Source organism: Oncorhynchus nerka, linkage group LG24, assembly GCF_034236695.1.
Source record: "Oncorhynchus nerka isolate Pitt River linkage group LG24, Oner_Uvic_2.0, whole genome shotgun sequence".
Taxonomy (NCBI): Eukaryota; Metazoa; Chordata; class Actinopteri; order Salmoniformes; family Salmonidae; genus Oncorhynchus; species Oncorhynchus nerka.
The window spans coordinates 55727259-55853655 of record NC_088419.1 but is presented as its reverse complement, the minus strand read 5'-3'; the positions used below and the strand labels follow the sequence as shown (position 1 = coordinate 55853655).

Genomic DNA, 126397 nt, shown 5'->3' with positions numbered 1-126397 from the left:
AAAACTCTGGTAGGGACAAGTTATACATGGTGCATGAGAATGGAGAACAGCGTGAAGACCTGAACTCATGTTGACACATTTTTAAAAACATTTTGAAAAGCTTTCAATTTTGAGTAAATATTAATTAATAGAAAAAAAGTGTTAATATTAAACTTAAATCAGAAGTCAAAGTAAATATCCAGCTACAACGTATTTCAAATGCATTTATGCAACATGAAAAGTGACAGATATATAATTAGCAATATGTATTTCAAATCAGTTTGTTCGTTTGCAATAGAAAAACAGAAAAGCAAATGACAGTCATCAGCATGGAGCTTTTACTTCTTGAGGCAATTAGTATTGCAAGTAGTAAATCAAGCAATGACCCATCACTAATGAGGGGAATTAAACATGGGGGAAAACTAATGCAATTAAATGCAATTAACACTTAGAATCAAAATACACAGCCAGGGGACACAGTGTTAAAAAATATGCCTAACTTGGAGAGTGGTTAAAAACAATTAAATTAAAATGTACCTCAATTAACAAATAGTCATGTAAAAAATAATGTTTTCAAATAATACACTGGATGTATTACATTAATACACTGGATGTGGTCATACTGAACTTGTAAAACGTCCAATTATACACATCTATAGCACACCTATGTAATGAGGCATAATTAACATAAAGTAACATGTTTACAACCTGTAGCTATAAAATGTATGATGGCTAGCGGACATAATATGTCCAATAAAGAAAATAAACAATTAGTGACCAAATCAATTCAAGAGGAGTGATCTCAGACCTGTTTAACAGTTCATTAAGGATTTAAACCGAATTGTGTCAATTGGCTTGGACTAATTGTTGCAAGTGCTCATTACATGATCATACCATGGTCAATCCACATATACTAAATCACTATGACACATAGAAACAATGAATGGAATTTTGTCACATATAACACTATTTGAATCCATTTTCTGTGGTTTATTTTGAATAAATCACGGTGATAATGCATAAGGAATCGAAATTAAGATTAGCATATGACTAAAAAGGTTACAAAATACATTAAACAAAAACAATTACATTAATTAATTAATTAATTACATAATTCATATTGGCCCATCTATAACTTTTTGTCACATAAACATGTTGCTGTGTCGATGGAGGTATTTGGGAGGATGCTGTTCTTTTAAGAGAGTATTTGCACCAGTTGGCCACTCTGAAACCTTGCCTGGGCTTGGAGAGGTGAGTGCCACAGAGATCAACCCTGCCTTTAATGAGATTAAGGACTTTTCCAGAGATTTCCGCTGACCTGTACGGAAGTCCAGAGAGAACATGTGAATTAAAACATTTTTTAAAATTGTTTTATCGATATGTCAAAATATATATTTTTTGTGGTCACAACATATCAAAAGTTGTTTTGTCAAGATCACATGATAATTTTCTCATGATCTGTCACATCCTGACCTTAGTTCCTTCTTTATGTCTCTATTTTAGTTTGGTCAGGGCGTGAGTTGGGGTGGGCATTCTATGTTTTGTGTTCTATGTTTTCTATTTCTATGTGTTTGGCCTGGTATGGTTCCCAATCAGAGGCAGCTGGCATCGTTGTCTCTGATTGAGAACCACACTTAGATAGCCTGTTCCCACCTGGTGTTTGTGGGTAGTTGTTTTCTGTGTCTGTGTTTTCACCATACAGAACTGTTTCGATTTTCGTTGTTTCACGTTTGTTATTTTGTGTTCAGTTGTAATAAATTTAACATGGACACGTACCAAGCTGCATATTGGTCTGATCCTTCCTATTCCTGTTCCTCAGATGAAGAAGATCGTTACATGATCACAACATAACAAACATTTTTTGTAGAGAGCACAAGATAAACTCTATAAATAGGAGTGGACGTATTGATGATACATTGACAGTATGGCTGAGGCGGCAGAGCCCATGGTGGATCAGCACATCCGTTTTTATTTTGATTGTGGATTAACCTAGGCAGAAATTGTTTTATGTATGTCAGTTATAGATGGCATCCAGTGTTGGCTCCAATGAAATCCAATTTTAAAGACGTGAAAGTATGGTTGCGCAGCTATTTTAATTGAATTTAATGTGGAATGTTCAGTGAAAGAAGAGTTAACATTGAGGTCTCTGGTTGTAGACTACCAATGAAAGTTTACCAGACTACCAATAATAGTTTAATTTAATCTCTTTAATAGTTTTAACAGGAATGTTGGCTTGTCAATAGCAGCAAAAACAGTCACAAACAACAATTAAAAAGTAGAAAAATTGTCATGTTCTGACCTTTATTTCCTTTGTTTTGTCTTTATTTAGTATGGTCAGGGCGTGAGTTGGGGTGGGCAGTCTATGTTTGTTTTTCTATGTTTGGTTTCTGTTTCGGCCTAGTATGGTTCTCAATCAGAGGCAGATGTCGTTAGTTGTCTCTGATTGAGAATCATACTTAGGCAGCCTGGGTTTCACTGTTGGTTTGTGGGTGTTTGTTTCCGTGTGTGTGTTTGTCGCCACGCGGTACTGTTTCTGTATTTCATGTTATTGTTTTTGTTTGAGTGTTCATTTGTCTTTATTAAAAACAAAACACTGCATCTTGGTCCGATCCTTACTCCTCTTCAGACGAAGAGGAGATCTGCCGTTACAGAAACACTGACCACAAAAGGACCAAGCGGCGTGGTAACGGGCAGCAGCAGTGAACACAAGACTCCTGGACTTGGGAGGAGATTATTGACGGTAAAGGACCCTGGGCACAGCCAGGGGAATATCGCCGTCCCAAGGCAGAGCTGGAGGCAGCGAAGGCAGAGAGGCGCTGGTATGAGGAGGCAGCACGGCAGCGCGGCTGGGGGGGAACATGGGGATTGTGGTGAAGCCAGGCAGGAGACATGCACCAACTTCCCGTGCTTACCGGAAAGAAAGAGGGACCGGGCAGGCACCGTGTTATGCGGTGGAGCGCATAGTCTACCCAGCTTTACGCATCTGGTCTCCAGTGCGTCTCCTCGGGCCGGCGTACATGGCACCAGCCTTACGCATGGTGTCCCCAGTTCGCCAGCACAGCCCAGTGCGGGCTATTCCACCTCGCCGCACTGGCCCAAGAGCTCCAGTGCGCCTGCACGGTCCGGTCTATTCAGTGCCACCTCCACGCACCAGCCCTCCGGTGGCAGCCCCCCGCACCAGGCTGTCTCTCCGTCTTCTGCCTACAGGTGCTCCCGCCTGTCCAGCGCTGTCAGAGTCTTCCTCCTGTCCTGAGCTGCTAGAGTCTCCCGTCTGTCAGGAGCTCCCAGAGCCGTCAGCCAGCCAGGACCTCCCAGAGCCGTCAGCCAGCCAGGACCTGCCAGAGTCGACAGCCAGCCAGGAGCTGCCAGAGCCGTCAGCCAGCCAGGATCTCCCAGAGCCGTCAGCCAGCCAGGACCTCCCCGAGCCGTCAGCCAGCCAGGACCTGCCTGAGTCGACAGCCAGCCAGGAGCTGCCAGAGCCGTCAGCCAGCCAGGAGCTGCCAGAGCGGTCAGCCAGCCAGGAGCTGCCGGAGCCGTCAGCCAGCCAGGAGCTGCCGGAGCAGTCAGCCAGCCAGGAGCTGCCGGAGCCGTCAGCCAGCCAGGAGCTGCCGGAGCCGCCCTGCACTCTGGAGCCGCCGGAGTCTCCCGCCTGTCCGGCGCCGCCGGAGTCTCCCGCCTGTCCGGCGCTGCCGGAGTCTCTCGCCTGTTCGGTGCTGCCGGAATCTCCCGTCCATTCGGGACCCATTTCTAGGGTCCCCAGTCTGAGGTCGGCGGCGAGGGTCGCCGTGTTTAGGAGGCCACGGAGGCGGACAATGAGGCGGAGAAAAACTGTGGTGAAGTGGGGTCCACGTCCCGCGCCAGAGCCGCCACTGCGGACAGACGCCCACCCAGACCCTCCCCTATAGGTTCAGGTTTTGCGGCCAGAGTCTGCACCTTTGTTTTGTCTTTATTTAGTATGGTCAGGGCGGGACTTGGGGTTGCCAGTCTATGTTTGTTTTTCTATGTTTGGTTTCTGTTTCGGCCTAGTATGGTTCTCAGTCAGTGGCAGGTGTCATTAGTTGTCTCTGATTGAGAATCATACTTAGGTAGACTGGGTTTCACTGTTGGTTTGTGGGTGTTTGTTTCCGTGTGTGTGTTTGTCGCCACACGGTACTGTTTCGGTTTTTGCAGATTTCACGTTATCGTTTATTGTTTTTGTTCATTTGTCTTTATTAAAAACATTATGGACGCTTACCACGCTGCATCTTGGTCCGATCCTTACTCCTCTTCAGACGAAGAGGAGATCTGCCGTTACAAAAATAAAATAAAACTAGTAAAACAGGTGAAGTGAATCACATTTTGAGATTTCTAAATACTCCAGCATTTCATGTAGGCTACAGTTTATATTTCATTTCAGCTACAAATGTTGGGCAAAATTGTCATGTTATGTCTTGTTCCTGTTCTTTCTCTTCACTTCGTTTCCCCCTGCTGGTCGTATTAGGTTACCTTCTCTTCCTTTCCTTCCCCCAGCTGTTCCTCATCTCCTTTAACTACCTCGTTTACCCTCTCCCACCTGTTCCCTTTTTCCCTCTGATTAGGTCTCTATTTCTCTCTCTGTTTCTGCTTCTGTCTTTGTCAGATTCTCGTTTGCTTCACCCTTGTCCTGTCCTGTCGTAATCTGCCTCTTCATCAGATGCTACGTGTGATCAGGTACCTCTGTCCTCTACAACCCGCGCCTACCCGGAGAGACCAGCAGTATGTCGCCGCTAACCCTGCTATTCTCCTCTGCTGCTAGAAGGGGACTCTCCTGTTAAGATCAGAGGACTTTATGATTTATTTGTCGCCCTCTCTGCGGGTTGTCTATGTTGTCAATCGATACATCTGAAGAGGATCTATGTCTTCCCTGTGTTTTGACATTAAAAGACTCTGTTTCTGTTAAAGCGCTTTTGGGTCCTCACTCACCTGCATAACAAAAATGTCGTGGGGGCAAAATGTCATTCATCCACTCCTCAGTTTGCCATTGTTTGCGTTTAATTGCTGGAGCTTTGACTAGCACATGGCTACTTACAACATATGTGCTCTAATCAAAGGTCTTAGATCTTTGTAGAGTCTTACTGCCGCCGGTGCACTATGACACTGCTGTCAATCTATCATCAATATGTCCACCCCTACTTATAAAGTTTATCTTGTGATCTCGACAAAATAACTTTTATCGTAATCTCGACATAATGAGGGAATCATTTTTGTATTTATATGTCCTCTCTGGACTTCTGTAAAGCTAACATCAACACCACTTTCCCAGAAACCCTAGACCCACTCCAATTTGCATACCGCCCAAACAGATCCACAGATGATGCAATCTCTATTGCACTCCACACTGCCCTTTCCCACCTGGACAAAAGGAACACCTATGTGAGAATGCTGTTCATTGACTACAGCTCAGCGTTCAACACCATAGTACCTTCAAAGCTCATCACCAAGCTAAGGAACCTGGGACTACACACCTCCCTCTGCAACTGGATCCTGGACTTCCTGACAGGCCGCCCCCAGGTGGTGAGGGTAGGTAGCAACACATCTGCCACGCTGATCCTCAACACTGGAGCTCCCCAGGGGTGCGTGCTCAGTCCCCTCCTGTACTCCCTGTTCACCCACGACTGCATGGCCAGGCACGACTCCAACACCATCATTAAGTTTGCTGACGACACAACAGTGGTAGGCCTGATCACCGACAACGACGAGACAGCCTATAGGGAGGAGGTCAGAGACCTGGCCGGGTGGTGCCAGAATAACAACGTATCCCTCAACGTAACTAAGACTAAGGAGATGATTGTGGACTACAGGAAAAGGAGCACCGAGCACGTCCCCATTCTCATCGATGGGGCTGTAGTGGAGCAGGTTCAGAGCTTCAAATTCCATCAACAACAAACTAGATTGGTTCAAACACACCAAGACAGTTGTGAAGAGGGCACGACAAAGCCTATTCCCCCTCAGGAAACTAAACAAATTTGGCATGGGTCCTGAGATCCTCAAAAGGTTCTACAGCTGGAACATCGAGAGCATCCTGACCGGTTGCATCACTGCCTGGTACAGCAATTGCTCGGCCTCCGACCGCAAGGCACTTCAGAGGGTAGTGCGTACGGCCCAGTACATCACTGGGGCAAAGCTGCCTGCCATCCAGGACCTCTACACCAGGCGGTGTCAGAGGAAGGCCCTAAAAATTGTCAAAGACCCCAGCCACCCCAGTCATAGACTGTTCTCTCTACTACTGCATGGCAAGCGGTACCGAAGTGCCAAGTCTAGGACAAAAAGGCTTCTCAACAGTTTTTACGCCAAAGCCATAAGACTCCTGAAGAGGTAACCAGATAGTTACCCGGACTATTTGCATTGTGTGCCCCCCCAACCCCTCTTTTACGCTGCTGCTACTCTCTGTTTATCTTATATGCATAGTCACTTTAACGATACCTACATGTACATACTACCTCAATAAGCCTGACTAACAGGTGTCTGTATAAAGCCTTGTTACTCTTTTTTCAAATGTCTTTTTACTATTGTTTTATTTCTTTACTTACCTACACACACACACACACACACAGAAACTTTAAAGGAATAAAAAGCTGTTCAGGAACAATGCTCCTGGCCAAATCAGTTGTTCTCTGTCTGTCATAACGTGACTAAATCAAATCAAATTTTATTCGTCACATCTTCCGAATACAACAGGTGCAGACCTTACTGTGAAATGCTTACTTACAAGCCCTTAACCAACAATGCAGTTCAAGAAATAGAGTTAAGAAAATATTTACTAATAAACTAAAGTTTTTAAAAAGTAATTAATCACAAGATAACACCATACATTTACATAACAATAATGAGGCTATATACCGGTACCGAGTCATTGTGCGGGGGTACAGGTTAATCGAGGTCATTCTTAAAGTGACTATGCATAGATAATAAACAGCGAGTAGCAGCAGTTTAAAAACAAAAGAGAGCGGGGTTCAATGTAAATAGTCCAGGTGGCCATTTGATTAGTTCAGTAGTCTTATGGCTTGGGGGTTGAAGCTGTTAAGGAACCTTTTGGTGCTCTGGTACCGCTTGCCGTGCGATAGCAGAGAGAACAGTCTATGACTTGGGTGACTGGAGAGTCTTTGACAATTCTTTGGGCCTTCCTCTGACACCGCCTAGTATATAGGTCCTGGTTGTCAGGAAGCTTACCCTCAGATTTTATTTTATTTATTTTTATTTCACCTTTATTTAACCAGATAGGCTAGTTGAGAAAGCAGTGTGACACAAACAACAACACAGAGTTACACATGGAGTAAACAATAAACAAGCCAATAACACAAACAAGTCAATGACACAGTAGAGAAAATAAATATACAGTGTGTACAGTGTGTGTCTATATACAGTGTGTGCAAAAGGCATGAGGAGGTAGGCAATAAATAGGCCATAGGAGCGAATAGTTGTGTAAGTGAAAAATGAGCAGATGATGATGTGCAAGTAGAGATACTGGTGTGCAAAAAGAGCAGAAAAGTCAATTAAATAAAAACAGTATGGGGATGAGGTAGGTAGATTGGGTGGGCTATTTACAGATGGACTATGTACAGCTGCAGTGATTGGTTAGCTGCTCAGATAGTTGATGTTTAAAGTTCGTGAGGGAAATAAAAGTCTCCAACTTCAGCGATTTTTGCAATTCGTTCCAGTTACTGGCAGCAGACAACTGCTGAGCAGTTGACATACCAGGCGGTAATGCAACCGGTCAGGATGCCCTCAATGTTGCAGCTGTAGAACTGTTTGAGGATCTGGAGACCCATGCCAAATCTTTTCAGTCTCCTGAGGGGGAAAGGTGCTGTCGTGCCCTCTTCACAACTGTCTTCATGTGTTTGGACCATGATAGTTTGCTGGTGATGTGGACACCAAGGAACTTGAAACTCTCGACCCGCTCCACTTCAGCCCCGTCGATGTTAATGGGGGCCTGTTTGGCCCTCCTTTTCCTGTAGTCCACGATCAGACCCTTTTGTCTTCATCACATTGAGAGAGAGTTTGTGGTCCTGGCACCACACTGCCAGGTCTCTGACCTCCATATAGGCTGTCTCATTGTTGTCGGTGATAAGGCCTACCACTGTTGTGTCATCAGCAAACTTAATGACGGTGTTGGAGTCGTGCTTGGCCACGCAGTCGTGGGTGAACAGGAAGTACAGGAGGGGACTGAGGACGCATCCCTGAGGGGCCCCAGTGTTGAGGATCAGCATGGCAGATGTGTTGTTGCCTACCCTTACCACCTGGGGGTGGCCCGTCAGGAAGTCCAGGATCCAGTTACAGAGGGAGGTGTTTAGTCCCAGGGTCCATAGCTTAGTGATGAGCTTTGTGGGCACTCTGGTGTTGAAAGCTGAGCTGAAGTCAATGAACAGCATTCTCACATAGGTGTTCCTTTTGTCCAGTGTAGAGTGCGATTGAGATTGAGTCATCTGTGGATCTGTTGGGGTGGTATGCATATTGGAGTAGGTCTAGGGTTTCTGCCATGATGGTGTTGATGTGAGCCATGACCAGCCTTTCAAGCACTTCATGGCTACCGACGTGAATGCTACGGGGAGGTAAGCATTTAGGCAGGTTACCTTCGCTATCTTGGGCACACGGACTATGGTGGTCTGTTTGAAACATGTAGGTATTAGAGACTCGGCCAGGGAGAGATTGAAAATGTCAGTGAAGACACTTGCAAGTTGGTCCGCGCATGCTTTGAGTACACGTCCTGGTAATCCGTCTGGCCCCGTGGCTTTGTGAATGTTGACCTGTTTAAAGGTCTTGCTCACATCGGCTATGGAGAGCGTGATCACACAGTCATCCGGAACAGCTGGTGCTCTCATGCGTGCCTCAGTGTTTCTTGCCTCAAAGCGAGCATAAAAGGCATTTAGGTCGTCTGGTAGGCTCGCATCACTGGGCAGCTTGTGGCTGGGTTTCCCATTGTAGTCTGTAATAGTTTTCAAGCCCCGCCACATCCGACGAGCATCAGAGCCGGTGTAGTAGGATTCTATCTTTGCCTGGTTGATTGTTCGTCTGAGGGCATAGCGGGATTTCTTATAAGCGTCCAGATTAGTGTCCCGCTCTTTGAAAGCTGAGCTCTAGCCTTTAGCTCGGTGCGGATGTTGCCTGTAATCCATGGCTTCTGGTTGGGAAATGTATGTACGTTCACTGTGGGGACGACGTCATCAATGCATTTATTGACAAAGCTGGTGACTGAGGTATACTCCTCAATGCCATTGGATGAATCACGGAACATATTCCAGTCTGTGCTAGCAAAACAGTCCTGTAGCGTAGCATCCGAGTCATCTGACCACTTCTGTATTGAGCAAGTCACTGATACTTCCTGCTTTCGTTTTTGCTTGTAAACAGGAATCAGGAGGATAGAATTATGGTCAGATTTGCCAAATGGAGGACGAGGGAGAGCTTTGTATGCGTGTCTGTGCGTGGAGTAAAGGTAGTCTAGAGTTCTTTTGCCTCTGGTTGCACATGTGACATGCTGGTAGAAATTAGGTAAAACGGATTTAAGTTTGCCTGTATTAAAGTCCCCGGCCACTAGGAGTGCTGCTTCTGGATGAGCATTTTCTTGTTTGCTTATGGCCTTATACAACTCGTTGAGTGGGGACTACATGGAGCTGTATAAGGGAAGCTGTATCGGCCGTTTCTGATTTCAAATTCTCAATTTAATGCAGCGTCACAGTCCAACATGAAGTTGAAAGGTAATTTGGTTGGGTTGTTTTTAACCTGTAGCTATTTAATATTTGACCTTCTTAGGTGAGTAATTACAATACCAAAGTGTGCCAAACCCCAGTACACAGTTAGTTCAAGTAATTAATTGGTTGAGTCAGAGTAATGGTAAGTCACGACATACCTTAATGAAATGAGTACAATTGTCTTACCTTGTCATAATCTACAACTAAGGACCTATTACTCCATTGTTTATGTTGATGTTGTCATATTTTCTTCAAATGAGTACCACCAAGTGCTATTTTTGTTTCTTTGGGCAGTCTTACTCCGTAGAGAGGAAAGGTAGGAGAGTTTTTGTTAAAAGAGTAATGGCCGGGACTTGAACATGTGCTGGCAGCAGCAAGTTTTCTAGGGGCAGCGGCCAAGACTGCAAGACTGACCCAGGCTACACCAAGTGCTATTTTCATGTAAAAATGCCAGAATGCAACTAACGCACCTCATACAGAGTGGCTTTAAAACTTAGACCAAAAAGTTAATTTTAATATGATCTGTGAGCAATGTTCCCTCTAAACTGCACGTGCAGAGAAGCACGAGATCGAATGTCACTCAACTTTCTAGAGTTTCCCCCCTTATTTAACACTATCGAATCAATGTAATACTAGCCACTTTCATTGCAACATACCGAAACAAAATGAACTAAGCAAGTCTTAGTATGCAAAACTATCTACGTAGGAGATTTTGTTGTAGGCAGAAGGCATTGGAGTAGGATTCTATTGCATTGCACCTTTTGCACCTAATACATAGCTTAGGCCAAAAAGTGAATTTTAAGATGATCCTTGAGTCGTGTTTGCTAAATTGCCATATATGAATACATTCAGAGTATGAAAAAAACTATCCCACTGAGCAATGTCCGACGTCCATGGAAGTTGAAAAGTAGTTGAAATGTGATTCCCGGATCGGACCAAATCTGAACCAATCAAAGATGTCTATGTTTCACACGTTTGGAAAGCACAGCATTGCACAGCACAGTACAGCACAGCAGTGTAGAGGACAGTAAATAAAAATATTTGGGTATACAGTAGTTTAGTACAGTACGCTACTAAGTAGAGTACAGTACAATGGAGCATAGTAGAGTATCGTTCAGGACAGTACAGCACAATAGAGTACCGAAGTATACTAAACTAAACTCTGTCATGTATTGCACTGCACTCTAGTGTGCTTTACTGTACTGTGCTGTACTGTACTATGCTGTCTAACATGTGAAACATAGACGTCTATGATTGGTTCAGAGATTGGTCTTGTTTTGCTCAAAGAAATAATACCCAGTGTGCTTTGCAAGTGTTCATTTTTACATTTACATTTTGGTAATTTAGCAGACGGCCTTATCCAGAGTGATTTACAGGCAGTGCATTCAACTAAGGTAGATAAACAACCATATAATTATATTATTTTATATTAATACAATTGCTCAGAGAAAGAGATTTGTTTAACAAGTAATACTATTTTTTCTCAATAACGTAGGGGTCAAAATGATTGACGCCCTTAAATATTCTTATAAATAAACTAGTCAAAAGTTTAGTATTTGGTCCCATATTCCTAGTATGCAATGACTACATCAAGCTTGAAACTTCTTGGATGCATTTGCAGTTCCTTTTGGTTTGCCATTCATTTCCATTTGTTGAATGATGACATGGCAACAGAGATGCTTGACATATTCAACAGTGCAACGGTGTGTTAGACGGAGACGTAACCAGAGGACCTTTTTAAAACAACACCGACAATCTCTACTTAGAAGAGATGAGAAAACAGTTACAGCATTATTATGCAACACCAGTGCAACAACAACAACTATGTTCAGTGCCCCGTTGAATATTTGCCAACCCAGGGCACTTACATTAGATTTGTGTGTTTATGTTGTATCTTTGACCTTGAAGGACAAGCTAATCTGAGGATGAGATGACTAGAGAAACCAACAAGCTTCACCATCGTCCTGTTAATCTGAGGAGATGTGGTAATCAGAGACTGAGGCTCACTCTTAATGTCTTAATGACGTCAAGAAATGACCTATTAAACAAAGCAGATTGAATAGACAGGTGTCCTGCGTTGCCTATCCAAATAGCCACAGTAAAGCATGGTTCTTCTAGGAACAGGCTTAGTATTCTGCAGCTACTAGATGTTGGAAAACGTTGGAGGTCAAAATTTCACCTTCAACATTGGCTTTGTTAACCGTACAAATCTGACCATCTGCTTCATAATGCACAATAACCATTTTGCTGGATGATAATTGTAGTGGGGTGTGTTTGCAGTCTGCAGGCATAGTCATGAGAATGTGTTGGCCTGCTCTCTTCAACAAGACCTGCATTCTGCAGAACATGATCATGATGCAGATTTCTGAGGGTTTACAAAAACCTGAAAGGTTGCAGGTCTGATCATAACTTGAGTATGTTGGTGTTTGATACGCAGCATACCTTGTTGAAGACAGCTTGTCCGTCGAAATGTTGGCTATACAATTATTGCATCTGAGCTCCTAGAGTGTGAGGCTCTCCTTTTCTTTTTCAGGTGTTTGATATAACCAGCTAGCATCTGGAATGGCCCACCAGCCATATGTGTCACCTCTTTGCCTCTTTGGTTACAGGTGAAAGCGGCCTTGCCCTGTGAAACGTGACGCTAATGGCTAATGGACTTAGTGAAATGATACCTTCATTCTAGGAAGGAATCATCCTGTCGGTGAGAAGCTTTTCATGAAACTCCTTGCAGAGGATGCTCATTGGGACTGCTGAACGCCACAGGGAAAGGCTCCTCACGTGTGGACAGGTATGGGCATGCTGCAGACTGCAGGTACCTTTTCCTGGCAACGTCCAGAGGGTTGAGGCCAAGAGGATGATATTGAAATCCCTGGATCACCCGATAAGCACTTTACCCATTACCAGTAAACAAACATGGTGACAAACGCTATTAAGTGCCATCTTAATCATGTTAAAGATATTGCTGAACATATTTATATTGTTCATGATCATATCCATATCATGATATGATGGATAGATCACAGTTACAGATTTGACTTCTTTGGGGTTTGGGGGCTCAGTTATCTGATCAGGTTAATACATTTTTGGCCCGTCCTCGCTTGTTTCCTCATTATCCTAATTGAGTACAAATTGGTTAAGAAGGAGCAGCGCAGATATCAAGCTGCTTAGTTTTATCAGATGACAATGTAAGTCTGCTTCATCCTATTAGAGACAAAGCAGCTAACGCTTAAACGCGCTGTGTCAGCTTACTGAGGAGATGGATGGGGGATGGAGAGCTGGGTTGGCAGTAAAGCGGGTGAAGGGGGTGTGAGGCCAGGGGAAGTGCACGTGATACTCCCTCCCTCTCCTCAGTATTGAACCATTTTAGCATTTCCCCGAAAACCCTCTGTTTCTAAGACTGTTTGGCTTGGCTTGTCCCTGAGCCTCATTCCCATCCAACTGACAGAACTACCAAGAACTAGAAAAACTCCCGAATTAAAAGGTCAGCCTAAGAACAGTAGTCAACTCCTTACTGTAAAGGCAATGGGATTGGGGATGCTTGGGATCCAGAGCAATTAAAGGGCAATCTGCAGTTCAAACAACAACAAAGCGGACACCCCACCAGTGTTTTGGTAAATAGCAGAGGAATGGGTCTGGAAAAATGTAATCACTTTGAAATTCATAGGCAGAGGTATGGAAGCAAAGACTGACCATCCGTGAGATAAAAAAGTATAGTTTTAACTATGTTTTCAGGCTATACAGTGTTTGTTTACAATTTCATTGTTTACAAAAAAAAGGAGTAAAACAAGCTTATATTTTGGGTTCTGATTGGGTATGACAATTGAGCTAAGCTCACAAGGTACACTACTGTACATGACCAAAAGTATATGGACATCTGCTTGTCGAACATCTCATTCCAAAATCATGGGAATTAATATTGAATTGGTACCCCCTTTACTGCTATAACAGCCTCCAATCTTCTGGAGAGGCTTTCCACTAGATGTTGGAACTGATATTGGGTGATTAGGCCTGGCTCGCAGTCAGTGTTCCAATTCATCCCAAAGATGTTCAAGGTTGAGGTCGGGGATACGTGCAAGCCGGTCAAGTTCTTCCACACCAATCTCGACAAACCATTTCTGTATTGACCTCGCTTTGTGCACGTGGGCATTGTCATGCTGAAACAGCAAAGGGCCTTGCCCAAACTGTTGCTATGCATTGGGGCAGGTAGCGTTCTCCTGACTTCTGCCAAACCCAGATTCATCTGTCGGACTGCCAGATGGTGAATTGTGATTCATCAATCCAGAGAATGTGTTTCCACTGCTCCAGAGTCCAATGGCGGCAAGCATTACAAATTCAAATAAAATATTGTCACATACACGTTTAACAGATGTTATTGCGGGTGTAGCGAAATGCCTGTGAAGAAGAATTGCTTAGGAGCTAGAAGCAGAGCTGCCCTATCTGTCTTGCATTATTTATTTATTTGTTATCGTTTTTTTTCATTGCGCATGGTGAACTTAGGGTTGTGTGCAGCTGCTGGGCCATGGAAATTAATTTTATGAAGCTCCCGACAAACATTTATTGTGCTGACGTTGCTTCCAGAGACAGTTTGGAACTCGGTAGTGAGTGTTGCAACTGAGGACAGATTACTTTTACATGCTACATGCTACACGCTTCAGCACTCGGTGTTGCCATTCTGTGAGTTTGTGTGGGCTACCACTTCCCGGCTGACCCGTTGTTGCTCCTAGACAATTCCCTTTCACAATAACAGCACTTACAGTTGACCGGGGCAGCTCTAGCAGGGCAGACATTTGACAAACTGACTTTTTGGAAAGGTGGCATCCTATGATGGTGCCACGTCGAAAGTCACTGAGCTCTTCAGTACGGACCATTCTTTTGTATATATATTGTGTTTACTGTTCTCAGATTTTTCATTAATAGATTTGTGATGTGTATGAAAATTAGATTTTTTGCAATATTTTTGTATATTTGACTGTGATATGTGGTTGTCACCCCTTACTATCTTAATGCACTTACTGTAAGTTGCTCTGGATAAGTGCATCTGCTAAATGACTAAAATGTCAAATGTAAATGTTTACAAACAGATCTCATATTGAGTTATATATCGAATTTGTTTAAAAAATACACTGCTCAAAAAAATAAAGGGAACACTAAAATAACACATCCCAGATCTGAATGAATGAAATATTCTTATTAAATACTTTTTTCTTTACATAGTTGAATGTGCTGACAACAAAATCACACAAAAATTATCAATGGAAATCAAATTTATCAACCCATGGAGGTCTGGATTTGGAGTCACACTCAAAATTAAAGTGGAAAACCACACTACAGGCTGATCCAACTTTGATGTAATGTCCTTAAAACAAGTCAAAATGAGGCTCAGTAGTGTGTGTGGCCTCCACGTGCCTGTATGACCTCCCTACAACGCCTGGGCATGCTCCTGATGAGGTGGCGGATGGTCTCCTGAGAGATCTCCTCCCAGACCTGAACTAAAGCATCCGCCAACTCCTGGACAGTCTGTGGTGCAACGTGGCGTTGGTGGATGGAGTGAGACATGATGTCCCAGATGTGCTCAATTGGTTTCAGGTCTGGGGAACGGGCGGGCCAGTCCATCAGGCATCAATGCCTTCCTCTTGCAGGAACTGCTGACACACTCCAGCCACATGAGGTCTAGCATTGTCTTGCATTAGGAGGAACCCAGGGCCAACCGCACCAGCATATGGTCTCACAAGGGGTCTGAGGATCTCATCTCGGGTACCTAATGACAGTCAGGCTACCTCTGGCGAGCACATGGAGGGCTGTGCGGCCCCCCAAAGAAATGCCACCCCACACCATGACTGACCCACCGCCAAACCGGTCATACTGGAGGATGTTGCAGGCAGCAGAACGTTCTCCATGGCGTCTCCAGACTGTCACGTCTGTCACATGTGCTCAGTGTGAACCTGCTTTCATCTGTGAAGAGCACAGGGCGCCAATGGCGAATTTGCCAATCTTGGTGTTCTCTGGCAAATGCCAAACGTCCTGCACGGTGTTGGGCTGTAAGCACAACCCCCACCTGTGGACGTCGGGCCCTCATACCACCCTCATGGAGTCTGTTTCTCACCGTTTGAGCAGACACATGCACATTTGTGGCCTGCTGGAAGTCATTTTGCAGGGCCCTGGCAGTGCTCCTCCTGCTCCTCCTTGCACAAAGGCGGAGGTAGCGGTCCTGCTGCTGGGTTGTTGCCCTCCTACGGACTCCTCCACATCTCCTGAAGTACTGGCCTGTCTCCTGGTAGCGCCTCCATGCTCTGGACACTACGCTGACAGACACAGCAAACCTTCTTGCCACAGCTCGCATTGATGTGCCATCCTGGATGAGCTGCTCTACCTGAGCCACTGGTGTGGGTTGTAGACTCTGTCTCATGCTACCACTAGAGTGAAAGCACCGCCAGCATTCAAAGGTGACCAAAACATCAGCCAGGAAGCATACGAACTGAGAAGTGGTCTGTGGTCACCACCTGCAGAACCACTCCTTTATTGGGGGTGTCTTGCTAATTGCCTATAATTTCCACATTTCCACATTTCCAATTCCATTTGCACAACAGCATGTGAAATGTATTTGAAATCAGTGTTGCTTCCTAAGTGGACAGTTTGATTTCACAGAAGTGTGATTGACTTGGAGTTACATTGTGTTGTTTAAGTGTTCCCTTAATTTTTTTGAGCAGTGTATATTGCAGTCACACATGTATTGTCGTGGAAATTCTTACACAGGGACACTCAAAGTCAATCTTAAATTATTCATTGTTTATTGTCAGCGTGCCGGAGAGGTTCCAGCCAACTCAATGCACCATAGCACACATATCAATCAGAAGCTCTGCCTGGGCAGACGCAGCAGTTGTCTTATATACGGCTATACACAGACAAGTTATATTTGCATGATTTGGCATAATTAATTAATCATTACCGTTTTGTTTCCTTCATGTGACCGACCAATACTGTTTCATAACATGTGACAGACCAACAACTCACGAGGCTTCTCCTCTCTAAGCTGAAACTGAGATATCTTTAGTTTGTTTCTCAAAACGCGGTCGTTCGTTCTCAAAACATGGTCTGGGCGTACTGCCACTGATAGGTGTGATTTGTACAGTCAGCCACTTGTTTGTTACATTTGACTGTGTAAAGCCTAGCAGTACTACTGAGTGAGGTGGATATATAGCATTTTGCAAAAAAACATGATTATTTGTCTCTCTGAATTTAAACTATCAAATGATTTTAAACAAATACATGTCTGTCATTGAACAGCCCCATGCCATGATTAGACAGTGAAAAAACACACCAATCTCTTTCAGAATTTCTTTAAACAATAAAAGCTAATTGACCAACATTTCTGAAAATGGATATATAGCGTTTTGGAATAAAATTCTTCAAATGTTTTTGGACAGGGACTGCTGAACTGCAAGTTTATCTGCAGTCCCTTGACCACTCTGGGTTCGCGCCCAGGCTCTGTCGTAACCGGCCACGACCGGAAGGTCCGTGGGGCATTGCACAATTGGCCTAGCGTCGTCCGGGTTAGGGAGGGTTTGGCCGGTAGGGAAATCCTTGTCTCATCGCGCACCAGCGACTCATGTGGCGGCCGGGCGCAGTGCGCGCCAGGTGCACGGTGTTTCCTCCGACACATTGGTGCAGCTGGCTTCCGGGTTGGATGGCGCTGTGTTAAGAAGCAGTGCGGCTTCAACCTTCGTCTCTCCCGAGCCCATACGGGAGTTGTAGCGATGAGACAAGATAGTAGCTACTAAAAACAATTGGATACCACGAAATTGGTGAGAAAAAGGGGTAAAATAATATTACATTATTTTACCCCTTTTTCTATATATATATATATATATATATATATATATATAAATGCAACATGCAACAATTTCAACGACTTTACTGAGTTACAGTTTATACAAGGACAACAGTCAATTGGATCTATAGATTTCACATGACTGGGCAGGGGCGCAGCCATGGGTGGACCTAGGATGGGCATAGGGCCACCCACTTGGGAGCAAGGCCCACCCACTGGGGAGCCAGGCCCAGCCAATCAGAATGAGTTTTTCCCCACAAACAGAAATACTCCTCCGTTTCATCGGCTGTCCTGGTGGCTGGTCTCGGACAATCCCGCAGGTGAAAAATCTGGATGTGGAGGTCCTGGACTGTAGTGGTTACACATGGTCTGTGGTAGAGAAATGAACATTAAATTCTCTGACAACAGCTCTGGTGGACATTCCTACAGTCAGCATGCCAATTGCACGCTCCCTCAAAACTTGAGACATCTGTGGGATTGTGTTGTGTGACAAAACTGCACATTTTAGAGTGGCCTTTTATTGTCCCCAGCACAAGGCACACCTGTGTAATGATTATGCTGCTTAATCAGCTTCTTGATATGCCACACCTGTCAGATGGATTATCTTGGCAAATGGGAAATGCTCACTAACAGGGACATAAACAAATTTGTGACCAACATTTTAGAGAAATAAGCTTTTTGTTGGTATGGGACCAACACTTTACATGTTGCATTTATATTTATGTTCAGTATATAGTATGGTTGCATAGCAGGAGTCGATAAATACAAGATAAACACGTAACGGTTGCTTGTTGTCTGACCCATTTAACCTTCGCTGACATAGGATACCTCATCCGCCCAGACCAGTCTCTGCCTAAATGTAAATTAAATTAAACTGGTCTAATGAGCAAGCAGTAAACATATAGGCTTAGAAACATCCCCATGTTACTCCACAGATGGTTGTTTGTCAGTGTACAGTACTGTATCTAATGAAATCACAAATCTTTGTTGTCTGGTGTACAATTCCGCCTCCTTATAGATGTCATGGGCAGTAAGCAATTTCTTGTGGGAGGCTCATTGAAAATATGCAAAATATAATATATGCCATTTAGCTGACACTTTTAACCAAATTAGTAATTGTCAGGATTTAGCCAGGGTTGTTCCGGTTTTTGGTCACTAGATGCCCCCATTGTGCCTTTTGACCTTTTGTTTTCCCTTGATCCCCATTATTATTTGCACCTGTGCCTCGTTTCCCCTGATTGTATTTAAACCCTTTGTTTTCCTCAGTTCTTTGCTCTGTGTTTGTATGTTAGCACCCAGCCCTAGTACTCTGAGAACTCTTGTTGATCCCGGTGGACTCTCTTGTGGAATTCTGTTTTTTTTGTTCTTGTTTGTTTTTTGAGTATCTTTTGAGGCTTTTTGTGCTTTACCTTCCACCTTGTGGATTTACCTTTTTTGTCTTGGAGGATTACCTTTGTTCTTGTAGGATTCCTTTTGAGGTTGTGGAGTTACATGTTTTCCTGAAGAACTTCACTTTTTACTTCATTAAATACACCGTCTCAAGTACTGCTGTGTCTGCCTCATCTTCTGGGTTCTGCCGACTATTCGTGGCTCAGTTGGTTAAGTGACTGTTTCTCACTCCGGAGACCCGGGTTCGTAACCGGGTCCTGACAGTAATGCGTGCAAACATTTTCATATGGGTGGCCCCAGCAGGGATCATACCCACAATCCTGGAGTTGCAACCGCCATACTCTACCAACTGGGCCATGTCATATTGTTTATAATAATGTCTTAATCACAACAATATAGACTGAGTGTTGGCCTTAGGACAGAGAGGTAAACAGTGCTGTGAAACATCCAGAGGCTAAATGCTACGTCACTGTTGGGCATTAAGTCACATATCCACTTAAAGTGTATACTGTAAGTCAAGCACCACCTATCTAAATCCGTCTTGTCCCTTCATCGAACCATCAAAAATGGAGCATTCCATATTCTTTAATACCTGCAACATGGTGTAATACTACTGTAGCAGCTATTAACTCCCACTGATGCAGGTCTTATCCGCAAAAGGGTCGATGAGTGCAAGCTTTTCCCCGCCTCCAAGTAGTGTCACGTCTGATTACATTAATCAATATTCAGTAAATACTTTGATTAGTTTATTGAATTAGATGTGTTACTTCTTGGCCAGAGCAAAAAGCATGCACCCATGCCGGCCCTTTGTGGATATGGCCGGCGACCCTTTCCCTTCACGCTGCTGGAGTCAGGATGCTCTCTAGCGCCATGCAGAGGAAAGAGCCTATGGCTGTTTCCACCGCGACTGGAGCCTAAATGTATGGGGATAACAATCCGTCTTTAGCACTTCATCTAATACTCTTTAACTTCAGTAAGCATGGGCTGCCCTGGAAAAGACTGACGTACTTTGGCATTTAATCTGCTGCTTAGGTGCTTCACTTTGTCACTCAGGTGCCTCTTCCTCCTCCGGCTCCCAGACTGTCTGACCCTCCTTAATAGCTTCTGACCCCTCATGACCCACACCCCCTTAATCTCTCCTGACTCTTTGTTTCCAGGCTTTGACCCTATCTATCAAACACTGGCCATTACCCTCTACTCACAAATCACCCAAATCAACAAGTACAGTAAGTAGCTAGCTCTTCAAGTCATTATCTATTTACTCATTGATACTAGTCTCCAAGTGTAGAGTGCTGTGTTGAGGCATTTGCCACAGTAGAACTATTGTAGGATCATGATTATCATCATAAGCTATAAGTCACTGCTGACCACATGACCTGACCAGAGAGAACTCTGGGCCTTGATGAAAGTCTACATACCACTTATGGAACTATTACCTTAAAGCCTCTACTGGGAGTCACTTATGAGAGGCCAAAAACACCAGCACTAATTATGCCTGTAGCGTTAACAGAATTAAACCAGTTATAGGGTGCTCCAGGAGCAGGCCATGTCATATTCCATTTTATTTTATTTTAATTGAACCTTTATTGAAGCAGGAAGTCCCATTGAGACCAACGTTGATTTTGCAAGGGAGCCCTTCCTCCTTTGCCTATTTCAAGGAAGAGTGACACCTCTTATCTTCATGTACATTTGAAAGCTGTCCTGTAATTACACATGTCAGTCAAAAGCAGTGAAATAATGTAGATATTTGAAGGACCTTGCTCAACTTTTCCGTCCACAAATCTTTACAGACACCAGACACAGACCTTCAGAGTGTTAGGCAACTTGAAATCCAGCGTCATAACACATTATGACACGGCCATAACCATGTCATAATAGCTGACATAACCTGACATAATATGGTCATAACACTGTCATGACCCATATATTTACATCTGTTGTGACATATTGCGTTATTTTATGGCTTGTTATGACATCTACATAAGAGTGTAAAAAACGACATTTATTCAAATGTGTTTTTTTTCCTGCCAAGAAGTTTCCTTTTGTTTGAAAGTTTGTTTCTTAAGTCTTTTGCTATTGTTGTTGTTTACAGACATGTTTTCTTCCCCATCATGTTTTAAATAACTTATAGAAAATACACTTTGTGACACTATCAAAGAAGCATTATGACCATCATAATCATATAAGCCAGATAGACCTATCAGGTACATGCCCTTATGTCAGTCATGACTCACAAAGAGGGCGTCTTGTCCTGCCGCTGAAATCTGTTCCTACATTCATCCCAGATTAAAAAACATGAGCTCTGGCACGCCCAGGAAAAAATAGTTTGTGTGGAGGTGCTGACGGCGAATAAACTATAAACTATCAAAATGAAGAAAGTCGCACCCTCCATATATGAACTCCCAGTAATTTATTGGGTATTTACCAACGTTTCGGCATCACTGTGCCTTCTTCAGGGTAATCGCAGTCATCAGAAAGAGAGCATTGGGGTAAGAGTATGTCTGACATAAATGTGTGCTCAATTACAATGATAATATAACATAGTCAATTTCAGAAAAGATTATATAACATTACATAACATACTGTTGACAAGTAGGCTCGTGTAAATGTTATAACTAGCATTAAAATAATGCAATATATGTTACAACAGGTCTGAATGTGTCATGACACTGTTATGACCATATTATGACATGTTATGACATTGACAGGGTTATGACCGTACCATAACGTGTTATGGCGCTGGGTGTCAGGTAAAGTGTTCAACTCATGAGAGCTGCTGGGGATGATATTACAGTCTTTTAGACACTTCAGTACATACACGTTTGCCCATACAGGACTCAAATACACAACCCTTGAGTTGCAGAACAGATTTATGAGGCCATTGCTGGGCCTCCGCAGTCCAATAAAATCTGATCTAGGATCACTCATAGGACAAATCTGCATGTTTTAGAATGCTAGTTCACCAAGGCTCAATCTCAATGTCATGACAACAAATCATGACCAAGAAGTGCACTAGAGAATAGAGGGTCCGTTATGATGGTGCCGGTCTGATCAGTTCCTTCTGGACCGGCTTTATGGCCCGAGATTACAGGACCCACTGGGGGGATTAGGCATGCAGGCCCAGATCAGTAAACACACACATACACAACGATCAAAATCACGGCAAGAGCACTCCATCTTTCTTAATCTCTCAAGGCATAATATAGGTCATAGGACGTGGGTTTTGGTCTTTAATAATAACATTATTTGTGCAGTCAGTTTTTAATTAATCATTTCTTTCTATCTGTGGGATTTTGCATATCGTTCCAAGAGTTTTAGAAAATGTGTAATGTGACAGCCTATTTAAATTTACCCTAATGTAAGATATATAAAGATTTAAAAAATTACCTGTTGGAAAACCATATAACTACAGCATGTACCTCAACTGAGCATATTCCACATTAGTAGAAAGAATACACTTGCTGATGACTTTCACCTAAGTTATGAAAATAAAAATGTAACTTCCGAAAAGATTATTCGCAGAGGGATAGGGTTCTACCAATAACCATTTTCATCTGAAGAACCCTTTTTGGAAGACAAGGGTTCTTTGTAAGGGAAAGGGTTCAACCTAAGAACCATAGGTTGATTCTTTAGAAGGCAAGATGGGTTCTACATAGAACTCTTGAATCTGAATAAGCTTTTAAAAAATGTAAATAGTGCCTCAGAGTATAAGCATTAACCCTTCAGAGTTCAAAAAGATATGAGAACGTTTTAAACTCTACATACATGTACAGGGCCTTTGGAAAGTACTTAGACCCCTTGACTTTTTTCCACATTTTGTTACGTTACAGCGTTATTCTAAAATTGATATTTTTGCAATCTACACACAACACCCCATGATGACAAAGCAAAAGCAGGTCTTTAGAATTTTTTGCATTTTTATAAAATAAAAAATTGAAATACCTTATTTACATAAGTATTCAGACCCTTTACTATGAGACTCGAAATTGAGCTCAGGTGCATCCCGTTTCCATTGATCATCCTTGACATGTTTCTACAACTTGGAGTCCACCTGTGGTAAATTCAATTGATTAGACATGATTTGGAAAGGCACACATCTGTCTATTTAAGCCCCCACAGTTGACAATGCCTGTCAGAGCAAAAACCAAGCAAGGAGGTCGAAGGAATTGTTCTTGAGCTCCGATACAGGATTGTGTCAAGGCACAGATCTGGGGAAGGGTACCAAAAAATGTTTTTAGAATTTAAGGTCCCTAGAAACACAGTAGCCTCCATCATTCTTAAAAGGAAGCAGTTTGGAACCACCAAGACTCTTCTTAGAGCTGGCCGCCCGGCCAATCTGAGCAATCGGGGAAGAAGGGCTTTGGTCAGGGAGGTGACCAAGAACCCGATGGTCACTCTGACAGAGCTCTAGAGTTCCTCTGTGGAGATGGAAGAATCTTCCAGAAGGACAACCATCTCTGCAGCACTCCACCAATCAGGCTTTTGTGGTAGAGTGGCCAGACGTAAGCCACTCCTCAGTAATAGGCACGACAGCCCATTTGGAGTTTGCCAAAAGGCACCTAAAGACTCTTGGACCATGAGAAACAAGACTCTCTGGTCTGATATAACCAAGATTGAACTCTCTGGCCTGAATTCCAAGCTTCACATCTGGAGGAAACCTGGCACTATCCCTATTGTGAAGCATGGAGGTGGCAGCATCATGCTGTGGGGATGTTTTTCAACGGCAGTGACTGGGAGACTAGTTAGGATCGAGGGAAAGATGAACGGAGCAAAGTATAGAGATCCTTGATGAAACCTGCTCCAGAGCGCTCAGGACCTCGGAAGCTGAACCTTCGCACCAGTTTAACAGGACAACGACCCTAAGCACAAAACCAATACACAACGCAGGAGTGGCTTTGGGACAAGTCTCTGAATGTCCATGAGTGGCCCAGCCAGAGCCCGGACTTGAACCCGATCGAACATCTCTGGAGAGACCTGAAAATAGCTGTGCAGTGACGCGCCCCAGCCAACCTGACAGGACTTAAGAGGATCTGCAGAGAAGGATATGAGAAACTCCCCCACACACAGGTGTGCCAAGCTTGTAGCGTCACACCCAAGAAGACTCAATGCTGTAATTGTTGCTAAAGGTGCTTCAACAAAGTACTGAGTAAAGGGTCTGAATACTTATGTAAATGTGATATTTTTTTAAATGCTAGATTAGCAAACATTTCTTAAAACCTCTTTCTGCTTTGTCATTATGGGGTATTGTGTGTAGATTAATGAGGGAGGAAACGATTTCATCAATATTAGAATAAAGCTGTAATGTAAAATGTGAAAAAGTGAAGGGGAATACTTTCCGAAGGCACCGTATATTTGGCAATATCTGTACACAGTAAACTGTGTTACCTAATGTTCATTTCTCAGTGTAACATTTCTGGAGTTGATTCAGGAGTTCAATTATGTCTGTAAAGAGGTAAATTAACACTCTGTGGTGTAAAACCAAAGTGTTTGTGTTAAGAACCAGAAGTGAGTGTAATTGTATAATTGTTACTCTGTGAAGAGTAAAACTCTAAAAACCACGCCCATCTTGAACATATTTCTCAGCTTACTCTACAGCAAGTGGATTTTTAGAATTGTTTGTTTCAATCTCTTTGTTTTTGCATGTACATTGATTGACTGATCCTATGTTACACAAAGATAAATGACATGCATGTTTCTAAACTAATTTAATCTTGTTCCAGTTTAGATAGTTTAGGTTGTCAATCTTCCATGCCATGGCAATCATTCTGAATGCAGATTGAAGGTGATTCAAAATTCCAATTGTCAGAAATCTGGCTATATTCCAATAGGAATTACACATCACTTTGTAGGCCAGCAAAATGTGACATGCAGACCTGATATGGCCTGTAAATCAGGAGTTTAACTAGGCCCTCAAACAAAGGATTTATGATATATGTAACGTATTGTCATATTTAGAGTTATATTTTAAAGGCTAATAAGGCTGGTGGAACTGCAGAGGGTTCTAGGAAGAATCATTCATAAGGTTCTAGGTAGGGGTTCTAGAAGGAACCCTACATAGAGGGTCCCGTACCTGACAAACATGACTAACGTCAATCAGAAATAAGTAAGTTAAAGGCTGGCCTTGATCCCTTGTTTCATAATTGAATTGCTGTTCCTCCCTACCACTTGCGTGCACAGGGCCGGCTCCAGGCATAAACGGTCGCTTATGGCCCCCAGCCACTAGGGCCCCGAGTTACAGTAGTAGAATACACAAGGAGCCCAGGGCCCCTGACCTCCAGGGGGCCCCCATTGATTAGATAATTGCTACATTTTCTCTCCGCCCCTTGGCAAAATCTATGCATAGTCCCTTTACCCCTACCTACATGTACACATTACCTCAATTTACTTCGACTAACCTGTACCCCCTCACATTTGCTCGGTACCGGTAACCCCTCTATTTAGCCTCATTATTGTTATTTTAAATTCACTTTTAAAATGTACATTTTTCTCTCCCCCATCAAAAGGGTAGCCACAAAGCCCCCAAAAGGCCATAGCCAGCCCTGGCTGGGTAAGCAGTATTATTGTGTAACTGTGTCCAGCCTGTAGCATGTGTCCTCAGAGTGTAGCTAACTGATGTAAACAATGGCACTGGGGCAGGAAGCCTTCACTATCAACTGGCTCTCATCCTCATTAACAATCACACATGCCAGTAACCAAAGGCCAGGTGAGCTTTGATTGGGTTCACCTGGTACTTTTATAAAAGAAAAACACCTGGAAATCCAGTAGCTGACTCTCAGTTCACTCGGTGTTAACAATTCAGTTTCAAAATCCTACTGAAGTTGGAAGGGTATATCTTTCTGACCTATCACTACTCCGGAGCATCACCTCACGGTTAGCCCTCAGATCAACTTCCTCCTTCCATTTTGAGTTAACTGCATCACAGACAACAACAAAAAAACGCACAGGATAATTGGCTAATGAGAGCCTAAAAGGAACTTGTTCATATTCAAATATCACATTACCTTTCTAAAGCCATGCACTGAAGGAGAGCTCGCCCCAGTATCTCACTCAATTTGATTCAACAGAGCATGAGGAGGGGCTAAAAAATATTTCAGAGTAGCTTAGAGTGTCAAAAGAGCAGTTTCCATTTGAACTGTAAGCCTGGATTATAGGAGTCTGATAACTGTGTCTGCTTAATTAGTAGCCAATAATTATACCAATGCCACCCTGGTTGTGGCCTGCTGCTTCTATAAGGCTCATAGTAGGCATCCAGGTTTTTTTTCTCCATGTTGGCCCAACACTACTTATGGCCCAGTCCAACAGTTCCAGCACAGGCTTGGTCAACATGATCTTTATTTCCCAGTCAACTTTAGGTTAAGCTCAGCCTTGGCCACAATTATCAACAGAGCAGTCCAAGAAAGGCCTGTCCAACGTAACTAATAATGACCCGGTTGACGACAAGTCAAACACCAACATGGTCTCATTAGAATGTCTAAATAGTAGCATTTAAACACGCTTTCAAAAAAAAAAAAAATTAAATGCTCCCATGTCCACTCTGACCTCCACTCTAGCACCAGACTTCTCCGGTCTTATTGGAAGAGCCATAACTATATACTGTAATATGTTATTATAGTGACATGTGTAGTGTTCATACACTTATGCCATGTTCATACGATACTTGGGTGACTAACAAAATCAATGGAGGCCCCCTGGGGGTCGGAGTCTCCCTGGAGGTTAGGGCCCCTGGGGACGTGCCCAGTAGATGAGGTTTAGATAGCCGGCTAGACTTAATTACCTAAGAAATCTTATAAACTGTTAGTGAACATGGACTAATTGAGTGACTGTCAGTGACTGACACTGACACAAGAGAAAAACTGCTGATGCGCTACCAATTTTTGAAATTGCACCCATTCTACAGTAAATTGAGACTTAGATGTTTGCTTTGTTTTAATGGCCGCGGGGCCCCTAATGGCCGCGGGGCCCTACGCACAGCGTGTCATCTGTGTATAGGAAGACTACCATAGTTAAACGTCAACATTCTAAAATATTTCTAATGAGATGGCTAACAGAACAAAGGATTTTTTATCGTAAACAAACTCCTACTTTAATGTTGTTCTACAGTAGTGAGTTTGCAATAACTTGAGTGCATGAGAATGGGATCCAGTTGAATTTAAGTGGTTTCCAGTCATTTTAAATCTACTGCATGGTACCGGTAGTGGCCAGTACACTGCAGGGCTCCTCCTTAAATCACAGACAATTCCTTCTTCAATTCACACAATTCCGTCTTCAATACCCGTCGTCTTGAACCAGAAATAAGTCAAATGCCACCTAAATCTTTAAATAAGTTAAAAATATTCCTATTTATTTTTTCAGCATTTCTTGGAACATTTCAAAGCATCCATGAGAAGTTTTAGGGAAACAAAGCAAATCAACACACAGGCCCTATGGTGATGTGATGGGAGCGGATCAGGACCCAATCTGGGGTCCATCCCATGGGTGAAAGACAAATACCAGGCTTACAAAGACTTAAAACTAATGACATCTTTAATTTGGGTTGTAACGTGACAATAATAAAATAAAAATCTCTCCCCTCTCTAATCTGGGTTGAGTTAAATCATAGCTGCTTGAAGACAGAGGAACCTTGGTTGTTTTAGAGGTAAGTCCCTTATCTACATTATTACATTATTTTTTTAATATATTTTTTTTGTAAACTCCAGATGCAGCATGTTTCTCTTCTTTGCAAATGTCCATTGTCCAAAATCCAACTATTTCTGTTCAAACCGAGCACCCCTTTGCTTTTAGATTTAATTAAGAAATTCCCTTTACACAGATAGATCGACTAAGACCTGCTGAGTCACTGGTTTTATGGGAGTATAGGTCTACTACATTTATGGCAAATGAACTGAAAATAAAATAGGATATTCCGTCCCAATCCCCTGTAGCTCCTCAGAGCTTGTACACAGACAAACTGCTGTCGGCTTTGTAATTCCTTACTAATATCAGCAATAACATTCAAGATTTCACATATTAAGCCCCTGAGTCGCAGGGCATATTGCTGGACAATTACAGTCTGAAACAAGCAGATACGGATGATCTGGGATTTAATCCCGGATCAGCATTTTCCCTCTTTCCATCTCGCTCTCCCTCTATCCTTTTCGCTCTCTGTCTCTTATGAAAGAAAAATTATGGCCCCATATTGGTAACACAAATAATGTGTTACTCAGGAAAGAGAATTGGGGTGTGGAGACATGACGAGTTGAGTTGCTACCTCTAATAACACAGACAGAAATGAGTGTAAGGACTCCTCATTACAGTAGATCATTCCATAAAAATACAATAAAAATCGATAACATGTTGTGTCTTAGTATAATATCCTGCATCCTTCATCGCACAAACTCAACATACGTTTAAACGATTTTGCCGTAAAAACAATATGCTTTTTCTTTAAGCAAATCAAGATGCATGATTTTACACTGTAGCCATTTACAGGATGTGGGCACGCACAAAGCACCGCCGCCACGTGGTATGTTCTACCGCGAACGCAGCAGCAGCAGAAGCAAACTCCTTCATCCGCTACTCTTTTGTCCGTGTGATGCTAGAATACAGAGAGTTTCCCGGGAAAGCTGTGAAGCGAGCGGTAACCACTTGGGTCCACCTGTCCCGGGTTACTGTCCCTGCTCCAGGCAGCTCAAAACAAGAGCCCAGTAGTTATTTGAATAGGATTATTAAATTGACTTCAGCAGTCAGGGCTGTTGTTTGGTCAGCTCTCTCTCCAGCTTCCCCTGTAGTTTCTGGAAGGAGGGCCTCTTCCTGGGCTCAGCCTCCCAGCAGCACCTCATCAGGGTGTAGACACTGGGGGGACACTCCTCTGGAGCCTCCATACGGTAACCCTGCTCCACAAGCTCCTTCACCTCCTTCAGAGACTGAGGAGGGAGACATAAGGAGAAAGATAGAAAAAGATGGGACATGTGATAATGTCATCCCCTCTTACAGGGCCTGTTAACTTTTTAGTGGACACAAAATGAATATCAAACACACAACATTTTGTCTACATACTGTATCTGTATGCTACAACACCTGCATTAAACAAGTACAGTATGAGCCACTCATTCTAATTATATGGTTAAACCACCACTAAGCATGCTTTAAGTCTAGTTTAAGTCTAGTTGATCCCCCGCTGGCTGCCCATAGCATGTCCTCATATTCCCCCTGACCTGCCAGGTAAACAGGGATAGGGCTGCACAGGAACAACGGATTGACAGTGAGACTGTGTGTCACAGGAGAGTGCAAGTTCCATAATCTCTTCCCCCCTACATGTACAAACACACATACGCACTCGGGAACACACAAGCTCTCTCACCCTCCTCACCCCACCCCTTCGTTCTTCTTTTTGGCTGGCTGCCAACAGGAGCTGTTGCCGTAGAAACGCGGCCTACAAGCACTAATCCTGGTTTATCCCTGCCATTATTACCTGCTTAGTGCCATTGCTTTGATTCTCTGCTTTACATACCTGTGTGGGGAGTAACTGAGACTCCCTACAAACAGATAAAGCATGAATAAAGAGGATTTTAAGTATGATGTAAATAAATAATGTACCCTTCCATTTCTCTAGAGTTAAAAAACTCTGCCGTGATGACAGGGCAGTTATCGGTGCTGCTTCACCAAGACTAGGGTGTTTTTCTTCAAATTAACACATATGGGGTCAATGAAAATGTAGTGCTAAAGAAACAGAGGTCTGGGACAGACTACAGTATATGACCGCATCAGAAACCATGGGACAGAAATATGGTTTAAACCTATTCACAGGGGTCCCCTACTGGTAAAACATCATAACTACAGGACCAGAGCCAAGCTTATGAATCCCCTCATTTCCCCCGACACCCATTCGGGAGAGATAAAATGAGTCCGGTGCAAATCCTTGTCCTGTGACGCACTTACACGGCCTTTAACCTCTGGCGGAGTTTCCTTCGTTTCAATACCGTAAGTCTATCAGTGGATAAAGCACTGCTGACGTACGTGGATAATGGGTCATAAAGGCATACGTGTAAAAAAAAATATATATATTAAAAAATAAACGTTTCCCATTAGGACCAACCATAATAGGTGAAACACGCTGGTGTCAGGATGTCTATGGTGCACCAGGTAGTAAAAACTACTGGGTTGGCACTTTGTCACTGATCAGCGGTAAGATAAGGACACTGGACACTGTCGCAGGTATCCAGAGGACACCGTGGCTCTCCTCCCACAGGCTAAGACCTCTGGGACACCTGCTGCAACACTGGTGTCAGAACAGAGGACCTTGCAGCTTCCATGAATGACAGAGAGCTATGGCATGCCATCGTTCCGCGCATTACACCACCTTAAGAAAGTGAGCAACTGGGGTGGACTGCCTTGATTGATTTTTCGAAGGGAAAAAAAAAAACAGTTAATATTTGTCTCATACAAATTTTTGTGGCATTGTGCTTCCACAGTGACTCATAACTCCACTGATCATTATGAACGGTGATGTAAAGTCAGGACTCACCATTTTGGGGTAGGGTTGTCGACCATAAGAGAACGTCTCCCAGAGGAGAACACCATAGCTCCATACGTCTGACCGCGTGGAGAATTTCTGTAAGACAACCACACATAACCACAAAGGCAAATCAATGACAGGTAGCAAAAATCACAACAACGATGGCTGACTGACATGAGAAGTATTGTCTAATAACGACATAGGCTAAAACCCTGACACCGGCCAACAATCGTACACGATTCACATGAATTATACATTCTTTAAGTCTGTGAATACACATACGTCTGTACTGCAAGCGTGATAAACGTTCGAGAGGTAAACACCATCATACCTCTTTCTTCAGGGCTTCGGGGGCTGTCCATTTGACTGGTAGTTTAGCATTGTCTGAGGCCTTGCAGTCCAACTTGGTCAATCCAAAGTCACTGACCTTGGCCACGCCCTCGTTGGAGACCAGGATGTTACGGGCCGCTAGGTCTCTGTGGACCAACCTCTTAGACTCCAGGTACTCCATACCCTCACATACATCTCTGAACACACAACAACACACACAGTCTTTTATATACTGAAATAGACACAAATGTAAAGTTGGTAATGCGGCAGGGAGAGTAGCAAGAAGAGCCATTCAACTGTATATGGGATGGGATCAGCTATGAATGACTGCTATGAATGACTGTTAAAGGGCAGTGTGACTGTAGTAATGTACAGTGTATAGAGTTCTATTTAACTCTATGATATGGCCTCACAGTGCAAAGCGCAGTAGCTGGTCAGTGTTGATGACATAACGGCCCCTTGTCCGGAGGAAGTTCACCAGATTACCCTGCAACGCACAAATAAAGAGAAGGTTGGAAAAGAGTTGTGTAATGTAAATGAGTCCCTAAGTGTGTGCTTGCTACAATTGTTTTGCATCAACAAGCTTTTAAGGCCGATCACCTGGACTGAGATTAAATCCACTCCTAGTATATTTGTTAGTCTTGATTGACGGTGATGACAGATTGACTGTACTGAAGACACGGCAGCAGTACCTTGGCCATGAGCTCTGTGACGATGTGCAGTCCATTGTGTAGGATCACCCCCAACAACCGCACCAGATTCTTATGCTGCAGTTTCCTAGTGGCGAGTCAGACCAAAAACAATCAATTAAGGAAGGAATGAAGGGTGAGGAAGCAAGGAAGTAAGCAAGAAAAGGAAGGAAAAAGGGGACGAAGGAACAAAAGACAGATAGAAATTCCTAAATGTAATTAATTAAGTTAGTCAAGAAAACATGTCTCTTTACTCTCGACTCACGTCATAACAGTGGTCTCTTCTAAGAATGCCTGTGCTGTTACATCACATTTAATGTTCTTTACTGCCACCTTCTGGCCCATGTAGTCTCCTTCATACACCGCTAGGGGACAAAAGGATGAGACTGTCAATTCAACCTGTAACATCTAGAATCAGGGTTCAATTCAACGTTAGAATGGTTTACCGGCTCATTAAAAAAATTCACAATAAGACATTGCAATCTCACCTCCAAACTCCCCCTCCCCGATACTCCCTCCCAAGGTCAGCTCCCTGATATCCAGCAGCCATCCCGCTGTGACACAGACAGAGACACCAGTCTAAAACAAGTAGCTTTTCATTCTTTATAGCTCTCACTTCAAAAGAAAAGACGTGAGACACACCCTCCCACCCACAAAATACCCTGTGGCCCCCACCCAGAAAGGCATAGATCTCTGAGCCTTGAGGAGGCCAACTCTGACACATCATGAGACTGTAAAGCCCAAGCACTTACTTTTAGACAGCTCCAACTCAGCTGACTTTGTGCCCTCCTTCTCTTTGGGCTTTAGAAGTTTGGTAACAATAGCTCCCTTGTGCTGGGAGTAGAACTGCAAAGATAGCCATTAGTGACAGCTTATATTAAAAACAGAGACTGGACTATACTGTCATTGACACTTTTGGAGAGAATAATGCTGTGTTAGAGAGCTAAGCTTCAACACCTGCTCCATATCAGCTGTGGCTAGTGCACTCTGTGGCTAGTGCACTCTGTGGCTAGTGCACTCTGTGGCTAGTGCACTCTGTGGCTAGTGCACTCTGTGGCTAGTGCACTCTGTGGCTTTGCAGTGAAACTAAAGAAGACTTGTGTCCTGACGACTGTTATGACGTGCCGTTTGAGCTAGATTTACAAAATATATCTGTCGCAAACTTATGAGGGTTGTTTTTTTTTACTAAGTTTGTTGCCAAAACTCATAACACAAGTGTGTGTATGGGCCACATACAGTATACTGAATGTATGTACAGTATTTAATGTTAGTTTTTCATTCTAAAACTAAACCAATTTAGTACTATCGAAACGAAAAAACAGAATGATGGTATGGTGAACTGTACACAAACATATTTAATTTTTAAATCCAATAGTCCTGCCCACAGCTGTGTGTGTGTCAGGGAGCAGCTGGATTCTCCCTTTATTTCCTCACAAGAGTTAGTCAGCGATATGAGTCTGGACTAAAGACATCTGTGCTCCACAGATAAGGGAGTGGTGAGTCATATTTAGTCTTTACAGTCACTCACATGTCCAAACACCATTGTGGCTGTGCTTTCCAATAGCTCGGAAACTCACAGGCTCAATATAAACATTAAAAGGGTCTGCTGAGACTTAACTCGTTCTTGTAAACCGCAAACGACACTTCCTTTCAAATGGGTCACAGTTAGCCTTGGTGTGGTTCAAGTCAAATTCAGTGTGATCATTTTTCCATAGAGAGGCTCCCTGTTGTGACAATGAACATTAGCTCATCAGTATAAAACCGTAGGCAAGATATTTGTTAGGAAACCCTCAAATCAAATGTTATTTGTCACATGTGTCGTAAACTACAGGTGTAGACTAACAGTGAAATGCTTACGTAGTGGTATTTTACAACAATTCAGAGTTAAAGATAAAGTGACACAAGGAATAAATACACAATGAAAAACTAAAACGATTCAAAATAACATAGCTATAAACAGCGAATACCAGTACCAAATCAAATCACATTTTATTTGTCACGTGCCAAGTCGATGTGCAGGGGTACGAGATAATTGAGGTAGCTATAGGATATAATAGAATGAGCTGTAGCAGCAGAGTATGTGGTATGAAAATGTGTGCATGGCGTCAGCATGCAGGTCGTAGCAAATACCACCAGCATGTGGGCGTATGTAGTGTGTGTGTGTGTGTGTGTGTATGTATGCGACGTGGTGTAAGTGTAATATGTGTGAGTTAAGTCCAGTGTGTGTGCATATGCAGGTAGTCATGGTAGCCATTTGATTAGCTATTTAGCAGTCTTGTTTAGCATTTGTATGGCTTAGAGATCGAATCGTACTACACCGGCTCTGACGCTCGCCGGATGTGGCAGGGCTTGCAAACCATTAAAGATTGCAAATGAAAGCACAGCCGAGAGCTGCCCAGTGACACGGGCCTACCAGACAAGCTAAACCACTTCTATGCTCGCTTCAAGATAAATAACACTGAAACATGCATGAGTGCACCAGCTGTTCCAGAAGACTGTGTGATCACACTCTCGGCTGTGTACTGCGAGCATGAGCTGACCAACTGGCAAGTGTCTTCACTGACATTTTCATCTCTCCCTGTCTGAGTGTGTAATAACAACATGTTTTAAGTAGACCATCATAGTCCCTGCGCCCAAGAACACTAAGGTTACCTGCCAAAATTACTACTGACCCGTAGTGCTTACGTCTGAAGTTATGAAGTGCTTTGAAAGACTGGTCATGGCTCACATCAACACCGTTATCCCGGAAACCCTAGACCGACTCCAATTTGCATACCGCTCTAACAGATCTACAGATGATGCAATTTCTATTGCACTCCACACTGCCTTTTTCACACCTGGACAAAAGGAACACCTATGTGAGAATGCTATTCATTGACTACAGCTCAGCATTCAACACCATAGTGCCCTTAAAGCGCATCAATAAGCTAATGACCCTGAGACTAAACACCTCCCTCTGCAACTGGATCATGGACTTCATAACGGGCTGCACCCAGGTGGTAAGGGTAGATAACAACACATCCGCCATGCTGATCCTCAACACAGGTGCCCCTCAGGGGTGTGTTCTCAGTCCCATCCTGTACTCCCTATTCTCTCATGACTGCACAGCCAGGTACGACTCCAACACAATCACTAGGTTTTCCGATGACACAACAGTTGTAGGCCTGATCACCGACAATGACAAGACAGCTTATAGGGAGGTGGTCAGAGTCCTGGCCGTGTGGTGCCAGGACAACAACCTCTCCCTCAACGTGATCAAAACAAAGGAGATGATTGTGGACTACAGGAAAAAGAGGACCGAACACTCTCCCATTCTCATCGACAGGGCTGTAGTGTTCCTTGGTGTCCACATCACCAACAAACTAACATGGTCCAAACACACCAAGATAGTTGTGAAGAGGGCACGACAAAACCTATTCACCCTCAGGAGACGGAAAAGATTTGGCATGGGTCCTCAGATCCTCAAAAGGTTCTACAGCTGCACCATCGGGAGCATCCTGACTGGTTGCATCACTGCCTGGTATGGCAACTGCTTGGCCTCCGACTGCAAGGCACTACAGAGGGTAGTGTGTACGGCCCAGTATATCACTGGGGCCAAGCTTCCTGCCATCCAGGACCTCTATACCAGGCGGTGTCAGAGGAAGGCCCTAAAAATTGTCAAAGACTCCAGCCACCCTAGTCATAGACTGTTCTCTCTGCTACCGCACGGCAAGCGGTACCGGAGTGCCAAGTCTAGATCCAAGAGACGTCTAAACAACTTCTACCCCCAAGCAATAAGACTCCTGAACATCTAATCAAATGGCTACCCAGACTATTTGCATTGCCCCCCCCCTATACCGTTGCTACTCTCTGTTGTTATCATTTATGAATAGTCACTTTAATAACTTATAACTACCTACATGTACATATTACCTAAATTACCTCGACTAACCTCCACACATTGACTCTGTAACGGTAACCCCCTGTATATAGTCTCGCTATTGTTATTTTACTGCTGCTCTTTAATTACTTGTTACTTTTATTTCTTATTCGTATTCTTTTTAAACTGCATTGTTGGTTAGGGGCTCGTAAGTAAGCATTTCACTGTAAGGTCTGTTGTATTCGGCGCATGTGACTAATACAATTTGATTTGATTTGAGTAGAAGCTTTTCAGGGTCCTGTTGGTTCCAGACTTGGTGCACTGGTACCGCTTGCCATGCAGTAGCAGAAAGAATAGTCTATGGCTTGGGTGTCTGGAGTCTGACACGTTTTTGCCCTCTTCACAACTGTGTGGGTGTGTATGGACCATGTTAAGTCCTTAGTGATGTGGACACCAAAGAACTTGACGCTCTCGACCCACTCCACTACAGCCCCTTTGATGTGGATAAGGGTGTGCTCACCCCTCCGTTTCCTGTAGTTCACGATAAGCTCCTTTGTCTTGCTGACATTGAGGGAGAGGTTGTTGACCTGGCACCAGACTGCCAGGTCTCTGACCTCCTCCCTATAGGCTGCCTCATCTTTGCCTGTGATCAGTACTACCAATGTCGTGTCGTCAGCAAACTTTATGATGGTGTTGGAGTCGTGCGCGGCCCCACAGCTGTGGATGAACAGAGAGTACAGGAGGGGACTAAGCAAATACCCCTGAGGGGCCCCAGTGTTGACGGTTAACGCGGCAGATGTTGTTGCCTACCCTCACCGCCTGGGGACGGCCCGTCAAGAAGTCAAGGATCCAGTTGCAAAGGGGAGTCCCAGGGTCCTGAGCTTGGTGATGAGCTTGGAGGGAGGTATGGTGTTGAATGCTGAGCTGTAGTCAATTAACAACATTCTTACATAGGCATTCCTTTTGCCCAAGCGTGTAAGGTCAGTGTGCGTCATCTGTGGATCTTTTGGGGTGGTATGAAATTTGGAGTGGGTCCAGGGTGTCTGGGATGATGGTGTTAATGTGAGCCATGACCCGAATTTCAAAGCATTTCATAGCTATAGATGTGAGTGCTACGGGGCGATGGTAATTTAGGCAGGTTACCTTGGCGTTCCTGAGCACGGGGACTATGGTGGTCTGCTTGAAACATATAGGTATTACAGAGTGGATCAGGGAGAGGTTGAAAATGTCAGTGAAGACACTTGCCATCTGTCAGAGCATGCGCCGAGTACGATCCAGGAATTCCGTCTGGCCCCGTGGCCTCATGAATGTTAAGCTGTTTATTAAAGGTTCTGCACTGCGTACACATATCCCAACATGTTCAGCTAATGTTCTATATAAAAACTACTGACCCTACCAATAAGGTCTGTCTTACAAAATAGATTTTTTTTTATCTCAATGAGACTAAACTTGATAAATAAAAGTTTAAATAAATGAAACAGATCTATCTCCTCCTCACCTCGATCATGTCTAAGAGGTTGTAGAAGTACTGGGTGTTGTCGATGGTCAGTTTGCTGTCCTGGTAGATGACTCGGTAGTGGATGACCTGGCTGGAGTAGCTGACACAGAGCACGTAATCACCATGGTGGCGGATGGACTCCCGCACCAGGAACAGGCCATCCTCCACAGGCAGCAGCTTGGACACCGCCTCAGGACCTGAGATCTTCCCATGGAACCAGCTGGCATGGACCAACAAAGATATTGGTCGGGATTAGATAGATATTCTATAAAGGGCCAGGAGTTGTCGCATGGTCAGGAAAACCACTTGGCCCTAGCTCACAGCTAACCAAACTGGACCAAATCTTCCATCTCAATAGTACTATAGTTGTATGCTATAAAGTAGGTGTATTGTAGTATAGGTCTATATATAGAAGGCCAGACGCATAGGCTTAAATTGACCTACGGCATGAGACTGAGACGAGGGTCGACGCAAATGGCCTCTCGTTCTCGCACGTTGGTGGCAGCGACGAGTCCTTCCTCTCCTGTGGTGTTGTGTCTGGCCTTGTAATGTCGTTTCCCCTAGAAAACAGCATCAGAATAGCATTCAGTAGAATGGTGCAAATAGCTTCATTTCATCTCAACTGTATTTATAGAGCCCCCACCAGAGTAGACAGTGCACAAAGAGCAGGGGAAAGTTTGGATTATTACAATGTACTTTTCAAATGTGTGCAACGAGGGCCCCTGAGCCCCTTTTCTGACCCCCAGAATAACAACATCAAGTTGTTATGTACCGTCCCCGTTTCCACAACGGTGAGGATGTCTCCTTTGCGGTAGGCCAGTTCACCAGCTTTAGGTTTGCTGTGGTCACTCTTGGCAACACGTGTGCCGGACGCCCAACTCTTCTATAAGGGAGAGATAGAGAAGGCGACTTTGACATTTACAGCATCAGTTGCTCAGAAACTCAAAATAGAATTCAAGTTCAGGCATGGTGGTACATTAACCAGTTATTTCTCAGGAGGGAATGAGTCACTATTACCTACAAACTGATAAACAAGCCATGCAGTGTCATGACAGAACTGATGATTTTATCTCCCAGTAACTGACCCGGGACATACAATTGATACATACCGTTGCCATCCTCAAGAATACGTTTGCGATAGATGTAAATTCATCAGTAATGAGAACACCTGTTCAAGGAGAGCAAATTTCTTATGAGAAACACCATCTGGAAAACTTGTAACACTATTCTAGCAATAATAGTAGGCTAAATAAACCATATGTTAGAGTAACAGTAGCATACCACTGCTCCCTTCCCAGTCATTAAAATATATTCCTAAAAAAATAAACCCTATTTGAAGGAGCAGTTCAATATAAGAAAATAAATAGGCAACAGCATTAAAACAGACCACTCAGGGTGGGACATCATATGGCAGTCAGATACCTGTGGCTCAGCAATGAAGCAAACTGTAATATGGTCCAAAGACAGACGTGATGAGTGGTCATAAGATGCAGGCATTTAGTGAGCTGTCGCAATGGACGTGTGAACTAAGACTATTTATTTCCTGATAATGAGAACTCAAGTGAAGCTATAACATTGAGCTGAAAATGTTACTTACCTATGGGAAGTTAAAACATGGTGTCAGCGAAAATAACCCAAAGTCAAGCGCCACGGAAAATAGGATAAGGTATGTGGACAATGTAATCGCTGTCGGATAAACACAAATAAGTGGAACAAATGAGCGAGTACGAAGAGCCTGCAATGTATCTCAGTCAAATTCCGGTGGCTAGCGCCATGGACATGAACGGCGATTTGTACCAAAACGGGTTGCTTTTCCGTGATCAGTGGGAGAATTATTAAAACGCTACAGGTTTATATATATTTTTTAAAGACCCGCATGTGAGAGTGGCAACACTGCTCAGTGTTATTGGAAGAGAGTGCCATATGCTTCAGCGTCACCTAGATCTGGGGGAAGAGGATATAAACAATTATAAGAAAATCCTTGACGTTTTACAAAGACATTTTGAACCAACTCGTAATGTGATTAATGAAAGATTCATTTTTAACATGTGAACAAAGAAGCAGAGACGTCTGGTCAATATATTGTGAGGTTGCGTCAATTGTCGGATTCTTGTGATTTCGGGTCAATGAGAGACGAAACGATCAGAGACAGACTTGTGATTGGCTGTAAAGATAACGGAGTAAAGTATGCTGCGCGAACCACAACGCTGAATAAAAATGCATAAATATATGCAGAGCAAACGAACAGACGCAGATCCAATTAAAAAAGATGAACACTGTCCCTGAACAGGCAGAATCACTCACGTATGCCACTCAGAACAAATACAGAGACCATGTCGACAGAAAATGAAAACAGGATTAATCGGACAGTGGTCTAAGGAGAAAAATACTAAAGTAGTGTGCAGGTACTGTGGATCAACACACGCAAGAGCCAAATGCCCACCATATGGGGTTATATGCAAATTATTTGGAGAAAAAAAAAAACATTTTGCAAAAGTGTGCAGACAAAGTAAGCCTGTCAATCTGCTAGAACAGGATACATGCAGTGATCAAAATTATGCTGAAGAAGCAGACATGCTATACATGAGATGTTAATTCTGTTCAAAGTGGCAAAGATAAATGGTTTGCAAACTTTAAAGCTTACCCCATTGATATGTAATAACTGTGATTATGATCCAAGCAGCACTATCAAATGCCAGCTAGACAGTGGCTCAGCTGTCAATATACTCAGCGACAGAGACTTTATGCAAGTAATGCAGGATGGAGATACAAAGCCACAACCAAGCAAGGCTAAGGCAGTAGGGGAGTGAACTACAAGCCAATCAGGATGGGGAAACATGTACTCAAGTTCCAAGTGGTGAAAAACCTTGCAAAAGCCTCTCCTTTCAGCAGAAATATGTGAAAAACTAAAGTTGCTACAGTTCAACCACCAGCATGCCATTCATCATGTCAACACTAAAAACAAAAGGTCCCACCAGACTCGAACACCTCAGAGGCAATATTGAAACAGTTTGAGGACGTTTTTGAAGGGCTTCGCCTGGTGGTGGATGAGTCTGTTAGATCAGTTCAACAGCTTCCCCTCTGAATCCCCATTCCACGGAAGGAAAAGATACTAAAGGCTGTTGAGTCAATCGAGGAACAGGGTCATTATGAAGGTCACCAAACCTACTAAGTGGATAAGCAACATGGTTGTGGTGGGAAAGCCTGGCAAAATAAAAACATTGACACCCACGGAGCAAGGATATGGCCAACTTGAAAAGGAGTGCCTAGCCATGGTGTTCGCCTGTGACCGTTTTGATCAATACCTTCATGGTAGGAACTTCATCACGGTGCACACTGATCACAAGCCGCTTGAGGTTATCTTCAAAAAACCTCTTCTGTCTGGGCCGAAGCAACTTCAAAAGGATGCCGCTAAAAGCTTCAGCGTTATCAACCACAGGTAGTATACAAGAAAGGAAGACACGGGATGCTAGCAAAGCTCATTCAGCAGAGGACAAGACTTCTCAATTGCTTCAGTCTTTTATTCTAAGAGGCTGGCCGGACACAAGAAAGAGTACGCCCATCCTGGTGAGGGACTACTGGACATACAGAGATGAACTCACAATGCAGGAAGAGGTTGTCTACAAAAGCGACAGGGTGGTTGTGCCAGAAACTCTACGCCCAATGATTCTCTCTCGTATCCATTCAGGGCACTCAGGGGTCAAAGCCAGTCTCAGGAAAGCCAGAGAATCAGTATTCTGGACCAACATGACCTAAGAAATGAAACATTTTGTGGCTGTGTGCAGCATATGTAATGCTAATCTACCTAAGCAGCAAAAGGAAACGCTGCAGCCACATGACAACCAACACGTCTAAAGTGGGAATGGATCTGTTCACAGTAAAGAACGTTCCTTTTCTGATTTATAGTGAACTACTATTCAGATTTTTGGGAGGTGGAGAGTGATTTGACACAACAGTCGGTTGCATCATCGACTGTTCTAAGCAGCAGTTTAGCAGGTATGGCATACCTGACAGTGGTGTAGTTACAGATAATGTGTCCCAGTTCACGAGTCAAGACTTTGCTTTGTTTGCAAAAGCCTGGGGAATTCCATCATGTGACCTCTTCACCATACCACAGTCAGAGTAATGGTAGGTCAGAGTCAGCAGTGAAAATAGCAGACAAAGGCAATGCAGGCACAGATGTGTGGCAAGCCATTTTGGCGTGGAGAAATACTCCCACAGAGGGCTTCGGCAGCAGTCCTGTACAGCACCTAGAAAGGCTTTACGCACCCACTCTCTGTTGCCAACAACTCCCAAGCTCCTCACACCAAAGGTCATTAGAGATATTCAGGCACACAAAGTGCACGTCAGGACAAGTCAAAACATTACTATGACCAGCATGCAAAAAATCTGCCTGTAATAAAACAAGGCAAAACTGTCAGAGTGCTCCTGTCACCTCACACCAGGGATGCCACTTGGGAGGACAGTTCAGCCCAGTTCAGGAGAGCATAGGACACAGGAGGGACAAATGGGAGGATCCTCTGGATGGTGTGGGCAGGACACAGGGCAGTTATCTCTGCCGACCGTGCCTACACACTTTCAGGAGGCTGTGTGAGAGAACCTAAGGATCCCAGAGGTGCCCAATATGCTACCAGTGCGCCGCACTAGGACAAGGGCTAATGTAAGACTGCCCCTGCGGTATGGGCACTGTGGACAACAATTTTTTATTTTTAAATTTAAAAAAAATTAAGTGTTTAATGTAAATAGGTATTTTCACTGTGGTATTAAATTGGTATGAAGTGTTCAAGCTAACTCAAAATTAAAAGAAAGATGTTAAGATAATGGTTATAACCCAGAGATGGCACTAATGGGGCACCTATCTAGGATATATAAACAGGTGCATTATGAGTGTCTGATTAGGATGTTGTAACATGTTATACCTGAATAAAGGATTATGCTTGAATTTGACCAAACTCAACGACGTGAGTTATTCACATTAAAACAATGAGGTTGTGTGTTGTACAATAACCTCTCTAGGCTAGCGGACGGTATTTTCACATAAACTGCCTGCTACTCAGGCCCAGAAGCTAGGATATGCATATTATTATGCTAGGATATGCATATTATTAGTAGATTTGGACAACTAAAACTGTTTGAATGATGTCTGTGTGTATAACAGAACTTATTTGACAGGCGAAACCCCAAGGACACTCTCTTTTCAATGGGTTTTCTATGGGGATCTAGATTTCTAAAGCACTTGCTTGCAGTTCCTATCGCTTCTACCGGATGTCAGTCTTTAGAAATTGGTTGATGTTTTTCCTTTGAGAAATGAAGTAGGGCTGTTCAGAACGAGGGTCGAGTGAAGTGTACTGTTGTGGTTGGGGCACGTGACCCGAACTCGCTCCACTTTGTTTTTATCTGCTATTGGACGCAGTTTATCCGTCTTAAATTGTATTGATTAGTTATTTTTTTACATCAATAAAGTTCTATTAGGAAAGTTGTTTGAAATGTTTGGACAAAGATTACAGGTAGCTTAGATATTTTGTAGTCATGTTGTGCGAGTTGGAACCGGTGTTTTTATTGATCAATCGCGCCAAATAAATGGACATTTTGGAGGAATTAATCGAACAAAACGACCATTTGTGATGTTTATGGGACATATTGGAGTGCCATCAAAAGATCTTCAAAGGTAAGGAATGAATTACATCGTTATTTCTGAGTTTTGTATCGCGCCTGGAGGGATAAAATATGATTGTCTGTGTTTGTTTGATGGGGTGTTATCCTCAGATAGTATGGTTTATTTTTGCCGTAAAACCTTTTTCAAATCTGACACAGCGGCTGGATTAACAAGAAGTTTCTTTAAACTTGTGTAACACTTATCTTTCATCAATGTTTATGAGTATTTCTGTCATTTGATTTGGCTCTGCAATTTCACTGGATGTTATGAGACAATGCATTACTGAACATAACACGCCAATTTAAACTGAGGTTTTTGGACATAGAGGGACTTTATTGAACAAAACAAACATTTGTGTAACATGGAGTCCTGGGAGTGCCACCAGATGAAGATCAAAGTTTAGCGAATAATTTAATCGCTATTTCAGACTTGTGAGCCTTCTCCTTGGCTGGAAAATGTCTATGGTTGTTGTGGCTAGGCGCTCTCCTAACATAATCGCATGGTGTGCTTTCACCGTAAAGCCTTTCTGAAATCGGACACTGTGGTTGGAGTAACAAGAAGTTTCTTTAAAATGGTGTATAATACTTATATGTTTGAGGAATTTTATGAGATTTCTCTTCGAATTTGGCGCCCTGCAATTTCACTGGCTGTTGTCCCACAAATCCCAGAGAGCTTAAGCAAATACGCATCTTCGAACACTAGGCAGCGCTTCAATGATTATTCACCTCCTTGCCTGGAAACCCGACATTGAATTGAAACGTTTGAATCAGGAAAGTTTCCCCTGTCTCTACAAGCCAGAATGTTTAATCAAATTATATTTTAACGTACTTTAGCGGTTGGTCCTTTTGGCAGTAGAAATGGGAGACAATATATCCACAGGAAAGTATTACATCAACTTTTCAAAGTGCTGGTAGTGCATTAATTCCCATCACCTGAAACATGTGCACGAGTTCAGCAAGTATGCATGCATTTTTATTTTGTGCACATGCTTAAAAAATCTGAACACACTATCAGCACTTTGAAAAGTTGATGTAATTATACGTGTGGATATATTGGGTTCACATTCCTACCGCCAAAAAGTCCAACCGCATGAGCAACTGGTAAAGTACGTTAAAATAAATGTATTCAACATTCTGGCTTAGAGGTTGAGAGAACTTCCCTGATTCAAACACTCATTTCTGCCATACGGAATTCAACTTCAGTGTTCCAGGCAACCCACTTTAGCCCATCTCATCTGATTGCTGCACCCTTTATAGTCAATATACCAGAGGGGTGTGATAGGATACAATTTCTACGTTGTGGAAGCCCTGACCATTTTTTCAGTGGCAATATGAATGGAAAAACATTTTACAAGGTGTGGAATGCAAGTTCTGTCAACAACAAAAATATTCACATAATCAGAAAAGTAGACCATGGGTTAAGTCTTTAATATTCATCCTTGGTATAAGGCGCCACTACAAAGAAATTAAAACATTACAGCAACGTTAACTCTCCGTTCAACAATACAAATTCAATTGCAACATCCTCCAAAGATAACAGAAGTTAAAACGGTGCTGCGCAGATGCTCTCTGTAAATAAAATCAATGAAAAGCACAATCTGCTTCTTACAAAACCTTAATGCACAAAGATACAGGATGTGAATAAGATCTTCAAAATGTTGCATGATCCAGTTTCGGTTAAAAATGTTTCCTCCTTTAGAACCTTCAGTCCACAGATATGACATTTCCTAGACAAAACAATGCAGGCACAAGGAAGAAAGTCTAAAGACTATTATCCCTGGATTATTTCAGTAGATATCCATACTTTAGTTCTCGCTCAAGACATTTCCCCCCAGTAACACAAAAGACAGATTGTTAATAGGCAAGTTTACACGATAAATATATGGCTGCATATAATATCAGTCATTTTATAAGTGCTTCATTCCCTCAGCATGCTAGACTTAGACTGTGCAACATACTGTATGAGCTGTCAACTCCTCTTAGACAAAACATTTTCTATTACCCAGTGATTCCCTTAAGTGTTTTGTGGCACAAACAACTTGTACATAGCAGATTTTTTTTCTTTCAGGTGTCCTGACAAATGTGTAGGCCTCTTTATAGACTATACGGAGTGCTTTTCAAAGAGCAATGTTTTCAAAGTGTTTTTCTTTACATTTACAGCTTTAGAATTTGAAATATGTCATTGCCTGCAATTTAGGCACAATGAACTGTACATTCTTAAAACATACGTTAATTGACCCATGTCTTTGTATTTAAAACCTCCTGAATAACAGGGCTTCACCCCAGACCCATCAGCAAAACCCATCCTCATCTACAGAACTCATCTCAATTCATGCACCTAGATGAGAAACTCCTGCAGTCTTCGGTATATAATAAAACACTTGAACTAGCCTGTGCAGTATAGGATTAAAGCTAGTCTTCAATAAGAAAAGCAGGGGAAAAAGCTAAAAGAGCTTTGTTACAATGTAGGTATCCATGTAAGAGTACTTACAGTACATAGAAGACAACAGTGGTTCGTACAGGTACTGAAAATGGGAGGGCTTCAGTAGCTGAGTGGGCAAATATTCTGGAAATGGAATGATTCAATCATTTAACCTGGTTCCAGATCAGTTTGTGCTTTAGCAAACTCCTGACGATCATTGACTCCTCTGACAATCGTTTTCATGCCATAAATACATGAAGAGGACTTTGACTGAAGCACATGCAGATCTGGGATCAGGCTATCAGTCATTAGCTCCTTAATCTCAGTCAGTCAGTGACGTTAAAATCAATTTCAGCACGATTTGAAGTAAATCTACAGTATGTTACAGTACAGAATGCATGGGAGAGAATTATAGTAAATAATCTTTACCTTTCCCCTCCCGTTCTCTCTTCCCTCTAGGGGAGGCAGAAATGTTACGACTAAGTCAGTTATATTCATATAGATTTTGAGAATAAAAATAAATGTAAAGGATGTGACATTCTGCCAGTATAGACTACTAACCTGCTCTAGCCTGGGTGCCAGTCCGTTTCTGCATTACTCCCCTATCATTCTTATGCCAACATTAGAAGCAGAACCAGGCGGGCGCCCAGGCTAACACTGCTCTGGGAGAGATCAAGCATCCACCTCTTCTGCATCCTCCTTCTTGTCTTTCTTTCCCTCCCCCTCTCCTTCTCCAGTCTCGCTCCCATCCCGTCTGCGTTTGCGGTTCCGAGCGCTGGCCTTGGATGCCGGCAGGGAGTCCATCCCCAGAACCTTGTGGATCTGACGGAACGCCAGCAGTCGCAGAGCATGCTGAAACCAGAGAAATGCGAAGAGAAGTGGATCAGTGGACTTCAAACACATTCCGTTCTCACACATTACAATGGATGAAAATCAAACACGAATGGAGTGTAACCAGAGCTAGCACTTTTAACTAAGGGGTTAAGTTAGGTGGATCTGTACCCATATAGTTTAGCCATGATTTCTTTACAGAAATCGGTATTCAACGTCTTCTGTATGCCGCCCCATTTCCCAGTCTAAGGTGGTAGACTTCCAAAAGTTACTGTTGATTATGCCCAATCACATGGTGAGAGTGTGGTAGTGACAGTACCTGCGCGCTGGCAGTAATGTCTTCCCGGGCTTGCTTGGTCATGCTCCCCAGAGCATCGGTTTGGGCTTTCTCACAGGGGTCCAGCAGCCCAGGACCGTCTGAGAAAAGGAACACAAATCACTCAAACTGCTATATATATATATATATATATATATATACACACACACTACTGCTACATTATTTATATTGTTCCACTCACTGCTTACATACCACCGCTCTGAACAACTTCTGCTTCAAGAATGTAAAGTAACACTGCTAGCTATGTATACCGCTGACAAAGCACGCTGTACAGTTCAAAATGCAAGTTTCCCCTGAATGACCTGTAATACGCATTAGAGAACAAAGAGGGTCCAGGTCAAAACAACTGCAGTAAATGTGGAGTGAGCGCACCCTGGCTAACTAATACTAACAAATAATACTGTCAAACTCCCTCACCTGGCAGTAGGATGCCCGTGGCGATACACTCCAGGACCCTACGCATAGCTTCCCCTGGGCTGAGGGGCCCTGTGGCACTGCTGATGGCCTTCTCTACCAGCAGCTCCATAGCCTGAACACAGGGAGTTCACACATACCACGTAAGACACAATTAAGAACTAATGTCAATTAGCTTCGTAAAAAAAAGAAAAAAAAGAAGCTGAACACAGAGACAGAACATCCTCACCCAGGCTGGCATCTTGCCCCAGGTCGGCACTCGCTGGCACAGATCACGCAACAGTCGAATGATGATCACACAGGACTGAAGACCGTTGGCACGAGCCTGTAGATACCACACACACCTGTTTCAGTGCTAGGCCCTGTTTATGGACCATGTTTATGAAGATTCTGGGACTCAGTACTTAGGCGTTAGTCCCAGATCTGTTTGTGCGGTCTTGACAACTCCATTGCTGTCTTAGTCACGATCTGGGACTCGGGATACTTAGGAGTGAACATGTTTGCCATTGTACATACTCTCTTTACCTGGAACCACTTGGCATGTCTCAGAGCAGCTAGGTACTCCAGGCACTTCCTTTGGTTCAGAACGTCAGGAGGGTCTTTCTCAGGCACCCCTACAGTAGGAGAGGAACACACTGGCTCATTGATTACTGCTCTCACTCGTATGACTGTGTCCATCAGACCCACCTACAGTACTGTTTCACCCAGTTTCTCATGAGTTATGGGTAATAAGAGAGATAATGAAAGTCGGGAGGAAATATTAAGTGATTGCATTGGATGTGTTGAGTAACAAAATATGACAAACAGGGTAATTCAACTACTTTACCACTAATCCCTTCCATGGTAAGAAAATGTGCCAATAATGCATTCGATTTGGGAACTCAAGGAATTTTGATGTGGGACTTGTTAATGCATCCATTGCCATATCATGCCATTTATTAATAGACATATTGAAGTGAATAGACATATGGAATGTCAAATGGTAACTCCTTAGTCATTTAGAGCTGTAATTTCACAAGATAAGCTACAGTAGCACAATGGGGCTTTCCATGTTCCATGTGGCAAGAGTCGTAGATGTTAGCGCTGTTACATGGGGGAATGCATGTACATACTGTATGTTTTGCCAAGGTCTGCTGATACAGGCGGACAAACTGATCAACAAACCCAAACAACAACTTAAGTCTGGGTATTTACAGTGATAGAAAAAAGGGGAGATCAGCTCACATAGGTGAGGGAGTGTTTTGCATCTCACAATGGTTCTACGAGTAGGCCGCAATGTGACAGGGGTTTAACTGTATAGCAGACTAATCAATTCAACAATCTCGTCCCAACTTCAATAGAGACCATTGTGTGGGGATAGAATGACACTCCAACACCTTGTCAATCAATACTTTGATGATGCCGTTTCAGTTAACAGGGATGAGAGAGGTTTCATGGCACCTCTTAAAACCCCATTAGCAACTATTGACTAACTATTGATAAGATGATAAATTGACATTAGCCTAGATGGAGATTAATAGTAACAAAATGACATTTAAATTGATATCAAAAGTGATACAATTATTCCTGCATGTCATGTTAATGGAAGCACACTCATCCCTGGGCATTATCTTTGTATAGTTCATCACTTCATTGTTTTTCTTGGTTTCCCCTGGGCATGTGTCCATAGACACACACACACACACAAATGGCATAGAAAGGTCGGAGAGCCCTGCTTTAGATTTCCATATCGGACAAAGTAAAGTGGAAAACAGAGGGACTACTGGTACTGGAAATAATGGATAAATTAAAACAAGAGACAAATGAATGGGCGAGTCAATTCACTTCATACCTTCGAGGGTCGGGAGGGGAGAAACAAAAGTGTTATTCTACGATATCTATCACATTTGGATGAAAGTCTATGGGCTTGGTTAAAAGTCCCATTTTTTTATTTTATTTTTTTGAGTTTGAGCTTTGGAAGACACAGTGCATTTATTGGACTGAAAGCTTGGCTTCTCTAACCTTTCTCAGCCGCTTTGTCTCCTGCCTTTTCCTCCTTCTCAGGGGCAGGGTCCTCCCTCATCAGCGGCGAAGTTAGAGAGATGGTGACCTGCATTTTTGGCTCCTTGCTCGAAAAAATCACGATGTTGGCTTCCTCAGGGTGAGCCTGTACCTCATACTGATCTTCAGAAAATGTCTGCCGGTTAAAAGGACACTTTAGATTACTCACTACAGAGGGGGGGTATCTTTTTTGGACTGGGGGGCGGGGTGGGTTCGTTTGATGGGGCACTGGATTCATCTTAACTATGTTTTTGGCGCTAGATATTCAAATAATTCCTCAATAGCTGCATTTAACTTTAAAGAAATGCCCATTTATATAATCTTGTGGAGGTGGACAAATGCTTAAGAGACAGTAATTCTATTAACAGGTTTTTTCTTTGGGGGGGCTTCATGTAACCTTAGGGGAGTACATGTTTAAATATAGCCCCAGTCTCTGTAGGGTACAGGTGTCATGACTCATAACCAGGCAGTGGTACTAAAGATCAGTCAAAAGCACTTCTGATGAAAAACACTATTATACCAGAACTTCAGAGGAAGGAAATGCGACACACACACACACACACCACAGTCTAATATGCGAATTGATTTTTTTATAAGACCTGGGTTCAAATATATTTGGTTTCTTTCAAATGCTTTGGACATTTAACTGAACCTGCTGGAGTGCCAGATGTGAAAATCCAGCAATCATTTTTGTTGACGATTCCATTGTGCCAGACAAGCTCATAACGTAAATCAGGCTAAAGCATTTGAAAGAAAACAAATACCATTTGAACACAAGTCTTTTTGGTATAGGTCCTTTCCTTGACCGTTTCTTCTTGAATAGTCTTGATGACCATCTGTAGGCTAAATGTTGTGACCACTGGTAAGGCACAGACTGGTATTGTGTCCCATCAGCACTAATCTTGGCGTCTCAGGCACCACAGATGCAAATACACGTTTCACTGTTCAGAGGATTGCATGTTTAGGAACTGAGCTCTGCAATACAGACAGAGGGGAAACCGCTCTCCTTGAATCATTAAATGATAGTGTTACCTTACAGTAAATTCCTTTTCTAGTGTTGGTGCAGCCCTGATGACAACTTCATGACATGAAGTCAAGAGCTGTGGTTTGTCATTTGATTATGAAAATCAGACTTCCTCTTTTGACCAAATATAGCATCAAAGATGATCGGGAAAAGTCCCCAACTGTTCCTTAGAACGGTTGACGTGTTATTTTCTGGTGTATAATCCAACAGCATGTAGAAAAACCACACCATGTCATACACAGTGGATCCCAAAAGATATGATTCCACTTAAGGGAAGATGAGAATTATATTACCGTCAGTTCTTTGGGCAACTGCTCAGCGATGTCTTTCAGTAGAGAGAGGGTGGGCTTCTTGGCAGCCAGCAGGATGAGCTCCACGTTCCTGTCCCCGTGGAGCAGCAGGCCCTTGGCCAGAATGCCAACCCTCATCACCCCCTTCAGCATACGAGCCGCCTGAGTGTCAGGTCTACACACCAGGGATCAGAGGTCAAGCAGGGATGGGTAAACAAAAATACACATCAGGCTACATGCTAAGGTTGAGCGATGTCTGGAATGATACATTGTCCTGTCCAAACATCGTTGATATACATTTGTATCGTCTACGCGTTGCTCAAAGAGGAGTCAATTGGCGGGAAGAAAGCAATATGAAAGACACATTGCTAGGCCTAAACAGTGTTAGACCTAGTTCTTTTTTTAATCTAGTCTAGGCTGCATGATTTTCAAATTGGTAGAGCTATGATTCATATTAGCCTACCTTTTAAAAACGAATATTATAGCCATATCAAGTGTAGGCTAATTGGTTATTTCATCTTGATCTAGGTAAGCGCATTTGCAACATTCTTCCATTAAGCTACTTTCCAACAGTTTGACTGTAAAACCTCTGTCAACATTTACAAGTCCATCTTCCTACCGAGTTTTCTACTCTTGGACAGAGATGGTGAACATGCTGGTGTTCCTTGCCAGAAACCTTTAGGTAGGCTGTAGATGTGTTTAAAACAACTAGACCTAATGGTTCCTCGTTGCACTTCATTTAATTTGAAATGCCTATATTCAAAGCTGAAAGACCTATAGGATAAGCTAAAATATTCTGTCAAACCTTGAAAGACTTTTTTTGCACTAATTTCAGTTATTTTTATTTAATTTTTTTGTCTACTTTATTTTGTAACTTGTAGGCTTATATTTAGGATTTGTACAGTTCAGTAGGCAAAAGGCATATACTAATGGGCCTATTTGTTATTAGCATAAGCCAATGTTCATTCAAGTGTTATAAAGAGCGTTATAGGCTAAATCATTTATTTGATCTGATTGTTGTTGACTTATATAAATGCACAATCTGTAAGCTATTTCAAACACACTTTTGTTCCAGCTTATTGAAAGTGCTGCTGTGAGAGCTTATGCCCAATTGCCCGTTACACAATTCAAGGACAGTAACAAAGACTTCAACAATATTATACATATTCGTTAATACGTTTAAACTTCTCAAAGTACCTTTCACTGCTACTTTTACTGACAGTAGCCTGTGTGTAGGCCTATATTATTGGCTTTTTGGTTTGCAAGGAGGGATTTTCCAACGGCGAAGTTGATTTTGCCCACACTTTAGTCAAGTAAAGCAGAAAAGTACCAGGTTTGTTTAAACTTCCTATTTGATTGGTTCAACTTGCAATGGTTTGTTCTCCCTCTCATTATTACTATATTATGTTTTTATGTAGGATATTAGCAAACGAAATTGAGATGTAACGCCGTTAGACCTATAGATTCATTTGATGGTTGATATTGAAAGAGTAGGCTAGTATGCTTATGCCAACAACTCACATTTGAATTGAATGGGAAAATGGGGAGAAAGAGAGAAATCAAAATTTAAAAAACAATAAGCCAGATAACAGAGTGCCCACTGCAAAAGGCCCATGATCGTCCGACCGGGGGGGGGGGGGGGGGGGGACAGACCTTACCTGACATTTTTCCACAGATTTGGTGCTCTCTCTACAATCTACATTGTTCTCTTGCATTTTGTGAATAGTCTAACTACCACATATGTATCGAAATGTATTAGGCTATGGCAAATAGGAAAAAGGCCTTTTGGCATGTTGTCCTGCAGTGTGCTCACAGACTCCGGAGGAGCAGACAAACTCAAATATATAAAAAAATGTTTGTGTGACATCACGATGGCTGTCAAACATCGACGATGCAATCCTGAAAGCTCCCCCCAACCCTACTACACGCCGATGGCCCACACCAGGAGAGAACAGCATTACAGAACATTCCAATAGAAAGGTGTGCACTAGTACAGACCCATACAGCTCTTACCCTTTCTCGCCAGCATCAGCCTCTGTATCAGTCTTAGGAGCAACAGCGGGGGGCTCTTTCTCCAGCAGGGAGTCAGACACCAGTTTGAGGGCTCGCTCAGAGTGGGACACAATCCTCTGCACTGCCTGCAGCTCCTCCTCCACAGGGTAGACGGTGGAGTGTTTGGCCATGATGTGGCGATCGTCTGGGGAGTCTGGCCGACGCACGGGCTGCTAAGGGGAGAAGAGAAGAGCTGAATAGAACCAGTTTCTCTCTACAACGAAATACGTCTGGAAACAAACTGAAAATCTAAATACATCAATCCTGGTTGCACCAGTTTTCCCTCAAGTGATCAAGTTCACGTAGACCGAACATTGATTGAATCATTGATTCTCACCAGTAGGGGTGGCACTGGCATGCCAGGCCGGCTCATGAGTGGAGGGGGGGGCATCCTGCGTCTCTGCTCCCCCCAGTATAGCTGATCCTCCTCCATCCTCCTCCAGTACATGTCCTCCTCATAGCGCCTGGCAGAGGAGACAAATACAGCACAGGATTATTAAATATTCCGACTGGGTAGATTTTTCTGCTGAGTTACCCGTCTGATGCTGATCAGGAGTTATAAGACATCTTTGAGACTGTTGAAAGGTATTTGGCCAGATTATGCAGGGGGATTCAAGAGTTTTCAGCACTTAAGATGTTGGGTTTCAGAACTATATGGGTAGTGGACTCAGCAGCAGGGTTCCCCTGCTCTGCCTTCCTCTGAAATCATCTCCAATAATTTTTTTTAATTTTTTTTTTTTTTTTTTTAAATATGGTATCCATCTGATTTTGGGTAAGTAGAAAAGGGCTTAATTGCCAAAATCTCGCACTGTTGAACCCCAAATGGATGACACAAGGATTTTTGGGGCGAGTAAGCTTGATCCTAGACCTATGCCTAAGCAAGGGCTCTGACCTCATCTCTGTGTGCCAGCTGCTGTCTGGCTCTGACATCATCCCTGTGTGCCAGCTGCGGTCTGGCTCTCACCTCATCTCTGTGTGCCAGCTGCTGTCTGGCTCTGACCTCATCTCCAAGTGCCAGCGCTGCTCATCATCCCTCTGTCTCTTCAGCACAGCCTTCTGTTTCTGTTTCCTAAGTTTGCCCTCCTGCAGTTTCCTGGCCCGGTTACTGGGCTTGATCTCCACCGGCAGCTCTGGGTTCACCTTCTTCTACAGGAGGGGAATGAAGGGATAGTAACAATGTCAAGAGCTGTCATTCATACAGTAGCAGTCAAACATTTGGACACACCTACTCATTACAGGATTTCTTTATTTTTACAATTTTCTAAATTATAGAATTATAGTGAAGACAAAAACAATGAAATAACACATATGGAATCATGTAGTGTTAAACAATCTAAAAAGTGTTAAACAAATCAAAATATTTTTAGATTTGAGATTCTTCAAAGTAGCCACCCTTTGCCTTGATGACAGCATTGCACTTTTGGAATTCTCTCAAACAGCTTCATGAGGTAGTCACCTTGAATGCATTTCAATTAACAGGTGAGCCTTCTTAAAAGTTAATTTGTGAAATTTCTTTCCTTCTTAATGCACTTGAGCCAATAAGTTGCATTGTGACAAGGTAGGGGGTATACAGAAGATAGGGCTATTTGGTAAAAGACCAAGTCCATATTATGGCAAGAACAGCTCAAATAAGCAAAGAGAAAGGACAGCCCATTATTACTTTAAGACATGAAGGTCAGTCAATATGGAAAATGTCAAGAATTTTGGAAGTTTCTTCAAGTACAATCGCAAAAACCAAGCCACAGGAATGGAAGACCCACAGTTACCTCTGCTGCAGAGGACAAGTTCATTAGCGTTACCAGCCTCAGAAATTGCAGCCCAAATAAATGCTTCAAGTAACAGACATCTCAACATCAATTGCTCAGAGACTACGTAAATCAGGCCTTCATGGTCAAATTGCTGCAAAGAAACCACTACTAAAGGACACCAATAAGAAGAAGACTTGCTTGGGCCAAGAAACACAAGTAATGGACATCAGCCCGGTGGAAATCTTTGCTGGTGACACTGTCTGTGATTTACTTAGAATTCAAGGCACACTTAACCAGCATGGCTACCACAGCATTCTGCAGCGATACGCCATCCCATCTGGTTTGCGCTGAGTGGGACTATCATTTGTTTTTCAACAGGCCACCAAACTGTGTTAGGGCTATTTGACCAAGGAGAATGATGGAGTGCTGCATCAGATGACCTGGCCTCCACAATCCCCTGACATCAACCAAATTGAGATGGTTTGGGATGAGTCAGACAGCAGAGTAAAGGAAAATCAGCCAACATGTGCTCAGCATATGTGGGAACTCCTTTAAGACTGTTGGAAAAGCATTCCAGGTGAAGCTGGTTGAGAGAATGCCATGTGTGCAAAGCTGTCATCAAGCCAAAGGGTGGCTATTTGAAGAAATCTCAAATATAAAACATTTGTTTAACCCTTTCTTGGTTACTACATGATTCCATATGTGTTATTTCATAGGTTTTGATGTCTTCAGTATTATTCTACAATGTAAAAAAAATATTTAAAAAATACCTTGAATGAGTAGGTGCCCAAACATTTGACTGGTACTGTACATTCACACATTGTCACACACACACCCCTAGTGAGTAGTAGGCTCTCAAACTGAGAAGTATGCATATAGCCGTCATGCAAATCAATTATAATTTGATGTAAATTACATAATTCAACTGATGGCCAAATGACAAGGGGGCTACAGGACATTGCAAGCAATTTCTACATCCTGCCTAAACAAAGTCTGCCATCTAGTGGTGATAGTTTTGCTGTGACTTGACATACACTTGTACAACAGGTCAAAGAGTTCCATGCTTACGTTAGTCAATTCATTTTGCCAGTACAATAAGTACATTGTAGTACGTAGCGGTTAGCTCTAGAAACACCTTGCACAAATGTTTCGCTATATGATGCACTCTCTGACCTTGTACTGCAGCCGGTGCCTGCGTCCCTTTAGGTGCATGTCTTTAGCGTTGGGGTCATTGAAACTGCATTCACAGAGTTTACAGTGGAAGCGAATCACCTTCCCATCATCATTACGCACCTTCCCATCATCAAAATGGAAACTTGCATTAGAACATTGCATAACCTTCGCATATTTTATAAATGATTAGTGAATCAAGAAAAACAACTCCTACCTCCTCCACATAGTCATGTCCCACAGGCTGGACGTCCCCCTGCCCCCCGACTCCTTCCCCATCCTCATCGTCACTCGTTGTCTCGCTCTTAGAAGCGGTTGCTAACTGCTTGTCCTCATCCACCTTGGCTGATGGAGGGGTGGCCAGCTTGTTGGCTGTCAAGAGAAAGGCCAAATATTAGTACGGTGCAACTTAGAAGTGTAGTTTGAGTCCAAAATTACTGCTTCAATTATCCATCATTGGTTTAATCTGTCAGCACAGATATCATAGTCACAACTACTAAACACAAATTTCTTGGGAAGATTTACCAAGAAGAGTTATTTTGGGTGTGATTTGCTTCTTCGCTGGGACCTTGACGGCGTTTACGACCACCGGTTTGGGTGGCGCTACAGGGGCAGTTGACGTGACGACAATAGGGGTCGTCTTCCCAGCGGTCGACGTTGAGATAATCGGAGCATTGTTCACTAAAATGGGTTCAGTTGACGGTATAGGTTTGCCTAGTTTGGTGTGGAGCTTCACCACCTATAGGGAGAGAAATAACACAAACCATTGTGAGCTGGGATATCACATAAATACCTTATTAAAAGTGGTACACTAACAAAACACCAACATTAACAACTATCACAGAGCTGATCTAGACAAATTAACTAGCTAAACAGTGCCTCAATTAGCTAGCTAAACAGGGCTTCAATTAGCTAGCTAGCTGCCTGATGTTTATCTTCCTGTCAGTGCAGCTGTGCTACCTTCTGGTGCTTGGCCCCTCGGATATGGGCAGCGTACGCGTCTACGCCAGTGCAGGCAACGTCACATAGTTCACAGCGCAGCTGGGTCTGAATCCCCCGGGGCCCGTTGCTCCCCACCGCGCTGCCAGATTTCAGAGCAGCCTCCTTCTTCTTGTGCTTCTGGCCCTCGAGGTGTTCCCGGTACGTCTGCAGAGAAATCCATTCAACAGTTAATTCAACATCCCTAGAAAAACAAACCTGCAAAAAACATTGAATGTCAACCCTGGGTTTCTACAGTATGTCTCATCTTAGGCACATTACATGTTTAACTGTTCTGCCTGCGGCTATGGAACCCTGACCTGTTCACCAGACGTGCTACCTTGTCCTGGACCTGCTGTTTTCGACTCTCTCTACCGCACCTGCTGTCTCTAACTCTGAACTGACATGTACTCCTGAGGTGCTGAACTGTTGCACCCTCTACAACCACTGTGATTAATATTATTTGACCCTGCTGGTCATCTATTAACATTTGAACATCTTGGTCATGTTCTGTTATAATCTCCACCCGGCACAGCCAGAAGAGGACCCCTCAGACCCTGGTTCCCTTTCAGGGTTTTTCCTAGGTTCCAGCCTTTCTAGGGAGTTTTTCCTACATCTGCATTGCTTGCCGTTTTGGGTTTTAGGCTGGGTTTCTGTATAGCACTTTGACATCGGCTGATGTAAAAAGGGATTTATAAATACATTTGATTGATGTTAAAATACTGTACATTCAGTTGACTCTGTAGTCTTTACGTCCGTTGCCAACAAATGACCTGTCCCTCTCATAACGTATCACCCAGACAGTTCACCACTACCTGCGGGCCAGCACAGCTGATCTTGCAGATGTCACAGTAGTGCAGCTGGGGCTGTTTGGGTGGCCCTTTGGGCTTCTGCAGCCTGTTCTGGTGGAACATGGGCTTCTTGTAGGCGTTGACTGTGGGAGCGGTCACCATGTTGCTGCCCGCGTTGCTCCAGGAAGAGCTGGTGAGCTGCTTGTGAGGCAGCTGCATGGACGGCTGGGGCTGCTGGGGTGGCGGCTGGGGAGCAGGCAATTGTGCAGGTTGGTAGTAGGAGGGGGTGGAAGTGTAGCCACTCGAGTCATAAGTAGAGTAGCTGATGCCTAAGGTGAGAGATGGAGAGTTGAGACGGGGCAGAAGGGGGGGGGGTCACACTAAAAACACATGCTGTGACAAATATGCAAGCTGTGCTTGCTTGAATTTCACAAGGGTTGATCCTGGCGCTAAATGTGGAGCTCTGGGAGTGTGGGAAGAAGCTCTCTCTCTTACCCGAGTAGGAGGTGGCAGCTGTGGAGTTGAAGGAGGAGCAAGGGGTGTAAGACGAGATGGGAGTTGGAGGCTGCTGAACACTGGTGGACACTGGGTAGATGTTATAGCTGGTGGACACTGAGCTAGCGGGGGCCAGAGGCTTTAAAGCTGTGACCTGCCTCTGTGGTGGAGGGGGCTGGCTGTACACCGTGCTGACTGGACTGTAGCCACTCTTCACACCTACAGGGAAGAAAAATAAATCATCATCACAGTGTTGTTAAACAGGCTTGGCTCCAGTTACACAACATTCAATACACAGGCTTTTGCAGTATACCAGCAGCCAAGTTATTTTGCACAATAGTATGTTCTCATGAATAGTGTATAAAACGATGTATTGTCACATTCAGAGAGAACCTTTCAAATGAATCGGTGGCTCTTGCATTGCAGTGTTATGATTGTCTGTGTGGGATTACGCATGGGAATGAGGTTGGCAATGACTCACCTGTCTGGTAGTAAGCTTCTGTTGGTGTCCGCTGGGCTGGAGCTATACTTGTCTGGTAGTACTGCTTAGTCTCATAACTAGTGACTGCAGGTGGGCGTCCGTAACTGTAGTTATCCTGAAAGTTTGTTTTACAGAGTAAAACATGCATAGCAAAAAAAAATGTATGCAAAACAGATTGTGACTTGAACATTCTAAAACTCTCCCCAGGTACTTGCATTTATATACAATCGCTAATAGATAAAACACGACGACAGCACGCCACGGGATGCTAATGAAAGGAAATGGAACTAACCGTTTCAGTGTATACCGGTAGCTGGTACGCCTGTGGGGTGGTGGTAGGTTGGGGCGTAGGGTCCGGCTGCCGATAGCCATAATCTGGGGGGGCAGGGTGGGTCTGGTAGGCCGCCAGGTAGGGGCAGAGGCCACGGGCCTGGCTGCTTGTGCAGGGGCAGGGGCATAGGAGGCGGTCACTGCATGGGCCACGGCAGGAGCCGGCTGAACACTGTAGCTGGCTGTGGTGGGGTGGGCAAAGGCCGGTGGAGGCTGAACGCTGTGGTGACAGAGACAAGATGGAGAAGTTGGAGTGAAGAATGAGGCACATTGTAAACAGAAAATGCTCTGTCAAGCCCATCTCTAAAGGGTAAGTGTGTAGTCTGAGTACTGTACAACTAGGCTATTTCCTGTAGTCAACATATATTTTTCTCGTCAAACACTGTTGCCTACCGAACATGAACATTTCATAATGTGGATTTAAAAACTTGTAGAAGAGTTCGAAGCTAGCATCTTCAATCAAAAGATAACATTTACAAACAGCATCAACTGTGGCTGTCTAGAGACAGGCCATCTATTAAATAGGATCATGCTTGATGCATTTACCTACAGCACACGCTGCCCTGATTTGTTGAGCCCCCTATTTACTGAAACACCAGTTTAAGTTAAACAATTACTCAAGGATGAGTCCTGAAAGAACTCATCACCTACAATACAGAAAATACTGCGCAGACTACGACACTACATGAAATCAATTTCCTGCAGAATATGCAATGCCAAAAGGATGACCTTGCAAACAAAGCAACAGCCTTATCATTAGCATGGATTGTGATGCTAACAGACAGCATTCCCAACACAGGTGTTCTAAAATCATCTGTCAGCATTTTGTCTGGAATAACCCAGCTTTGTTTCATGTGGGAAAAGGACATAAATGTAATGGATTATAGGGAGAATAAGCACCCAAATTAAAGCTGCGAAAATGTTTAGGCTGTTCCTCACACTGTAGTGTACTGGTACACAACTACACACAAGGCAGACAATGCTAAGGAACTTGACCAACGAAAGCAATGTTTCTATAAAAGTAGAGTGCAATGACGTCGACAGTCAGGTAGCATATGTAATGATCCCGATTTATGCACAAAAAGAATTATACATTATTACTGTAATCAACAGCAGCCACTGCTGCACCACTAGTTCAGAGGCATCAACTGAGACTGAAAGCTGTCACTCAAATCAATAATAGGCCTACAGCAGATGCAGAATGAGCTGGCAACTAGTAGCTCTAGGCTGCCATGTAAACATCTGGGAATAGTTTTCATGTATGGTGGTGACGGTTAAAAACAACGTATTCTGACTGTAAAATAGGTTGGCAACATATTTCTAGGTTGCAGTTTTTGAGTTTGAAGCCGCAAAGGATCTTGGCTGATAATACATTTGACATCTTAGTCATTTAGCAGACGTTCTTATCCAGAGCGACTTACAGTTGTGAGTGCATTCATTTCATAAAATGTTTTTCTAATTACTGGTCCTTGTGGGAATCGAGCCCACAACCATGACATTGCAAGCGGCATGCTCTACCAACTGAGCCACATGGAACATTATAGCCAAAACTAATATTATTCATTGTCACGGCTGCCAGGTTCACTTGACATGACTCTCTCTGGATATTAGAATGACAGTACACAGACACTGACATTAGGCAACAATTATTTATTTAGCAAGTCAAGTTAGCAAGAAGCTAGCTAACAAACTTGTTATTTTTTCAAGGGGCAGCTCCTCCCCAAAAAAGCTTAACCCAATGCTAGTTAAGCAGGACGAATTTTGGAATGTTAACCTTTTAATCATTTAGCAGACGCTCTTAACCAGAGCGACTTACAGTTAGTGCATTCATCTTAAGATACTGTAGCTAGGTGGGACAACCACATATCACAGTTATAGTAAGTACATTATTCAGAAAAGTCATGGCTACGAGGGAAATTAGTCAAGTGTGAGTGCTAGTTCAAGAGAGGCTGCAGCATTCTGGATAAGTTGGTGGCACAAGCAGGGAGCCCAGCCAACAGAGAGTTACAGTAGTCCAGACGGTAGAGGACAAGTGCCTGGATTATAGAAATGATAGGAGAGATAGCAATGATAGGAGAGACCATGTGATGACATGACAGAGCTGAGTAACTTGGTGTATAGCAAGAAGAGGAGAGAGCCTAGAACCGAGCCCTGGGGAACACCAGTACTGAGTGTACATGGTGCAGACACAGATCCTCTCCACGTCACCAGGTAGAAACGGCCTGCCAGGTAAGATGCAATCCAAGAGTGTGCAGAGCCCTGAGAGGGTAGAGAGGATGATCTGATGGTTCACAGTGTGGCAGTGGATAGATCTAGGACAGGGGTACTGAAGTATTATTTGAGAAGGTCCGGTCACAAATTTCCTAGGTGGCAAAGGTCGGGATGGATAATGTAATTTATCAGCGTAGTAACAAACCCCCACCTCACAACCCATGCGACCCCAAACTGTTCACACCCCTCTTGTTGGCGGAGGGAAGATTGTAGTTTTAAAGCAAATTTCCCACAATTCTACACATTGAGGCAGAGATTTTAAGGGCCGTTTTAAAGCTAATTTCATGCAATTCAACACATTCTTCCATGTCTTGTGCGTTTATATGCTAACAGGGGAGAGAGAGTCAGCTTTGGCAGTGCGGAAAGCCTCCTTGACACAGAGAAGTCTTGGTTGAGTGACCCGTCTTGAAGCCTCACTGGTTAAGGCCAAGAAGATCATTCCGAGAGATATAGCGACAGAGTTGGTCAGAGACTGGTGGAAAAGAGTTGCCTAGGGTTAGAGCAAGCTTGAAATGTATAATGGTAGAAAGTGGCTGAGGCAGCAGATAGAGAGGAAGGGAAGGTAGAGAGGAGGGGGTGAAAGGATGATAGGTCCTCTGGAAGATTAGTTTCCTTAATTTTCACTCTTTGCAATGAGTCGCTCAGCTACAGAGCAAGAGGGGAGGGCCAAGCCGGCCGGGAGGAAAGTGCGAGTCATAGGATGTAGAAAGGGAGGATGGTAAGGTCGAAGAGGCAGAATCAGGAGGGAGAAGGATTTAGCATAAGGGAGAGAGTAGTGGGAGAGAGAAAGCGAAGATTGCAATGGCGTATGACCATCTCGGTAGGGGGTGCGTGGCTATGGTTGGAAGAGAGGGAGACAGAAAAGGAAACAAAGTGATCAGAGACCTGGATGGGGTTTAAAGTGAGATTAGCAGGTGAGCAGCCTCCTAGAAAAGATGAGGTCAAGTGTATTGCCTGCCCTGTGAGTGGGAGGGGATTGGGAAAGGGTGAGGTCAAAAGCGGCAAGGAGGGGAAAGAGAAAGTTGGAAAAAAATGCATTGAAGGCAGACTTCGGGAGGTTGAAGTCGCCCATTACGAAGAGTAGTGAGCCATCTAAAAATGTGCTTATCAAGGTGTCAAGCTCATTAAGGAACTCTAAGGGCACCTGTTGGGCAATAGATGACAATGTTAAGCTTGAGTGGACAAGTGACAGTATGGAATTCAAATGAGGAGATGGACAGGTGAGTGAGGGAGGAGAAAATAGAAAATCGGCACTTCGGAAAAATGAGCAGCCCTGTGCCACCACCGCGGCAACCAGATGCTCTCGGAGTACGAGATAAAATGTAGTCAGATGTAGAGCAGCTGGAGTAGCAGTGTTCTCTGGGGTGACTCATGTTTCTGTCAGGGCCAAAACATCTAGGGACTGAAGGGCAGCATAGGCTGAGCAGGGTACACTAAATTAGAAGGGTTGCAGCCAATGGCTGGGGAGTGTCTGTAAAGCCTACATGTAGAGGAGCAGACTGGGATAGAACACACAGTTGCTAAAATGACATCTGAAAATAACTAGGTGAGATACTCAAGTGAGAGAGGTGTGGAGCCTTCCGCTCTTTCCTTCCTCAAATAACTCAGTGGAGCCATTTTTGTTTCGGACCACAACAATCACAAATTGTCCTGCCCCTTAATCAAGGTCGATGTGTCAACAATCTGCAAGTTATGAGCAGTCAGCAGTTCACACACCAAGTGGCTACTGGGAAGAAGGGCAGCACTTAAAGTAGATGGCCCTTGCTAGCAAAAAGACAGTACTAGACAACAAATTAAGACAAACAATTATACTTCTCACTCCTGGAGAGATCAGGAGTCCTCTAGTTATATAAATATGTTAGAACAAAACAACCCTCTACATTTATAACAAGGAATCATGTCGGCTCTATTCATAGCATCTCTATCTGCAACTTAACGGCCTAAAAATTTAGCATATTCGCCCAAAATGCTAGTTTGAAGCTGACCAGGGGCATATTCATTACCCCGATTTTTGTTGCAAAACGTTTCTTAAACGGAACGAAACGGGGAGGGGGGAACTATCTGAATTTGTCCAATAATATAAACTTTAGTTTTCGTTGCAAAACGCAACTGTTTGGACTAATGATTACACCTCTGGACCTCAATTTAACTAATTCGTATGTCCCTACCGCTAGGAAAAAAAGCTAACTAGTTAGCCATTTTACTACACAGATATCAAGCTAGGTACAGTAGCTAGTTAATCATCTTTGCTAAACGATTGAGAGTTTGAGGTTTCATTACATTCCAAGTGCGAAGCTCTCCCTAGCTAGGCAAGAATGGAACCTGCTTTGATGCCTAACAGTAACGTTAGCTAGCTAACTAATCTGGCTAGCATATCCATTGCACTCCCAAGGCCTCGAGATAGCAATATCGCACCGGCAATGAGGCGTTTGGAGGCATACTCGTCGCAACAAGACCGGGCGACGACTCGGGATGAGTGCATGCTACCCATAGCCAGAAGCTATGTAATTACCTGTACTGCGGACCGGCACCATGAGTGAACCCATAATAATTGCTTGCAGCCATCTTGGCATCTACTGTAACCTGACCACCAGACGGGATCCGCTATCTGTCACGTGTCCGTCAGGTACCATTCGCGCGCACGCTTGGATATTTAACCACATAGACGTCACAGGGGCTATAAAACTGAAGCAGCCGTCCAATGTTTTTTCACCGCCAAATGTGGTAGTGAAAGGACGTCTAGTAGTGGGAGATGATGGAGCTAGGTGAAACTGGGCAGACATTCTGCAAATGTTATCATTGATGAAACATCGGATCAAAAAATATATGTTCCCAAAACTAGAATATGTTACGAACACAGTAAAGTTTTATAAACTTCACGCTTTGCCAAAGTCGCGTTGCTTAGAATGAATGGAAGGCTGACTGAGTTTGTGCACACGCGCACTAAAGAGTAGGCGTTCCCTACCGGAAATATGAAAATATATGCTACCACGAGCCAATACGATCTCGCTAGCTCGTGCTTGGTTTTGCCCACCTCCTTGCTTGTTCTGCCCACTATATGCTTAATTTGCTCACACTGTAAACGAGAGAGATTAACTATCTTGGGTTAGTTATAGACATCTATTGATTTAACTCTAGAGGTGCTGACACAATTGATATTTCGTCGTTTGAAACGATAGCTACAAAGTATCAATTTCAGTTCAAATCCATATAAGTCTAGGTATAGCCTACTGAACATTTATATTCTGTTTCAAAACTTTTCAGTTTTCAGTCCATCCCGACGCACCCGTCCTAGTGGAAAATGAAGCTTAGTGGCAAATGAAGCGTGTATTATTGGTCAGACAAGTGCCACATATAAGCCCTTCTGGTGTGTCCCACTGGCATTGCATGGCCGCCTGCCACCGCCACTGCTGTCTAGGGCAGATTGCTCGATAGAGGGGAAGTCCACTCCTGCAGCTGGGCAGGAAAAGGGGAGAAAGGAGGACAGGAATGGGTGGAGCATAAGCAGCGGGTGAGAAATTTGTGGATGAAAGGGGGATATGATTGGTGGAGAACTGAAGTGCGCAAGGGAGGCTGAATAAGTTAGTGTCTGTGTATGGGTAGGGGGTGGGTGGGGTGGTGATGTGTTGAGTGTGGAGAGAGAGAGAGATGCTGTTGCCAGGAAACAGTGGGCATAGAGGACCATTCACAGCAGTTCATGGAGTAAAAACAAAGGGAGACTTGATATGTAGGTGGTGTTTTTAGTATAAACAGGCAGATATGAACAGGACGGTTATCCCAGCATGGACTGGATTAAACCAACATGAGCAGAGAGGAAAGTACAGTATAACTACTGAAGAGGAATTGGCGCTGATGTACACGCTATTATGGGATGGAGAGATGAGAGATTCTCATAATTTAGAGATTGAGATTTAGAGTCTAGACAGAAATACATGGGCAGAGTAGACAACCAGAAACAGTCATCATGATAACAACACTGATTCCTTCAAATTGAAAGGGTAGGGTGGAGCTCTAAAGGAGCCTGTCACTTCAGTCTTCAGGGCCAGTCTCTTTCACACCCTCCTTCCCTAACAGAAGTGGAGGGAGACAGGGGGGGAACAAAGCTGCCCCCTGTATTCAGACACCTGCTGCTGCTGCCTGACACGGGACGACGAGGGGGGCGACTCACTAGACCCATGCATTGACCCTGGTCTGAAGGATTTCAATTCCTAGCTGTCCAATCTCTACATCAGTAAATAAGGAGGGAGGACGCAAAGGAGGGACGAACAGCAGTGATTCAAGGGATCTTTTACTGCCCATGTGAGTACGCCTTTGCATTCTTCCTCTACTCTTTATTAGACTCCTCATACAGTATGTGTGTGTGTGTGTGTGTGTGTGTGTGTGTAGTAAATGTATAGTAGCTCATGAATATGTTAACTCTTATATAAGATACACATCTATAGGATTAGATGACAAAGAAAGACTTTCGACTTGCATTGTATTCAGCTTTTGCATTTTCCTTGCACATGCAGACTGCAGATGTGATTGAAGTCTTTTGTCGAGTTTTCCCACACTGCTATTATTCCTCGTCATGGCAGCATCCTGAATACCTTCCTGCCTACAGATATAGCCTCCATTGGTATGCCCTCCAGAAATGTAGTACTGTCATTGGATTGTCAATGTATTAACTTATGAAAGTGTTAGGATGCAAACCAATCCATAGTGTTTGGAAAATGAAAGATGCAGGCAATTGATTACATTCATTACCTCTCATGCTGGTGGGTTTTTCTTCTTCCCTCCATATTCATAACATTCCAGCCCTCTCTTCATTTGACAAATTATAGTTTGGATACTGTATCACTTCACTAGGCACACACAGTTGGGTTTATGCGTTTATTGGGTGTATGGTATGCAAATTGTTCTGGTCACACAATAAGGCTCACAGTTGCATGCTCAATCGAAATGACATGGAATACAAGCAGCTTCTCTTGTGGGTTATGGCTGGGGTCTTATAGTATGCTGCTTTTCCCTTCGGGATACAGTACACTGCTCTACACCCTCTCGGAGTGGATATGATGTCGCTGTACAGTATACATTCTGTATAGAGGTTGACCTTACAAAACACTTCTTACAATGCATCTAACAGTATTGCCGGGCAACAACCTGATGGAAACAATCATGTGAACATTTTGATGTGTGTAGGACATTGCCTTGCAAATCATGTTCTGATCGCCTTATTTATTTTGCTGTGTCTATGTTAGGTGAATTCTCAAAGATAGTATTGCCACTTATCCACACCCACAGGCAGATAATGTACTTTCGGAGCCCTCCCTGAGTGTATCTGTTTTTATAATTATTTCCACAGCTGACCTGGGGAACCTAAGCCGCTCAGTACACCTCAGTCAGCCTCTATTGATTGTCCACATGAGTGAAGAGGTACAAAGAGAGGAGTAATTTAGTTCAATTAAACACAATCAGTCCCATGCAGTGAACCATACACTGTATATTTTATACTGAGGTTGTATCTGACTTTGAATAATATTAGTGTCTCTTTCTTATTCAACATAGCCGATGATGGTAACGAAAACTGAAACCCAAATCACACATTTCCCTCAAAAACAGAATGTGAGTGATTACAATACGGTGCACTGACTAACATGATGTCAACCCAGCTTGAGGTATCTGGAGCCAGGATTATTAAGCTGTAGAACTGTCTCTTTAAACTTGTGTCAGACAGGATAAACCAGAACACATCAAAAAGGTGGCAACTGCACTGAGGATTAGTAGCTGATGAGGGCGGATTAAGAGTTGATTTCTCCTGGTCTCTTGGATTCCACCTACGAAATTCCTTAATTGTGACTGACTTTGAGGGAAGGAGCAGGGGGACCTCAGTCACATGCTCCTCTCATGCTACACATGGGGATAAATGCCTCGTGACCTGGATTCAGTTTCTCAAATGAAATGATAAATACTAATGAATTAAATAAAATACTAATAACCATACCATTGTTCCTCTTGTATAAATGCATTCTCTGTTTTATAACGGAGGAATTCTCTGTGTTACACAAGACATGGGCTTATTGCCATTTGAGCTTCATACCAGAGGATGGGATTGATTTGGTTTGAGCCCGCTTATAGCCGGAGGCTATGATTTGATTATGCCAATGATAATGGTGATAGGGATAAATTGGATCTACATATCATTTCCAATGCTCAAAGCGCTCCCTTGTAACAGGAAGGAACTCACCCCATCTGTGATTGATTATTGTTGGTTGGTTAATTATGTATGGTCTGTCTATGTCTGTGTGCCCCAGGCTCCTCCCCTCCCTTCCATGGGATGGGCACCACAGAGGCGACACTACGAATGGATAACATGGAATGTAAAGATGAGTGGCAGGATGAAGACTTCCCCAGGTGGGTGTCAGACGACTTTGATGATGCTTTACTTTACAGGGTCCTTTAGTCCTGCAGAGTCCAATACTGTGTTAAAAGTATTGTAATAACTCGCCATAACATTATACTGACAGCCGTAATCCATCAGTAAGTACACTATACAGCCTACAGTGTAACAACAAAGGTTACACTATTTGTTACATTGTACTTGCAAGAATAAGCACACAGTAATACACTTTAGAATGATACTCTGTGTATTTCTGGTAGATGACAATACCTCATGCCCGCAGTGATGTTTGTTGTTGGACTATAATCTGCTCCAGTATAATTTGCTTGAGGATTTCCCAGTGAGCTAACCCTGTGCAGCTGGTGTAATTATAGCCTGGAATACCTAGCAGATACCCCATCTACTGAAATCGACCTCTGACATTGATTGCAATAGCCACATGACAATAATATGTGCCGTAAACATTCACAAACACTGGATCTATACAGAATTTAAACAAACATTATAATTGTCCTCCAAGCACTGAAGAATTACAAAGAGGACTGGATTTAAGCAGGACTTTCCTCTTTATTGTCATTGCGAGACGCAGAGAGATCAGATAATTGCTCAGTATGAAATTAAAGGAGTGTGAAGAAGAAAGGCAAAGAGAGAGCATTCTGACAGCAAGGAGCCTCCTCCTGTCTCTCTCCATCTGAGGGAGCGGAGACAGGGAGCAGGTGCAGCTCTCTCCTTAAATGGTAGTGGGTAACGTCATGTGACGCAGCAGCCAGTCAACAACACAGCATCACCAGGAAAATGGTGGCAGATCAGCATTAAGGAAAAGGAGGAAGATAAAATAAGTATATGTATCATTAGGCTCTGAATGATGATGTGCCTGAGGCTCCCTATGATCGACTGAGAAAAGGGCATGCATAATATTCTAGGATCCTGTGCTGTAAAATCAAATAGTTGCCTGGACCGTCTTTGAATCCATCCTCATTTTTGATAAGGTAAGCAGGAGCTCTTGATATCTTAGCCCTCATCATCATATAGGAGAAGAATATGGCCTGACTGCTTGACATTTTGGATTATCATACCCTCTGTTAGACATAATTCCTATTTCATTTCTTTCTCATGGTGTCATTATTGTATGAAACTGGTTATTTGAACAATGGAAGCTTGCCAGTGGTTATAGCAGTGGGACGCCTCAGGGATGCTAGATCGGACACCATGCAAGTAACGGATGCCCTTGTCATTTGTTATTGCCAGTCATGATGATTTGGCAACACTGTTATAGACTGTCTGTCCTCCCTGGGATGTTAGGTTGAAAGGATGGTTTAGTATTACGCAGCAGTGGACCACAGTGGAGCTGTATACTTTATATTTCCCCAGTGCCTCTTGGTATTTGGTTGCTGTTGACATTTCCCCCCTGTATTATACCTTTCATTCTCCACCTCCTCCATGTCCTCCTCCTGGTTTCACGTTACAGGAAGTGACAAGGGAAATTACACCACGTGTTAAGGGGTAACCTAACGGTGTGTCTACCTCCCCTGTACAGTGAATAAGGTTTGTTGACATACCACCGCCTCTACCTCCCTCCCCACATCGCACACCGTGGCAGGTCTATAATCTAAAGAGCTCCCTGGGGAGATGCTAATTACCACCTAGCCTCCTCTCTCTGTGCTCCCTTTGTGGTGCTGAGCCAGATCACTGACAACCCCACTGACATGATCGTTGGCATGTGTTAATTTTGCACCAGCTGCAATGATGTGGTGATGTACTAGTGTGCTCCCAGGACTATTTGGAGTTTGGTTTATTCGAGTCAGGCTGGCTGGCTTTAGTGTTTGCTCATGTCATGCTATTGTGTGTGGCTGTGGCCCTGACAGAATGATGGGCTCTCTGTGTTGATTTTCAGACCACTTCCTGAGGACGGTGACATGGAGTCTTCCTGTGGTCTCACCGATGACCGAGCCTGTAAGTGTAATTGAAATAACACCTCACCTGTCTGGCATAAGATAGATGTTTTTGCTTTGGTAAAGTTAACACATTTGATCTAGTATAAGCCACTTTAGCTTAATATACAGTATTACTTTCTAACAATGAGCCTCATCTCACATGCTACTTCCTGGACCCTGCACCCGTGAATTCAACTTGATGTCATGTGTGTACACTATTAGTAGCTAATAAGTCTCACCTCCTCTGTCACAGCTCCCCCCAACTCTCTGAATGTTAATGCAGTTGGAGGAGGCGGAAGTGGAGGAGGGTCCACCCATCGTAAGCGGCGTACATTAGTGGCCCCGGACATGAACCTGTCCCTGGACCACAGCGAGGGTTCCCTGCTGTCTGACGACTTCTTGGATACGCCCGACGACCTGGACATCAATGTGGACGACATTGAGACCCCAGACGACAACGACTCCCTGGAGTTCATCACCAACGGCAACGAGCTGGAATGGGAAGGTAGGTAGAGCTCATGCGGCGTGGAATAATGGAAGCCCTGGTGCCAGCCTGGTAGCCTGGGTGCCAGTCTGTGTGCTTTAGACAACTTGTTGTTTGGCAAGATGTACGTAGCTAGCGCAGACAACTCTGGCACCCACTCTGGCTCGATATATTGAACAAAAATATAAATGCAACATGTAAAGTGTTGGTCACATGTTTCATGAGCTGAAATAAAAGATCCCAGGAATGTTCTATTCACACAAAAAGCTTATTTTTTCAAAAATGTTGTGCACAAATTTGTTTAACTCCCTGTTAGTGAGCATTTCTCCTTTGACAAGATAATCCATCCACCTGACAGGTGTGGCATATCAAGAAGCGGATTAAACAGCATGATCATTACACAGGTGCACCTTGTGCTGGGGACAATAAAAGGCCACTCTAAAATGTGCAGTTTTGTCACACAACACAATTCCACAGATGTCTCAAGTTTTGAGGGTGTGTAATTGACATGCTGACTGCAGGAATGTTCACCAGAGCTGTTGCCAGATAATTTAATGTTAATTTCTCTACTATAAGCCGCCTCCAACATTGTTTTAGAGAATTTGGCAGTACGTCCAACCGGCCTCACAACTGCAGACCGCGAGTAACCACGCCAGCCCAGGACCTCCACACCCGGCTTCTTTACCTACGGGATCATCTGAGACCAGCCACCCAGACAGCTGATGAAACTGTGGGTTTGCACAAACTGTTAGAAACCGTTTCAGGTAAGCTCACCTGCGTGCTCGTCATCCTCACCAGGGTCTTGACCTAACTGCAGTTTGGCGTCGTAACCGACTTCAGTGGCCAAATGCTCACTTTCGATGGCCACTGGCACATTGGAGAAGTGTGCTCTTCACGGATGAATCCCAGTTTCAACTGTACCAGGCAGATGGCAGACAGTGTGTATGGTGTTGTGTGGGCGAGCGGTTTGCTGATGTAAACGTTGTGAACTGAGTGCCCCATGGTGGAGGTGGGGTTATGGTATGGGCAGGCATAAGATACGGACAACAAACACAATTGCATATTATCGATGGCGAGATCCTGAGACCCATTGTCGTGCCATTCATCCGTCCGCCATCACCCCATGTTTCAGCATGATAATGCACGCCCCCATGTCGCAAGGACTTGTATGCAATTCCTGGAAGCTGAAAATGTCCCAGTTCTTCCTTGGCCTGCATACTCACCAGAATTGCCACCCATTGAGCATGATTGGGATGCTCTGCGTGGAGATGTACAACAGCGGGTTCCAGTTCCCGTCAATATCCAGCAACTTCGCACAGCCATCGAACAGGAGTGGGACAACAATCCACAGTCTGATCAACTCTATGCAAAAGAAATATCACACTGCATGAGGCAAATGGTGGTCACACCCGATACTGACACACCAGATACACAACCCTACTTTTTTTTTTTTTAAAGGTACAGTCTCTGTGACCAACAGATGGATATCTGTATTTCCAGTCATGTGAAATCCATAGATTAGGGCCTAATGAGTTTATTTCAATTGACTGATTTCCTTAAATGAGCTGTGACTCAGTAAAATCTTTGAAATTGTTTATGCGTTTATATTTTTGTTCAGTGTAAATAGCTGCGTAGTAAAAAGTTCATGCTATCAGACTACAGCTGAACAGAACAGCAGCTAAAATACTGAAGAGACAAAGGTGGATGACATAAAACACATCCATTATGTCTCACTAATAGAAATACCTTTGTTTTTAACCCACTTCACATTACAGCATAAACACCTTCAAACTTTTCACTATGTACATCCAGATGACACGCCAGTGGCCAACGCCAAAGCGGGGCCTGGTGACGGAGAAGAGGAGGATGGTGCTGATGGGACCGGGGGAAACGGGCGCCTGTGGAGGACGGTGATCATTGGGGAGCAGGAGCACCGCATCGACATGCAGGTCATCAGGCCGTACCTCCGCGTCATCACCCATGGGGGTCAGTATCCAACCAACAGCATCCAGCCAGAGCCATAGATACACTGTATGCATGGTTAAACTAATTAGAATTGAATTGTTATGGAACCTTTGGTGCCAACATGGTGCCCATTCAATCTCAAACTGAGTTTACGTCGGTATGTGTCTGTATCTTGATGGTTCTGCATCCAGGTAATTGACACCAACGGGATGAACTTACAGGCCATGTCAACTGTCGCTCTTCTCTCCCTCTGCAGGTTACTATGGCGAGGGTCTGAATGCCATCATAGTGTTCTCAGCCTGCTACCTGCCCGACAGCAGCTGTGCAGATTACCACTACATCATGGAGAACCTCTTCCTGTGAGTTACTGGATTTACAAATTGCAGAGATACTGATTTATGGCAAGAGGCACAAATGCCCAACTACCACAGAGTGATATTTAAAACTAGGTCATCACGCCTGGTATACTATCATTGAAATCAGAGAGATCATGTCATACATCAGGCAATCATTTTGTAGTGAAGATTTATGCTGCCAGAAAATGGGAACTCGAGATTTCATTAGTGCTTGCCGCAGTAGGAATAAAATAAACCTCAATATTTTTCCCTTCCTCATTGCCATCTCAGGTATGTGGTCAGCAGTCTAGAAATGCTGGTTGCTGAGGACTATTTGATCATCTACATGAATGGAGCCACACCACGGGGCAAGATGCCGGGCATAGGATGGCTGAAGAAATGCTATCAGATGATTGATAGGAGGTAAGACTATTTATATCGTATACACCACTGCATGACAGCATGGATAATGCAATCATTCATACTGTCAGCATAGGATGGATGTGCATAACACAAATGTTGACTGACTCTCAGGAGAAACTAATGGGAAGTAATTGAGCTTGTCACTGCTACTGGCAGTCAATGGGAAGTGAGGATTGACTCATACTACGGTAGGCTGCTTGATAGTCTTCCAGCACTATGAGATGAATGTATGTATGTATTGCCTTATTTCAACTGTTTATTTCTGTTTTCCCTGAAGGCTGAGGAAGAACCTGAAGTCTCTGGTCATCGCCCACCCCACCTGGTTCATCCGCACTGTGCTGGCCATATCTAGGCCTTTTATCAGGTGACCACAGAACAACAACATCATGTTAAAGGGGTACTCCAGGATCTAAAACAGAACACATTTGTAACATATAGTATGAATTGGATTCGTAACATATGTGAATCGCTATTTTAAAAATATATATATTTTATTTTTACATTTTGCATGACGTAACATATCATACGAAATGGATGATGTAGTACACAATTTGATGACGTAGTACACACAAAACTGGGACCACTTTTGGCTCATTAGCAGCACTTTCAAAACTTCTGTCTGAAATGATACAAAAGTTTTTTCATAATACAGTTATGCTACATATCGCCACTGTGATGGATAACTAATAGTTGTCCACATAAAACCAATATAACTGGTTGTTGTTTTTATCCTGTTCTTATTTGCAGTGTGAAGTTTATGAATAAGATTCAGTATGTGCATAGTCTGGATGAGCTGGCAGAGATAGTCCCCATGGAACATGTGCAGGTCCCGGAGTGTGTGGTGCAGTAAGTATCATCAACCACTATGGGGGGTAACTAAGCTGAAGACTCCCACCATCATTCACTGACCTGCAGTGATTTGCAGACTAATAAATGACGTAAACTTGCAAGCTAATAATTTTCCCCTCCGTGAATAGACACAGATGCCTGGTAGAGACTTTGAGGCAGTAAATAAATCATAGAAGAACACATTTGAATATCAAAAAGTTTTCAAATGGGAATTTATGTTCATTTGGTTTGTCAGCCAAAAAATTAGATGTAAGATTGTATCTGTATTTCACTCTTGGAAAAGGACTTGGATCAGAAAAGGGATCTTAATCTTTTCTTTTTACAGATTTGAGGAGGAGAGGATCAGAGTTCGGAAAGAAAGGTAAAACACATTTACATATTTTTTTTTTAGATCGAATTAACCAGGCATACATGCCATGCTCATACTCAATCAGGGGTGATCCATGATGTATCCTCAGTCAATACATTCATCAAGCTTTTATTCAAGTGTTGTTTCCCTCTGCCTGTACAGGATGGAGCAGGAACAGCAGGAACAGCCAAACCCACACGCGTCTTCTTCAGCCAAGGCAGAGAGGTAGGGAGTAGACAGTTACACTATAACGGCCTGTGCGGGATAGCCGGATATCTTAAAGCTCTCCAGGACCAGGGTTGGAGATACCCTATATATACAAAAGTATGTTGACACCCCTTCAAATTAGTGGATTTGGCTACAGGTGTTGCTGACAGGTGTATAAAATCAAGCACACAGCCATGCAATCCCCGTAGACAAACATTGGCAGTATAATGGCCTTACCGAAGAGCTCAGTGACTTTCAACGTGGCACTGTCATGGGACAACACCTTTCCAACATGTCAGTTCATCAAACTCCTGCCCTGCTAGAGCTGCCCCGTTCAACTACGTGCTGTTATTGTGAATGGGAAACGTCTAGGAGCAACAACGGCTCAGCCGCGAAGTAGTAGGCCACACAAGCTCACAGAATGGGAACGGGGAGTGCTGAAGCGTGTAGCGTGTAAAAATCATCTGTCCTCGGTTTCAACACTCACTACCGAGTTCCGAACGGCCTCTGGAAGCAACGTCAGCACAGTAGCTGTTTGTCGGGAGCTTCATGAAATGGGTTTCCATGGCACACACTAGCCTAAGATCACCATGTGCAATGCCAAGCGTCTGCTGGAGTGGTGTGAAGCTCGCCGCCATTGGACTCTGGAGCAGTGGAAATTCTCTGGAGTGATGAATCACGCTTCACCATCTGGCAGTCCGACAGACGAAAGCTACCTTTACGGAGGCATAGTGCCAACTGTAAAGTTTGGAGGGGGAAAAATAATGGTCTGGGGTTGCTAGGGCCCTTAGTTCCAGTGAAGGGAAATCTTAACGCTACAGCATACAATGACATTCTAGACGATTCTGTGCTTCCAACTTTGTGGCAACAGTTTGGGGAAGGCCCTTTCCTATTTAAGTATGACAATGCCCCCGTGCACAAAGCGAGATCCGTACAGAAATTGTTTGTCGAGATTGTGTGGAAGAACATGACTGGCCTGCCCAGAGCCCTAATCTCAACCCCATTGAACACCTTTGGGATGAATTGGCACACCGACTGTGAGCCCGGCCTAATCGCCCAACGTTAGTGCCCGACCTTACTAATGCGCTTGTGGCTGAATGGAAGTCCCTGCAGCAATGTTCCAACATCTAGTGGAAAGCTTTCCCAGAAGAGTAGAGGCTGTTATAGCAGAAAAGGGAGGACCAACACCATATGAATGCCCATGATTTTGGAATGAGACTTTCGACGAGCAGGTGTCCACATACTTTTGGTAATGTAGTGTACCTGGTATAGATCAAGCAGCAGTCAACATGGCCATTGTCGAGTACTATTACCTCTCAACAGCAGTATAGCAGGAAACAAAGTCACAGAGACATGTATTTATTCATACTCGTGTCATTTGCAGGCCCAAGTCAATGATCACAGGGCAAGGAATCTGAAAGGGACCTGCTCCTCTTTATTCATCTCATACCATGGTAAGGAAGGACACAACACTACTGCTCTTCTCACACTGACTACAAGGTGACACTGCACTCATAAATACAATGTACATTGTGCATACGGTATCCACTGGCAGCCTGTGGCAGGAGTCAGGCCCATAGAGATCCTATTAAATGAGTTCTAAGATATCATTCTGTGGTCAGGCCATTTAACCACTTAAACAGATGTTTAAACCACCAGCACCATTTGAATGTCTACTGTTACGTAATGTCCACCTGCTCAGCCATTTAAGAATCAGACCCAGCCAGTCCTCAGTGCTATTGTACAGGAATGCCCGATCAAGTGCAGCCAGCCAGGCCTAATGGGTGAGTGTGTCAGGAATGTGTGTGTGTCTTACTGTGTCATCAAGGGACTTTCAGGGGTCAAGAGGTCAGGCATGTCGCAGCCTCACTCATGTTACAATAAGGTCAGCTGTATTAAATGAACTGCTCTGTGAACCTGGTCTGCTGTTTTGAAAAGTGTATTCTTGTGGAAGTTTTTATATCATTAACCTGCTTCTTAATGACGGTGTCTTGTATCATCTGTGCAGTTGTTGAAAGAAGTTTGGAGCATGAAAACTGTGTTTATAAGAAGAAACATGAAGTCCAACAAGTCTAAGAATACTTCCTAATCTATAAATGTCAAGCTGAAGATTTTTCCATCAAGATATTAAACTCCCCAACACACTCCTCAGCGGTTCTTAGGTTGCCAACTGATTCCGTCAGGACATTCCAAGGAATTGTCTGTTCTGGGGACTGTACAACTCCATGTTACATCATTTTACGACCGCTGAAAGTAGTTACTTTTAAACGCCGCCCCCAGTCACCACCCTGGGTTTTGTATCCATTTCAAAAATAGATGACACTGCAATAATTTTGCCTATGTCAAGATTTAAGAAAAAATAACATGAATATTATAGAAAATGTTCCACCGGACATAAATGGTGTAAGGTGTCAGTGGCAGGCAGGTAACCAGACCTTTTACAGTTTTGTGTTGGAGGCTCTTGCAGAGACAATGGTAGACTAGACTTGAGTATGTATTAACTACTGTATACAGACAGTGTTGGATGGTGTGTCCTAGGAGCTGCACCGAGGGCTCTGCCAGGCCTAGTTACTGAGAGGAAGATATGCCTTAGAGAAGAAGAGGGGAGGAGGAACAGAGAGTCAGGCAATGCCCCTTAGTGCTCAGCATTGGCGTGCTGTGGCATCATTTCACCCATTAGCGCTATGCTAGCCCTGGAACATTTAGATGTAGATTGGAATGCTTTGCGAGACATCGGATGCCTTCACCTTTGCTTCATTTTGGCCTCATAATTTGTCCGAGTACAGGCTTTATTTTTGATGAACTGTTTTGCATTAATAATTTGGATGTCATCATGTTTCATATACCCAGATTGGTCCGGGGATCATTCAGTGCCCAACTAACCAACCCATGTACCTTACATTCTGATGTGCTTCAGGATTCTTGTCTGTACATTAATATGGGGGCCCACTGAAAGTAAGAACAAGAAATGTGCTGGTTTGACTGTAATGTCAAGAGGACTGCATTTAATTTCAGTTTTTCAGTCATTGATGTTGTGACTTAATGGTATCATTTCTGTATCATGCTGTGTTGTGGGTGCAGTCAAAGCATGCCAACATGTTGTCAGCATGTAATGTACCTTCAGATGTCCTATTGGATTATGGACCAGTCGCCTAATGGTCAATCTTCTATTGGATACTTACCTACCGGGTGGTAGAGGGGAGGAAGTGTTAAGAGTTTTTATTTTTGTAAAAATTACATACATACATACATGTATTGTAAGTGTTGTTTTGCACTATAGAATTTGATTGTCATTCAATTGTGAGCATAACATCTAGATGTGTATATTTGGGGACAGGTTGCCTTCCTAATATGTAACTCAAGATGGATTTTTGTGTGCTCTTCTCATTTTTGTACAAGTATACTGTAGTACAATCAATATCATGCATTGTATTTGTTGGTAACCTGTCAACCCGTCTAGACAAGTATGATAATCAAAAATGTCTCTTTCTGAAGTGCCATCCAAATTCAAAACGATACCTTGATAAATATAAAACATAACAGAAGTCATTTTCTGTGGACAGGTTTGTGGATGGCGATGGGCTAGACTAGAGGTGATTGATATTCAATGGACAAAGTAAGAAAATGGCTTCCAAACATTTGTATACACATAATTGTAGTGTTACGTTAGAACATTGGACAGATTAATTTGCCTTTGATTTCTGGTAGAGAAATACCCATCCCATCAAAAGGTAGGCTTAAACGTGGCACAGAATTGCAGGAGTTTTTCTGCAGTCTCCCAACGCTGCTGGAGAGAGAGTGCCGTTTTCTAAGGGATGTCAGCTCTTCTGAGTGCCTCTCCTTCTTTTCACCAAATTCTACACAGAAAACTATGATATGGAATGTACAATTCTAAATTGACTACTGGGATTCCCCCCCCCCCCCCCCAATTTCTAGTGAACTGATTTTGTTGACACAAGTGTATTTTGTTTTGGTAAAAGGTTCTACATGGAAAGCAACCCCTGAGTGTCCAGAAATGTCTTTCAATCATATTTTCAGTCTTTAAAAGCACAATATGTTATTACACTGGAAGATTTGGAAGAGATCAGTGGGCAATTTGTCGGCTGGAATACTGTGTGTAGCTTATTTTTCAAAACTGCAAAGCTTGAAATGGGGTTGGGATATGTAGCTATGTAGTTTGGATGTCCTTCAGATTGTGATGTACATTCTTCCATGTAAATACAAAGAAATAAACTGTTCCACCCGACAATCTCTCTCTGCGGCCTGTAATTCTTCCATTTCTAAATTTACCCACTGCTGTAAATTAATCCAAGATATATCATTCAGTCATTCAGAAATTCATTTTTATTTTTCAGACATTCCGAATGTACGGATAGATTCAAGCTTTGACTCGAATCAAACCTGATTTGTTGAGAAAAGGAACAGTTACATTTGCCTTACCATAGAAGTAAGGGTGTCCAGGTGTTCACTGAGTTGACTTAAAGCAACGCCGGATGTCCCTAAAAGGTGCTTGTTGTGGTTCAAAGGAACCTATTAATACACAGTCATGATACACACGTCCATGTACACTCTGACGCTTATCACGAGCCCCGCGGCTCTGTTAGAACAACTCTGACAGTTACATCAGCTCAGCTGTATTAGTGACAGAGGCAGCGCTGGTCACTGGTCAGTCACACATAGGATCTAAATTGAGAATGGCCTTCAGGAAATGAGACAAGACAACAGACCTGGTTTCAAATACTATTGAGGGTTTTTCAATGACTTTCAAAGACATTTTGAAGTAGGCTTGGGCGGTATCCAGATTGTCATACCTTCATACCGACCTTGTTCAGACAGATTACTGCATTCTTTGGAAAGAGCAAGAAAGGCATTCCACTGTACACGTGCACTTGACAATAAACTTGTGACCTTCTGGGATATTCAGTAATACCGGCACTGAACACAAGAGGCAATGTTTTCAATCCGAAGGTTAGCAATGCTAACAAGTACATGTCAAATCCCATAGTGAATGCTAACTAAATGATAATGAACGCACGCTAACATGTTATACAGTCTTTGAGATAAACTATTTGCAGGACAGACATTTTAGCTGATAAAGTTGTAGAAGTAACAAAAATAATGCTACTCACAGTTTTCTGTACGCACAAACCAAATATTAGAATGCAAGGCTCTTGATCCAGCAGGGGATTATATTACCAATAGGAGCTTGACTGCAAGAAACTAACCCCTTATCTAGATTACTAGCTACTAAGTTAGCAAAGCAAATGCACAACTGCTTAGCATTTAGCATATTTTAGACAGTTCATAGTTCTAAGATATCCAGCTGGCAAACATTTAGTTGGAATTCCATGCTGTAATTAGATCACCTGGTATGTGCTGCACAACAGAACGACTCACAAGGCTCCAGTCTCTCTTCCTCTTCTTCTTCTTCTTCTTCTTTAGGATTTGGTTTGGCGGATTGCATCCAATTTTTAGGGGTACACGCCACCGCCTACTGTACTGGTGTGTGAGGCTATTCACTGCCTACCTACATTCAATTATTGATACGGTAATACAAAACTGGGAAAAAGGAAAATTACCCTGCCAACTATTAACCCTCTCTAAAAAACACCACCCCATTCCACTATTTAACGCTATGTAATCCTACTCCAGAACAACGACCAAACTGTTCTGCAGTACATCCTTGCAATCCCAAGTACTTCTCTGCCACTGCCACCACAACCTCTATTTTCTGTGACGACCATGACTACAAATGCTAAAAATCCCACCTTACTGAAGCAAATATTCTTCCCATCACTCTCTCTTGGTCTCTGCCTACTCACAGGAATCCTCTCACTATCCCTCACCCCGTACCCATCTTCCTCAACCACTCTCTTCACGCTTAGGCATACAACACTCTGTGTACTACTCTAACTCTACATGCCTTTCTCTCACCGGACACCTCCGATCTCCCGCCCCGTGATCACCCCCACAGCTAACACACACAACTTTCTCCACCGCTACTACGCATTCCTTCGTCTCATGCCCATAAACTTGACAACTAAAACGCCATAGTATTTCCAGAAAACAAAAGCTCTCACGGGATAACTTACACTTCCTAACTTGACCTTGTCGGGCACTTAATGCCACCCCCGTTATCATTCCTTTCAACGGCGCCCTCCTCAGGAGAGAAGAGCACGTCACATTTCTTGTCCCTAATAGCGTGAGCCTGAGCACCCACTGCCTCTGGACTGAAGAAACACAATAAATCATCACTAATGCACTCTGAATTACTCTCACCAACTCAACATCCCCCAACCCCTTCTCCACCCAACCAGAACGAACACCACATATGGATCAGCCAAAATGCAAGGATTCGTTCTCTCCACAAACCTCACCCCCACTGGTCTAGAATCATCCTTTTCATCCTCGGGACGAGGCACGAACTCAGTGGTCCTCACAGCAGGTACTACATCCATACTCTAGTCAGGTTCCATCTCTAGAGCACGTATTACTCTTTTTGCACTGGACGCCAACCCACCACGCTGCTTCCCTCTACACTCAGCTCCTTTACGGCGGTCATCACCTGCCACCTCAATGAATTTACACTCACTCTCGTCACATTCACTTTCCTTCCAAAAGGAAAGTGAATGCTCTTCCAAAAGTTCTGTGTAATCCTCCATTCCATATTCCATCAAAACATATGCCACTTTTCTGCTTTTTCCTTATCCGCCATCTTCTCCTTCACCAGATCTTCCAGAAGGCTTCTGCAATCCCCCACTCCATATTTATTCATAATATGTTCCACTTTCTTCCTTTTTTCCTTATCCGTCATCTTCCAGGCACCATGTTGATAGTGAATGTTTTGGGCATCAGAAAGCCCCTGGATTTCCATCCCAGGTTGTTCTTTGTTTTCTCTACAGGATGGGATAGCAATCTCTCCTGTCTTTCAATGTTGTATTCTTGTAAACAAACAACATGTGACTGGGGACTACCGGTAAGCTTAATAATGTATAATAATGTGACATGTGAAATTAAGAACGGGGGGGGGGGGGGATCTACTTTATCTCCTAATGTATTGTACAAGTTAAACGGCTGGTATTTACTTAAAAGGTAAATACTAATATTAAAATGTATAAAAAAACTTCAAAAGTTTCAATGATACTGAAAAACCATCCAGTGGCTATTTTCAAATACTCCTGTATACTGCCCAAGCCTATTTTACATTTACATTACAGTTGTTTAGCAGACGCGCTTATCCAGAGTGACTTACAGGAGCAATTACGTACATACCCCAAACAGAAGCCATGGATTACAGGCAACATCCTCATTGAGCTAAAGGGTAGACCTGCTGCTTTCAAGGAGAGGGACTCTAACCTCAGACGAACCATCAAAGTGTCAATACAGGACTAAGATTGAATCGTACTACACTGGCTCCGACGCTCGTTGCATGTGGCAGGGCTTGCAACCCATTACAGACTACAAAGGGAAGCACAGCCGTGAGCTGCCCAGTGACACGAGCCTACCAGACAAGCTAATTATGCTCTATGCTCGTTTTGAGGCAAGCAACACTGAGGCATGCATGAGAGCATCAGCTGTTCTGGACAACTGTGTGATCACGCTCTCCGTAGCCGATGTGAGTAAGACCAGGTCAACATTCACAAGGCCGCTGGGCCAGACGGATTACCAGGACGTGTACTCCGAGCATACGCTGACCAACTGGTAAGTGTCTTCACTGACATTTTCAACCCTGACTGAGTCTGTAATACCAACATGTTTCAAGCAGACCACCATAGTCCCTGTGCTCAAGAACACTAAGGTAACCTGCCTAAATGACAACCGACCCATAGCACTCACATCTGTAGCCATGAAATGCTTTGAAAGGCTGGTCATGGCTCACATCAACACCATTATCCCAGAAACCCTAGACCCACTCCAATTCGCGTACCTCCCCAACAGATGACACAATCTCTATTGCACTCCACACTGCCCTTTCCCACCTGGACAAAAGGAACACCTATGTGAGAATGTTGTTCATTGACTACAGCTCAGCGTTCAACACCATAGTGCCCTCAAAGCTCATCACTACGCTAAGGACCCTGGGACTAAACACCTCCCTCTGCAACTGAATCCTGGACTCCTGACGGGCCGCCCCCCAGGTGGTAAGGGTAGATAACAACACATCCGCCACACTGATCCTCAACACGGGGGGCCCTCAGGGTGCGTGCTCATTCCCCTCCTGTACTCCCTGTTCACTCATGGCTGCACGGCCAGGCATTGGCGACTCCATTACCCACAATAATAGACGCAAAAATAATCATCCAGCGATCATACACTGTTTACCAGGGGGCAGGGCTACCGACGTAAAGGCTCATCTGAAGATGGTACTGGCTAGGCTAAATCTGTAGAGTGTAGAAAGTATAGGGAGATTGTTATCCACGTCACTCTCCATGCCGTCCCACAGGACGTGCTACCTTGTCGTGCTGCTACTCCAGTTTCAACTGTTCTGCTTGCGGCTATGGAACATTGACCTTTTCACAGGCCGTGCTACCTTGTCACCAAACCTTATGTTTTCGACGCTCTCTCTGTCTCTATGCCACACCTGCTGTCTTGCTCGGCTATGAAAAGCCAACTGACAAATACAATCTATTTTTTGGCTTAGTTGTGGTCAATTTGCAGTGTATACATTATTATAATTATGTTTCAGCCCCCCGGCAATCCACTCGTAAAATCATCATCAAACTAGTTGCCTACCCCTGGTTTAAGCTTTCAAAACCTAACCAACTTTGAGAGGTTCAGACTGACCCAACTTAGATTGCTTGTATTCATATTTTTGATCTTATTAATACTTTTTCAACTATAACGATTTAAAATCTGCACAGATTAACATTGGTTTGAATGCTCCATTAAACCTAAATGGGAAAAACATCATGTTTCAGTCAGGTCAATCACATCAAGATTATGATCAGTGATTAGTTCATTGACTATGACTGCCTTGAAAGAGGTCTTTATTCCAGTGAGATTGATAAGGCGAACACCACCATGTTTAGTTTTGCTCAACCTAGTTCGAGGTATAGACACTGTCTCAATGCGGATAGCTGAGGTGACTACACTGAGTGTGCTAGTGGCAGTCTCTACTAACTGGCAGGCTGGATAACATCCTGCTGCCTGGCCTGCACCCTATCTAATTTTAGAGCAAGAGGAGTTAGAGCCTGGTCTATGTTGATAGATAAGATGAGAGCACCCCACCAGCTACGATGGAGTCCGTCACTCCTTAGGAGGCCAGGCTTGATCCTGTTTGTGGGTGAGTCCCAGAAAGAGGGTCAATTATCTACAAATTATATATTTTGGGAGGGGGGGGAAACCAGCGGTTGAGTTGTGAGACTGCTGTAGAGCTCATCACTCCCCCTAACTGGGAGGGCCCAGAGGCAATTACTCGATGCTGACACATCTTTCTAGCTGATTGACACGCTTGGTGACCTCTGACTGTTTCACCCTAACATCGTTGGTGCCAACGTGGATAACAATCTCCCTATACTCTCTACACTCACCAATTTTAGCCTAGCCAGTGCCATCTTCAGATTAGCCTTTACGTCGGTAGCCCTTCCCCCTGGTAAACAGTGTATGATCGCTGGGTGATTCTTTTTAAGTCTAATATTGCGGGTAATGGAGTCGCCAATGACAATGGTTTTCAATTTGTCAGAACTAATGGTGGGAGGCTTCAGCGGCTCAGACCCCGTAACGGGTGGGGGAGAGATCGGAGAAGGCTTGGCATCTGACTGACTCGTTGCTTAGTGGGGAGAACCGGTTGAACGATTCTGTCGACTGAATGAGCGACAGCATTTTTTCCCAGAAGCCTTGAGAAAAGTCTCTGGCTGTGGAGACACTGTGCGGAGGGGATTTAGACTGCTATCTATACTTACTGGTGGCACAGACGTTGTGTCATCCTTTCCTAGACTTAATTTATCCTTGCCTAACGATTGCATCTGAAGCTGTGCTGCAACACGGCTATCCACACTATAAGGACATTTTAAACTCATTTTTGTACAATTCCTGACATTTAATCCTAGTAAAAACTCCCTGTCTTAGGTCAGTTAGGATCACCACTTTATTTTAAAGAATGTGTAATGTCAGAATAATAGCAGAGAGAATGATATATTTCAGCTTTTATTTCTTTCATCACATTCCCAGTGGGTCAGAAGTTTACATACACTCAATTAGTATTTAGTAGCATTGCCTTTAAATTGTTTAACTTGGATCAAGCATTTCGAGTAGCCTTCCACAAGATTCCCACAATAAGTTGGGTGAATTTGGCCCATTCCTCCTGACAGAGCTGGTGTAACTGAGTCATGTTTGTAGGCCTCATTGCTCACACAAGCTTTTTCAGTTCTGCCCACAATTTTCTATAGAATTGAGGTCAAGGCTTTGTGATGGCCACTCCAATACCTTGACTTTGTTGTCCTAAAGCCATTTTGCCACAACTTTGGAAGTATGTTTCGGGTCATTGTCCATTTGGAAGACCCATTTGTGACCAAGCTTTAACTTCCTGATGTCTTGAGATGTTGCTTCAATATATCCACATCATTTTACTACCTCATGATGCCATCTATTTTGTGAAGTGCACCTGTCCCTCCTGCAGCAAAGCACCCCCACAACATGATGCTGCCACCCCCGTGCTTCACGGTTGGGATGGTGTTCTTCGGCTTGCAAGCCTGCCCTTTTTTCCACCAAACATAACGATGGTCATTATGGACAAACAGTTGTCCCCATGTGCAGTTGCAAACCGTAGTCTGTATTTTTTTATGGGGGTTTTGGAGCAGTGGCTTCTTACTTGCTGAACTGCCTTTCAGGTTATATCGATATAGAACTTGTTTTACTGTGGATATAGATACTTTTGTACCTGTTTCCTCCAGCATTATTTTTCAAGGTCCGTTGCTGTTGTTCTGGGAATGATTTGCACTTTTCGCACCAAAGTATGTTCATCTCTAAGAGACAGAATGCGTCTCCTTCCTGAGTGGTATGACTGCTGCTTGGTCCCATGGTGTTTATACTTGCGTACTATTGTTTGTACAGATGAACGTGGTACCTTCAGGCGTTTGCGCCCAAGGATGAACCAGACTTGGGAGTCTACAATTTTTTCTGAGGTCTTGGCTGATTTATTTTGATTTTCCCATGATGTCAAGCAAAGAGACACTGAGGTTGAAGTTAGGCCTTGAAATACATCCACAGGTACACCTTCAATTGACTCAAATTATGTAAATTAGCCTGTCAGAAGCTTCTAAAGCCATGACATCATTTTCTGGAATTTTCCAAGCTGTTTAAAGGCACCGTAAACTTTGTGTATGTACACTTCTGACCCACTGGAATTGTGATACAGTGAATTTTAAGTGAAATAATCTGTATGTAAACAATTGTTGGAAAAATGACTTGTGTCATGCACAAAGTAGATGTCCTATCTGACTTGCCAAAACTATAGTTTGTTAACAAGAAATTTGTGGAGTGGTTGAAAAACAAGTTTTAATGACTCCAACCTAAGTGTATGTAAACTTCCGACTTCAGCTGTACATCTGTAGTTTGTAATTATATAATTTGCATGGAATTTTAGTGGTAATAAAATATAATAAATAATTTTCCAATTATGTTTTTAACAGCTCCGTGTATTGTCAAATTGAAAAGAAATTGGGATTGCCGCTCCCCCCGCGGTACGCCTTTACAATAAAAGGTAGCAGTTTGGAAACTGCAGTAAAAGTGCAGTAACTGCAGTCAACTGTGGTATTTTGGACACAGTAATAGCAGAATAACTGTTATACTGCACTCTAACTGCAGTTACACTGCAAAATTACTGTAGTAAAGAAAACAGTGTTATTTTGGAACCAGTATTTACAGCATACTGCGGTTATACTGCACTCTTACAGCAATCTTTTTTCGTAAGGGCGGCAGCACTACATACCTGCTACCGACCACAACCACACAACTACTGACAACAACTACAACTCTAGTCTGCACTAGCTATGGTCCAGCTCTGTTCCTGGGCGTAGCTAGATTCTAGCTAGCTCTGGTTCACACTAGCTCTGGTCTGCAATAACTAGCTGTGGTCCAGGGCATAGATAGTAGCTAGCTAGCTCTGGTCTGGACTAGCTGTGTTCTTGCTCTGGTCTGCACTAACAAGCTCGGGGCCAGGGTGTAGCTAATAGCTAGCTAGCTCTGGTCCACACTAGCATTGGTCTAGTGCTGATCAGGGGCCTGTTGCACAAAACTAGGATAAGGGATTAAGCCAGGATATCTTGGTGATCCTGGCTCAATTGATCCGTAATCCGGTTGCACTAAAGATGGATAGGGGGCAGGAGGATATGTTATGGTATAAATTACCATGGAGATTTATTCTGTGGAGCTAGCCTGCTCCAGACTGGCTAAATTCCAGGATCTATTTAATCTCATCCTAATGTCAGTCAAAGTCACCACAAATGGAAACCAATAGTTATTTCACTGTTGTTAGCACATATAACTAGACCCACTGTTTAATTTAAACGTTTGTGATCATTAATTTCAATGATTTTGGATAAAAATGATTTTAGATGATGTTGCTATCATTAGATAATTTACAGTTTCCTAGACTATAAGGCTATATATAAAATGATAGAATATTAGGGCCACAGAGGGGAAAAAACACAAGTCATAATATTGTAAACCAGTTGTTTTAAAGGAGGACAGTTGTTAAAATGACAGATGTGGGCATTTAGTGAAATTGTACTTCAGTATGGTTTCATAAACAAAGACATGCTGATGTGCCAGAATATTAAGTATCACATTGTCATAAGTATCAAAACTGTAAAAACAATATGTAGCTTTTCTGCAGAAAGAACCAGCCTCATAAATTTATGACTTTATCCTTTTTCTTCAGTGTGGCCCTAGTACTCTGTCATATAAACAAATACACATTCCATATGAATATAAAAACACAATGTGTAACATTATGTTCCTTTATTGAATAAGGACAAAACAAAGCAGGTTAACCATCAGCTCCTTTCGAAACTGAAGTCACAGTGACTCTACAAGATGGAAAGCACAGAATCCAAGCATATTATACAAAATGATACATACACATTCAAAGGTCTGTATATAACACACCCTGCATGTCTGCACACTAAAATAAATGCAGGACAAATCCATACACATCAACTGAACAGACAAATGAATGGATGCAGTAGCCTCCTGCAGCCTTGTATTACACACAGTATACCGCACAAACATCATAAGAGGCCAAATTGGAACCCAAAAAATCCAAATTCCTCTGCCACCGCAGGACATATTTAACCAAAATTGAAAGCACACATACTAACTAAAATAATTCAACACATATTGGTCCTTCAGCAGCCGACCACTGTCGTCATCAGGGAAGATTGCCGGATTGTCCCAGTCCATGGCTGGTGGCACTCTGGGGCCCTCTCCTTCCTCAGGCAGGCCACATTGTGGAGGACAGCACAAGCCACAGTAATATCACATGCCCTAACAGGGCTGACCCTTAATTTGTGAAGGCAGTGAAAGCGTGCCTTCAGGAGGCCAAAGGTCATTTCAACTCTGGCCCTGGTCCTGGCATGGGCATGGTTGTAGGCCTGCTGTGCTTCCTGGGGGTCTGTGAAAGGTGTCAGGAGAAAAGGCTGGCAGCCATACCCCTGTCTCCCAGCAACACACCAGAGAATTCACCTGTCAACACAAAATCTCATCATTACTACCTCATAAACACAGTGATATTCTTGACACAGCCATGATGGTTATAAATAGGGTTGTGTGGCTTACCTTGTGATAGGCACTGAGAGATTTCAGAGGCCCGAAAGATTCTGGAGTCATGGACTGAGCCAGGCCATTTTTAAGCCACAACATTGCTGATCACACAGTCAGCATTGCAGACCATCTGAAATCATAAGATGAGGAATATTACACCAATCAATGCACATCACTGGCAATGCAGAGTGTTCTCAATGGACAATATCAAAAGTTATGTTCACCTGAACATTAATGCTGTGAAAGGATTTCCTATTCACAAAATCGGCCTCATGGGCACCTGAGGGGGCTTTTATCTCATGTGTGTGCAGTCCACTGCACCAATGACATTGGGAAACCTGTCACACAAAGTAATGAGTATCCTACTATGTGTTAACAGTTGTCCTGTAATTTGTAGATCCTCTTACCTGCAATCCTATAGAACTCCTCTTTGATGTCACAGAGTCTTCTGTGGCAAAGGAGATGAAGACATCTGCTAATGCTTTGATAGCCAGACACACACTCCTTATTGTGCGGCAAATTGTGGCCTTGTTCAGCTGTTCTGCATCCCCCACTGAGTACAGGAAGGCTCACTAGCAAAAGCGCAAGGCCACACAAACCATTTGCTCCACACTCAGTGCATGGCTCCGTGATGCGGTGCTTAATCCTGGGACCCAGTAGTCTGCATAGATACCTGATGCCATCTGCAGAAAACCTGTATCTTTCATATAGATGGTCATCAGGGAAGGCCAGTGGGTCCAACCGGTCCCTGAAGACCCTTTCTCGCCTGAAGGCTCTCCTCAGCACAAGTGCTTCTTCATCCACCACATCTCGCACGAATGGGCATGCCATTGTCAGAGCAGAAAGGAACACACAATTTTGGGCCTTCATATAGGCTAGTGGCCACACCTGGTGCTGGGGGTGGGCAAAAGAGGGCGATGCCTTATAACGATGACTTGGTTGTACTGATTGCTGAAAATAAAAAAACCTCAGAAAGATGCCACCGTCCTGTGTGCCTAATAAGAGCTCATATGTCATGGCTCACTTGACTTTACGAGAATATACCTAATTTTTATTTTGAGCTGTGTCATCTTCTTGGAGCTGGGGAGGAAAAAAGAAAATAATGATTAATACATTTGTGTTACAGTTAGCATACAGTGTACATTGAAGGCATATCTCACCTCCTCTCAAGTTTTTTTATTTCAAGGTCCAGTTTCCTAATTGTCCTCTTTTTATTTCGGACTCCAGTGCAAGATTTTCCATCTTTTTCTTCTTGTACTGAATGTCTATGTCTGCCAGTTCTATTTGGCGCCGGAGGTGGTTGCCATACAACTTTCTGATAGCTTGTGAGCTCTGTGAACACAATACAATTAGCGCAGCTGAATGTGGCAGGATGTGGTGTCCTTTATTATTACGCACTATGTTGCCAGGCTGGTTTTCCCACTGTATAGCATCTGGGTCCTGTAAAAGAAATTAGATTTTTTGATTTTGATGAGGACTCCTCACCATTGTAGAGTAAATAGTACTTTCACAGTCTTAACATGATACCTCATGCCTTCTGGAATCCAGAGATGGTCTCCTCCTCATCATCGTCTCCATCATGTGCTGTTGCTGCTGCACTGGGGCCTTCACCCTATCACATTTAATCGGATTCATATTGAAGCCAGTAGACAAGACATGCCAGGCCTACAGTATGCCTTTGATGGAGTACTCACTGGATCAGCATCGTCTGGTGCTTGTGCTGGTGGCTCTAACAGGAACACAGTGCTGCCAGGCACTGCAAGGCAATAGGTAAACCAAAGTCAGACAGTCCAAATTGATTCAATATGAATGTGGTTGTATCCCATGTAGAGATGGAAGGACATACCTTGAATGAAGCGGGTGGCATCTGGGAGGAACCTATGCTCGTCTCTTTCCCCCAGGGATCCCCTCTAAGACGGGCCTGCCTTTATTTAGCTCCAAGGCCATGTCCTCTGCTGGGGTAAGGTCAGCCTTTGGTGACCCACCACCCGTGCCTTGTCTGTGGGTATTCTTTTTCACTGCTAAAACAGTACAGACAATGTGTGAGCAGGCACCTTCTGGGTACAATATATGCTTGTGCTTTGTTAAATATTAGTCAGGGACCATACCATTCTGCAGAATGTTCTTGTATTTGATTTTGACCTGCTGCCATGTCCGTTTTGGCCTGTTCATGTTTAATCTACACACACACACACACACACACACACACACACACACACACACACACACACACACACACACACACACACACACACACATTTAATGGAGTCACACTGCAAAAATTACTTGGTATTTTTGTCTTGTTTTCAGTAAAAATATCAAAAATTATCATAGCTTTATACAGTGTGATGGAGTTACTTTACACAATTTCACTCATATCTGCAGTGCATTTCAATTAAAAATTTAACCGTTTCATAATTACAGTACAACTGCATTTTTGGAGATGTGAATTAAATATTTGAATTGTAATTGTGATGTTTCAGCGGAGCGGTGAGTGTGTAATTGTGCACTACTTACGCATTCAGGCGGTCTGCAATACGTATGCCTCCATGAGGATTTGTGCTTCTTGCGCTCTAGTTGCCATGGTAAATCAGTTCATCTGTGATCTGTGGCGGGTCTATTTGAGTGAGCCGTGAGCGCGCACCTATCCAGGATTGGTTTCACCTGGCTTAATGAATCCGTGTCTGCTCATCCTGGCTTGGTCTTTGTGCAACCAATTAAGCCTGGACGCACATGTTTTGGCTTCATTGAGCTCAGCTGAGTCATTTATCCCGGATGTCTTAATTCTACTTTTGTGCAACAGGCCCCTGCACTAGCTCTGACCCATGGCATAGGTTAGCTTTGTGTACCCATAGCAGGAAGTAAAAGCAGGAAGTGTACCCTTCAATCTGTGCTGTGATTTGTTTATTTAAATTGTGGGATTTGTTGAGCTTTCCCCTCCTCTGCATAAAGCTTGCCCCCTCCCCTGACTAAAGCATCACAATGGCAGGCAACCTTTGCGAGTGTACCCATGAGTTTACCAGTAAAATTGCCAGGTTTGAAATCACTGCCACAACACTTTCAGAATGTTAAATAGTACTGAATGCAGGTAAAACTAAGTATATGTTGTTCTCTAGAGCGCATAACAATAAGTCTGATGATTTAAGCATATGTATTTTAGACGGTATCCATATTGATCATATCAGTGCTTACAAATATCTGGGCAGCTGTATAGATGAAAAGCTGTCTTTTAAAAAGCATATTGATGAATTCGTTATGAAGTTGAGAATAAAAAGTGGATTAGTCTATAGAAATAGGTCTTGCCTCTCGCTAAATAGTAGAAAGCAGATGATTCACTCGATGTTCCTATTGGTCCTGGACTATGGCAACATAATCTATATGAACGCAGCTAACGCTTCATTAAAAACGTTAGCTGCAGTTTATCATAACGCACTGCGCTTTATTACGGCCGACAAGTTTAGTCAGTGATGCCAATTTAGCAATTTTGTTGACGAGCCAAACCCAATGAATATAGTTGGTCACGAATGTTTGATCTTGAACAGAACTTACAACATCAATCAACATGTCTCAATCAAAATTGTACAGAAAAGAGTGGGAGTCTGTACCTGAACAAATGTCAAATCATATTTTTTGCCGAGATGGCCAGTCAATTTGACGTTATTGAGTATTCTACGTAATGACGCAGTTTTACGTTATCACGCAATGACATCACAATGTCATTTAGCAACTTTTAGCAACTTTTAGCAACAAATCAACCTAGTAACTTACCCTGAAAATTAGTTTGCAACACTGAGTTTAGTACTCCTCACTGCATTCTCTACCAGAAAGTTGGTTGGCTGTATTTGATGTCACGTAGGTTGATACGCTGCTTTGTTTTCATTTATAAAACCCTTTTACAAAAAGTCCCACTTTACCTAACATCATTACTAAACTTTAGATTTAGGAATTACCACACCAGATCTCAGGGATGGCTAACTGGAAATTCCTTTGGTCTCTACTGAGTTAGGTAAATTCGCTTTTAGTTTTCTTGCACCCTATTTGTGGAACAATCTTCAAAATGTTCTTAAATGTGATGTTTTGGTGCCTCTGGGGCAATTCAGAAAGCTGATTGAGGACCTTATTACTGATGAATGTGTTTGTTTTTTATGACCATGTTTTTCTTTTCGCTTGCATTTTGTATTTATATTTTGGTGTGTGAATCTTGCAGCCAGCCAACCAACATATACCCAATACACACAAATGGAAGTAAGAATATATAAATATATGAACAAGCAATGTCAGAGCAGCATAGACTAAGATACAGTAGAATATTATAGAATACAGTATATAGATATGAGATGAGTAATGCAAGATATATAAACATTGTTAAAGTGATTAGTGTTCCATTTATTAAAGTGGCCAGTGATTTCAAGTCTATTTATATAGGCAGCAGCCTCTGTGTGCTAGTGATGGCTATTTAACAGTCTGATGGCTTTGAGATAGAAGCTGTTTTTCAGTCCCTCGGTCCCAGCATTGATGCACCTGTGCTGACCTCGCCTTCTGGCTGATAGCGGGGTGAATGGGCAGTGGCTCAGGTGGTTGTTGTCCTGATCTTTCTGGCCTTCTTGTGACATCGGGTGATGTAGGTGTCCTGGAGGGCAGGTAGTTTACCCCTGGTGATGTGTTGGCCAGACCGCACCACCCTCTGGAGAGCCCTGCGGTTGCGGGCGGTGCAGTTGCTGTACCATGAGGTGATACAGCCCGACAGGATGCTCTCAATTGTGCATCTGTAAAAGTTTGTGAGGGTTTAGGTGCCAAGCCAAATTTCTTCAGCCTCCTGAGGTTGAAGAGACACTGTTGTGCCTTCTTCACCACACTGTCTGTGTGAGTGGACCATTTAAGTTTGTCTGTGATGTGTACGCTGAGGAACTTGAACCTTTCCACCTTCGCCACTGCGATAGTCATTTAGTTCAGTTATTTTTGGTTTCTTGGGTACAGGAACAATGGTGGCCATCTTGAAGCATGTGGGGACAGCAGACTGGGATAGGGAGAGATTGAATATGTCCGTAAACACACCAGCCAGCTGGTCTGCGCATGCTCTGAGGACGCGGCTAGGGATGCCGACTGGGCCTGCAGCCTTGCGAGGGTTAACACGCTTAAATGTCTTACTTACTTCGGCCACGGAGACGGAGAGCCCACAATTCTTGGTAGCTGGCAGTGTTGGTGGACCTGTACATTCCTCAAAGCCGGTGAAGAAGGTAGGTGAACCATATCATAACATTACACATCATTCACCATGTGTCCCCATGTATACAGAGACAGTATAATTCCACTGCAGTTACATGTGCTGGTGCCTCTCAGGCAGTATAAATTATTGACTGAGGACCTCTATGTAGTTGAATGTGATTGCTTTTTTAAAGTATGTTTATTTTGTTATTGTGTGCTGAATTATGTTGTTTTATACACATATATGTGTATGTTACATTATTCCGTTTTTATTGTAATGTATACAGAGCTCTCTTGCAAAATAGATTCCTAATTTCAATGTGACTCCCTGTTTAGATAAAGGTTAAATAAAAATGAATATGCAAATCTTTGAGAAACCCCAACGTTGATTGGTGTCGTTGGGTGTTCTGGGACAGTGATTGGTCACTGTAACAATGACACAAATCTGAGCTCACGTCTGCGTGACGCAAGTCACAGTTGTCTACAAATTGAGGGCTCGCGCCTCATCATCAATGAAATAGTAAAGACAGCTGGGCTCTTCCACGACACTGGAGAAAAAACACCGAAACTTGAGCTACTCCCTGCCTCGTATTAGTTGGATTGTATTTGTTATTGATTGTGAGTGTCACTTCAGCTGGGACTAGGAGCAGAAGTTTCAAAAACCGACTCAAAATGAAATACGTTATAGGAATTGGCGGGTAAGTTCAGTTTTTATTTGTCGTTTGAAAATCTGTTTTATTATATAATGTATTTTTTGATTAGTAAAACATGTTTTATAAATGATTTAGTTGATAAACGTAACACAGGTATAAAAATCTAAACACATGCCATGTTACGCGTTAGCTGGCTAACGCGTTACGTTGGTTGGCAAGGGGGTAAGCTACGTTAGTTACCTATCAACGTTGAATTTCTCGTCTAACATTTTAAGTTATTTATGCAAAATAAGAAACTGTAAGGATCCAGGGATAAAAATAAAAAAAAATACTAGGGCAATGTATTAACGCCATGTGCTGTAGGTAGTTAACTGGGGACTTGGTTTTAGGAAATCGCCTGTCACGTTTGTATGTTGTCGTAGTCGGGCGGGAGATTTAAAATTCCAGCGCGGACTTTCACATTGAACACATTGGAGGGAGTCTCAATTTCTAAATTTGCAAACGTGAGCGCCATTCTCCTTACTGGCAGCTTGTATTATACATGTTTATTAAGCATGAATATTGCTTTTTGCCAGCAATGTTTTACTATAATGTAACAAATTTACTTGGATGAATATCAGGCTAGCTAACGCTAATTGTAGGACTGGCAACGTTCCGAGTTTTCAAAGCTTCTGACTAAATTCAGAGATCCACTTAGCAAACTTACCTAGTTAACGTTAGTTATAAAACGTTTGATTGCAGACTTATTCAGAGTAGCTAACATTTGTTGACCTTGCTATTTTAGGTAGCCAGCTATGTGCCCTGTCCCGCCACAATGGTTAGGTTGCTAGCTACTACTACAATGCTGACTGCTATTTAAGTAACTTACTGCAATAATGCCTGCAAGGTATGCGGATAAGTGGTGTATAGACCGCTTAGACTTTGAATACACGGACGCCTTGCTAAATCGCATGACATGTTTATCTATTTTCAGTGTGACTAATGGTGGGAAAACCACTTTGACGAATAGGCTGATCAAGTCACTACCTAACTGTTGTGTGGTGCATCAAGATGACTTTTTCAAGGTAAACTTGGTCTGCTAAAACGTCTCTACAGTGTTGTATTTGCATGACCTTGTCAAGGGAAAATCCCAAACACACACATTAACCAATAGCCATGATGCATGCCATCTACGGCACCTGTCCTTCCCTTTTATTAGATCTGTGTAGTATGCTGTAAATGAACCTAGTTGTCTTTTCACACACACACCTTGCTTATTGCCACCTTTTTAAAATTAAACTGCATTAACCTGTACAGGATCAGAACTTGTGCTGAATAGCTCACTGCTCTTGTGCTTTGTTTCCTGTTTTATTGATGTCTCTGGTTATATATGGATTCTCAATGCTCTTGTGCATGTTATACCTGCATGCTTCAGCTAGGTGTGCACATCTTGCAATGGGATCTGCCCTTATTCAGATCAGCCTGCGCTTGCAGCAATGTTTTATTGGTGTTATTTCAGAAACCTGACCAGATAGAAGTCGGGGAGGACGGCTTTAGACAGTGGGATGGTAAGCCTGGATTTCACTGTAGGAGACTCATAACTGATCATTGTACTTGTCCCTTAGTGTAACAAAGCATCCCTAAAAATGTCATTTGGTAGTACATGCATAAATATTAATACTACCCTAGAGCACAATTCCCATTAAACAAGACTGAATACTTTTCTTCATCCAGGTGTGTCCCTTTTTTGCTTAACTTCTTCCCCTCTGCCTTTCTCTGTTCTATGCAGTGATCACAGCATTGGACATGGATGCCATGGTGAACACGATTCGAGGCTGGAGTGAGAACCCAGTGAAGTTTGCACACTCCCACGGTGTCAACGTGTCCCCTTCCACAGAGGTTGCCGACCCAGATCAGCAGATCCACATTCTGATTGTAGAGGGCTTCCTTCTGTACAACTACAAGTGGGTTTGTCTGCACCACTGCTAACTGGAAATGTACTAGTTAATGGGGGGATGAGAGTAATCAGCTGGTTTGTGTGACATGTATTCAAATAGCTTGTCCCCTATTCCTATGACAACTAATGCTTGCATGCTCTCTCAACTGGATTTGAAGAATTATGACGACAAATATTTGGACGGTGTCTGTTCAAGTGACGCGTCTGGGCAGTGTTGTCAGCTAGCTAGATTAAGTAAGAGGATGTCAACTGAATGGATGTGGTCTCCAGGAGTGTGCTATCTGTATTATGGTGCTCTGAGAACCTCAATTGTACATTGGTGGAGAGTTGAGGAGAACTAAAAGTTGTTCTGTCATGTTCCTCCTTCCCCCAGACCCCTGATGGACGTGTATAACAAGTGCTACTACATCTCCATTCCATACGAAGAGTGCAAAAGGAGGAGAAGGTGAGAATGGGGGGGCATCAGATCACTAATATTCATATGTAGCTATAGTATGGTTGTCTTTCTGGCCAGATAAATAAACCCGTAATCTTTATTTTTAGTTGAAAGTTGTGCTAAATTCATAATTTTGTTTCCCTTTTATTTTTTTAGTACAAGACAATACACCGTCCCTGACCCCTCGGGTCTGTTTGAAGGCCATGTGTGGCCCATGTACTTGAAGCACAGGAATGAGATGGTTGAGAGCGGTTTAGACATCGGTATATACACATTTTGCCTCTTTTCCATTTGTCAGTGAACGTTATTGGTTTTTGTAGGCATTTTGGTGCTAGTAGCTATGACTTCCCTTTGACAAATGTCCTGATCCAAGGTTTACATTTTGCTATAGCATATCTGGATGGCTTGAAATCAGAAGAAGGGATCTACAGCCAGGTGTATGAGGACATCCAGAATACACTGTTGAATCGTTTATAGGTAAGAGGTGACACTGGCGTCTGACTCCTGTCTTGTGTTGATGATAATGATAAATTGAGTGTGGTGAGAACTTTACCTTTCTGTTTGTACAGCAGGAACTCAGTCTCCAAACCTGTATAGACCTGTAAATAGCATCAAGACTGAAGATATTTTTTTTTAAATTGAAGCATTTTTTTCTTATTGTGTAAATTATATTGAAGGAATGTTAACTTATGTTTGACAGAATCATTTCTGTTTGTTTTCTTATCTAATCTGTTAGTCCATTGCTTGTGTTAATCAAACCACTGCCTAGTATCCGAGGGAGAGGGACAAACTGACCATCTGTCAATGAAAATATTTTTTTGTATGGAGGTCAATGCGAATTGCCAAATTTCTACATGAGGCTTATTTGATCAAATAGATGTTTAATGTTTACGTTTGTTACAAAGGAACTGATATAAGTGGATTCACATGGCATTTTGATAACTTTGCGTTTCAAATAATTCTTTATTGGAGTTGTGCCTCTGCCCTCATGGTCTAGAAGGGTCCCACCTGAACTGGCCGCTTGCCTTCCATATTTGAGGAAATGTATTTCCTTTGTTAGAATAGAGCGGTCACTTGACTGTATTATGACTATTACATCTTTGTTAGTATGTACTTGGCTTTGTTTTGGCAAGTAAATTGTTTAAATGTGTTCAGATTTCTCAATGTTACTCCTGTGTCTTGTCTTTATTTACAGTTCTCAACTTAATTGTGGTACATGGGGTATGAGTAAATAAAGTTTACATAAACCTTAGCCAAAATACATTTAAACTCAGTTTTTCACAATTCCTGACATTAAATCCAAGTAGGAGTTCCCTGTTTTATGCCAGTTAGGATTACTTTATTTTAAGAATGTGACATGTCAGAATAATAGTAGTGAATTATGTTTCAGCTTTTATTTTCATCACATTCCCAGTGGGTCAGAAGTTTACTTACACTTATTTGGTAGAATTGCTTTTAGATTGTTTAACCTGGGTCAAATGTTTCAGGTAGCTTCCCACAATACGTTGTGGAAATGTTGGTCCATTCCTTGTGATAAAGGTGGTGTAACTGAGTCAGGGTTGTAGGCCTCCTTGCTTGCACACACTTTCCGTTTTGCCATCAAATTTTCTATAGGGATGAGGGCAGGGCTTTGATGGCCACTTCAATATCTTGACTGTGTTGTCCTTAAGCCATTTTGCCACAACCTTTGGGAGTATGCGTGGGGTCATTGTCCATTAGGAAGACCCATTTGCGACCAAGATTGTCTTGATGTTGCTTTGATATATCCACAATTTTCCATCCTCTCTATCTATTTTGTGAAGTGCACCAATCCCTCCTGCAGCAAAGCACCTCCACAACGTGATGCTGCCACCCCTGTGCTTCACGGTTGGGATGGTGTTCTTCAGCTTGCAAGCCTCCCCATTTTTCCTCCAAACATAACTGTGGTGATTATGGCCAAACAGCTCAATTTTTGTTTCACCAGACCAGAGGACATTTCTCCAATAACTATGATCTTTGTCCCCATGTGCAGGTGCAAACCGTAGTCTGGCATTTTTTTTGTGGCAGTTATGGAGTATTGGCTTCTTGAGGAGTGGCCTTTCGGGTTGTGTCTCGGTTTACGGTGGCTATAGATACTTTTGTACCTGTTTCCTCCAGCATCTTCAGAAGGTCCTTTGCTGCTGTTCTGGGATTGATTTGCACTTCTCGCACCAAAGTATGTTCATCTCTAGGAGACAGAACGCGTCTCCTTCCTGAGCGGTATGACTGCTGCGTGGTCCCATGGTGTTTATTCTTGCATACTATTGTTTGTACAGATGAACATGGTACCTTCAGGCTTTTGGAAATTGCTCTCAAGGATGAACCGGACTCGTGGTCTACAATTTTTTTTTGAGGATTTGGCTGATTTTCTTTTGATTATCCCATTGCTTGTCAAGCAAAGAGGCACTGAGTTTGAAGGTAGGCCTTAATACATCCACAGGTACACCTCCAATTGACTCAAATTGTCAGCCTATCAGAAGCTTCTAAAGCCATGACATTTTCTGTAATTCCAAGCTGTTTAAAGGCACAGTCAATTTAGTGTAAACTTCTGACCCACTGGAATTGTGATACAGTGAAGTTAATCTCTTAACAATTGTTGGGAAAATTACTTGTCGTGCACAAAGTAGATGCCCTAACTGACTTGCCAAAACTAGTTAAGAAGTTTGTGGAGTGGTTGAAAAACAAGTTTTAATAACTCCAACCGAAGTGTATGTAAACTTCTGACTAGATTCCTGGCAGTCTGTACACTCACAAGAATCCCCTCGCTGTCCTAAGGTTGAAACGTAAGGGAGTGTTGATCTGTTTTCTTTTGGTAATATACTAGTTGTGTAATGTTTGGCATGGTTAGGCTATTGAAGCAACATCACAGACATTGTTTGGTTTTAATAATTATGTCACTGCCTGACCGATGGTGCTCCTCTCTGTGAGTGTTGTGCCTTGTGTCTACAGTCTTTCTCTTATCTGTTAAGGCCCCTTTGGAACAAATAATTGTATTCATTTAAGGACTGATCTTAATTTATAGCTACTGAACTTGTCAACGATTATAACAGTCATTGCCATAACACAGTGAAGTATCAAAAATGTTTCTGAACAAAATGCTACAACTCCACCTTGTTTGAAATAAATGTACAAATCTGGTTTACAGATGACAAGGGGGGTTGTTTACACAGAATATTAGCTGGTGCAATGAACATAAAACATGGAAATAATTAAACTGATCAAATGTGAAGAAATTATTTTAAATATAAAATCATATATGGTAGATTAGCACAAAGTTGTAATAACACAGCAATAGTATGGTTTCTCAGCAACTACTGGCAGCTAACATAGTGACTTTCCAGAGTTCTACCTGCAATGCTAGCTGTGACCTGTGCCCCATTGACCTTAAATAAATAAAACCTGTTGACAGGGGAAGGGCTGTGAGGAACCTGTAGGAGACTGATATAGTAACCAGCCGTTGACACACATCCAGTTAACGCAGCCAGCTAACCTTGTAATGGTTGCCCTCTGGAAGACAGGCCCTCAAATACACATTGCTAAAAGGCTCTGAGTGCTTGTGGACATAGACAGGCGGAGTGTTTATATTTAGCAGGGATTCCTGCATTGTCAGGGGAGGACATATTGTACTTGTATAAAGATGGACACCCCCACCCTCGAATCCACAGCATGACTGGCCTGTTGCCCATAGCTACCCTTCTGACTGACAGGCAGCTCCCTACCCTCAGCCTTGTCTCATAGACTAAACATAACATAGTAAATGTAAATCCGGGAAACTCAAATTGGTATGATATGTTACGTTTGGTATAGTTACATAAGACATGGTTAATTAAGGCAAAAATGAAATGGTCAGGGTGGGTAGGTGGGTGTGTAACACGAATGTCAAGCAACCCAAAGGTTGCGAGTCCAAATCATCACAGACAACTTCAGCATTTTAGCAACTTTTTAACTACTTACTACTTTATAGCTACTTTGCAACTACTGAGCATGTTAGCTAACCCTTCTCCTAGTCCTTTTAGCGAATCGTAACCCTTTAAACTAACTCCTAAATTTAACCCTGAGCCTAGCTAACGTTAGCCACCTAGCCAGAAATCGTAATATATAATACGAATTGTAATTCTTAACATATACAAAAAGGGTATTGGACATCCACAAATTATTACAGTACATACCATGCCAAACGTAACATATCATACTAAATGGAGTGTCCCAGATTTACGTACAGAAATATATGAAATGCTCTGAGACCAGGTTGCACCCAACCTTGCTTCTCTTCCAGCAAAAGTACACAATGCATCAGAGGGGGACAAAGCAGGGGAACAGTGAGACCTGCTCTCTCAATCATGGGCTCTTATGAAGCCACTCTACACCCTCTCAATCACGCATATAATGAGTGGAAACAGAATGACGCACAATAAACCTCGTGCCTTCCCACAGAAACCTACTGTCCCTATCCTCTGTCACCTTGCAACATATAATGGCTGGACAACTGTTGCATCTAAGTTGCATTGGCACAGAACTCAGCTGTATATTTACTCTATTAAATCCAATGTATATGTTATAATGGTATACCACAAAAGTGGTTGTGGAGACATTTTATGCACAGTATATGCAATAGCTTACATAATCTTTTGATCATACTATTCATAACATACAGACATTCGTACTCTACTGTATACTGCCATCGGACAGGGATAATTAGATCTCTTCAGTTGCAGACTTATTCTAAGACTCCTGCACTGTAACAGATCTGACGTGAAGGCTTCATGTAACATATCTGACCAGGACGTAACAAATCTGACCTGTTAGGTATCACATCTCTGAGGAAGGAAAAGTTCACGCTGTTTGACAGCAGCCAACACTTCCATAATGATTATGTCCAATCATCATAAACCATTAAGTGAGATACAGATCAGTTTCATGGCCTTATGTAACTATATAATTAATGTCTGGGTAATACTGTCAAAAAGTATTGCATGTTTGTTCTTCACTGCAGATGTTATGGTTATAAAATCAACCCTCATTTAGATGTCGACCGTGTCATCTTTCATGGTGCTCTTGAAGTAAATTAAGTGTATACAGATATCATATTTATGTGTCCCATTATGGCTCTGTGATCACATGGATGGTGCCATTGAGGCAATCTCCATTTTGAAGTAGTACATTTTTTACTACTTCATGTACGAGTTGGCAAACAAACTGAAAGGATGCATACTGCCACCTAGTGTTTGCTCATGAATACAATTAATTGGCAGATCCCTCCTGATGACTGGATGGAATCATGTGATTCTTCCTCAACCAATAGGAAGTCCCAACCAGTTGAACCCTTCAGTGACAATCAATGTCCATGCCCAAACAAGTTTTATCCATCTAGAGTCCTCTGTCTAACTCTATGACTGCTACCTTGTACAGAATAGCACAGGGGTAAACTTGACGACAGGTCCTATGGCAGGCATTTTGTAGTCTTAACCGAGTCAAGTGCACTACGTTTTTTCCACTCAGTAAATTAACAGGCTACCTTCCCTAGAGTTCCACTGCCATCACGTGGCAAGGTTTTTGTGGTGGTAATCGAGTTACTAGATTAAAGAGAGTCATAGAGAAACAGAACTCAGAACTATGCACTACAGTATTTCAGAGAAGTAGTGTGAGTTAACACAAAAAAAAGCCCGCTGTGTGATTTTACCGTGTGGAATTTACCATTCAAATACACCGTGTGAATGGATCTCACAGAGCCATGCGGCCGCAGCGCGCGCCACCTGCCTGTGTGCTTATTTTCATGATGCAAATAGCTCCTACTATGACACATTTTCTGCTCAAGTATTATGAATGTTTTTATATTTAATCCACGTATAAAACGTATTGCTTATGATGACGATTAGTCACTTGTGACAGAAGTTCCCAATTAATGCCGAAAGGTGTGTCATGATATTTGACTAAAAATGTATCAAATTTGGATGACCAATCAGGGACATACGTTTTTAAAACTAAGATCACTTTATTTGCTTTTAGATATCTTTCCTTTTCAGTACAAAATATCAACGTGCACTGAGAATTGGCTACCTACCAGCTATGCGCAAAGTGTAAATAGTTATATAGACTGAAGGTTAAGTTAAACATGGTATTTGTAAAAGAAGCCCTTGCTCCTGTCTGCGCATGCGTAGACAAACTAATTATATGAAAGTGAGTGCCTAATTTTCCACCTTCCAAGTAGTTATACCTGACATTCACTGTGGAGATGTGGTGCGCAACTGCATGACGGAATCAAGTGTGTGTACAAAACATCACCCGTATCCCAGCATCACTTAGATTACATTTTTACAGAAGTAAATGTCACAGAGTTTGTTATAGTTCAAATAAGTTTAACCATGTTATTTTCTACCGTTCTGCCTGCTTTATGTTCGGGTTAGTTAAAGCACTGGACAGCTCCATTTACGCACGCGAGACACAGAATCCAATGGGAGAACAACGGTCGGGTGTATAGATTACACAGCACGCGGTCTGAATGTCACGCACCGGCCCAGACGAGGAGACCTGCTGAGCATGTTCGCGGCACAAACCAGGCACGACACGAGAGACCAGAAGCAATAAGCATCAACCCAGGTACCCACATCTGGGTACATGATTGATGCCGATGATGCACACACTAGACAACGCGCCCAGCGCACTGCCCAAGCCTCTGATTCCATTTTCTCATCCAAACGCATTTCAGCTCCAGAATCAAATGCATCTCCAACTGCGCTGAGTGCGCTTTCTGACAATGGCGTGGACTCGCTCGCAGCCCCAGCAACCAAGAACGATTGAAAGTAATAATATGACAGCTGATGATCCCACCGATCCAAACAAAAAACACCAAAATGCAGTTCTCTATAACATGTACCCGTTATGCGGGAGAAGCACAGCACCTGTGCGTCATCCACCGAGAACAGGCTATGGCACCAGATTATTTCATAACGGTAAAGTAGATGGTGATGCGAAAATATACCGTATAGAGTATTTGCTTTGCATTATTTTTTACATCCATATAAAAGTACAGTATATTACAAACAATTTATAAAACTCTCACACTTCCTTGGAAATCATACAACTAACATGGACGGCTTGTGATTTCTCTTCTCTGGTCTCCCAGACCTTGTTCCTGGCCCCTACTATATCCAAGCTGCCTATTATATCCAACTTGTACAGATGTATGCCCTGAGATGTGCTGGAGAGGAAAACGGTCTGTCATGGTAGGAGTTCATGTTTTATGATTGATTATGCATATCCGTGTAAGATCAATTGCGCTAAAACATTTACCTTGACGTCATCTATGTATTATCTCACAAATGACATCTACAGTTATTTAATTGATGAGGTAGAAATCAGACTGGTTGTTTGGACCAGACTTGTTTGGCGTTGGCCGGCTCAGAAGTAATCGTATAATAATGGAGCGCCATACAACCTGGCATCCGACCTAGATTTTCTCTCTCTGCTCTACCAAGTACAATAAACTCCAAATGAAAGTCAAAAGTACACTCCTCCTCAGTGTATTCTAAAGAATAATAGGTGAACAAATACTAATTTGTTATGATGTTGTTATTAAGTTGTCATTAATGATAATTCAAATTACTTTCCATCAGTCATAATTGGGGCCAGGATTTTTTTCTGACCAAGAAAGTTATGGTCAGGTCACACTGTCAAGAGAAACTCCTGGTCTTAGTCATTATGTAAAGTACATTATTTTGAGGTCAACATGTCGACCAGGTGTCAGAGACTACAGGACTGAGGTTTCCCCAAAGGGTGAAGAACCAGGGGACAGCTGACTTCCTTCCAGTCAAACCCAGACACCAGTGTTAATGGAACAGCTGCCACCAGCATTACCACAGCATGGAGGCCTTCAGTAACTATGATCTGCTGGATGTCATCACAGACAGGAAGGTGGCAGAGGGACACAAGGCCAGCTTCTGTCAGGAGGACACCAGCTGTGACCCAAGAGTCCGCAGACGCTTGGCTTGCATTGCACACACACACAATCTCTGATAGTTTAGTCGATCGATCAGTCAACCAATCAATCAGTTGGTGTTTTTCCATCACATCTGGTTTTTTACATGTGTTTGGTGCTATGACACCTACAATGACAACGTTGACTGCGAGTGGATTGACATCACAGATGTGCCACCTGGAAACAATATTATTTTTTTCATTTTTCCAAAATCTATTGCCAAACTAGCAACATGTCATTGTCCTATCTTGCCTCATGATGTCATACCTGACGCAGGAGTCTGGATTTCTCAAACAACATAGTCTATGAACATTTGAACATCTTGGCCATGTTCTGTTATAATCTCCACCCGGCACAGCCAGAAGAGGACTGGCCACCCCTCATAGCCTGGTTCCTCTCTAGGTTTCTTCCTAGGTTCTGGCCTGTCTAGAGAGTTTTTCCTAGCCACTGTGCTTCTACACCTGCATTGCTTGCTGTTTGGGGTTTTAGGCTGGATTTCTGTACAGAACTTTGTGACATCAGCTGATGTAAGAAGGGCTTTATAAATAAATTTGATTTGATAGTGAGGTGTGACATCAGGTTCACAGGAACCTATGTCCATGCCAGGAACTGTAAGTCATAGAGACTTTCCGTATATCATTTATGTACACATTTTATTTCTGGTACTGTGAAATGTGTTTGTGTCATTGATTCCACAGGAGTTGATCCTAAATTGCTTTGATGGAGGGGGATATTTTCTGCTACCATGCACTTGCCAATGATAATCAAGACAGACAAGTCTTGTTTACCATTTAAATGAGCAATACATACAGTTGAAGTCGGAAGTTTACATACACCTTAGCAAAATACGATTAAACTCACTTTATCACAATTCCTGACATCTAATCCTAGTAAAAATGCCCTGTCTTAGGTCAGTTAAGATCACCACTTTATTTTAAAGAATGTGAAATGTCAGAATAATAGTAGAGAGAATGATTTATTTCAGCTTTTATTTCTTTCATCACATTCCCAGTGGGTCAGAAGTTTACATACACTCAATTAGTATTTGATAGCATTTCCTTTAAAGTGTTTAACTTGGGTCAAATGTTTTGGGTAGCCTTCTGCAAGCTTCCCACAATAAGATGAGTGAATTTCAGCCCATTCCTCCTGACAGAGCTGGTGTAACTGAGTTAGGTTTGTAGGCGTCCTTGCTCACGCACGCTTTTTCAGTGCTGCCCACAATTATCTATAGGATTGAGGTCAAGGCTTTGTGATGGCCACTCCAATACCTTGACTTGGTTGTCCTTAAGCCATTTTGCCACAACTTTCTTGGGGGTCATTATCCATTTGGAAGACCCATTTGTGACCAAGCTTTAACTTCCTGACTGATTCAATATATCCACATAATTTTGTTCCCTCGTGATGCCATCTATTTTGTGAAGGGCACCAGTCCCTCCTGCAGCAAAGCACCCCCACAACATGATGCTGCCACCCCCGTGCTTCATAGTTAGAATGGTGTTCTTCAGCTTGCAAGCCTCCCCTTTTTCCTCCAAACATAACGATGGTCATTATGGCCAAACAGTTCTATTTTTGTTTCATCAGACCAGTGGACATTTCTCCAAGAAGTACGATCTTTGTCCCCATGTGCAGTTGCAAACCGTAGTCTGGCTTTTTTTATGGCGGTTTTTGAGCAGTGGCTTCTTCCTTGCTGAGTGGCCTTTCAGGTTATATCGATATAGCACTTGTTTTTACTGTGGATATAGATACTTTTGTACCTGTTTCCTCCAGCATTATTTACAAGGTCCGTTGCTGTTGTTCTGGGATTGATTTGCACTTTTCGCACCAAAGTACGTTCATCTCTAGGAGACAGAACGCGTCTCCCTCCTGAGCGGTATGACGGCTGCATGGTCCCATGGTGTTTATACTTGCATACTATTGTTTGTACAGATGAACGTGGTACCTTCAGGCGTTTGGAAATAGTTCCCAAGGATGAACCAGACTTGAAGGTCTACAATTTTTTATCTGAGGGGGATGTAGGCAGGGGGATTGAGCATTGAAAGTTAAGACCAGGTTTAGCCGTTGTTCTCTCTCTTAAGTCTGGCCTTCACAAGAGAAGGTGACTGTTGTTTTATTGGGTATCTTTCATTTATTTGGCTTGGGCTACGGCCAAACAGCAGCCTGTGTCAAGTAAAGGTCGACCAATTATGATTTTTAAAATGTGTGTGTGTATATATATATATTTTTTTGTTGTTGAATAATGACAATTGCAACATTACTGAATGAACAATGAACACTTTTATTTTAACTTAATATAATACATATGGGCTTTTGGATGGGTGTTCTTAAGGTGATTCCACAGGTTGGTGGTATTTTTTGATTTAGCCGTTGCTGACCACATGCTTACATCTTTATCACAAATAAGACACCTTGCTTTCCCTGGTGTCAATTCCATGTAATAGTCCCACACTGGTGCTCTGCTTTTCTCTGCCATCTGTAAAACACACACAAACACACAGCTCTGAAGTGACAATGATGCTGAAGAGTCTGCTTAGGAGACAAATACTCTCAACTGTTTGAATACAAATGGAGTTTAAGTTACCTGTGATGAATGTTGAAAACAAAACTGTAATTTCTATATGCAGGAAATCCTATTTTAATAATGGACATGGTAAGAATTGACTACCAAAGTGCTAGTCATAATTCCCATGACACCTTCTAGCAAAATCTGAAAAGCGGTTCCTTCATTCATTTATTCCATAGGATATTTTTAGATTCACTTCAAATAAGGTCTGTGTTTCGTGTAGGCTTACACCACCTTGCCAATTTTATAACTGTGTAGATATCCATAGGACAAGGTAACTCTGATCAATATTGGCTGAATATAAGCGAAGATCATTATTTTTGTAGAGTGGATTTATGAAAATATTTTGACAAACGTTACCTTATCCTAGTGAGATTTACACGGGTATCAAAACGCCGAGGCGGTTTAAGCCTGCACGAAACACAGCCCTTATTTGAAGTAGATCAAGACATTCTTTATGAACGTTAAATAACGAAGGAACCCCTTTCAAATTCAGCCGCAAGTTATTACAGGAATTATAACGCGTCGACTATTTCTCTCTAAACCATATACCATACTCCTTCAGTCAGACTGCTCTATCAAATATCAAATCATAGACTTAAGTATAATAAACACACAGAAATCCGAGCCTTAGGTCAAATCCGGAAACTATCACCTCGAAAACAAAACGTTTATTCCGTTTCGTATTTTATCTAACGGGTGGCATCCATGAGTCTAAATATTCCTGTTACATTGCACAACCTTCAATGTTATGTCATAATTACGTAAAATTCTGGCAAATTAGTTTGCAAAGAGCCAGGCGGCCCAAACTGTTGCATATACCCTGACTCTGCGTGCAATGAACGCAAGAAAAGTGACACAATTTCAGCTGGTTAATAATGCCTGCTAACCTGGATTTCTTTGATCTAAATATGCAGGTTTAAAAAAATATATACTTGTGTATTGATTTTAAGAAAGGCATTGATGTTTATGGTTAAGTACACATTGGAGCAACGACAGTCGTTGATTGATTGTTTTTTATAAGATAAGTTTAATGCTAGCTAGCAACTTACCCTGGTTTACTGCATTCGCGTAACAGGCAGGGTCCTGGTGAGGCAGGTGGTTAGAGCGTTGGACGAGTTAACTGTAAATTTGCAAGATTGGATCCCCCGGAGCGGACAAGATAAAAATCAGTCGTTCTGCCTCGTTCCTAGGCCGTCATTGACTTGCCTAGTTAAATAAAGATGAAATAAAGGTGTAAAAAAAAAAAATTCAAAATACCGATTTCCGATTGTTATGAAAACTTGAGATCGGCCCTAATTAATCGGCCATTAAACAGTCGACCTCTAGTGTCAAGTTGGGTTAATAAACCGTAAATTCGTAATTCAAACCTCTGTCTGGACAATTGTTCCTTTATGATCTAGCCAGGTCATTACAGTATCAGCAGCATAGCGTCTTGTTTCATCTCTTTCCTGTTAGCCATGTGCGGAATGTCATTCACCTTTTTACCTTGAAGCCTATTTGCAGCGCACAATTAAGTCATATTGCATTCAGTCTTTGTTGTGCATTCAGTTAGCTTGTACTCAATTGAACTGTTTTTATGAGATTATGTGTACCATATATCCTTATGTATTTACATTTGTCATTTATCAGACGCTCTTATCCATTGCGTCCATCCCCTTTTTGTTACAGCCTTATTTAAAATGTATGAAATATTTTTTTCCCTCATCAGTCCACACATACACACTACCCCATAATGACAAAGCAAAAAGTTTGTGTGTGTGCAAATTGATAAAAAACAGAAATACCTTATTTACATAAGAATTGTAATTAATACTAAAGGGAGAAAAAGGTGTTTTATTTTGCCGTCGCAGAAGGCAGGAATCGTGGTCCCAGGCAGGCAATGGTCAAACACAGGTAGGAAAATAGGCAGGTGAATCAAAACTAGGACCGGGTGGATTCGAACCAGGGTGTCTGTAGTAACGCCTCAAGCACTGAGATGCAGTGCCTTAGACTGCTGCGCCACCCGGGACCACAGGTGCATGCTGTTTCCATTGATCATCCTTGAGCTGTTACTACAACTTGATTGGAGTCCACCTGTGGTAAATTGATTGAACATGATTTGGAAAGGCACACACCTGTCTACATAAGGTCCCACAGTTGACAGTGCATGTCAGAGCAAAAACCACGTCATGAGGTCGAAGAAATTGTCCATAGAGCTCCAAGACAGGATTGTGTCGAGGCACAGATCTGGGGGAGGGTACCAAAAAATGTCTACAACATTAAAGGTTCCCAAGAACACATTGGCCTCCATCATTCTTAAATGGAAGAAGTTTGGAACCACCAAGACTCTTCCTAGAGTTAGCTGCCGGGCCAAACTGAGCAATCGGGGGAGAAGGGCCTTGGATCAGTGAGGTGACCAAGAACCCGATGGTCACTCTGACAGAGCTCCAGAGTTCCTCTGTGGAGATGGAAGAACCTTCCAGAAGGACAACCATCTCTGCAGCACTCCACCAATCAGGCCTTTATGGTAGAGTGACCAGACAGAAGAAACTCTTCAGTTAAAGGCACATTACATCCCGCTTGATGTTTACCAACAGGCACTTAAAAGACTCTCAGACCATGAGAAACACAATTCTCTGGTCTGATGAAACCAAGATTGAAATCTTTGGCCTGAATGCTTAGCGTCACATTTGGAGGAAACCTGGCACCATCCCCATGGTGAAGCATGGCGGTGGCAGCATCATGCTGTGGTGATGTTTTTCTCTGGCAGGGACAGGGGGACTAGTCAGGTTCTGCTCAGGACCTCAGACTGGAGCGAAGGTTGGCCTTCCAACAGGACAGCAACCCTCAGCACACAGTCAAGACAACGCAGGAGTGGCTTCGGGAAAAGTCTCAATGTCCTTGAGTGGCCCAGCCAGAGCACGGACTTGAACCCGATCAAACATCTCTGGAGAGACCTGAAATTAGCTGTGCAGCGAAGCTCCCCAGACAACCTGACTGAGCTTGAGAGAATCTGCAGAGAAAAATTGGAGAAACTCCCCAAATACAGGTGTGCCAAGCTTGTAGCGTTATACCCAATAAGACCCGAGACTGTAATCGCTGCCAAAGGTGCTTCAACAAAGTACCGAGTAAAGGGTCTGAATACTTAAGTAAATGTGATATCTGTTTTTTAAAAATTTTAATACATTTGTTTTTGCTTTGTCATAATGGAGTATTTTGTGTAGATTGATTTAGGGAAGAAAAACAATTGAATCGATTTTAGAATAAGGATGTAATGTAGCAAAAAAATTAAAAGGGTCTGAATACTTTCCGAATGCACTGTTAGTGCATTCGTCTTAAGATGGTTAGGTGGGACAACCACATATCACAGTCATAGATAGTGACTTTATTGCGGAAAAATGTACTATCAGCAAAGTCAGAGCTAGTAAGGGGGAAAAAAGTGTCATGTATTGTCATGTTATGTCTTGTTCCTGTTCCTTCTCTTCCTTTCCTTCCCCCAGCTGTTCCTCATCTCCTCTAACTACCTCGTTTACCCTCTCCCACCTGTTCCCTTTTTCCCTCTGATTAGGTCTCTATTTCTCTCTCTGTTTCTGCTTCTGTCTTTGTCAGATTCTCGTTTGCTTCACCCTTGTCCTGTCCTGTCGTAATCTGCCTCTTCATCAGATGCTACGTGTGATCAGGTACCTCTGTCCTCTACAACCCGCGCCTACCCGGAGAGACCAGCAGTCTGTCGCCGCTAACCCTGCTATTCTCCTCTGCTGCTAGAAGGGGACTCTCCTGTTAAGATCAGAGGACTTTATGATTTATTTGTCGCCCTCTCTGCGGGTTGTCTATGTTGTCAATCGATACATCTGAAGAGGATCTATGTCTTCCCTGTGTTTTGACATTAAAAGACTCTGTTTCTGTTAAAGCGCTTTTGGGTCCTCACTCACCTGCATAACAAAAAGTTGACGAGTGTTAGTTAACGAAGATTATTTTTATGGATAACAGAATGTTTGGTATGTACTATATGATTTCCTTGCATTATGTTATAGCTTCACACTGCTAAAGCAGGAATAAGAACACAAACTGCTTATGTCAAACAGTGTGTATGTATTTGATTTTGTTATTTTGTAATGGAAATAAGAAACTGTATGTTTTTGAGGTAGTTGTAGAACAACTTTTGTTTTGTATTTTTTTTTTGCAATAAGGTTTGCCTGAACGTTTTTGAAAAAATATCAAATTAGACTGCAGCCTTATTCCCTTTCTATTAATGTAAATCCCCTTTCACAAAAAAAATATTTTGCACTAACTCTTTCTCAGCGTTTCCCAAACTCGGTCCTTGGGACCCCAAGGGGTGCATGTTTTGTTTTTGACCCTAAGACATAGCTGATTCAAATGATCAAAGCTTGATGATTAGTTGATTATTTGAATCAGCTTTGTAGTGCTAGGGCAAAAAACAAAACGTGCACCCTTTGGGGTCCCAAGGACCAAGTTTGGCAAACCCTAGTTACATTTTTAAAAATGTTTAAATATTTTTTTGTTTATTTTTTACATTTAAATTGAACCTTTATTTAAATAGGCAAATCAGTTAAGAACAAATTCTTATTTACAACGGCCTACCAGGGAACAGTGGGTTAACTGCCTTGTTCAGGGGCAGAACAACAGATTTTTACCTTGTCAGGTTTAACTCAAGCTAAGCCAAAACCATTTGGTTAATTTCTTAAATGATTTAAGAAAACAAGGCATGCCTCAGAGAAATGTATAAAATTATCTAACTTAGCACATTGTGTTTATTTTAAAAGAGAAATTTAAGCATTGAGCATGGAAGTTGCTGTTTTTTGTGTTTTGCTAGTTTCTCTCCCAGTATGTCATTAAAACTGTCTCCCCTGGTGTCAACTCTATGTTGGATGTCTAGGAATTCTTGAACTGTGTTTACATTCAGCCAAAGTGTTAACCAGAGTCTCAGTGGTGGAAAGTACATAAGTAAAAATACTTGAAAGTACAACTTAAGTAGTTTTTGGGGGTATCTGTACTTTACATTACTATTTATATTTTTGACTACTTTTACTTCACTGCATTCCCTAAGAAAATAATGTGCGTTTTGCGCCATACATTTTCCCTAGCACCCACAAGTATTTTCAATGCTTATCAGGACAGGAAAATGGTCATCCCTATCGCCTCTTATCTGGCAGACTCGCTAAACACAAATGTTTCATTTGTAAATGATGTCTGAGAGTTGGAGTGTGCCCCTAGCTATCCGTAAATAAATAAAACGAGAAAATTGCTTTGCTTAATATAAGGAATTCTAAATGATTTATACTTGTAGTTTTACTTTTGATTCTTAAGTATATTTTTGCAATTACACTTTTGATACATAAGTATATTTAAAACCATATACTTTTATACTTTTATTCAAGTAGTATTTTATTGGGTGACTTTCACTTTTACTTGAGTAAGATTAAGGTATCTTCACTTTTACTCAAGTATGACAATTGGATACTTTTTCCACCATTGCAGAGCCTCTATCTCATGGTTCCCATTCCGAAATGGAAAACGTTAACTAGTCCAGAATACCCTTGAAATATTACTGACGGAAATTTGGGTGAAGTACTGTAACATGGTGGTGCCTGTTCTTAATTTTATAACAGGGAAATGCTGATCACGAGTTTATTTGAAATGACTCCAAGTTAAGTACATTGCCTGATTCTCTTGTAATCTTAAACATGCCATGGAAGTATAAGAGGCTCCTGTTTGATCAGCTGGATGGAGGTAATTCACTAAAGGCAAATGTAAAATTGGTCTATGGAATGACTCTGATGCTACGGTGTAAATTGCTCCATGAAAATATCTACTCCATGTAAAAAAAAAAACACCTACCCTTGACAAGAGGAAATACCTCTGGAGTATTTATGATAACCTTCTGCCGACTGGTGAGGAGGTCATGGAGTACAACCATCTCCCCAAATCATCAGTCAAACATTGAAAAGCTTGTTATTTTCATCATTAACCTTATTTTGTTGCACACCATCTTTAGTTTGATGTAGCAGCAAGACTGACACAAATAGGTAGAAGTGTGAAGAAGAACCATTCTGGATGGGAAAACAAGGAAAATAACTACACTGTTCTTGCCATAATATGGACTTGGTCTTTTACCAAATATGGCTATGTTCTGTATACCACCCTTCCCTTGTCACAACACCACTGGTTGGCTCAAACACATTGAGAAGGAAATACATTTCACAAATGAACTTTTAACAGAGCACACCTGTTAATTGAAATGCATTCCCGGTGATTACCTCATGATGCTGTTCGAGAGAATGCCAAGAGTGTGCAAAGTTGTCATTAAGGCAAGGGTGGCTATTTTGAAGAATCTCAATTATAAAATATTTTTTGATTTGTTTAACACTTTTTTGGTTACTACATGATTCCATATCTGTTATTTCATCGTTTTGAAGTCTTCACTATTCTTCTACAATGTAGAAAATAGAAAGGAAAAAAAAGAAAAACCCTGGAATGAGTAGATGTGTCCTACACATCGACTCGGTACTGGTACTCTTGTTATTACATGTTATTACTTTTCTATTATTTCTCTATTTTCTCCCTCTCTGCATCGTTGGGAAGGGCCCATAAGTAAGCATTTCACTGTTAATCTACACCTGTCGTTTACCAAGCATGTGACGAATAACATTTGATTTTATTTCCATGTGATGACACTCACACAAAAATTGTTGGTGCTTTCAAGACAACTGGGAACTCGAGGTTCGACTATCCAAATGGGACTTGGAGAACTCTGACTTCAGTGCGTTAATGACATCTGGGAATTTATGGAAAAAATTAGCTCAGACTGGAAAATATCGTTTTGACCGGTCATCCAAATAGGAATTCGTTATTCTAGAGCTCCGACTTTCCGACCCAGATGTCATTAACGCACTGAAGTCGGAGATGTCCGAGTTCACAGTTATTTGTGCGTAGTTTATCTGGCAACCATCAATTTATATATACACTATACAACTCATAGGGGCGCTGTGTTGAAGCCACCATGCCTCCATCTTAGCACTCCCACCGCTGTAATCTTTTTTTAGAAGCTATAGAAATGCATTTATTAATGTCTACATATTTTTTTTACCACATGTATTATATTAGACACCTTAATGCATACATTTACATTATATGAGCTAAACATAATATTAAATAATATATCAAACCATTTTCCTTAAAGTATCATTTTTAGAGATTACTAATGTTACTATCCCCAGCGTCGTCATGGTTAGGTCGTCATTGTAAATATGAACTTGTTCTTAACTGACTTCCCTAGTTAAATAAAGGTTAAAAATAAATACTGGGGAGTGCCAATATGTCCGACCGGTGTCTTCAAATCCTCTCAAAGGCCAATAGATAGCCTCTGTAATCCAGGGTTTATATACATCACTTCCTGCAAACCATTCAATATCAGTAGACCAAAATGGCCATCATCAATAACTTGCATTTTCTTGCTTTATTGTTTGTAACATTAACAGTTGCATTGGCTAGTGCCGATGACCGAACGAAAACGGTGGAATTCAACGTAAAACCCGGCGGAGAGGTGCATACGTTCTCCGAGAAAATGGTAAACGATATTAGCTAGTTAACGTTAGTTATGCTATCTTGGTAGAGAGCTGTGATGCATGAAATCTCGCAACAACATTCAGCTAGGAAACAGTACTGCTAGTCAGCTAGTGAAGTCGTGTATTCTGCATTGTGTGCTCAGCACAATTTTGTCGTCAATGAGCTGTTTATCTTACTGTTTATTAGATAATGTGTGAGGCACATATGAATACGAATTGACTGCTTAGCCAAATAGGGTTAGCCAGCATGCTAACTTGCTGGATAACTCCCTGCAAGCTATCTTGTTGAATATTCACATAGCTATGCTTGCTCATTTAAAATAACAACCAGGCATATGCTGGTACCACTCACAGTTGTCAATTAGAATTCATATTTAAAAACAACCAAGATTTTTGAAAAGACTTTGGTCGTCGCATGATGATGAGGAAACGACCTCTGATATGCTGACACGTCTCAACTAGAGTGCCACAAGGAGGCCATTCATTGGTCTAGAATTGAGCTATATTTCCTCCATGCTAATTTTCCAGAGTCAATAGCTGTGTTCGAATACTCCTACTAACCGTACTATTTGTCACGTAAATTGCTTATTGGTATGTATGGATTTATTTTTTGGATTTATTTTTATTTAAAACAAATCAGTACAAAAGGTACGTTTTTTAAAATAGATTTATTTCACCTTTATTGAACAAGGCAAGTCAGTTTATTTAATCTCTCTCCAGTTTATTTTGTAACTCAAATCAGTTCCATCTTCTCCTCCCCAAGAGGCTGGCCGGGAACCTCTGAGATGATCACCTTTTTCGCCTCGGTCTTAGCAAGATGACCACCAGATTTAACATTTATATATCTATATATATATATTTTTTAGCCCCTTTTTCTCCCCAATTTCATGGTATCCAATTGGTAGTTAGTCTTATCTCATTGCTGCAACTCCAGTACGGACTCGGGAGAGGCGAAAGTTTGTCCTGCGAAACACAACCAACCAAGCCGCATTGCTTCTTGACACAATGCCCACTTAACCCGGAAGCCAGCCACACCAATGTGTCGGAGGAAACGCCGTACACCTGGCGACCGTGTCAGTGTGCACTGAGCCAGGCCCGCCACAGGAGTCGCTTGTGCGTGATGGGACAAGGACATCCCTGCCGGCCAAACCCTCCCCTAACCTGGATGACGCTGGGCCAATTGTGCGTCGCCCCATAGGTTTCCCGGTCGCGGCCGGCTGTGACAGAGCCTGGACTCAAACCCAGATTCTCTAGTGGCACTGCGATGCAGACCACTGCCCCACTTGGGAGGCCGACTACCAGATTTTCTAAGGTCTTTGGCCACCTCAAATTGAAAGAGCTCCCAGTTCTAGCAATATGATTTTTCTCCACAAGCCCTTTCCCAAAAGTATGAGAACAGACCTTTAACCTCACTTAACTATATCATTATTTAATAAGGAGCTATTTAGCTTCCAGTAGGATGCTCTACCAAGGTTAGTATCAGGGGTCAATATTTTGACATCAATGTAAATGGCCCTATGGTCTGTGAGGGGACTAGTACAAGTATTTTTAGTAACACACTATCAATACATTTCAATATAAGCCAAAATTCTATCCTGGACTGTCTGGAACCTGTTTTGTTACTCCAAGTCAATGATCTATCAGCCTGAAACCGCTCACCATATATCAGTAAGATCAAACCTTTCCATAAAAAGTATTAAACCAAATTCTGATAGATTGTCCCCAGGTAGGCCAACCAATCAGTTGAATTATCTATAGTATTGTTAAAGTCTCCTCCTATCAATAATAACGAATTGGGACATTTAGATAACCATGGAAGTATATGTTTCTCTACAGATTCAAGCAACTCATCATTCTCATGTTTGGCGTTGTACCCGTAGAAGTTTACATTAATGAGCGTAATGTCATTGTAACTGATCACAAGACAAATAGTGATCAATGGGGTCACAGTCCGAGTGTAGAATATCACTACCAAAGGTATTTTTCATTGTAATGACTCCAGCAGAGCGTTCAGAGGCATGTGAAAGTCAAATACTGTTGCCCCACTGACTTCTAGAAGTTGGCATCAGCAGAAATTGAGTGTCTTTTTTAATTATGGATATAGATAGTATGTCTGAAGTTCCCGTATGTCGTACTACATTCGGCAAACTCCGAAGTATACAAGCAGTGGACCCTTTCTATGCTTTTCTGAGCTTTTGGACACTTTCCGTGGCTTCACAATATTTTCAGATTTGAAGAAAGTGGCGGAAAATATGCAGCCAAAGTCTGACGAAAGCGGATACAAATGAATTGCTTTAACTAATTATGATAAATGTCAAGGCAATGTAATAAAGTAATGCCTTTTCAAATAAGTTATGTTGTCTGACAATTTGTTAGCTTCGCTAGCCTTACGAACTGCATATCATTACAGCAATTGCTTGTATGTACCGGTATGTTAGCTAGCTACCGTCCTAACACTAGTTGGCTACTAATACATCGGACTTGCCAGTATATTAACTATCTAACTAACTACCATAAGCTTATTGACTTGATTGTACACGTCATTCTTAGCTTAGCTAAGTGGTCTAGTCGTTGTGCGTTCTCAATGGACATTGTTAATGCAGTAGTAAGATGTCTAACAAGCAAGCTGCATAGCAACAGCATCCACTCCCGGTAGACAGGTGAAGTGCTAGTAAACTCAACTGAAAGGATACCGTTTGTTTACAAATGAACTAATAGCATGTAGTATATACTCATTAAGTACACAGTATGTTAGTATGGGTATTCGAACACAGCTAATGTTTTATGTTCAATCACAATTATAAACTGGGTGGTTCGAGCCCTGAATGCTGATTGGCTGAAAGCCTTGGTACTGTATATACAAATAATTTGTACTGTTCTAATTACGTCGGTAACCTGTTTTTATAATAGCAATAAGGCACCTCAGAGGTTTGTGGTATATGGCCATATACCACACCTCCTCATGTCTTATTACTTCATTTTAACCTGGGTAGTTAGGCTTCTGGATGCTGACTGGTTGCAAGCTGTGGTAAATGATGCCAAGTTTAAAACAACTGGGAACTAGGAAATACTAGGGGGAAAAGAAGAAAAAACTAGGAAACTTCTGACTTCAGTGCGTTAGACAACTGGGAGCTTGGGAAAAAACGAGCTCCGACTGGGAAATAGTTTTGAACTGTCATCCAACTTGGAATTCCATGTCGGAAATTGGCACCTTTCTAGAGCTCTGACTTTCTGACGACTGACATCGTGATATGACCTAGTTTTTTTTCTCAATTTCCCAGTTGTCTTAAAAGCACCATGAGACAATATACCAGGAGTATGATGCAAAACAACTTGTTTATTCTAATTACGTTGGTAACCTCTTTATAATAGCGCTCCTCAGGGGTTTGTGGTATAAAGCCAATATATCACGGCTAAGGGCTGTATCCAGGCACTCCGTGTTGCGTTGTGCCCAAGAACAGCCCTTAGCCGAGTTGTATTGGCCATATACCACACCCCCTCGGACCTTATTGCTTAAATATACAATGGTAGCCTATGCATTTGAAAATCAAGTGCCACTATTTTATTACAAATTGCAGATCTTTGAAATAATAATGAGCTAATCAGCTACAGTAGCTGTAATTTGACTCCCAAACACATTTGTCTTGTCTATTAATTATGTTAATTCCTGGCTCCGTTTAATCACCAAGAAAATGTAATTAATTTCTACAATTCCTACTACTTTTACAGAGAGAATATGAATGTTCATTCACTTACGCATCACAAGGGGGAACCAATGAGGTAAGTTGTATCCTAATCAAAGTCGAGGTTATTTCAACCTAGTCTAGTGTTGAAACAGGCTACCTGCTGTAAACGGATGAATAGCTTTCTAGTGTGAAGTGTAAAACTCAATTCTAAAGTAGATCATCAGAAAGTACATTTCAACCTTTGTCATACTACTCGCATATCTAAAGAATACTTGAAATCTTGATATTCTAATAACATGTATTCATGTTGTTTTAACAGCAATGGCTGATGAGTGTGGGCCTAAGCGATGATGACGGCCTGTTCTCCTGCTCAGTGTGGAGGTAAGCTGTAAATCAGTCTGAGCTTACACTCTGAACAACGGACGTTAGGATGCAGAGCTCCATGTACACTGAATGACTTACTCATTCGAGTGCCGCATGGTGGTTATTCACCCGAGATGTCCCAGGTCAATCAGTTCCAGTTTGTCATCTTGGCTTTGCCTAATAAATAACTAATAGCGGAATCAGACCTCTGTAGTGATTTAATCAGTCTTCATTTTGATTTCTTCCTTTTTGTTGACAGACCCCAGGGGAAGTCGTACTTGTTTTTCACTCAGTTCAAGGCAGAGCTGAAAGGAGCCAAGATTGAATATGCCAGCGCATATGTAAGTATCCAACATACAGATGGGTAATCTAATTTGCTATCATATCTGTATCTCTACATAATAATGCATTGGAACAGAAACATTGCGAACATGTTTTGTTGTATAAAGAAGATAACATATGTCCAATATCAGCATATCGTTGCTGTAGCATTGACCTGTCTTCCCCTCTGGGCTCCTGGTTCAAGTGCACTATTTTCTATCTGTGATAAGAGGTAAAACTGCATAAACCCATGGAAACATTTCTTCTGAGTTTCCAGTGTGTACCAACACATTTACATTTACATTTAAGTCATTTAGCAGACGCTCTTATCCAGAGCGACTCACGTTGTCTGACTTCATCCTGATTTACTGGCAAAGCTAGTATAGAGTTTTATATGGGTAGAGATTATCAGATTTATGGCAAGTCACATACTGTAGGTATGTGTTTATTTGGACAGTGAGGCTAAAACCTTTAATTTGGCACTACACTCCAGCATTTTGGATTTGAGAGCAAAGGTTTTATATGGGGTGACAGTACAGAATATCACGGTTTTATTTGAGGGTATTTTCATACATATGTTTTACCTTTTAGAGATGAAAGCACTTTATGTATCTAGTCCCCCCGTTTTAAAAGGTGTCGTTAATTTAGGACTGTTTTCGGCTGGCGTCAAGCCAGCCCAATTTTCAAACGCACTTGTTTGCAATTCCGACCTGTTGGCGCTCTTCTGTTTTCAAACCCTAGCGCCAGGATTGGTAATTTACCTGAACTCGCTTGCACGGAGATTGGGTTGTGCCCAATGCGTACGCCAAGTAGCCAACACAAAGGGTTTGACTCATGAGACCGCTTTGAAATATATCTTAATCACCGAAGCTTAATTAAAATATCAAGTTTGGGAGTTTCCTTTTTACTCTATGTAATTGTACATTATTTTAGCCAGCGTATTATTATTTTGGATGTGCAAAAACACCTCCATGTAGGCTATATTTCCATAATGCAGTGGTGGAACAAGAACCCAATTGTCATACTTGACTGAAAGTAAGATTACCTTAATGAAAAAAAGACTCAAGTGGAAGTCACCCAATAAAATACTAGAGTAAAAGTCTAGAAGTATTTTGGTTTTAAATACACTTAAGTATCAAAATTTGAAAGTATAAATATTTAAAATTCCTTTTATTAAGCAAAGCAGATGGCACCATATTCTTGTTATTTTTATGGATAGCCAGGGGCACACTCCAACACTCAGACATATTTAATTAAACGAAGCATGTTAGTTTAGGGATGACCAGTGTGCGAATTGGACCATTTTCCTGTCCTGTTAAGCATAAAAAACAGTAACAAGTACTTTTGGGTGTAAGGGGAAATGTATGGAGTAAAAAGTACATCATTTTCTTTAGAAGGTAGAAGTAAAAAATAAATACCCAGAAAAACTACTTAAGGAGTACTTTAATAAACTGTATCAATCCACAATGGACTAGAAAGAAAATGTTCCGTGCCCCCAGCTGATTTGGAGTTGGTTGACAGCACGAAGACACCAATAACAGAATTTGCGACAACGGCAAGTTGCCCATAAATTTCCTTCAAGTCATTGCGCTAACGCTATTTGGCATTGGCTCACAACACTAGTAACTTCCTTCATACTGGACACAGTGACATATAGTATCCACGACTTCATCTGACTGGGGAAGTACTGTATTTACAGGGTCTCATTGCCAAAATCCCAAAGTATCCCTTTAAGCCATCAACCCAGCCCTTTCATTGAAATCATAATAGCTACATTTTATAGCCCTGTCGTTAAGGTTTACATTGCATTTGGTTTGTTAAAAAGGAGCCCTTAGTGTAGGCCTATTAAATCAGTTATAGTTATCCGTAATCATGGTAGCATCCACGTTAATGTAGAAGTGTTCAGAAACATATTCTATTCTTATTTACGATAAAAGTGATACATTATTTACCATTCATTTATATTGGGCACTAAAGTATCTGAAACGCAAACAAAACAAACTGAAAATGCATCCAACACGTTTGTAGAGTCACAAGCCTGATGTAGTCATTGCGTGTGAGGAATATGGGACCAAGTATTACATTTGACTAAATGTAATACACTATAAGCGAATTAGTCCAAATAATTGATACCTTCAAATAGGGGGGGGGCTAGATTGCCTACAAAGTGCATTCATTTCTAAACGGTAAAACGTGTGTGAAAATACCCTCAAATAAAAGGTGACGTTGTCAACTTTTTCTCAAATCCAAAATGCTGGAGTGTAGAGTCAAATTAAAAGATGGAAAGAAATGTCGTATTCAGTATGTTTAGTAATTGCTTGCTTTTCTAAAGTCTACCAGTCTACCAATATTGCCAGCAGGCATCCCAGCTAAAATAGACAAGCTAGCTACTCTAACTTGATTGATTGCCTGAAATGGCTTCTTGGTAGCTAGTTACGAGGTTGGGAATATCTGGGCAAAGCCTACTTTATACAATTCATAGGTGGCTAGTAGTATTAGAGAAACACATGTAACAAAAGTTTATTTGATTTAAACAGAACAAATCTGAGAGGGAATGTGCCCCTGTCCCCCGTTAAGGGCTCTGTAGGGGGATGAATGAGAGAACTATATATATATATATTGCAGTCAGAATACATTGTTAGCATGTAGCATTCAGATCTAACAATGTGTTCTTCTCCAAAGTGAATGCTGCAGTGTTCAGAGTTCAGGCAACGGTCTCAGATTAGTCGTATCACATGTATGTTGCACACAGAGTTCTAAGGCAGTGATTCCCAAACCCTGTTTGTGCTGCGGCCCACCCACCGTCAACTTCTGATATCCCTCTGATTTACTAAGTAAACTAGACCAATGATTGTAGTCACGACCCAGTTTCTCGCCACAACTCCACACGAATCAATGGCAACCCACCAGTGGTTCCCAAAACTCCATTCCGGGAAACACTGTTCTGCGGAATCTGACAGGGGGAGGAGGCTTTGTACATCGCAGCACAACACCGCTCGACCACAGGGCTCTCGTTGAACAGCCTTCCTCGCAAGGACAAAGCCCCAGAAAGGCGCTGTCATCAGAACAGCACTGTTCATCCTCTCCTCCTGCCGTCACTGTCCCCTGGGAAAAGACAGAAAGAAAATGACTCCCTAAACGTTGCGATGAAAATAACCAGCGCTCCTGAGAAGCAGATTAACTCCTCAACCTAGTCTCTCCACTGTAACTCTCTTTGCCTCTGCCATGATGACTCTTTTTCCCCATTCACCCTCCCATTCCCTTGTTTGTTATTTATTTTCTCGTCAATCCCCTGCTCTCATCTCTCCCCGTCATCCTCTCCACAGTCCCAGACTGCAGCGGGAGGACAGAGGGATGTGACTTTGAGGGAAGATGAATTCACTGTGGGAGATTCTACAGGTGAGATGACTAGTCTGCTTACTGCTGATCTACTACACTCCATCTGTCTATCACAGCAGCTCAAAACTGCTACAAAGGTGGATGGAATTGATGATGGATCTAAAATCTGCCATCATAGCTATGATTTTCCAAACTGAAGATTTCATCTACAATTTATTACAACAATCTACTGAATGTTGTTTTTGATTGGACGTTGTACTTGTGTTTTGATGATGCGGTAACTCATTTCCTCTCCTGTCGCCCTTTCAGTGACCCACAAAGACGGGAAGTTCCGCGCTGAACTCTCTAAACTGACCATTATTGCCCGGACACGACACGATGAGCTCTAATTGGCTGGAAATCTGAATGACTATTGTCCAATCGTGAGATCCAGGCGAGCTCTCAAGGCAGGCAATGTGCTCTACTGTCCATGACAGTGGCAAATGGATGACATTTAAACAAAAGGACAGCCTATCAGCTTGGTGGTCTACAACTTTACTGTTCAATAAATCTATATATATTTTTGGGGGAGTTTCTTTTAGGAATATGGCTTTACTGTTTGAGAATGTATGTGGGGATGCCTGATCTTGGCAGGTTTAGAAAGATGTAGTCTCAGCATAAGACTTAAATCCTCTAAGCCAGGGAAATGTGAGTAGTCTATTGTCTTCATCGTGCACACGTAAACAATTATGGTTTTTTCCAATCAGCCGCTTCTCTCTGGAAGTAAATGGTTAACCCAGACAGAGTAGAGCAGGGAACCCAGATTCTGTGTTTTTGATCTGCATGGAGCACCTGATTCAACCAACCAATCGTCATTCAATGCGGTTGATGACGTTTTACTCCTACCAACAGTCTTAATGAAGCTAAGTTGAGCTTTAGAACAGACACTAATTTGGCCCACCAGGATTAGAGATGTACTGTCTTGCCTTGATTTATGGGACAGTTAGCTAGCAGCACGTACCATATCCATCCAGGTTTATCCCTCTGTCCAGAGGAGGACCTTTGTGTTGATAGTGGAGTCCCCCCTCCTCGTCAGCGAGAGTCCCTGGGGTCCCAACAGGAAATGCCACAAGGCGCTGACAGGCATCGAGAGACAAACAAAGTTACATTTTTTTTTTTTAAATAGTCTTTTCTACTCTGTGTTCTGATTCACAATGTGCAACGTATGCTCCAATAAAAGTCATGCCTGGGAATGTGAAATGTTTGTTCTCCTGTTTTGTTTTGACAGAGCTGTGCTTGATCAGAAAGTCCCTGCTGTGTGACGGTTGTCAGCTTGGATTACTTTCAGAAAAGTTGAGTGCTGATCTCATGCTCTTGTTTTCCAGTTCAGCAGGCTCAATAGCATTACATCCAGTGTAACTAGAATGTTCCACATAAGAATGGAGCTATTACGTAAAGTCATTCAAAATGCTTAACGTTTTTGGACATTACAAATGTATGCGCGTGCACATCAGTCTTGGCAATGCATGGTTTTCCCTCCACTACAATGGCTCCTTTATTTGCCAATGGTTCTGTTGGTTGAGTTGCATTCCATCTCAAACTATAAACACGTCATTACTATTGTCCATCTGTTACTAATCAAACCTTTTACTTTCCCGTGTCTATTTAAGCATCAAAAAACATAGCCAGAGCCAACATTGTTTAAAATTGCATTGGCATGTATTCCTAAAATCTCTGATTAGAACGATGTTTCCAGTCCAAAAGCATCTGCGGACGTACATGTCATGACCACAAGAGGGCATCAAGTGAAAACATTGATCTACAACATTCAATGACGTTACAACTGGGATACATTTAGATTGCTTCTGAACTACAGACACGATGATACGACCCAATGAGTGAGTCATGATGTCTCTCACGTAAGTCATGATGTCTCTCACGTAAATGATCTCAGGCAGTTTGGCCTGCATTTCCCTGTATCTCCTGACTGACATTTACAGGGAACAGATGGTGCTTGTAGGGTGGGGGTGGTGGGGGGTCAGGGTCAGGCTAGAGGCAGGAGAAATTGCGTCACCACGGACCGTTTGAAGGGTAGGACTAATGATCAGCTGCCCCCCCTGTCTCTGTCCCCGTCTCCCCTGACACACATCCAAGCACAGGGTAACCAGGTCAGCCAAGAGACACATGACGCCAAAGAGACCTCACTTCCTATTTGGCCCTGTCAATATCCTGCAATGTGAGCATCTGCATCGGGCCCTAATCGTTGCAAGTGCAGTGGAGCCAGCTGTTTCCGTCTCTTACCCTCCTATTAAGATGAGATCCGAGCCAAGAAAGGGGGACACAGTGTCAGCACAAACGCAGCATGGCTTTGCTGACACATACTCACCCCGAGATGCCTCCCGTCGCCTTGGGATTTTGGTCTCTGCTCAATATGGCGAGCCTTAAATCACCCTCTACTCCTGCAACTCTGGCTGTGGCTCCATCCATCTGACGGACTCCCTCACACCGTTGTCGAGAGCAGTCTTCTTTTCACAGTGTATGGGGGAGCCTTCCTGGGATCCTTTCCTTTACTCACCCGATCAAAGTGTCCATTGTGCGGGTAAGGAGGAGGCTTGCGGCCCCTGGTCCCTGGAACTCTTCCTGGGCCGTGAGGGGCCATCTGGCCCTGGGTCAGCCCCAGTGATTTAGCAGATGTTGGCCTCAGCCCCTCCACCCTGGTCTCAGGGTCTCTGGGTGGTCTGACAGGGAGAGGCTCCACAATGGGTGGCCCCGCTTGGTTCGCTATGGTGACAGAAAGACCAAGGGCAGATGGGTGAGGGGGACTACTTTTTTTTGGGGAAAGCCCAAGGTTGTGAAAGAGAGTAGGGTTAAGGGGGTAATGTAGACTGCTCTTTTTGGGGGAAGAAGCAGGGTTGTGTGGGTAATGCTGACTCTTGACTGAGGGAGCAGCGGTGTTGGGGTGAGGTGGGTTGGTACTGAGGGGGGAAAGAGCAGGGGTGGGAGGGCGAACAGGGCTACTCCTATGAGGACTGAGAGCAGGTTGGTGGGGGAGGCAGACCAGGCTGGAGGCAGGGTTGTGAGGTTGGAGTGAGTTAGTCCTGATGGGGGAAGACAGAGCTGCCTCCCCCTGCCTGGCCTCCTCACCCCTGAGCCTCTGGTGGCTGCTGCCCTTCGCCACTCCACTGGAGCTGCTGTCGCCGGGCAGGCTGGGGCTGGCCTCTTCACTCAGGTCAATGGACGAGGTCAGCAGCTCAATCTGCTGCACCACCTGTGAGAGGGATTAGGCTACATGGTCAGAGATGAGACGGGGAGAAAATGAGACTGGAGAAAACGTTTGATCTGTGTGCTCGTGTTGTTGCTAGACTAATTGTTTTTTCTCACTTAACTATTCAAGTTCTCTGGCGTCTTCCTTCAGGTCCCTGACCTGGTCTGAGAAGAGATTTTCCCTGGCCACATTGCAACAGCGTCGCTGGATGTTTCTCTACACATTTATTCAACTTTCTAACGTTTGCAATACCCTCGCTCTCGGGCTGCCCTGATGCTGGGCTTTCAGATGCAGCCAGATACTGTGAGGGGACGATTTACGTGTCACTTTTACAGGATGAGGGTCAAGGTTCAGGCGTTTGAATAAATGGATTAAAAGCATTGTTCCAGCTGCTCCCCTGTCAACATCTGGTGGTGGAAGGACTGGAGAGGAGACGGTGCCGCTGCTGAGCATCACTTTCAACCATTGCATACATTAGGTAAATGGAGCATAGCGAACGCCACTTCCTACCTTTAAAAATTCAGTGAAATCTTCACTTCTGTGCTGTTTTATAGAAAGACTGTCACACTGTGGTGGATAGACACTTTGCAAGCAGTGGTTCTGAGTGCCAGTATTACAGTGTATATCAATGTAGGCGCCTCTTTTTAATGATTGTAAACGTAACAAAGTAGGGACTGGGATTATGCTCTTTCTGGGACGTGCAAAAATAGCCCACGGTACAACTGCTCTTCGCAGTCCCTTCAGGACCTGAAATAGCATGATAGTCTGTTTATACGAATATCAAAGGAACATCAAAAGATCCTAGCTGTGATATTTGTAGGCTATATGACAATACCAGGATCTCGCTCTCCCTCAGAAACAATTTAAAATCCTTCTATCAAAGACAGACCATAGCTGTAACTTATAGGCAAACAGAAATGTCTTTACCTCCTTCATCTCCTGATGGATGTCCTTCAGGCCTCCTAGAACCTCCTCCAAGTTCTCCACCACTCTCCGGATCTGATCCCGGACAACCTTCTGGTGCTTCTTTGACCCAGTCAGGCCTGACCCACTCCTGGAGCCCTGGTCACCTCTGGGGGGCCTGGTTTGGATGTCTTCTAAGGCGGGACATGGCTTACTGAGACTCTGCTGGGGTCTGAGAGTGGGACCTCTCATATCTCTCTGAGGAACCTCTGTGGAGAAGATGACATGCAGAGAGCTGGGTCCATTGTAACCCTCCACAGGTCTTGTCAAGTCTTGCTGGTGTAGTTTGGTCTCTGGTCCGCTTACTGGTCTAGTCAAGTCTCTCTGACTGTTTCGGACATTCTTTTTGTTGGATCTCAAGGTGGAACTTAAACTCTGGTGTCTTGGTAAGCCCTGTGTGGCTGTAGCTGAATCCACCCAGCTGGATGTATGAAGGTCTCTCTGACAAGTCTGTCTGGAATAGCCCCAAAGCTGGTCCTCCAAACAAACAGGCACTTTACAGCCGTCTTGACCTTTGAACTGTGTTGGCTGAGCGAGGGCGGGGGCCTTCACGTACTTCCTGACTGAAGGGTGTAGTAAAGACTGGCAGGCATTCCCAACAAAGGAGCATTCTGTGTAGTAGTCCCTGACAGACGCCCTGTGTCTCAGGCCTGGTGCTGGAGACTGGCCATGGCTCCACCTGGAAGGGCTGCCCTCTTGGCTTCTCAAATCTGGCTGCACACGATGCTCCCACAAGCCGAAGCGCAGCCTCCTAGCCTCCAGGCACAGTTCATTCAAATGGGGACCCGTCCTTTCCTTCCCATGTATGTTGTTCATCACCTCTTGTGATGTAAAGCCTACCTTCTTGACTCTGTTGGGATAGGTAAGGTTGGCGTCAGCCCGCCCGCACTGCCCATTGAGTCCCATTTCACTGTGGTGGGCCCTGAGTCCATTGTGAAGCCAGAGGTTGAGATGAGGGTTGCTGTGTTGAAAGCCTCTGTGCTCCCCAGGCACTCTGGAGTCTGAGAACATGATAGAAGCAGTCCAGCAAGCAGTCACAGAGGAAGACTCCTTAAAGAATGAGCTTTTCCTCCAGCTTCCCGCCCTTGCCATTCACATGGAATGTTTTTCTCATTGACTTCTCTCTCTTCCTCTTTCTCCCCCCCAAAAATGTATTCCGCTTATTTCTTCTTAGACCCCCACCCACTTGCTCTCTTTTCCTGTTCAAGCCTGTGTCTGCCTCTCACTCGCTTTCCCTCCCTGCATCTCTGGCTCAGTTGCTGTGGCACGCTTCCTGTCTCTCCCTCTCTCTCACTCATTCCCCCCCTGCACTGCGCTGGCTCTCTTTCTTCCTCCCACTCTCTCT

At 42.9% G+C, this 126397-nt stretch overlaps 6 protein-coding genes, 1 long non-coding RNA gene and 1 pseudogene across 13 annotated transcripts; 4 read left to right on the top strand and 4 right to left on the bottom strand.

The window, feature by feature from the left end:
- Positions 1 to 27220: 27220 nt before the first annotated feature.
- On the bottom strand, positions 27221 to 39533 carry LOC115108224 (megakaryocyte-associated tyrosine-protein kinase-like). Of its 3 annotated transcripts, none has more exons than XM_029632319.2 (13): positions 38368 to 39528; positions 37880 to 37938; positions 37543 to 37653; positions 37215 to 37330; positions 36771 to 36990; positions 32166 to 32259; positions 31902 to 31967; positions 31679 to 31778; positions 31417 to 31501; positions 31138 to 31211; positions 30726 to 30921; positions 30404 to 30490; positions 27221 to 28802 (listed from the first exon to the last, which is right to left on the bottom strand). In XM_029632319.2, the coding sequence occupies exons 2-13, from the start codon at positions 37886 to 37888 to the stop codon at positions 28623 to 28625; spliced, it is 1338 nt and encodes a 445-aa protein (XP_029488179.1). In that variant the 5' UTR covers positions 37889 to 37938; positions 38368 to 39528; the 3' UTR covers positions 27221 to 28622. The 3 variants fall into 3 exon arrangements, 2 of the variants coding, with proteins under 2 accessions (XP_029488179.1, XP_029488180.1); XM_029632320.2 differs by having other exon boundaries at positions 39415 to 39525; XR_003860316.2 differs by adding an exon at positions 29975 to 30269 and having other exon boundaries at positions 28721 to 28802; positions 37880 to 39533.
- A 4299-nt stretch (positions 39534 to 43832) lies between these two features.
- On the bottom strand, positions 43833 to 62735 carry LOC115108223 (zinc finger RNA-binding protein-like). Its single transcript, XM_029632318.2, is given in 20 exon segments — positions 43833 to 45699; positions 45998 to 46095; positions 46433 to 46544; positions 46659 to 46754; positions 46955 to 47043; positions 48431 to 48605; positions 49787 to 49958; positions 51797 to 52005; positions 52173 to 52299; positions 52800 to 52981; positions 54757 to 54876; positions 54971 to 55125; positions 55279 to 55492; positions 55714 to 55899; positions 56547 to 56851; positions 57018 to 57236; positions 57499 to 57613; positions 57791 to 57915; positions 57918 to 58048; positions 62612 to 62735. Coding segments are annotated over 20 exon segments (3063 nt in total). The 5' UTR covers positions 62665 to 62735; the 3' UTR covers positions 43833 to 45519.
- Positions 62736 to 63738: 1003 nt separating this feature from the next.
- LOC115108222 (caytaxin) lies at positions 63739 to 77277 on the top strand. 2 transcript variants are annotated; one of them, XM_029632314.2, is made up of 13 exons: positions 63739 to 64398; positions 66393 to 66492; positions 68373 to 68431; positions 68666 to 68917; positions 70709 to 70882; positions 71118 to 71220; positions 71488 to 71619; positions 71897 to 71983; positions 72367 to 72465; positions 72794 to 72829; positions 72980 to 73042; positions 74409 to 74478; positions 75033 to 77277. In XM_029632314.2, exons 2-12 carry the CDS (start codon positions 66416 to 66418, stop codon positions 74440 to 74442), a joined length of 1116 nt encoding a protein of 371 aa, XP_029488174.1. In that variant the 5' UTR covers positions 63739 to 64398; positions 66393 to 66415; the 3' UTR covers positions 74443 to 74478; positions 75033 to 77277. The 2 variants fall into 2 exon arrangements, with proteins under 2 accessions (XP_029488174.1, XP_029488175.1); XM_029632315.2 differs by lacking the exons at positions 63739 to 64398; positions 66393 to 66492 and adding an exon at positions 67237 to 67467.
- Positions 77278 to 86290: 9013 nt separating this feature from the next.
- On the bottom strand, positions 86291 to 87360 carry LOC135564396 (uncharacterized). Its single transcript, XR_010460984.1, has 3 exons — positions 87193 to 87360; positions 86801 to 86915; positions 86291 to 86707 (listed from the first exon to the last, which is right to left on the bottom strand). It is a non-coding gene; the product is annotated as an uncharacterized LOC135564396 (long non-coding RNA).
- A 5113-nt stretch (positions 87361 to 92473) lies between these two features.
- Positions 92474 to 96184, top strand: LOC115108221 (nicotinamide riboside kinase 2-like). 4 transcript variants are annotated; one of them, XM_029632311.2, is made up of 8 exons: positions 92474 to 92688; positions 93617 to 93707; positions 94058 to 94190; positions 94412 to 94586; positions 94953 to 95024; positions 95172 to 95278; positions 95407 to 95492; positions 95588 to 96184. In XM_029632311.2, the coding sequence occupies exons 1-7, from the start codon at positions 92663 to 92665 to the stop codon at positions 95490 to 95492; spliced, it is 690 nt and encodes a 229-aa protein (XP_029488171.2). In that variant the 5' UTR covers positions 92474 to 92662; the 3' UTR covers positions 95588 to 96184. The 4 variants fall into 4 exon arrangements, with proteins under 4 accessions (XP_029488171.2, XP_029488170.2, XP_029488172.2 ...); XM_029632310.2 differs by having other exon boundaries at positions 92475 to 92688; positions 95585 to 96184; XM_029632312.2 differs by having other exon boundaries at positions 92479 to 92688; positions 94142 to 94190; positions 95585 to 96184.
- Positions 96185 to 101787: 5603 nt separating this feature from the next.
- LOC115108727 (protein-lysine 6-oxidase-like) lies at positions 101788 to 103310 on the top strand (annotated as a pseudogene).
- A 9641-nt stretch (positions 103311 to 112951) lies between these two features.
- LOC115108220 (myeloid-derived growth factor-like) lies at positions 112952 to 122084 on the top strand. Its single transcript, XM_029632308.2, has 6 exons — positions 112952 to 113138; positions 116866 to 116916; positions 117142 to 117203; positions 117445 to 117526; positions 120833 to 120905; positions 121155 to 122084. The coding sequence occupies exons 1-6, from the start codon at positions 112995 to 112997 to the stop codon at positions 121232 to 121234; spliced, it is 492 nt and encodes a 163-aa protein (XP_029488168.1). The 5' UTR covers positions 112952 to 112994; the 3' UTR covers positions 121235 to 122084.
- Positions 121592 to 126187, bottom strand: LOC115108219 (uncharacterized). Its single transcript, XM_029632307.2, has 2 exons — positions 125017 to 126187; positions 121592 to 124092 (listed from the first exon to the last, which is right to left on the bottom strand). Exons 1-2 carry the CDS (start codon positions 126142 to 126144, stop codon positions 123325 to 123327), a joined length of 1896 nt encoding a protein of 631 aa, XP_029488167.1. The 5' UTR covers positions 126145 to 126187; the 3' UTR covers positions 121592 to 123324.
- Positions 126188 to 126397: the final 210 nt, after the last annotated feature.

Excerpts from the sequence above, each read along its gene's own strand:
- LOC115108220 (XM_029632308.2), top strand. The coding sequence starts at position 112,995 with ATGGCCATCATCAATAACTTGCATTTTCTTGCTTTATTGTTTGTAACA. Across the intron at positions 113,139-116,865 it reads ATACGTTCTCCGAGAAAATG|AGAGAATATGAATGTTCATT; the intron begins GTAAACGATATT and ends CTACTTTTACAG. Across the intron at positions 120,906-121,154 it reads CACTGTGGGAGATTCTACAG|TGACCCACAAAGACGGGAAG; the intron begins GTGAGATGACTA and ends TCGCCCTTTCAG.
- LOC115108221 (XM_029632311.2), top strand. The coding sequence starts at position 92,663 with ATGAAATACGTTATAGGAATTGGCGG. Across the intron at positions 93,708-94,057 it reads ATCAAGATGACTTTTTCAAG|CTAGGTGTGCACATCTTGCA; the intron begins GTAAACTTGGTC and ends TGCATGCTTCAG. Across the intron at positions 94,191-94,411 it reads CGGCTTTAGACAGTGGGATG|TGATCACAGCATTGGACATG; the intron begins GTAAGCCTGGAT and ends TGTTCTATGCAG.
- LOC115108224 (XM_029632319.2), bottom strand. Across the intron at positions 32,260-36,770 it reads ACCTCTTAGACATGATCGAG|TTCTACTCCCAGCACAAGGG; the intron begins GTGAGGAGGAGA and ends CTATCTTTGCAG. Across the intron at positions 30,922-31,137 it reads CAGCTACTGCGCTTTGCACT|AGATGTATGTGAGGGTATGG; the intron begins GTGAGGCCATAT and ends TTGTGTGTTCAG.
- LOC115108222 (XM_029632314.2), top strand. The coding sequence starts at position 66,416 with ATGGGCACCACAGAGGCGACACTACGAATGGATAACATGGAATGTAAA. Across the intron at positions 66,493-68,372 it reads CAGGATGAAGACTTCCCCAG|ACCACTTCCTGAGGACGGTG; the intron begins GTGGGTGTCAGA and ends GTTGATTTTCAG. Across the intron at positions 68,918-70,708 it reads CAACGAGCTGGAATGGGAAG|ATGACACGCCAGTGGCCAAC; the intron begins GTAGGTAGAGCT and ends ATGTACATCCAG.
- LOC115108219 (XM_029632307.2), bottom strand. The coding sequence starts at position 126,144 with ATGGCAAGGGCGGGAAGCTGGAGGAAAAGCTCATTCTTTAAGGAGTCT. Across the intron at positions 124,093-125,016 it reads TCCATCAGGAGATGAAGGAG|GTGGTGCAGCAGATTGAGCT; the intron begins GTAAAGACATTT and ends TCCCTCTCACAG.